Source organism: Sarcophilus harrisii, chromosome 1 (assembly GCF_902635505.1).
Source record: "Sarcophilus harrisii chromosome 1, mSarHar1.11, whole genome shotgun sequence".
NCBI lineage: Eukaryota > Metazoa > Chordata > Mammalia > Dasyuromorphia > Dasyuridae > Sarcophilus > Sarcophilus harrisii.
This window is the reverse complement of record NC_045426.1, coordinates 591,552,155-591,696,333: the sequence shown is the minus strand read 5'-3', so window position 1 is coordinate 591,696,333 and position 144,179 is coordinate 591,552,155. Positions and strand designations below refer to the sequence as shown.

General features: G+C 34.2%; 1 protein-coding gene and 1 non-coding gene across 3 annotated transcripts; both read right to left on the bottom strand.

Annotated features, from left to right (window-relative positions):
• Nucleotides 1-3,971: 3,971 nt before the first annotated feature.
• Nucleotides 3,972-4,100, bottom strand: LOC111719123. Its single transcript, XR_002769405.1, has one exon. It is a non-coding gene; the product is annotated as a U6atac minor spliceosomal RNA (small nuclear RNA).
• Nucleotides 4,101-70,496: 66,396 nt separating this feature from the next.
• On the bottom strand, nucleotides 70,497-131,313 carry EMC2 (ER membrane protein complex subunit 2). Of its 2 annotated transcripts, none has more exons than XM_003760324.3 (11): nucleotides 131,185-131,313; nucleotides 120,267-120,380; nucleotides 108,846-108,910; nucleotides 106,112-106,197; nucleotides 104,407-104,464; nucleotides 88,538-88,623; nucleotides 88,324-88,383; nucleotides 84,527-84,608; nucleotides 83,292-83,402; nucleotides 78,192-78,296; nucleotides 70,497-70,878 (listed from the first exon to the last, which is right to left on the bottom strand). In XM_003760324.3, exons 1-11 carry the CDS (start codon nucleotides 131,222-131,224, stop codon nucleotides 70,792-70,794), a joined length of 894 nt encoding a protein of 297 aa, XP_003760372.1. In that variant the 5' UTR covers nucleotides 131,225-131,313; the 3' UTR covers nucleotides 70,497-70,791. The 2 variants fall into 2 exon arrangements, with proteins under 2 accessions (XP_003760372.1, XP_031802978.1); XM_031947118.1 differs by lacking the exon at nucleotides 70,497-70,878 and adding an exon at nucleotides 74,464-74,610.
• Between the last annotated feature and the right edge of the window lie 12,866 nt (nucleotides 131,314-144,179).

Here is a 144,179-nt window from a genome sequence, read left to right as displayed (position 1 = left end):
ATATTGCATGTAGCTTAAAAATTATAGATATCTAACTAGCCTCAGGTCTATGCAGTCAATCTAGAAGATGAAAAAGAGGAAAGTGTCCTTTTACTATTTGATCAAAATCCACCAGATAATTTTCCAACCTTTCACTCTCTTTTGGCTATTTAGACAATGTTCTGAGAGGCAGGATATGAGAATAGATGGGTTGTTTGTCTATGTGTGGAGATTTTATTTCATTGCATTCCTTTTCAAATCAAAAATTAAAATTGCAAACATATTTGACCTTCCCATTTTTAACATTAACTAAATAATCTTTCTGAGCCTTTTGCATTTAATACTGCCTTCTGAAAGAAGGTATTAAATACCAAAAGGCAAAGGGGTTATCCTGGTAAGGTTAAAAAATAGGATTTTGGCAAGATGAGAGAATTTTAATTGTGGGCTTTATAAAAGCAGGAAGTTTAGGGACCTGACTTTGACAATACCCAGTATAAAAATATGTGGACCTCCCCTTCTATCTTCAACAAAAGTGAATAGGTTTTCAAACAAACTATCTTTTGAAAAGGAAGCTTAAGCCCCAGAGAATATTCAACATGTGTGGGGATGAAGCACCCGGAATAGTTAGGCAACATGATATGCACAAAGTTCTTATATAGGGAAACATTTATTTTCCCCCAAAGGAAAACACATGCCTGACGACCCACAGAGAAATCCACAGGAAAATATGAGTGATTTGTCTGGAACATTTGTTCACAAAGATGACTTCACAGCATACTGACACAAGAGGTTTTAACCAAGAACCCAAGTGAAAACCATGGCATATCAATACCTCCACTCAAGAATAGCAATTGCTTAGCTTTGTTGACTTTTACTGACCCTTCACTGCTCCTTGTGGGGAATCCAATAAGCATTCATGCATCGTAAACCCAATCCTAGAGATGGTGTTCACAGTTGCTGTCCTTCATCTACTGTTATTGTATCATAGGGAAATAGTCAAAATCTTACATTGCTTTCAACTATATTATTGCAAAATTTTAAGTGGTAAAATAATTTCTAATAATAATAATATGAGAATAGATAGGTTGTTTGTCTATGTGTGGAGATTTTATTTCATTACATTCCTTTTCAAATCAAAAATTAAAATTGCAAACATATTTGACCTTCCCATTTTTAACATTAACTAAATAATCTTTCTGAGCCTTTTGCATTTAATACTGCCTTCTGAAAGAAGATATTAAATACCAAAAGGCAAAGGGGTTATCCTGGTAAGGTTAAAAAATAGGATTTTGTATAGCATTTTAAGATTTGTAAAACATTTTACGTATCTCATCTAATTTTTTTGCTCAAAACAATCCTGAGACATAGGTGTTATAATCATCTGGATATTTCAGAAGAGGAAATGAGTCTGGGAAATGTGCAGGGAGGTTATTATCTTCATTTTAAAGATGAAAACATTGAGATTTGGGTAGGATAAATGACTTGCCCAAAGTGAAACAATAAAAATACCTACTGGTGAGCTGGAACCCAGATCTTATTTACTTTCTGCCCAACACTATATCCACTAATAGAATCCAACTTAATAGGATTCTATACACACCATAAAGATGATAGCTAAGTAAATGTAGACTGTGCTTGACACCTAATAATGACTAGCAAGCATTTGGAGCTGTCCAAAATCGCAATAGCTGTCCTTCAAATACATGAGGACACTTATCATTTATTTATTATACTTTCCCCCTCCCCATAGAGCTAAACATTTCAATGGCCTTTATCAAAGGCCTTTATCAAAAAAAAAATTAGCATTTGATATTTTATGGGACTGGTATAGTGTTTAGTTACTGGTAATTTGAAGTAGTTTATCATCTGAAAGCAAAGAACCATTACCTAAACTTTGCTTTCTAAAAAGCTAAATCTAGAAGTCAATTCACGAAGTCAGCAAGTATTTATCAAGTGCCTATAGCAAGGCAGCTAGTTGTCATGAGGGATAAAATTCTAGCCTTAAATCAGGAAGATGGAAGTTGAATCCTATCTCAGGCATTTAATAGTTGTGCGACCTTAGAAAAGATATTTAACCTCTCAGCTTTAGTTTCCCCATCTGTGAAATGGGAATAATAATGATATCAATTTCCCAGGATTGTTGCAAATAAAAAATAAAATATGTGTAAAGTACCTTGTAAATCTTTAAAAATAAAACTGTATGATTATTTTTATTGTTTTTCATATATAGAAAAGAAATACCTGCATTGCCAAAGATGACCACATAGAATTTCTTAAAGTCTGAAACTATGATGCTTAGTTTTTATTTTTTTATTTTTTTTAAAGCACTGGGTTGGAGATTGTTAAATTAATCATTGATTGGAAGTTTACATAATTTAGAAGGAGTAATCTAAAACCTGTTTTAAATTGGATGAGGGCAGAAAAAGTGATGTGGAAGTAGTTACTATTAAGCTGAAATTCTTCTGATTGCACTATTTATCAGCTAGTATTTCAGATAATTAAATTGAACTATGAGTAATATGAAAGATTATAGTTATGGTCCATTTTTATCTCTTAGCTACACAGGGCTGCTGGGACTTGCAAATTATAAGCAGGCACTGTTGGAAAAATTCCAATATGGACCACATTGAATTAGGTAACAGCCGGTGAGGAAGGCTTAGTTTACAAGGAATGATTTGACAGATGGGGGAGGACTGGAAAGTAATATGTGACCCTTTCTTATTATCTATTAAAAATTAGCAGTAAAATAACTACAAGTTAATTAAGTTAATTTCTTAATTTCACTACTAAATGGTCTTTTTCTATAGTGTTCATACAGTATTACATGGCACAGTCAGAAAAATATTTATAATTGCAAGTGTCTGAAAAACTGAGAAACATGAAAAGCATCACTCAACTTGCAATTATTGCCATGAAATCCAAACACTTTTATATGTAAGAAAAATTTACTCCAAGATCTTTCCAGAATTATGAAACAATTAGAGAATTAAAGAAACTGAAAAAGTTAACCCCACCAATCTATTTCTCATACTGATACATAATTCACATTCCAAAAATTGGGAAATAATTTTGTTTGATGTTCATAAAAGCATTCACACTGTTGCATCTTTGTGATTCTTTCCTCCTCATGTATTTCACCAAATTCTGACTTCCTTACATGGTTTTATTAAATTAAAACTCCTGTTTCAAATTCTGTCTTCAACATTTTTTAGATGTATGATCCTTTAGCAATTACTTACCCTCTCTGGAACTCAGTTTCCACATATGTAAATGCAAGAGTTAGATTCTGACTTCTATGATCCCTTCTATTTTTAAATCTATGATTCTATAACTTCTAACAAGATCTGAAAAGGATCATGAAAGTTAAAGGTCAACTCCTTCATTTTATAAATGTAGGAACTGAGGGAACTCTTTCTTTATTAGCTAGGGATAGTAAAAAGAACAGCAAAAATGCTTCTCAGAAATTTTTAAATATCTCCTTTGACCCTCAGCAGCTTTATAAAGATGATGGGAAAGCATTTCTCCAAAAAGTATTAACTATATTAGTCTGTAAAGGGATCAGGAAGGAGAGGCAAAAACTTTATCCATTTTAGTGTAGCTTGCCTCTATACCTTCTTTGTATTGTCTTATCTAATTGAGCTATTAAGGATTTAAAAATCTAAGGAAACTTGGACCTCAAGAGCTATTTGATATTTATTAGGCAAATAAGTATTTCTTGATTATATCCCAGATCTCACTCATAGAAAACTTAAAGAAATATACTGAATGTGCACCTAAAGCTAGGGTAAAGTCACTGATCAACAGGCCTCAAGGAGGAATCATCCAAAAAATTGAATTTAGAAACATTTTAGACTAATTCCATCATTTGCAACATTAGAGAGATTGTGCCTTGTCCAAGATCATAAATAGTAGAGCTAATATTTGATCAGTCTTTTGATTCCAAATCTATTCCTCTTTCCCTCTTACTATGCTGCTTCCATATTTTGCAACTAAACCAATGATAGTTAAATGCTACAGGGTATACTAATGGCAAAGTCTTAATCACATGTGTTGTAAAGATCAATAGAATCTTTCCATTTTTAGCAAAGTAAATGCTAACCTTCTCTCCTTTCATGCTACACACAATGTAAATTCATATCTGCCATGATTTGGGTTGTGTGGGAATCTTTCATAAAGAAAGAAACAAAGTAGCATGGAAAAATAATAATAACAACAAGAAAATCAAATAGTAGATACAGAAGAAAAAGAGAATAAGAGAAAACCACATAAGCAAATTATATTATTATTATTACTTCATTAAAGTTAGTATACATATTCATTTTAAACTTATCTTAAATATTCAAGAAAGTTATACAAAGAGTAAGCCAAAAGCCTTTAGAGAGATGGAATAATACTATTGTTTATTCTGAAAACCTAGATATCTGGAGCTGAAAACCTTCAAGGAAATGGATAGTTCCAGTAGATTCTGAAGAAATAGAATCATGACAAAAAGGTCTTTTTTCCTGTCTTTTTCAAGAGAGATAGAGAAAAGCTTGCTTTCTGAAAAATAGGCTTTAAATTCTTAGTTTCATGTTAATTTAGCTGAAAACTTCACTGTTAGGAATAAGAGAAGTAAAAACTTAATGTCAACAATTTTCTTTTCTTTTTTAAATTTTAAATAGTAATAGTTTTTAACATTCTTTGTTTTTTTCATTTTGATTTTCAAACTTTCTCTCTCTCATATCTCCCTCTTTCCTTGAGATGGTAAATAATTTGATATAGAGTATGTAAAATATGAAACATATGAAAACAAAAAGTCCATGAAAAAAATAAGAAAAATAGCATGCTTTGATCTACATTCATACTCCATCAGGTCTTTCTCTGGATGTGATAGCATTTTTCATCCTGAGTTCTTTAGAATTATATCATTGTATTGTTGAGAATAGCTGTCATTCAAGATGACCATCATGCAATATTATTGTTACTGTCCACAATGTTCTCCTAATTCTGCTCACTTCACTTTTCATCAGTTCATGTAAGTCTTTCCAGGTTTTTTTTTTTCTTCTGAGACTAGCCTGCTCATCATCTCTTATGGAATAATAATATTCCATTACATTCATATACCACACAACTTATTCAACTATTCCCCAGTTGATGGACAACCCCTCAATTTCCAATTCTTTGTTACTACAAAAAGAGAACTGTTATAAATATTTTTGTACAAATAGGTGCTGCTCCCTTTTCAAGATAGAAGTGGTATTGCTAGATCAAAGAGTATGTAATGTTTGTTCTTTGGGCAAAGTTCCAAATTGTTCTCCAGAATATTTGGTTCAGTTCACAACTTCACCACTAATACATTGGTGTCCCAATTTTCCCACATTCCTGCCAACATTTTTAATTTTTTTCTCTTTCATATTAGCCAATTTAATATGTGTGAGTTGACAAGATAGTCCAACAATTTCTGAAGAGCTCATTTTCAACACAGCAATGTCCTCTAGTGTCCAGCAATGTGGCATCCTATGAAGAACAGCACAGCAGTGTTCAGTTATCATCATAAGGGAACTGACCTACCTAACAGAGACCATGAAGGTAGTGTCAGCAGTAACCTTGGCCACATGTGTTCCTTATGGGTGGACCCCTGCATATGTACATCAAGCCATATATTTCCTAAGTGTAAAGCTGTCCGTTCTCAATTCTTCCTCACTGATCTTTGTGGTACTATCACTGATTAATGGGGGAAATTTTTTTTTTGTCACTTTTTAAAAAAAACTTGTCATTCAATTAAATGCCTTTGCTAATTGTGCCATTTGACTGTCAATAAATCAATAAAGATTTACTAAATGCCTACTACATGCCAGATACCATACCAATTGTTATTATGAGTGGTGGAGGCTTATAAGCTATATATTTTGAGCAGGTTGACCTAACAGAGTATTTTGAACAGGGAATAAATATATACTGGAGGTACTACTTTTTGTGTTGTGAGGAGGAGTGCTCCAGGATAGTATTCTTTCTAATTTATATTTCCTTGGAAGATATATCATGTCCCCCACATTACACTCTAAAGTGCTTATAAAAAGAGTTACACCATAATGGAAAGAACTCTAGAGATTGTTGTTCATCCTTCATTATCAAAACAGACCAATGACATCATGAAGGTGATGTCCTCATTTGTGCATGACTAGCTTAAGATATTAGTAGTTCAAATCTAGGTCCATAGTGAAAGCATGAGCAATTTCCATAAAAAATTTTTTGAGGTCATCAAGGTTAAGTGACTAGCCAGAATGTGGCAGAGATATGACCTGAACTCCAGATCTTATTGATCCTAGGAGCAGCTCTCTACTATATTACTCTATCCCCTATCCCATTATTAGATAGAAAAAACTGAATCTACAGATGTTAAATACTTGACTCAGGGTCCTATACCAGGATTTATCAACTAAATGAGAGAATAAAATCTAGATAATAGAAGACTAACTAGAGGATCTAAATAAAAGTTTAATTAATATTAAATAAAACAACTGGCTTCCTTGCTGAAACCAATGCTATTTAATTAATTTCTACTATAAAATTTAATGATATGTTAGTGTTAAGCATGTGTCTATTCATTTTGCCAGTTTTTACTCTGGCAATTACACAACTTCAAAATGTGGAGAAACAAGTCAGACATTTTACCACAGATAATATAATTGAGAAGATAGTAAAATTTCCATTTTGTGCAACTGATCATCAAGATTGGAATCCTTCTGTAAAAAGGGGTTATTTATTATTGACTTACCACAAAAAATATGGCAAGTTCTGTGACAAAATTAAAGAATGTTTAAATTCTTATTTTATTTTTAAGGGGGTAGAAACATCACTGAAAAATTTTTAATAGTCTTCCAAATATAGTTATTAGAATTATCAAAATATCACTTAAATAATTAAATTGGTATAGATGATTCTATAAAATAATGAATACAAGTTACATATCAACAATCCCTGAAATTCAGCAATGGTCCCCAAATTCCAAAAGCATGAATTATAATCAAGCGTATCTTTAAGACAATTTGGACATTTCAGTTAAAGTAACTAAGACCCCACTAAGTACATTCATTAAAGTACAATAAATATATAATCATCAATTAAAAATGAAACTTTAGGTGCAATTTCACATGTTATATTACACTTGCTAGTCCATTTCCCTGAGTAATAAGATGCCTTTGTGCACTCCAGTTTTCTGAGTAATAAGATGTCTTTGTGACTCCAGTTTTCATTAATAGGTGCTGCACGCATTATTCATAAAATAAAATTTAAGATGAATACAATATTAAAACTTAGCCCCCAATAAATAAATAAAAAATTTCAAAGAAAAGACTTGAAAGCATGCTAGTTGCTGTTTATATATTTGAGCATGGTCCCTCTATATAATATAAGATATGAGTCTATCAAAATAATTAGGAATAATTCATTTTAACACTGACTTCAAAAAGAGTATTCTTCAATCCTCCCAAAATATTAATATTAGATTTCTATTATGGATATCTTTGGGGGTCTTGCAGGAGATAAGGAAACCACTACAGAGTGGGAGCTGAGGAAAACAGATAGGAAAGAGAAAACAAGGCACTCACAGGTGAATCCTAAAAGAGTCTTAACTATAGATCATAATGGAGGAAAGAAACATTTCCAAGGAGCAAAATCCCAACTGCCTATCATTTCAATGCCATCATAGACATATGTTTAGGAATAGATTCAGAAAAAAGTAATCAATGACCTATATTGTATCACTTGAAGTACCTAAGGTCAAAACTTTCCCTTTATCCAAATTTATCTTCCTTGGAGATATGGAATTCCAGAATGTGTGAAGGGACTTCAGAAGTCAACTGGGCCACTTCAGAGCAATCATTTCTTCTAAACTACACCCAACAAATGGTCATCTAACCTCTGTCTGAATTCTTACCAAGAGAGAACCCATGACCCCCAATGCAATTGCACAATCCTTTAATATAATTCTAGTTTTCAGAAAATCTTTTCTTATTTGAAGCCTAAATTTTGGTTCTTTGCTATATCAGCTACTTTTCCTTATCATGATTCTGAAGGCTAAGAAGTATAAGTATAATTCTTCTTTTACATGATAGCTTCTATGGGGAAGTTTTGCTTTGTTTTATTTTGTAAACAGCATGAATTAATAGAATAATTCTGAGAGAGAGAGAACGAAAAGGAGAGAGGTAAATGGTCAAAGGATATGAACAGACAATTTTCAGATTAAAGCCATCTATAGTTATATAAAAAAATGCTCTAAATCATATTGATTAGAGAAATGCAAATTAAAACAATCTGTGATATCACCTCACACCTCTTAGTTTGGCTAAGATGACAGGAAAAGATAATGATAAATGTGGGAGGCAATGTTGGAAAACTTGGATACTAAGGCATTGTTGGTGGAGTTGTGAAATGATCCAACCATTCTGGAGAGCAATCTGGAACTATGTTCAAAGGGCTATAAAACTGTATATACCCACTGACCTAGCAGTACCATTATTGGGTCTGTATTCCAAGGAAATCATAAAAGAAGGAAAATGTTTGTAGCAGCTCTTTTTGTGGTAGCAAAGACTTGGAAAATGAGTAAAGGCCCATCAATTGATGAATGACTAAATAAGTTGTGGCATATGAAGGTAATAGAATATTATTGTTCTATAAAAAATGATGAACAAGCTAATTTTAGAAAGGCTTGGAAAGATTTACATGAACTGATGCTGAACAAAACAAGCAGAACCAGAAATACATTGTTTATAATAACAGCAAATATGTGTAAAGATCAACTATGAAAGGCTTGGATCTTCTCAGTGGTTCAGAGATCCAAAGCAATCCCAATAGACTTTGGACAGAGAATGCCATCTGCATCCAGAAAGAGAACTAAAGAAACTGAATGCAAATCAATATGTCCTATGCTCATTTCTTTTTTTTTTCTGTTTTTTTTTTTTTATCTTTCCTTTGGTTTTTCTTTTTGCTCTGATTTTTCTCTCCCATAAAGCAAGATGTGTTTAAAATAAATTTTAAAAAATAATCATATTAAAATAAATAAATAAATGAACAAATGAGTGAATGAATTACTAAATAAATAAATAAAAGAAGGAAAAGGGCCCACATGTGCAAAAATATTTGTAGCAGCTCCTTTTGTTGTGGCAAAGAATTGGAAAATGAGTAGATACCCATCAATTGGGGAATGGATGAATAAGTTGTGGTATATGAATGTAATGGAAAATTATTTCTCTGTAAAAAAGCTGATTTTAGAAAAACCTGGAAAGATTTACATGAACTTACACTAAGCGAAACAAGCAGAACCAGGAATACATTGTACACAGTAACAGCAAGATTGTGCATGGATCAACAATGAAAGACTTGGTTTTTCTCAGTGGATCACTGATTCCAAGGCAATCCCAACTTTTAATGGATAATGCCATCTGCATCCAGAAAGAGAAATATGGAGACTGGATGCAAATTGATACATTCTATGTTCACTTTTTTATCTTTCTATTTTTTTTCCTCTCATAGTTTTTCCCATTTTGTTCTGATTTTCCTCTCCCAACATGACTCAAAAGAAATGTGTTAGAAAAAGCTGTATATGTATAACCAGAAAAAATTAAATAAAAAAGAGCAATCCAAGAAAGCCAAGAAAATTAAGAAAAGAAAGTCAGCCAACTTGAAACAGAAAATCAAAACTTAAGGAAAGAAAATAATTCCTTGAAAACTAAAATTGGGAAAAAGGAAGCTAATGACAATTTAAGACACTAAGAATCATAAAGCAAAATCAAAAGTTTGAAAAAATAGAAGAGAAAGTGAAACATTTCATCTGGAAGATAGATCAAGGAGAAATGATATAAAAAATAGTAAAGCTACCTGAAAATTATGATTAAAAAAGAATTTTCATATAATATTAGAAGAAACTACAAAGAAAAATTGCCCCAAAATTCTGGAAAAAGAAGGCAAAGAAGAAATAGAAAAAAAATTGCCCTCTTAAAGTAATCCCAGGAGGAAAACTTAGAAGAATTTCTTAGCCAAGTTTCAAAGCTCCTAGGTTAAGAAGAAAATATTGTGGAAGCAACAAGAAAATATACACTTAAATATCATGGAGTCACAATAAGGATTATTCCAGACCTATCAAATGTAGAAGGAATATTGGTCTTGCAATATTATATTCCAAAGAGCAAGGGAGCTAGAGTTACAACTAAGGGTAACTTACCCAGCAAAGTTAAGTATTATTCTGAGTGAAAATTTAAAAAGTAGACATTTAATGAACTGGAAAAAAATGGAGAGGAGAGAGAGAGACAGAGAAAGACTGAGACATACACATAAAGGCAGAGAGAAAAAGAAAGAGATAGAGACATAAACAGAGAGACAGAGACAGAAAGAAGAAAGAAAGAGAGAGACAGAGACAGAGACAGAGGTGGGAGGGATGGCAAGGGGAAGAGACAAAGACAGACAGAGAGACAGAGATGGAAAGGAGAGAGAGAGAGAGAGAGAAAGGGAAGAAGGGAGGAAGGGAGGAAAGTGGAGGGAGGGAGGAAAGAAGGAAGGAAGATCAGAATTCAAATCTGTTCCCAGGCATTTACCCTGAGCAAGTCACTTAACTTCTTCCTGCATAAAACTGGAGAAGGAAATGGTCAAAGTCCTTTGGGAATACCAAATTACTCTCCAGAGTAGTTGAATCTGTTCACAAATTAACTTAAAGTGCATTAATATATCAGTTTTCCCACATCCTTTCCAAGATGTTATTTCCCTTTTCTATCTTATCAGTTAATTTGATAAGTGTGAGGTGGTAATTTTTAATTCAAGTTAATCTAATTTCCATTTATCTGATCAATAAAGATTTAGAGTATTTTGTATATGACTGTAGTAGTTTTGATTACTTCATCTGAAAACTGCCTTTTTATATCCATTAACCATTTATCAATTAGGAAATGGCTCTTCTTTTTTGTAAATTTGTCTCCATTCTCAGTATATATATGAAAAACGTCAGAGAAGCTTACTGTAAAGTTTTTTTACAGTTATGGTGACTGTGTTTTCCTTCATCCTATTTTTCCCATTTATCCCACTTTCTCCTTTCACCCAAAATATCAAAATCCTCAAAAGTATTTTGTTTATGACCATCACTCCCCCTTAATTTGCCCTCCCTTCTATTAGTTCCCCTACCTTTTCTTATCCCATTTCCCTCCAATTTTCCTGTAAGGTAAAATAAATTTCGATAACCAATTTACTATGCATATTATTCCCCACCTTGATTCAATGTCAATGAAAGTAAGGTCCAAGTGTTCCTCTTCAACTCCCCCATCTTCACCTCCAATGTAAAAATTTTTTTCATGCCTCATTTATATGAAATCATTTACTCCATTATAGCTCACCCTTTTCTCTGATCCCAGTGTACTCTTCTTTCTCACCCCTTCATTTTTGTTTCAGTGTCCTTTATCTAAATATACTCCATCTAACTGACCCAATAATGAAAAAATTCTTAGGAATTATAAATATCATTTTCCCATGTAAGAAGGTAAATAGTTTAATTTTATTGACTCTTTTATGCTTTTCCTTTCTTGTTTATCTTTTCATGTTTCTCTTGAGTACTGTATTTGAAAATCAAATTTTCTATGCAACTCTGGTATTTTCATCAGGAATGATTGAAAATCTTCCATTTCACAGCATCCTCTAAAGGATTAAACTCAGTTTGTCTAGGTAGGAAATTTTTTGCCTCCTCATTTGCCTAACTCATTTTCCTCCTCATTTGCCTAACTCATTTGCCTTTCAGAATATCATATTACAAGTCCTTTAATATAGAAGCTACTAGATTCTCTTTTAACCTGAATATGGCTCCATGATTTTTGAATTGCATCTTTGTGGTGGCTTGCAATATTTTCTCCTTGATCAGGGAACTATGGAATTTGGCTGTAATATTCCCAGGAGTTTTCATTTGGGAATCTCTCTTAGAAAGTGATAAATGTATTCTTTCCATTTTTATTTTACCCTCTGGGTCTAGAATATCAGGACAATTTGATAATTTCTTAAAGATTATGTCCATGCTTTTTTTTTTTTTTAAATCAAAGCTTTCAGTGCATTAATTCTTACCTTATCTCCCCTTGATCTATTTTCTAGGTCAGTTGTTTTTCCAATGAGATAGTTGACATTTTATTCTATTTTCCTATTTAAAATTTTTGTTTTATTGTTTATTGGAGAAAAACATGGAGAAAACAGCTCATGGAGAAAAACAGCTTCCACTTGCTTTATTTCAATTTTAAAGGAATGATTTTTTCCAGTCAGTTTTTGTACCTTTTTTCTCATTTAGCCAATTGTGCTTTTTAAGGAGTTCTTCTCTTCATTGGATTTTTGGGCCTTTTGTCACATTTTGCCTATTCTGTTTTAAAAGTTGTTATTTTCTTCAATATTTTTATACCTCCTTTACTAAGTTCTTGATGCTTTTTTCATGATTTTCTTGAATCACTCAATTCCCCTCAATTTTTCCTTTATCTCTTTTTTTTTGATTGTTTAAATTCTTCTTGAACTGTTCTAGTTATTCTTTTTGGGTCTGACATCAATTCATATTTTTTTGGAACTTTCAATGTAGGTTTTGATCTTTACTGTCACTACTATAAGTTTCTCTGATCAGATTCCTTTTTTTATGTTTGATTATTTTTTCCAACTTATTTCATGACTTTTATCTTTATGTTAAAGTTGAGTTCTGCTCCTAGGGTAAAGGACCCCAAACTATAAGTTTCTATGCAGCTTGTTTTCAAAGCTAATTCTGGGAGTCTATAAATTTTTAGTTCTTCCAAGATGGTATAATATAAGGAGAATTATTTACCACATTCAACCTCACTTTTTCCTTTCCAAGCATATCCTCTGGTCTGTGAGGGATCAGAAGCACTCTTTTACACCCTATAATTGTGACCAGTGTTTCTATCCTCTCTGGCTGTTGTGCTAAAACTTCTCAACCTGAGACTGTGACCCAGGAGTGCAATCCTTATTTACATATGGATAATGTGACAGAGACCTACATCCAGTGCCAGCAAAGGGCGCCTACAATCTTTTTTCTGACTAGATACTCAAACCCTTACCATTTGTGGACTGAGAAGTCTGGAAGCCTTTGCTGTAGCTGTCAAATTAGTCACCTCTAAGGTTTGCTGGGGCATGCCATATGTTGGTGTATTTTCTGGACTGTGGTCCACTCTCATCTTGTTGCAACAGGTCTTTCCTGTCAATTTTCTAGGTTGTTTTGGATTGGAAATTTGTTTCACCACCTTTTGTTTTTCTGCCACTCCAGAATTCATTTTGAGGAATTATTTTAAAATTTTTGGAGGAAAATTTTGAAGAATTCTGGTGAATCCTATCTTTTCTCGGCTATCTTGGCTATATAGAAAATGGAGAATTAAAGATGCTTAGATTTTGGGATCAAGTGTGTTTTTCTCATTTGGGAAAATAGACATGAAGCAAACATGTTCAAAAGATAAGATACTCTTTGTTCAATACATACTTTTTGGAAAGAGCGATACACTGTTTAAGTTATATTTAAAAAAACCAAAAAAGAACTTTTTAAAAAAAAAATAACCAAACGCTCAGAACTTATGTACCTATTCTGTAATTAGATTAAATTTTTTTTCAATGTCACACAAGCAAAATTTGATCCTGAATCCTGATTCTAGAGTTCTACTTACAACAGAATGGTAATGCCTTTTACAATAAACCACTTGATAACTAAAGCAGTTAAATAAATTCACTAACAGGATTTAAAGTCTGTTAGGTAGGCAGGGTTTGATAGTATCGTAAGTTAATTTTTTAAAAAGGCATTTCTGGGAGAAACTACTATTTCCTTTGGTTTTTCCAGTTTTAGAAAACTCTATCAAGAAGTTATACACACACACACACACACACACAAACACACACACAATTGGCTCTAGTTTTCTCCTTTAGAATCAAGAAAAACAAGTTCGGTTAGTCCCTACTTCACATAATCTCTGTTTGTTTGTCTAAATAAAGCTATCATATCTCTCCCTCAAAAACTTTTTCATAAGTGAAATAGTAAAATTGTCACAAATCAATTATTTAGGTTCATAGTCCATGTGTCTTTATATGTAAATAAAGTAATAAATTCTAATATTACTGTTTCACTAGAGTGTAGAATAGATAGTAGAGACTAGTATAAAATAAAAATTAGAAAACCTGATTTGGAAGAGATAGAGGAATAATAATGATAATAACAAAGATAAAGATTGGCTAAAAAAAAAAATACAGATAGGAAGGTAGTGCCATAGATAGTCCTAGATAGAAACTCCAGACATAAAGTGGGAGTAAGAACAATTCACTCGCAGATTGAAAAGTTCCTTAGAAGAAAATGCATTTGCTACTTATTTCTGTGATATTCCAAAAAGCATATATAATGCACTAGAAATGCTAGGATAAGTTTTCTTTCCCCTCTCTGTCATATATAACATTTTCTACTGGAGCAATGTAGAGAACTGATTTTAAATCCTCCCTCTAATTGTATGACTTCAAAAATTCAACCTTTCTGTACCTCCACTGTCCCATATATAATGTGGGGGCATAAAATTTCCTTTGCAAAGTTGCTTTATCAAAAAATATATGTAAAGTAGTTTTTTTGATTCTAAATGATAACATAAATGTCACCTATCATTATTATTAATATTAGAAAAAAATCACTCCATTATTTAGTTCATCTATTTTTTTATGTGGCTACATATGCAAAGGGAAACTAGAGTGCTAGGCTTGGATTCAGGAAGACATTTTCCTGATTTAAAATCTGGCCTCAGACACTGCTGTCTCAGTGTCTCAGACCACCAGTCTGACCCTGAACAAGTCAACTTTTTCTTTGCCTCAGTTTCTTCATCTGTAAAAATGAATTGAAGAAGAAAATGGCAAATATTCCAATATCTTTGCCAAGAAAACCCCAAAGGCTATCATGAAGAGTCAAACACAAATGAGATAATGATGAAATAATAACAGTTGCAATGACCCTCGATGTCTTCCTTATCTATCTACTATCTTTTTATATAATTTTATATTTTTACCAGATTTCACTTGCATAAAAATATTGAGATTCACTAATAATAAGTCATTCACTACCCTGCATCCCACCCCATCCTACTCTAAACAGTCCTGAGCATAAACCACCTTGATATAATAGAGTGGCTATAAAATATTTATATTTCTAAGTAAAACCAGGCAAAACACTTGCCCATATATTTCTATCAATCAATAAATTAGCACTTGTTAAATACATACTATGCACCAGACACTATGCTAAGCATTGGAGATATCAAGAAAGTTTCATATTATAGATATAGATACAGGTATGTATGTATATATATATACATATGTACATATTATATATATATGTACATATTATATATATATATATATATATATATTATGTATTTTTGTATGTATAACTCCTGACCTTGAGAAGCTCACATTCCAAGAGGAAGGTAACATGCAAACAATTATGTACAAACATGACATATACAATATAAATAAAAAGCAGACCTAGAGGAAGGGACAAGCAATGGGAAAGGGACAAGGAAGTCTTCTTACAGAAAGCAAAATTTGACCAGTGAAATCAATAGGCAGAGAGATGAAGAGGATAAACATTATAAATGATATAGAGTTAGAAGATGGAGTGACATATCTGAAGAATAGCAGAAAAGGGACAGTGACATTGAATCAGAGAATACATGGAAAGGACTAGAGTGAGAAAAATAGAAAGTGAGGAAGGAGTCAGGTAAAGGTCTTTAAAAACAAATTCAAGACTTTATATTTCATCCTAGAGGTACTAGGGAACCATTGAATTTTATTGAGTAAAAATAGGGTTATGTGATCATAATTATACTTTAGGAAGATCATTTGGGCATTTTAGTAAAAGATGAATAGGAGTAAGGGGAGATTTGAGGAAGGAAGATAACACAGAATGGTACTGTTACCGTGCAGAATAAGATAATGAGTGACTGACTTAGATGGTGACTTTGTGAATAGAGATAAGGGGCAAAAATAAGAAATAATATGAAAATAGAAAAATCAGTTCTTGGTAACATATTGGGGATATGGACCAACATAAGAGAAAAATCAAAGACAGAGCAAGATCATGAACCTGGGTGATTGTGTTCATGATAATGGTGCTCTCTAGAATAATGGTGAAGACGAAAAGAAGTGAGGGTTGTTGGGGGAAGGGAGAGGAATAATAAGCTCTGGTTGAGACATTTTTCATTTAGGTGCCTTTGGAAAACCCTGTTTGAGATGTGAGACTGGAGTTAAAGAGAGAGGTCAGAGTTAGATACATAGATCAGGAAATCATTTGCCTAGAAATGATAATTGGGCCATGGAAGAAAAGAGCCTTGGGAGAGATCCTGATTTGTGGGTATGATCTAGAATCTAGATTATAGATCAAGACCCAGCAAAGAAGACTAAGAAGGAATAGATTGATAAGAGGAGAAACAACAGAGAACACTGTCCAAAAAGAAAAAAAAAAAAAAAAAACTAGAAACCAGAGAATATCTAGAAGAAAAAGATGATTGATAGTGTCAAAGGTTGCAGAGAAGTCTAGAAGAATGAGGAATTAGATTTCTCAAATAAGAGATCATTGGCAAATTTAGAGAAAACACTTTCATTGACTAATGAAGTGAAAGTCAGATTACAGAGGGTTTAGAAGAGAGTGAGAGGAAAGAAAGCGGAGGCATCAAGTGTAAATGTTTTTTCCAAGAAGCTTAGCAAGAAGGAGGGAAGAAATATGGAATAATTGTTTCCAAGAATGAAGCAATCAATTGAAAAATATTTGTTGTTTTGGGTTTGTTTGTTTTTTTTTTGTTTTTTTTTTTTTTTTTTTTTTTTGCTTTTGTTGTTTTGTTTTGGAGATGGGGAAAATATGGACATATTTGTGGAGAGTAGGATAAGAGACAGTACACAGGGATAGATTGAAGATTAGAGAGTGAGAATGATAGAGGGGGCAATCTATTGGAGAAGACAGAATACTTGCCAACTTTATATGTAAGGGTTGAGTTGCTCCATTGGTGTAATTGAGCTTTCTCATTACATATTATAGAAAGAGAAAAAGGTCTTCGAACTTCTTATGAATCAATCCTTCTTTGCTTATGGAAACTAAAATGAATGACAGTAAATTTTAAGTATGGCCAAAATCTGAAACACAGGCATAAGTAATAATAACTGATGTCTACAAAGGAATTAAACTTTGCAAAACTCTTTCCATTCATTAACTTACTTTAGCCTAAAAGCAATCCTATGTAATTGATTCTACAGGCATTAACTCCATTTTGCAGATAAGGAATATGAAATTAAGCAAGATTAAGTGATTCAGTGCTGTCAGAGGTGGGATTTGAATTCAGCTCTTCCTCTCGCTAAATTATGGATCTGCTTCATTATGCTGCCACTTAATGACAGCAAAAATGGGATAGTTTCAGTAACAGGTTCTAGAATGGTGTACAGAATCCAGCAGGCTGTTAGGCAAAGAGGCTTTAATCCTCACAATGCCCCACATTAAAATTCTTTTGAAAAGGCACTCCTGAAAGGGAAATAACGCATTCTACAAAGAGAAAATGAGATAGACAGGGAACTATTCCTCCTACCCCCCTCTATAATTTCCCTTACTATGCGCTTTCTGATTTTACAGCTTGATATGTTCTGAACCTTTTAGGCAAGTGGAGGTTTCTCATTTCAGCCTAACTGCTGTTAATTTGTTCCAAATGTGAACATTGCAAATAAGGTCTGGTAACCATCTTTGTATTGAGCTGATAATAGGAACAGAGCTGATCGCCATCTGGTTTGGTTCAGAGTACAACTTGCTGCCTAATACTGCAGAATTGGAGTTGGAAGCCCCCTGCGTTTCACAAATGCCAGGAAAAAAAAAATTTAAACAAACAGTGTTTGCCTATAGTCATGTGTCATTATTTATTGCTCTATAGGTTTGCTAAATATGGAATATCACATTACTAATTTTGGCAAATTCCAGGCCACATAAACAGGCCCAAACCTCTTAACATAAATTATGCCAGAGTTGCCTAATGATAATTAAAAAAAGTCATAGGGCTGGCTTTCCAAAGTTATGATGGGAAAAAAAAATTTTAGAAATAAGAAACGAAATCTGAAATTGGTTTCTTGTTTCAACCTTCCCTTACCAGCATGACTGCTGCAGCTATATTAAAATATACTATATTCTAGCACATTATGAATAAATTGGAAAATCTGATTAATCTGGAAGTACTGGTGTTTTTTAAAAATGGATTCTTGACTCTCAGTGAAGCGTTTTGACAGGAGAGAAGAATTAACTTGAATGCTGGTGGCAATTCGGACTTATATGAAACAATTTTACCTTTGTTAGGCACTGTTCTTTGACTACCCATATGGACAAATGGCTAGAAATGTAACTACTACTTTGCAGGCAGTCTCAGCAGTACTAGGGATTCCAAGATTTAAAGGGGGCTCAAGAAACCTATCTGAAAGTCACAGCAGCAGGGTTTAAGGTGGCAGCCTACTAGTATTTCTAAGTTTTTTTTTTTTTCATTCAACAAAGAAAATTTATAGATTCAATAGATATATCTAAGATACCATTAAATAGCTAAAATTTAATTATAATACCCATTTAGAGAAATACTCTGAAATCCTTGCAGGAGATACTTATTTATTGAATTTACTCATGTACCTCTTGGCTTCACAAATAAATTTTGCAAAATCTCAGTTAAGCAAAATGAGCCCCAGGTAGCTGTTTTCTTTTTCTTTCTACAGGGTGCAAGTATTGCCAAAATATGTTCCTATAGGTAATGTATATAGAAATCCTTTTGCTTTCTGACTAAAGAAGATAGAATCATTTCTGAGGACCTAAATTTACTTATTCAAAAGATAGTTTGACATTTACTGAAATCAGGAAAACCATGTTTGGGTTCTATCATTAATATTTAGATGTCTAATCCAAGTAGCTCCACCACTTTCTGCCTCAGTTTCCTCAGCTTGAAAACAGAAATAATTTTTGCCCTTCTTGGATCATATCATTTTTGTGAACAAAGTGATCTGTAAACCTGAAAATAATATTAATTAATGTGAATTATAAGTGCTCCCATCCTATTACAGAAGATTAGGCTTCTTTTTTCTAAATATTTAAAGTCTATTTCCCTGAAATGACTTGGGTGTTTAATATAGTTTATTGAATTAGGTTAAATTATATTGAGGGTTGGGACAGGTCCAGAAACGACTTCTCAAAAATCCTGTACAGGCTCTTGCCTGTATTGCCTTGTATTCTTATACATTCATATCGATCTTAAAAAAAAATGAAGATATATCACATTTTCAAAGATTTCCCAAGAAAAAAGATGTAATGAATGTGTTTACTGTCAAATGAAGACTTTGGGTTTAAATTACACTTTTGCCACTACTGCTACACTTAGCCAGAGCAAAAAATAAAAATTGTACCACACCTGATATTCCAAGGGAATCAAACCAAATCAACAAGGATTTATCAAGTATGAATTGTTTGATCTTGTTGAATCTTGATGTTCTTAGCTATAAAATAAGAGGTATGGGACTAGATAGCCCGTGATGCCCCTTCTAGCTCTATGATCCTATCTTTTGGCTCTCTGAAAATTCCATCTAGTCTCAAGATTCTATGCTTCACCAATTTTTAAAGCCTTACCATCACACTTTCCTTTGGCTCATACTTTCCCAAGGCACCTTTTTCTCATTTCTCAGAGGGAAAAAAGGATTACAGAATGCCTAAACATGTTCAACTGTGTACTTAAGCCATATTTTCCTAAAAATATAAGAAATATTTTTCGTTTGAATTTTTTTCTACTTCTGTTCCTAAAATTTCACTCTGTTTAATTTCTTCAGGAGTGTATTTATTATTTATTGTTATTATTTGCTTCCTTACTTCTAGTTCCAGAACACACACTAATAGGAGCTGTTCCTTTAATACTCTTGTGAAGGAGCTTGCAAATAACCCAGAATGGAAGAATTAGTCAACATATTGCAGACCTAATGAGAATAAGGCAGCAGGCCCAAAGAGAAACTTAATCTATGCTTCCCTTCCTTTCTAAGCCCAATCTCATCTGTTCTCAAAAGCTATACACGGTTCCTGGCAAGTGCTTATTTATATCCAATCACTTGCCAAGTCTCATTTTTACTGTTTTAACATCTCATACCACTTTTCTCCTCTGACACTATTACCAACCTAGAACAGGTCTTCATTATCTCTTGCCAGAGTATTCCAATATTCTGTACTGATTTGTTTCCTTGCTACAACCCTATTCTCGTTCCAGTCCATTCAGCTGACAAGTGATCTTTCTAAAGCACAAAGTCTGACCAGTCACTCCATTATTCAGTCAACTCCAGTGGTTTCTTATTGCCTCCAGAATCAAATATAAAATGTTCTGATTGGCTTTTAAAGCCTTTCATAACATGCTATTTTCTTACCTTTCTTTTTACACCTTATAATCTCCTTCCCCCTCTCTTGCCCCCTACATTGCCTCATGCCTTAAATTTTTCCACACTGAATTTCCTTCAACTTTCAGCTTAAGTCCCATGATTTACAAGAACCTTTTCCAAATTTCCTTTCATCTTAGTTTCTTTTCACTGATATAAGTCCCTAATTTATCCTTTCAATATCTTGTTTATACATAATTGTTTACAGATGTCTCCCTGATTATATTGTGAGCTCCTTGAAAGCAAGAACTGTTTTTGCCTATCTTTGCATCCCTTGAACTTAGCACAGTGTCTAGAACATATAGATAACTGATAAATGCTTGTTAGCTTGATTTCCTGGGAATTGAAGGTACAATGCACTTTTCATTTTTTGCTCTGATTAAGTGTGGTATAGTGGAAAGATTGCTAGACTCTGGGCCAGAAGATCCAGGTTCTTCCAATCTTTGTCTCTAAACTATGTGACTTTAGATAAATCATTAATTTTTGTGAATCTCAATTTCTTTATCTCTAAAATATCTTAATCTCTAAAAACTGGACATGATAGTCTCTGATGGCTTTTATAGCTCTAAAATTCCATGGTTCAACTGGAAATTTTGATTTTTGATTGGAAAAGAAATGTGGATAATAATACCCTGATTCTAGAGAATTTTTAAAAATATGATAACATCAATTATCAGTATAAATTGTGGCTTGGCACTGTGTGGGATGGGTGCTAGACCCCTTCACCCAAAATGACTACTCAGAGGCATCTTCAGATACAAACAGGAAGCATTTATTTGGTCCTTCAAGGAGAGATCCAAATACACCAGCTGAGCAGACCCAGAGCCTCTCAGTTCCTATCTCCTAGCATTGGGTGTCTGGCTGTAAGTCGGAACTGTTGAATTGGTTAAAGAGCAAAAGACTTGGGTGCTTTGGATGGCCTGAAAAGGAAGTAACCTTTGATCAATGATCAGTAATGCTGTCTACTTCCTGTGGGTCATGTAACTTCCCATTCACTCCCTCCTCTTTATTTCATATGTTTGAAGATTTCTCACACCAATCTTGATATTTTTTCCCACTAGGACATCTTCATTATCTAGATCTTCAGGCTGGTCCCTATCTTCAGTATCAACTGTAACCCAACTTTTATATTTAGAACCAACACTCGAATATCAGTGGAAGCTTTTAGAAACCATTTTAGCTAAGAAATCTTGAACCACTCTAGTGATTAAGTGCATAAGCAAGTGGGTAACAGGATATTGCTGCTTAAAACAATGAGTAGCAATCAGAGATTCTGCTTCCACCCACTTCCACTATCAATCTTGGAAACCCTTTCATCACAAACCAACAGATTGGCATCTGGCAGCACAGAACTACAGCATTGTCCAGGCCCAGGAGCCTCAGGTCCATTGTTACATCATTCCCATCTCAAGCAGTCCAGACCCAAATTCATTTGATACAAAAGGATGAAGGTCACATCTTCTGGAGCTGCTTCAGGCTGACAAGGGGCACAGAGTTGGCCGTGCTTAGTGGGTTCCAGACTGAGAAGGGAGACAAGTGATTTATAGGCCACATTAGCCATATCCTGTGCTAAATATCAGAATCAGGTATCAGATAATTTCACGTTGACCAAATAGCTGGAATTTCATCGCTTGGAGTCTGGAAGAAACAATTTACAAGTATATTAAAAATACAAGGACTAAATATGAGTAAAAGAAAAAGAATAAACAAAAGTGGAATTAATATGGAGGTTACTAGGGACAGTAATCAGGAACCCTACCCAGAGGAAGACTTGGGGGGAGATAAGTCTATTATGAATGTCTCTCATCCAGACAGTTTTTCCTGTAATACCAAAGCATGCTTTCCCCAAATTCCTGCTTTTGCTTCCCCAAAGAAACAGGGGCAATAGGTGGAACATTGTGGCCTTAAGAGAGTATGAGCTCCTTTAGAAAAAATTCTAGAGCCTTTTTAACAATCCTTTCAGAATTTACTTGTTATATGGGAGCTATATGAGAAAATGCAGGAGTTAGGAGTTGAGGAATTAAAGGTGACATGGTCAGGCACAAACAAACAGCAGCATGGGCAGCTGAATCTTCAAGTCTGTTTCCCTTGGCCTGAAGTGAATCTCCCTTCCTTTATAAAACATAACAGAAGCCTCTCTAGGTTCGTGGACAGCGCAGTAATTGTTCCCCTGTGTACTTAATGGAGAAATGTTTGGCCATCAAAAATCCCCTTTCTTTCCATATAGTCCTCAAGATCATGCAAAACATGAAAAATGTATTTGAAGTCAGTAGAGATATTCTCATTCCTTTTCCCAATTCTAAAGCTCTGATATAGGCAAAAATGTTCTGAACCTGGGAGTTCTGGCCAAGATGGCAGAGAGGACACACACATCTATTTAAGGTCCATCTTTTTCTCAGAAAATTTTTTTCATAACAAGGCCTTGGAATTAGTGCTTGACTGAAAAAACCCACAAATAATTACCAACAGAAGATAGCCTCAAAAGTCACCAGAAAAGGTCTGTTTTTGCTTGCTAGCAGGGATGGTTAGATCAGGAGCAGACTGCACAAAGGCAGTGGCAGCACAGCAGATAGTGAGAGTATGGAAGGCAACTCACACTGAGCAGACCTGAGCAAAGAGGGGTGTGATCTCAGCTGTTTCTGCGGGGAGAATTTTACCACAGTGTGGCTACTTTGCCCTGGCAGAAAGCTAGTAGATCAGCAGAGAAGCTCTAAAAACAGGGGGTAAAGACCATAACTCTGTAAAGTTGGGTCTCTCGGGACCTGGCCACACCCACCCAGAGCGTCTCAGCATGCTCTTAGAGTCTCAGAGTGCAGGTGCAGCACAGCCATTGCTGTCCTGCTAGTGCCTCACTGCTGCCCCCTGAAGTCTGTAGAGGAAGTTCTGTAATACCATCCAGCACCCCCCCCCCAAAAAAAAAGCAGACTACATTTGTTTTTTATTGTTGTTGTTGTTAGTTTGTTTTCTTTGATTCTTCTTTGATAAAATGAGCAAAAAATTAAAATGGGCTCTAACTATTGATAGCTTTTATATGGATAGAGAGCAAACTTTAAACCCTGAGGAAACTAAAAACAGACTGCCTCAAGATAAATCCCCAAAGGAGGATATGATCTGGTCCCCAACACACAAGACTCTCATAGAAGAAATTAAAAAGGCTCTCACAAGAGAGCTAGTAGAAAAATGGGAAAAGGAGAGGGAAGCTTAGCAAGAGAGTCTGGATAAGTCATCTCACTCATTTAAAGATAGAGTGGATAAAGAAATCAAATCCTTGAAAAACAGAATTAGTGAAGTGGAAAAAGAAAATAGCTCTCTAAAAAATAAAATTGGCAAAATGGAAAAAAATTCCATAGAACAAAACAACTCACTTAAAAACTCAATTGGACAATTCGAAAAAGATATTTAAAAAAAAGTGATTGGAGAAAATAATTCATTAAAAATCAGAATTGAACAAATGGAATTGAATGACTCGAGTAGACACCAAGAATCAGTCAAGCAAAACAAAACAAAAAAAAAATAAATAAATGAAACAATGGGAAAAAAATGTCAAATATCTTCTTGGGAAAACAACAGACCTGGAAAATAGATCTAGGAGAGATAATCTGAGAATTATTAGACTTCCTGAAAATTATGATTTAAAAAAAAAAAGCCTGGACACTATTTTCCAGGAAATTATCAAAGAGAACAGCCCAGATATTATAGAAATAGAGGGTAAAATAGACATAGAAAGAATTCATCCATCACCTACTGAAAGAGATCCCAAAATCAAAATTCCAAGAAATATAGTGGCTAAATTCCAGAACTATCAGACCAAGGAAAAAATACTACAAGCTGCTAGAAAAAATCAATTCAAATATAGAGGACCAACAATAAGGATTACACAGGATCTAGCAGTGTCCACATTAAAGGATCGAAGGGCCTGGAGTCTGATATTCCAAAAGGCTAAGGAACTTGGTATGCGGCCAAGAATAATGTATCCAGCCAAAATGAGCTTCTTTTTCCAGGGAAGAAGATGGACACTCAATAAAATAGATGAATTTCATCTATTTATGATGAAAAAAACAGAACTAAATAAAAAGTTTGATATCCAAATATAGGACTATATAGGATAAAAAGAAATCTTGGGAACTGTATTTCTGTTATAAGGATATATAAAGAACACATGTGTGATTTGTTCTAGAAACTAGAGGTGGAGAGGAAATTATACCAGGAAAAGGGTAAAGTGGGGGGATACTACATCTCATGAAGAGGTAAAAGAAACCTATTATATCTGAGAGAAAGAAGGGAGGGGGATGAATGTGTATTTTACTCTCATCAGATTTGGCTTAAAGAGAAAAATATTAGACATATTCGATTTATGGTGAAACTTCTCCCACCACATTGAAAAGTGGGAGGGGAAAAGTGAAAAGGGAAGGAGTAAGCTAAGCAGAAGGGAATACAGAAATTGTGAGGAAAGGGGGTAAGAAAGGGGGAGGAACTCTAAGGTGGGGGGAGGGATACTAAAAAGGGAGGGCTGTGAGAAGCAAGTGGTATTCACAAGTTCAATACTGGGGGGGGTAAAGGGGAAGGAAAGGAGAAAAGCATAAGCAAGGGTTAACAAGATGGCAAGTAATACAGAATTAGTAATTTTAACCATAAATGTGAATGGGGTAAACTCCCCCATAAAGAGGAAGTGGTTAGCAGACTGGATTAAAAGCCAGAATCCTACAATATGTTGTTTACAGGAAACACACTTGAAGCAGGGCAATACATACAGAATAAAGGTAAAAGGTTGGAGCAGAATCTACTATGCTTCAGGTGAAGTCAAAAAAGCAGGGGTAGCCATCCTGATCTCAGATCAAGCAAAAGCAAAAATTGATCTAATTAAAAGAGATAAGGAAGGGAACTATATCTTGCTAAAGGGTAGCATAGATAATGAAGCAATATCAATATTAAACATATAGGCACCAAGTGGTGTAGCATCTAAATTCTTAAAAGAGAAATTAAGAGAGCTGCAAGAAGAAATAGACAGCAAAACTATAATAGTGGGAGATCTCAACCTTGCACTCTCAGAATTAGATAAATCAAACCACAAAATAAATAAGAAAGAAGTCAAAGAGGTAAATAGAATACTAGAAAAGTTAGATATGATAGATCTTTGGAAAAAACTAAATGGAGACAGAAAGGAGTACACTTTCTTCTCAGCAGTTCATGGAACCTATTCAAAAATTGACCATATATTAGTACATAAAAACTTCAAATTCAAATGCAGAAAGGCAAAAATAGTAAATGTATCCTTTTCAGATTACGATGCAATGAAAATTACATTCAATAAAAAGCCAGGGGAAAATAGACCAAAAAATATTGGAAACTAAATAATCTCATTCTAAAGAATGATTGGATGAAACAGCAAATCATAGACATAATTAATAACTGCACCCAAGAAAATGACAATAACAAGACATCATATCAAAATGTGTGGGATGCAGCCAAAGCAGTAACAAGGGGAAATTTTATATCTCTAGAGGCCTACTTGCATAAAATAGAGAAAGAGAAGGTCAATGAACTGGGCTTGCAACTAAAACTGCTAGAACTAAGGAACAAATTACATCCCCCAAGTCAAACACTAAACTTGAAATTCTAAAAATAAAAAATAAAATTGAAAGTTAAAAAAAAAAACTATTGAACTAATTAATAAAACTAAGAGTTGGTTCTATGAAAAATCCAACAAAATAGATAAACCCTTAGTAAATCTGATTTAAAAAAAGGAAAGAAGAAAATCAAATTGTTAGTCTTAAAAATGAAAAGGGAGAACTTACCACTAATGAAGAGGAAATTAGAGCAATAATTAGGAGTTACTTTGCCCAACTTTATGCCAATAAATTCGATAACTTAAATAAAATGGAAGAATACCTTTAAAAATATAGCTTGCCCAGAAAAAGGGAGGAAAAAATAAATTGGTGAAACAATCCCATCTTAGAAAAAGAAATAGAAGAAGCTATTAATCAACTCCCTAAGAAAAAATCCCCAAAACCAGATGGATTTACATGTGAATTCTACCAAACATTTAAAGAACAATTAACTCCAATGCTATATAAACTATTTGAAAAAATAGGGATTGAAGGAGTCCTACCAAATTCCTTTTATGACACAGACATGGTACTGATACCTAAACCAAGCAGGTTGAAAACAGAGAAAAAAAATTACAGAACAATAGCATTCTTAGGTCAGAAATTCTCAGGATCATTAATATAGCTTCCCTAAAATCTAAGGAAAGAAATATTAACATCTTCCTAGGCCAGAAGACTTTTACAATCATTGACAGATTGCTAAGGTTGGGGGAGGGGGGATCTCCCTGGTGCTGATTCCCCTAGAAGGTATACTCTTTCATCTGCACTTGGAATTTCTTACCATTTCTTAGCAAAGGTCCTTCTTGAAAAATTTCTTACTAAGAAACCTTTTCCATCTTTTCACCTTCCCAGGGATGCCAGAAAAGGTGATGTACTATGGGACAAGAAATTCTAAGGCTCATAGCAAAGATGGAACATTTTAAGTCCATCTCTAAAGTACTGGACAGGAATTGAGAGTAAACACTGACCTCCTAGATGATCCCCTTCTTTCCACTCTTCCAGGTACAAGGTATTGTTTATTTGCCCCCTCATGCAATCCTTCTCAGAGAAACCCTTCTAGAACCATTCCCTTATCAAGGTGCAAACCTTGATAATATCCATCAGTATTTCTTCAACTCAGCACCTTTCCCAGGGGACCTGAACCTCTTAAATTGGATTCTGAAATCTCCAGGCCCCCATTTCTTAATCCCTCCCATACAAGGAGCAGGATATCCTTTTCTCTTCTTTAAGATCCTGATTCAACCATCCCTTCTAAACTCTGCCTATTGAGAGAAGTAGCAGATTTTCAGGGTGGAATAGTCAGAGTTCATGTTCTTTTTGCAATGTCAGACTTTTCCCAGATTAAGTAAAAACTTGGCTGTTATTCTGAGAACCCTATTAAATATACTCAAGGTTTTAAAGTCATCTCCCTCCAATTTGATCTTACCTAGGGAGATGTTAACATCATTATTTCCTCTTGCTACACCATAGAGGAGAAAAAGAAAATCTGGGATCTAGCTCAGAAATTCAGGGATGATATGGCTGAGTCCTTCTCTGGTAGATACAGTTCAGGGCTATTGTCATCCCAATCAAAGACCCTGCAGTATCAGGAAGGAAGCAGAGACAGAGAGAGAAGCGATCATTTTCTAATCTGCCTCACTGAAGGCATGAAAAAGGGGAATTAAAAAGCAAGTTATTTATGAAAAACTCAAGTTACCTAAGGAGCTGAGAAAAATTTGATCCTCTTTCAGGGGTGTCTTGTAGAGACTCCAAAGAAACACATTAACTTTGACTCCATTTCTCCAGAGGGACCATTGTCCTCAGCATGCATTTTGTTAGTTTGCCCCAGATACTCAGAGGAAGCTGCAGAAGTTAGCCATGGATCCCCAAACTCCCCAGACACAGCTGTTGGAAACAGCCTTCGGGGGTTTTATTGAAAACTCCAGGACCAAACTGCAGCAGAGGAGAATGAATGAAGAGCCAGGGCAGGGATTAAAGAATAGGCTCAAATTTTAGCCACTGCCATTTCTGAGTCTGTGCTTCAGATGCCATGGCCAGGGCCACTGGTCTTGTGACTGTCCTCAGAGGTAACCCCCAGGTCTGTGCCCTACATGCAAACAGGAAGGGCACTGGAAGAGAGACTGCCCTCAGTGGGGTCCAGGTCCTTTTTCCCAAGACCCTGTTCTCTGGTATCCTCAGGACCAGGGATGACAGTGCCCACAGTTCAGCTAAGCTCCCCCTTACTCCCTCACTGATGACTGAACCCATGCTAACTTTGGATGTGTCAGATAAGTCCACTGAATTTCTTTTTGACTTTATGATAGCCTTGTATTCTGTCCTGCTCTGATACTCTGGCTCCTCTTTCCTGCCCCTCCCCTCATAGGATGATGGGAATTGCAGGGACACTTAGGAACTGTTTTGAGACCTTCCCTCTGCCTTGCCATTTTGGTGACCTGTTGTTCAATACTCTTCTCTTATCAGATCCTCCTGTCCTACCCCCTTGTCGGGGCATGACTTAATGGTGAAATTGGGAACGCAATTTTTGCTTCTCAGACTTCTGGGTGCAATTTTTGTGCTTCTCTCAAAGCCTTCCCATAGTCCATCTGAAATCTGGGAGGAAGTAGATTCCTCTGTCTGGGACTAAGTAATCCCCAGTGGACTAATCATATCACCCCAGCTTTCATGCGCCTCCAGGATCCCAGTGTGTTGACTGGGGTGCCAGTATCAAGCCAGAAGCCAGAGAGGGAATGCAACCCCAGACTGAAAAATTTCTTAAGCACAAGCCTTGTCAGTCTCTCTTTAATATACTCCCCATTAAGAAATCTAATGGGGAGTTCCATCTCATCCTAGTTTTTGTTGTTATCCTTCATTTTCTCCAGTTAGCTGTTTTCTCCCCTACTATTTGTGAGCTTTGTATCTTCCAAACTCCAGGCCACAAGCTTCCCAACCTGAATACCACTAGCTACCTAATCCTAAAACTCAACACCCCCTGGATGCTGCTGCTACCATCTTCAAGTCTTCCCTCCTCAATCTGGACTCAGTTAGACAGAGCCAGTTCTACACCCTTTGTTGGCCTGAAACACCTCCAAAAGATGAGATTTACATTCTTTTGCCCCAAAATGAATTTGGATTTCAATTGCTTGAGAGGGGAATGATGAGGTGTAGCTCCTAAGAAGAATATAGCAGTTTCTGAGAAATCCTAAGGCTACCAGGTCTTAGGAGTGCTGCAAACAATGCTGGCTTTCAAAGAGCAATCTCTTGGTCAGCAAACCATAGAATTCAGTGATGAGAACTGTTCTACCTCCATTTTATAAAACTCCACCTACCACTCCTCAATTGTACATCTAAGCCATAAAATTAGCATATCAGTTACTTGAACCTGATATTGGTTTCTCTTTCCTATAACATTATCTTCTTGCTTCTGGCTCTTTGCTAAATTCCTTTGGAATTTAGTCTGCTGTCAAGCAATGTAATAAATATTTGCTCCTTAAATTGGTGACAAACTGAGTTTGCAAATTTGCTATACCCACTACATAGACTTGGGGATCCTAATATTGTTGGGGTATCTTCTGCTTCACATTATCACTAATTAGTTGAGTTGCTTGGGGATCCAAGCAAGTAAGTATCTAATGCCTAATTTGAACTCATATCTTCCTGATTAGAAGTCCAATGCTTTATCCACTGAGCCACCTAGTTGCCTATATGTCTTTAAATAAATTACACATTCCTAAAACTGGACTGAAATTTTGAGTGCAAGAATTATACCATATATTTCATGTTCTCCTGTAGAATTTTATGTGATGCTAACTACATAGATGAAAGATTTAAAGGTCATTTTCTCTAGTGCATGGTTGCATTATGAGTGCCAATTATCATTTCATGGCTCCATAGTTATAAAAAAGGAAGCTAACTATGACATGCTTTGGGGGACTTTTTAAGGAGTAAATTGTTTGTTTTTAATAAATTCTTGATAGTTTGTTGACTATTGTTTTGTTATTTAAGAAGACAGAGTAAGAAGGAATTTGTTTCTTTGAGCTTGATAGAGTGGATAGAGTTTAAAGTTTGACACTGAGTTTGGAATCAGAGGCATGAGTTTCAAATCCTTATTCTGCTACTTACTGTCTCTGTAACCTTGGACAAGTCACCTACCCTTTCTATAATGATTCTGATCTAAAAGACAAATTTGAGACATCTAGTTTCTAAGGTCCATTTCAGATTCTGTCAAATGGCCTCTAACATTTATACAGTAATGCCATGTTTGAGTAAAGAATATTTTAGATTTGGAGTCAGAAAGGTCCAGGTTTAAATTCCAATCTTTATACTAGCTTCATGGTCATAGATAAAATCATCCTACTTTTCTACCATCTCTATTATCTCATTTATAAAGGGAAGAACCCTATTAGGTCATTGTGAAGGCTAGAGGCAAGACAATACCTCATATAAAAATCTTTGAAAACTTTTAAAAGACAAATGAATGTTAGTTATTATTCTAGTGCTTTGATTATGTACAATATATTTTGCATACATTTATCTCAGAAACTTATTATGCAGATAATCCTATTTTTATAGAAGATAGAAGAAAAAACAGGAAGTAAATTGTAATGGGCTGAGGTTTGAGCTGATGCACTGAGGTCCCAAGTACATGAGGCTAGATAGTAATTGGGCTATACTCTATTAATAAACATGATTGGATAAAGAATGGTCCCTGCCCACTCTCTGTGCAAGTCCTGATGTGTTGTATAGGAAATGACGATTTTGGTGGGTGGAGGCAGAGAGAGAGGAAGGAAGACAAGTGGGGAGAGATTGGGCTGGGTTCGAGACTCCAAGCTGCTGGTTGTGTGGCTGCTGGTCGAGCTAGCTTCTTGACTCAGCTGCACACATTGCTATCGCCGATTCTCTTCCACCTCCGATCCTTCTTCACTGAGAATAAAGACTGACGATTTTCCCCTAACCTGAATTCCTGACTCCTGTTGATTTAAAAATACACGATCTTCACATTTGGCTTAGCGTGGGAACCAAGGACTGAAGAAGTCTCCGGTGACCAGGAACTTGGGTGAGTATTGTTAATAGACAAATAAGAAACTTATTTTCTTAAAAACTAAACCAGTAATCTTTTTTTTTGGCTAAAATGGGACAAATGCTAGCTAAAGACTCTCCATCCCCCTTTAACCCCACCCAAAGAGTGGTGCTATGGAAAGCATGATTAATCTGACAGAAATACATGGGTTACTTATAACTTGAGGAACAGATAGTGAGATTTGTGGGTATATTAAACTGCATCTCCCTTGGATCGTGAGGGAGGAGCAGATCTCTCGAGATAACTGGTCCCGGGTTGGACAAGAGATGTTCATACATTTCAGAGAATATGGTCCTCATTCAATTTCCATGGAGGCATTTTATTTATACAATGTATTTCAGTTAGCACTAAGAATCCCTGAGAAGAAAAAAAAACCCTTGGCTCCTTCCTCCTCCTCAAATTAGCCATGATATTAAGGAGGAAGACAATGAAGAGATTAATGACCATATCCCCACAGGTCATGGAGACTTAAGTGAGCAAGGGTGTGGTGACCTTCCCCTCAGGAGGCGGCTTCAGTCCCACCCCAGGAGCAAGTGATTGACTCTCCTCCACCAACTCCACCCTCGGGGATGGAGGGAGGAGGGGCAGTGGGGGCAGTGAGGGGACCAATCTTGAGCAGGCTTCAAGAGGGCTTAATGAAGGCCAAAGAAAAGGGTGTGGACATCCGGGAACTTCAACCACTTATGTTTCCTGTAATTTCCCAGTCTAATGCCTCTGGTCAACAAAGTCTAAGATACGCTCCTTTTAACATAAAAATCATTAAAGATCTTAAAAAGGCCTGCACTAATTATGGGGCTACATCAGCTTATGTTAAGATGCTTGTTACAGAATTTGCTTTTCAAGTCTTGACTCTGATGATGAAATCTATAGCAAGGGTATGCCTAGAACCTGGACAAATTACATGTGGCTTTCCGAATATAGTGAGCTCTGTGGATAAAGTAACAAATAGACAAAATGCTGTTCATGCTGGATCACCTATGACCTACTACAAGGATAGGTCCATATGCAGACGTCACAGCACAGGTTAATTATTCAGTAGCAGCATATGAGCAAATTGCTGCTAATGCTATCAAAGCATTGATTCACAATAAAAATGATAAAGGTGAGTCCTTCACAAAAATAATGCAAGGGCCAGATGAGCCCTTTGCTGACTTGTGGACGTTTGGAGACTCTATCACAAGAACTAATGGGGAAAATCCAACAACAGATGTTTTAATAAGGCAACTTGCTAAGGAAAATGCTAATGAGGTGTGCAGAAGGATTATTCTACGACTGCCTAAAGATGCCCTTTAGAGGAGTTCATAAGACGCTGTGCCACAGTGGGCACAAATCCTTTTATAGCCAGACTATGATGCATACTTCCCAAGATCCCAACATGGGTAGACAGGGTCCTTCCAGCAAGGGACTTCTAGAAGCCACATCAATCTTTCAGTGTGGTAAAGTAGGGCATCTGAAAGCTCAATGTTGTATAGAGGCAGAATGAGAAAACAGGGTGGGAGAACAAGACCCAGATCCCATGTCCAAATGCAACAGAGGCTTCCATTGGGCCTCAGAATGTGACAGGTTCAGGAAAGGATGAGGGCCCAGCCCCAGGGCCCCAGGCAAAAACACTTGGGGCATGATGGCAACCAATGGTGCACCAGAGGTCCTAGACGGCCAATACCCCAATATGACCAATCAGCCAGGAAGCCATATGATGGCAGAAAGGATTACACAATCAATCAGCCAGGAAGCAACCTGATGGAAGAAAGGGATTACAATTAGGGAGAATAGAGTTGTATGCAGCTGAGACAACTGAGATACCCCCTGGAGAGTGAAATCTGTTCCTCTCCAGCCTATGGATCCTTGCCTCCAGGCACAGTAGGCTTGACCATTTTACCTCCTGAGAGTATGTACAAAACAGTGTCCATCCACATACTGATGTGGGAAACTGGAATGTTAGTGAATAATATCCCAGTACCAATACAGGCAGACAATGTGTGACTACCAGGAGAAATAGTAGCATCAGGTTTACTCATACAGATCCTAATAAGCAGCCTGGTGATAGTCACCAGATTCTGATTCCAGATCACAAAATCCAGCAATTTACTGGACAGCAGGCTGTAACAACTGACAAACCTATCTCACAATCTATATAAAATGGCCTTCCATTGGAAGGATTGGTGAAACTGCAGATCGGACGGTTATTAGAGGTGCCAGCTGGCCAGTCACCACCAAAGATTAAAGCAGACACCTACATGTCTGGTGTAGGGAGGATCGATAGCAGCTGAAGTTAGTGCTGCCCTATGAGATGGACTTTTGAAGGCAAAACAGGAGTTTTACTCCTTTTATAGTTGAAAAATCCCCATCAATCTGTGGGGAAGAGACGTTTTACAGCAATTAGGGTTAAAAATGAGTACTTCGGTTTTTTAAGCAGGGCTGCTGTTGAAGGCCTGCCAACACTTTCACCTGTTCCTATCCAATGGAAAACTGATACACCAATGTGGATAGAGCAGTGGCCCTTAAGTAAAGATAAAATTCAGGCCTTATTAGATATAGTACAGGAACAGCTTGACCAAGGACACTTAAAACCTTCTCTAAGTCCTTGAATTCCCCAGTGTTTGTTGTGAAAAGAAATCTGGAAAAATGGAGGATGTTAATGGATTTAAGAAAAGTGAATGAACAGATGGAAACTATGGGAACTCTTCAGCCTGGACTTCCATCTCCTACTCAGTTGCCTAGAGAATGGCCTCTTTGGTCATAGATATTAAGGATTGTTTCTATTCTATCCCTCTGGATAAGGAGGATATGAAAAGATTTGCCTTTTCAGTGCCCGGTTAACTTAGCTGAGCCTTATAAAGATATGAATGGACAGTTTGCCACAGGAATGAAAAACAGCCCTACTATGTGTCAAATGTATGTTGTTGCTGTTTGCTCCAGTAAGAAAAGCATTCCAAAAGTAATGCTATTACATTACATGGATGACATTTTGGGATTGACCTGAGGAACAAATGTTAGAGGCATGTCTACAAAAGACCATAGAAACACTAAGGAATTACAAATTATACATAGCACCAGAAAAATTCAAAGACATGCTCCTTTTCAATATTTAGGATATGAAGTATACCCTAAAGGTGCTTACAGTTCAAAAACCTCCTTAAGAACAGAAAAGCTAAACACATTGAATGATTTTCAGAAATTGATAGGAGATATCCAATGGATGCGACCAGTGTTAGCTTGACTACCTATCAGTTACAACTGTTATATGACATTTAAGGGGAGACAGTGCTTTAAATTCACCACGCCAGCTTACAAAAAGAAGTCAAGAGGCTTTGAGGAGAAGTTGAACTGGCTTTATCCAATGTGGTTGAAAGAGTCACTCAAAACCCTTGGAGATATCAGTTTTTGCCACACAAGAGGCACCCACAGCAGTCCTTCATCAAGGACACAGTGTGATAGAGTGGGTGAACCTCCTGGACAACCAGATCAAAGCCTTACACCCTACCCAGTGCTTGTGGCTGGGAATTTTATTAAAGGCCACTAAGCAAGCAGTACAATTATCTGGGACAAGACCTGATAAGATATACACCTTTATACCAATACACAAATTAATGTGTGTTGGAGACCATCCCAAGTGGCAAATTTTATTAGCATGGCTCCAAATTTTTACATGGGTCTCCATTAAAGATAACTAGACTATTACTAATTGGATGGACTCTTGAAGAAAAGTTTTAAAGTTCCTCTTCAAGGACCAACAATCTTCTACGGATGCATCCAAACATAATATTGTGCTGTGTACTCTCATGATCTAACTATAAAGAGAGTAGTCAGAACTCCTTTTCAGTCCACTCAGCAGAATGATTGTAGCGATCATTCTAGCTCTTACTATTATCCAGGAGACATAAATATAATATCTGATTCGGCCTATTCAGTAGGTGTGGTACAAAGAAATTGCCACAGCCCAATAAAATTTGCAGCCTCTAATTATATATCAGCTCTTTAAGAAACTTAAGAGCAAGTGAGAAAGCATCCAGGTAAGATCTATATATTACATGTCCATTCTATAGGGTGGACTTCCAGGTCCCATATTTGATAGCAATTCAAAGGCAGATAACCTTCTAACTATGTTGGTCAATACCCCTTTGTTCCAAGAAGCTCAGGCATCTCATTCTAAATATCATCAGGCTGCCGAGCTTTACGTTTACAATTTGGAATAACAAAAGAGGAAGTTAGGAGCATAGTAAAAGCCTGAGGGCTTGCCTTCCTTTTCCACGCTCCTACACTGCCTCCAGGGAAGAACCCTCTGGTTTGAGACCAAGAAATCTGGCAAATGGATGTGACCCATTATAAATCTTTTGGTCTTCTGTCTTTCATCCATGTTTGGTAGACACCTTTTTCAGGATTCCTTTTTCAATGCCAGCAGCAAAAGAGACAGCCAGTGGTCACTGAATTCCTCATACAAGCATTTGCCATTATGGGTGTGCCACAAGCAATAAAAACAGACAATGGTCCTGCTTATACTTCGAAACATTTTGACACTTTTGTGCACAGTATAAGATTTTAACACACCACGGGCATACCTTTAATCCTCAAGGACAGGCAATAGTGGAAGGAGAAACAAGATATTAAGACACTACTCCAAAAACAAAAGAAAGGGGAGCCACAGGTAACCCTAGAGAACTCAAATCTAGCTCTTTATACTATTAACTTCTTGATTTTTGACAAGATGCACTGGCTCCGGCTGACAAGGTTTTATAACCCACGAAGGTTCAGTGTCCAGTGCTAGCAGCTCCACTATCTTTAAATAATCGCCAGGTGATGTGGAAGACCCAGAAAGTGGTGAATGGAAAGGACCAGATAGGCTAACTGCTTGGGGAGGGGTTTGCTTGTTCTCTACAGGTGGAGAAGGAACAGATGGATGCCAACGAGCCATTTCGCCTTGTCCATCGCAGAGAGAGAGCAGACCTTTGAAACAAAGGAGAAGACCAAGAAATATCGGTGGTGCTGTTGCTGATTGTGCTCACCATTGAAAGGAGCGTGGCAGTTATGGCGTTTGACTCATGGACATCAAAGATTGTTGGACTTCAAAACCCTGGGAATCATTGGATTCTCTGGAATAGGACTTGAAAACCCTCAGGAATCATTGGATTCTCTGAGACATAGGACTTGAAAACTCTCAGGAATCATTGGATTCTCTGAGAAATGATAAAGACTGTTACAACACTTCCAAAATCTGCTGGAATCATTGGATTCCTAACACATAAAAAAGACTTTTCAGGACTTCAAAACTCAGGGGATCATTGGATTCCTGACATGGAAAACAATGGACAATAGATTGGTTTTGGACTATCTCTTGGCTGCTGAAGAAGGTGTATGTGTGACTGTTGTTTTAATACCCACCTTCTAGGACTTCTGGTGATCTTTTCCAACACCATGTTGATTTATATTGTTTGCTATTCCCTACTTGTGTACAATTCATGTTTGTTACACCACATCGAGCCTGCACTGACTGAGGGGAGGGTCATCCCTAATAGCCTCTGCTTATTGCTATGTGCTTGTGTAATACCTCCCATGCTGATGGGTTTGTGCATAAAAGACCCTTCAGCCCAGAAACTCGCTAGCAACCCCATTTCCCTTTGCTTTTCATCTCCTTCCTGAGATGTCAGGTAGGGCGTGATCATCTCCTTTTAGTGCTTTCACCTTTTCTGAGAAGTCAGGGAGGCTGTGATCACCTCCTTTTCGGTGCTTTCACTCCTTCCCTGAGAAGTTAGGGGCGCTGTGATCACCTCCCTTGGGGCTCTGACCTCCCTGAGGAGTCAGGGATGGCATGACCACCGGTGTTCTAAAATAAAAAAGCGGGAAATGTAATGGGCTGAGGTTTGAGCTGATGACTGAGGTCCCAAGTACATGAGGCTAGATAGTAATTGGCTATACTCTATTAATAAACATGATTGGATAAAGAATGGTCCCTGCCCACTCTCTGTGCAAATCTGATGTGTTGTATAGGAAATGACGATTTGGTGGGTGGAGGCAAGAGAGAGGGAGGAAGACAAGTGGGAGAGATTGGGCTGGGTTCGAGACTCCGAGCTGCTGGTTGTGTGGCTGCTGTTGAGCTAACTTCTTGACTCAGCTGCACACATTGCTATCGCCGATTCTCTTCCACCTCCGATCCTTCTTCACTGAGAATAAAGACTGACGATTTTCCCTAACCTGAATTCCTGTCTCGTGCTGATCTTAAAATACACGATCTTCACAGTAAATGATAGTGAATTTGGACTTCAGGAATATTTTCCTATAGGAACATTGCTATATTTTGTAGCAAGTTTCCCAGACAAATCTGCAGATTTAATTCGTAGCTGCAATTATGTAGATATATATATATAGATACACACATATATGTATATATACAGAAACACATACATACAACAAAAGTATTTTCTAAAAAATATCATGGAGATAAGGAGAAATGAAATGACTTTCAAATAAATTAAATTAAACTACCTACAATGGATCAGATATTGTATTACAAAGACAGAAAGAAAAAAACAAACAAAAGACCAGTACTTTTAAGGGACATAAAAAGATTCCTGGGTACCAAGGCACTGGAACCTGGAAAAGACAAAGTAGATTTTGCAGAGAATCTTCTGGGGTGTTTCTAAGATGCTTATTCAAGTAACTGGAAGAAAAAGGATCAGAAAGTGACAGGATAGGAAATTTCTTAAGTGGAAAATGGTAGAGATATGGAATTGGTTTTAAAAAGAGAGAGGCAGAGGAGAGGATTTTCGGAAGATGGAGAAGTAGGTTGGTAAATTTCAAGTTTTTTCAGATTTACCCCACAAATTGAATAAATTCATGTCTCAGGGCAAACATAAGTGAAAAATCAAGACTTGTTGCAAAACAGGAGTCCCCCTGATATAACCCAAGAAGATCTGAAGAAAGCCCTGGACTTGGAATTAACCAATGTAAAGTATAACAATTTGGGCTAAATCCACAGAAACATCAAATTGGAAGTCCTGGGGCTAGCTGGATGTAGCTGGAACTCCAGAAAGAACCACAGAAACTTTCATCTCCCTGATTTGTGGAATCTGGATCTGAGTCTAGGAAGAATGAATGAACCTCCACTGATCAGGAATACCAGGCCCAGCTGTGCTGGAGGGACAGGTCCTAATTGAAAAGGAACCAGCACCCAGTGAATGCAGAAGCAGTAGGGCAGGGATGCTGCTGCCTGTAAGCACTTGCTGAAGAGTGAAGCTCTTGGTTTAGGGTTCCAGGTCAGAAGGGAGAGTTGAGGCACCATCTCCCCCACACCACAATTAGAAGTTCAAAAAAAAAAAAAAGACAAAGGGAGAAGGGGAAATAGAAGCTGAAGTAGGGAGGGAAGAGAACTTGCAGAAATATTTTCATTAGATGAAAACTAACTGGGGAAATCTGAGGAAAATATGTAAGCCCAGAGTACCTAAGCCAAAGACTTCTTCTATTTCCTTGTATGTCCTCATGGAGGATATGGTAGTCATACAATTCTAAGAGAACTAGATAAAGGCAGATCCTGGTAAATCTCTTCATCCAGAGATTTAATTCTAGAAGAAAGGAACTGAGTGGGCCAAAACACTGAAAACACTCTCAAATGAACACAGTTTTGACAGACCTCAATTTAAAATGTTACTGATCTTGAGAAAGACTTTCCCTCTAATAGGGTGTAAAGCAGGCCCCTTTAGAATAATTGGGTTAACACATTAGGAAAGTTTTTCTTTTCCATTCTAAAAGAACATGGTGGAATAGACAAAACCAATCAATAACTTCTGAGAGTAAACTTAGCAGCCAGTTCTTTAAAGATACTTTTTACCTTTACTCAGAACTAATAGGCATCAAAAGTATCAGAGTCCTATTTACAAGTCAGGACAGTAATCTATTTTGTTTTTGTTTTTTGACGTCTGATTGCAATGGCATAGTAAATTCTAGATGAGAAAATCCTTTCTACAAATGTGGAGCAATATCATACTCTGAAATCCACCGCATTTTAATTAAATGGGGAGCTGAAAAAACAAATAATTTGTGACTTTTGACCATTATAGGACAGAGACAACCTTTAAACCCATGTCTTCCTGAATCTAAATCTGATTCTCTATTCACTATATACAATTTCCTCTCATTTTCTCTTTATAGGTAGAAAAATTAGGCCTGTAATTTGATTGGTTTAGACAATTCTAAATGAGAAAACTCTCTCTTTCTGTGTTAGAGATCAGATTTTTCTGTCTCCACAGTCCAATCTCTAACCAGTCTGTGAAGATGACCCACTTTCTATTTACATATATATGTAAATTATGACATTTTATCAGTTTTATGAAGGTCATAGCAAAAATATGTACTTCTTATGAGGGCCACAAATAATTAATTTTCCCCCCTAACATAAATCTTTATCATAATGAAAGAGAAATACTTGAAGAAATTAAATGCATTTAAGATACTTCTTAACATATTCAGAAAATGAATACTATGGGATTTCAGTTCTGAAATCAAATATGCCATAAACTAAGTGCTGCTTTGACTTGGCAGGCAGATGACTCAACAGCTGGTGCCATGTGAAAGAATGATTGTAGCAATAGGTCTTCCCAGGAATTGGAACAGTGGGAAGAGAGCAATCCTTTTAAACCAGACAGAGCCAAGAAGGAAAAGATTTCTAATTTGGCTTAGGTCTAATATGAGAAAATTACCCAGCGTTTCTGAAGGGCTGGCATCATTGAAAAGACACGTGGCTCTATCAAGAGTGCCCATCTTCCTGCTGATTCAGCACAACTCAGATTAAGGGAACTGAGTTGGAGAATGTCATTCCTATTCCTCTGGCTCTAGTCTGAAGCTTCAAGTCCAGAGTTCCTATGTTCATTTAGTTAAGAGGAACAGAAGTAAAATGCAGTCAAACCTTGGTTATCCACAAAATTGACAGGAGCAGTAGCACAGATAATTCTTAGTCAATTGAAATTTTAAAAATTACTTCTGATTAGCTTTTGAACTGATTCATGTAATGATCAATTTAGAGAAAGAAGAGATCCCATCTAGATTAACTAACTCATTTTACAATGAAACTGAGGTCCCAGGGGTGAAATGGCTTAAACCCCAGAGATGAAGTAACATGCCCAAGGTCACACAGGTAACCTGAGCAAATGAGAAGTAGAATTTCTTAGTCACATATTGCACATACCATATTAATTTTGGTTAGCTTATTAGTTGGTGTAAGAATTAGTTTATACTAGAGTGTACATGAGATAGAAAGGGAAAGCAAGGGAGACAATTCAGTACTAAAAAGATATTTGCCTGGAAACAAAAAGTTGCTATATCATTCTTTGTTGTTGTTATTTCCCCTGAGGCAATTGGGGTTAAGTGATTAGTGGAGGGTCACATGGCTAGGAAGTGTAAAGTGTCTGAGGTCAGATTTGAACTCAGGTCCTCCTAACTTCAGGGTGGGTGCTCTACCCACTGTGCCACCTAGCTACCCCTGCTATATCATTCTTTAAAAATTTGAATGTGATATAGAAGATAGAGAGTCTGCCTCAGAATCATGAAAACCAGAGCTCAAATGTCATCTTTCACATGTACTACTTTGCGATTCTGAGCAAGTCACAACCTCTCAGTGTCCTTTAAAAGATCATTTGCCTAGTCAGGTTATGATCTACATTGGTAGAAGGAATTTACTTGATTGGAATTCTCTATACTTTTGAAATCACAATCCAGACCAAATAAATGAGAATGATGTTAATTATGAAGATAATTCACAAAATGAATAGAAGTAAAAGAATGTTGATCTGCATTAGGAATCCATCACCTCTCTATTAGGAAGTAAGTATCATTATTCATCTAAAGATGAATAGTCCTTTCTCGTCATGGTTTGTCATTGAATTGATCAGAGATCTAATGTCTTCAAAAGTTGTGTTTCTTTGTGATATTGTTGACATTGTGTATACATTGCTCTAGTTCTACTTACTCTACTCTGTAATATTTTTTAGAATTCTTTCCAGATCTTTTTGAAATTATTCTTTTTGTTATTTCTGTTGGCTTCCTAGTTGTTAAAACTCTTAGTATAAAATACTTACAAATGCTTTAGTGTAGTGTTCTTCTTTTCTCTAAAATATGATTGTTCTCTGGGAGCAGGTTTCTTGGGGAACTTCTGGAGGCAGCCTTAGTTTCAGTTCAAATCAATAATCACCTCAAATGCAGCCAGGAGTTAAAGTCCAGTCTTTTATTGTCTCTTCCAAAATAGTTTTCTTAGAGGCCTATTTCTCCCCTTGGTTCCAAAAGCTCTTGCAGCTTGTCTTTTGCCTCTGCCAGCTTCAGTCTCCAGTTCTCTCTGAATCTTGGTTTTGAATCTCCCAACTGAATTCTGGCTCTGTCAATCTCCCGAACTGACTCTTCACTGACTGACTTTTTTGACTGAGGCTCTAAGAGCTTCTTATATGTGATTTCTTAAAAGTGTGAACCCAAAGGTTGACATCTCCTCCGAGAGTGTGGGATTGTGGGAAGTGTAATTTGTGAATCTCCCAGACTTGTGAACTCTAATGTGTGAGCTAATGGGTGAACTCTCAAAGGTGTAAACTTAAGTACAAAAGCATTGTTTCTATCAATTCCAGTGAGTTAATACTTTGTAAGGATTCTGACACTTTTGGACCTCCCCTCCCTAGGCAAAAGATTTCTGGAGGGAGATTCTGAAGTAATGTGGATAGAAAGAAAAGTGAAGTAGTTGGGAAGTAGTCTTAGTACTAGTAGCTTGGGTGTCTGAGGATTTTTCATGCATAATTTCCATGATTGTTTCCTGACTTAATCAGTGGCATTGGGGCAGGAAGGAATAGCCAGAATATATTCATCTGTATGTTTGAAATGACTTTAACTACAATCCCCAATCATTCTCTTTGTAACTTTTAAAGTCTCATTTTTAACCTAATATACGAAAAAAAGGAAAATCTTAAACTTTTCTTCCTTAAACAAAGACAGCAAAACTTTTTAGTTTATAATTCCCTTTCATGAAATCTATGGTCAAGTCAAATTAATCTTCATATTTTTTTTCCTCCTTTGTACTGCTTGTCTCTTGTGCCTAGAAAGTCCTCCATTCTTACTTCCATTTCTGAGAATTATTGCTATCATTCAGGATTCAACTTACATACCACTTTCTACTTGAAGCCTTTTCTAAATCTCTCCATTTGCAAAGGCCTACTAATTTGTCTACCTTTTTAATATGCTTTTTATAGAAACCTATATACAGGCATGGGGCAGCTAGGTAGCACAGTGAGTAGAGTGCTGGGTCTGATGTCAGGAAGACCTTCATTTAAATCTGGTCCCAGACTTTTACTCAGTGTGTGAACTTTTATGCCACAATTTCTTCAACTACAAAATGGAAATAATAATAGTATTTACCTCCCAGGTTGTTGTGAGGATTAAGAGAAAAATATTTATAAAATGTTTAGCATAGTGTATGCCATGCAGTGGTATTATTAATTAGTATTTGTTCAGTGCTTTAAAGTTAACAAAGTACTTTACAAATATCTCATTTTCTTCTTCACAACAATATTGGAAGATAGGTGCTATTAACTTCCTCATTTACAGATGGGGAAACTGAAACAGACAGACTTTGACTTGTCTAAAATCATATAGCTAGTTAAGCATCTGAGTTCAAATTTGAACTCAGGGTTTCTTAAATTCCAGGTCCAACACTCTTTCTATTGCATCACTTAGCTGAGACTCTTGCCCATGTTTTCTTGTAAAGAGGGGACTCTTGTCTTGTAAAGAGAGAGTCTTTCTCACATTCTCTTTACACTGAAGATAATGCTACATAATGGCTACCTAGTTGTCCCTTGAGCTCTGGCTATCATTGTTCTAACAAAGATGATGGTTTAATCAGAAATAATATATCAAATGTTGCCTTATAAAAGGTGATAAAATATAACTTAAAGAAACATGTGTATTACATTTTAGGGTCTACATTTTTTTTCTACATTTCAACTCTAATTTAAAAACTTGTCTTGCATCCCACTCTTAGGCTTCTGGAAGTTGGACACTGTGGTATGAGTTAAACATTATGTATATTTTGCTGAATGAGGAATCAAAGTGACAAAAACAAATATAAAAATAAAAAAAGTTTGAGAGGCATTATTTCAAATTGAAGAGGATGTATTATTTTTTGTAATTAAAAATAATTTCCTAATGATTTTCCAATTTAATTTCATTTTAAAATACAGATTTCAATTATGTCTGTGAAAGATAGAAATGTTCCACATTGAGCTGTTTTCTCCCTAAGTGTATTCATATAATGCTGATAATTAAATATTTGTTCTTTCCAAAAAGTATAAATGTATTCAAATGACTTCACATATCAAGGAACTAAAAATTCAAAGCAATCCTCCTCAAATGTCTCTGCTATTTTCAGTTATCAGAATTATTTCTGATATATATAGTTTGTTTGAACCAAGATCGTTTCATTTTGTATCTCCTATTAGTCAATGAGCTCTTTGATAGCAGAGACTTGTATTTGTGTCTTCATCATTTAGCACAGTACCTAGTAGGTGCTAAATAAATGTATATTGACTGCACTATTGATTTGCACATAAGCTCTCCTTGAAAATTGTTCCTCTAACAATACTGTATCAATCTGCTTTTTAAATTTCCCTAAAATAGCTTAAAATGAAAATGTTAAAAATACTTTTGGGAGAATCTAAGTAGGATTGTATAAGATCATAGGTTTATAACTGGAAGGAGCTTTCAAAATCACTTAATTCACTGACCTCTTATTATAGATAAGGCTAAGATCCAAAGTTAATTGACTTGCCCATGGTCAAACATCCAGTAAGTGACAGAGATAGGATTTTAATTCCAGTTGCTGTCATTCTTTCCCCCACTCTACACTGGCTCAAGTAGAAAGCAATTACCAAACACTTACTATGTATCAACCACATGGTGAATGCAAAAGAGGAATCAAGTATTTGGTCTCAGACTTCATGGAACTTATAATCTCATTAAGAATTATATAAATAATAACTCACATTTATACAGAGCTTTAAGACTATCAGAAATAAAAAACCAGGCAAGACCATAAATAATTAAAAGCTAACTAGTGTGGTTCAGACTAAACTGCTATAAAAAGGATTCAAGGAAGGGAAAGATCAATATGGCTTGGAGTCTTCAGAGAGAAGGCAGCACTTGATCTGTGCTTGGAGAATAAAGGATTTTTATTGGCCAAGAAGAGGAGGAAGGGTTATTGTGGGTATTTTAAAATTAAGAAAAGTAAAGAATGAATGCTTCTTTTGGTCAACTGTAGATAGGCCATCTCTAGATATGCTTCCTTTTGCTCCCCAACCATCTTTTCTTTGTCAGTTTAGCTGTCTCTCTTCCCAATCCCTCCCCCACTTCCTGTTTTCCAGCTCTGGAACCACAATTTGATACTCTTATTGCTACTGGAATGTGTCAATCTTGTTCCCTTGGGTTCTACTTAACATCATCTTTTTTTTTTCTTTTCTTTTTTTATATTTATTTATTTAAAACTTAAATACACAACACAAAAAAATGCCATGTGCACAGCAGAAGATAAAAGAATTCAAAATATAAGGCAATAAATTTCCATTTCACAAAAGCCCATATAATAAATAGTATACATTTTGTTCAGAGCTGTCACTCTTTTCTTTGTAGATTTGAGGGTTTTTTTTTCTGCTATACACTTTTTATTTTATGTGTTTTTTTCCCCTCCTTTCTCCTCCTTCCCCAAGAAGCATAAATATATACATATATAGAGGGCCAGTATTGAATAAGTACATGAACATAAAGAATCCATTCTAGGAATTATTTGAGACTACTCTGTCAGGGAGAACTATTCAAACTGTATCGGCTCATCATCTCCCTAACAATTATATAGACATACCTGGTCAATTCAGGATGAGCCTGAAGGAGAATACATGGGACAGGAACAAAGCATTTTAACTATACAATGAATCAAAGACATACTTGAGGTAAATACATTAATTCGATAATTTCTATTCTGTATTTATAAATATCACAACTATTTACAATTCTGTTGATGTTGATAAGTTTCACAACTATGCTATTTACAATTCTGTATTGATAAGCATCTTGGTATTGACAGGTAAGGTGGATAAGGAAATGCCCTGAAAGCTAGTAATTTTCTAACACTAATCTAAAAGGTATATAAATGCTGATACTCAGATTAATAAATGGAGATTGCAAAACATAACTTCTACCTGGCCTCGGATATTCATTCACACTCTCAGTATTTCACTGGAGCTGGACTCCAACATACATACATACATATTTATGCAGATATGCACACAATTAAGCATGGAATATTTATATACACATAAAACTATACCTATGTACACATATTTACATACATACATACATACATATTTATATTTGTATATATAACATACATGTATATTCATATACATCTATATAAGACCGTACTATATCTATTTGTCCTCTGTTTCTCTGAAGATAAATATTTTTTTTTTTCTAAACTAAAATAACCATCCACAGACATGCCCTTTAAATACTGGCTTTCTCATTAGAATATGTTACTTAGAGTACTGTCTCACTTTTATATTTATATCCCCAATGTTTATGACAACGTTTTACACATATTAAATTTTTAATAAAAGTTTTCTTTTTCCCCCCATTTTTTTGGGAATGGAGAAGATTTTTCTCCTGACTAATCCTATAATGAAAAGTCACTGGAAGACTTTAAGGAGGTGAATGATATCCAAGAATGCTGAATAGTAGACTATAATGACTGAGTTAGCACCCTGGATACCTTAGAATCAACCGGAGTCAGGATAAGCAAAAGTTCTTAGTCTTTATTCTTGGAATTTGGGAGTAGGATTGAATTAGATGGATGCAGAATCTCCACGATCATCTTCTTCCTCGTGGCTAGTCTTACTCCACCCCCTAGTCCCTCCTACAATTCTCTGTATACACCAATTATCGAGCCAGCATAGGATGGTAGGAAGGGCCATTCCCCAAGCACATGCCCATAGAGTATTGTCCAATCGATAATTAACCCTAAGTGCTTGAACTGACCTCAGTGCAACAACTCAAGAGTTTTAGCCCTCTACATTACACATGGAGAAAATGTCTTTATAGGCATGCCTCATTTTATTGTGCTTCACTTTAGAGTACTTCATAGATTTTGTGTGTTTTACAAAATGAAAGTTTGTGGCAATCATGTGTTCCAACAATATGTTTTAACATCATGTCTCAGTTTCATATTTTAGTAATTCTCACAATATTTCAAACTTTTTCATTATTATTATATTTGTGCTAATGATCTGTAATCAATAATCTTTGATATTATTATTGTAATTGTTTTGGAGCACCACAAATCACATCCATATAAGACAAGGCACTTAATTGATAAATGTCACTTGTTCTGACTGCTCTACTGACCCATTCCCAATCCTTTTCCCTCTCCTTGGGCCTCCCTATTCCTTGAGATACAACATAATTAACATTAGATCAAAAAGTGAGTTGATGCAACATTTCATTGTTGTCTTATTTTAAGAAATTTCCACACCCACCCCAGTCTTCAGCAACTACGACCCTGATCAGTCAGCAGCTATTAACACAGAGGCCAGCCCCTCTACTAGCAAAGAGATTACAACTCGTTGAAGACTCAGATGACAGTTTGCAATTTTTAGCCATAAAGTATATTTTTAAAACACAATACTATTATATATTTAATAGACTACAGTATAATGTAAACATAACTTTCATAAGCACTGATAATCCAAAAACTTCATATGCCCTTTCATTGCAATTCTTGATTTATTGTGGTAATCTGAAACTGAAATCACAATATCTCCAGGATATCCTTATAGCAATGACATACTCTAAGTGCTACTAGTTGGATTATATAGAGTTGGACCTGAAAGTCTGGAAAAAAAGAAGGCCAAATTTGGTATTATAGGTAAATTACCTTGACACTGATAGCTAAGATGAACTATAAATGCTTTTTGATTCTTAGTCTCTTTTTTTTTTTTTTTTTTTTGGACGGATAAAGCAGTATGGAACATATTGGTTCCTCAACTCTTGGGTGAGCATTGTTAGCTAAAAGGTTACTTTTCTGGAAGGCAGAAGAATAACAGTAATTTTTCTCTTCTTTTCCTCTCTCCTTGATGTAAGTCAGGAAGTCTATATGATCTTGTGGTAAAGGAGGATTAATCCACCCCAGAAAAGGTAGTCTACTGTTATCTTCCTTTTAGAAATAGTTATGATAAGAAAGAAACAGATAATAGAGCTTACTAAATTTCTTCCTCTCTTCTGTTCCTCTTTCAATAACTTTTTGGAGCTGTTGGAGAGGGGATTCTTGTCCTGGTATGAGTTCAGTTGGATGTTTTCTAAGGTTACTTCCAACACTGAGATCCTAAGATTCAAAGTACCACTTCATCAATATCATCAGGAGAACAGGCAGAAAAAATGAAGAGCCAGAGAGAAAAAAGTAGAAAGGTTAGTTTGAATAGAGAAGTTAAATAGATTCCAAACAAAAGATGAATTGACTGGGGTGGGATACTAAGAGGAGCAAACCAAACCAAAAAAGACAGACAAATGGAGAAAACTGGAATTGAGAAACTAAGAGCCAAAACCACAGAGAAACCAGAAGTGCACAAAGTTAGGTCACAGGGAAGATGAGTTGTTGAGTGATGAGGAAAAGTCAGTCCACAATCTTTTTCTTTGAAAAAATAGTGGGGTGTGGTTGTCATCTCAGAGAAACTATCTTTCAGAAAACTGGATTCATGAAAGTTGTGGACATTGGCAATTTTAGTGATCACGACCTCCAAGGTTAATTTGAATGTCAAAGTTAAAAATACCATTAACAACAAATGAATTATAATTCACAAGTCAATCTCATCAACCATTTTGGTATATAAGGAAATATAAAGTAGAAACAAAACCAAAAGATTGGCTCTTAAATAATTCATGAATCTGATCAATACAATTATAAGCAAATAGTATTGATCAACTGCCTCTATAGCAAAGGTCCTTTTTTGGTAAATAGCTTACTGACAGTACTTAGAAAAAGGCAACATTGGCACATTATGTTAGTTTTATGCTGAACTTGAGATAATGTTGGAATTATGCAAAATATTGAATTTAGGGAAATAAATAGAAATGAAGAGATGTAGTTGAGGGTAAAGCATAGTCTCTGCTTAGCAGATGGCAGATGTTTTGTTCATTATTATAGGTACTTTTGTTCTTTCTGCCTTTCGAAATCTGTTGCTTCTCTGGGAATATATATTATTAAAAACAGAAGTCTATCATATGCAGGTATCTCACTGCCATCGTGACTTAGCTGGGGCACACCCTTTCAGTGAAGCTAGAGTTTGCTTCTGCCCTGAATTCATTTTCCCCTCTTCATTAACCATAAGAAAGAGAAACCAGAAGAGACAGCCAGATGCTCAGATCCTGAGGAAAATCACTTTAACATTTCAGCATGATCCAAGGGAGGAAGAAAAGCCAGGAAATTTAGAGTGAAGGCTCAGGCCATGCTAGACCACACCCAGTCAGTTGCACACAGACAAGCTTTATGAAAGTGCTCCTGTTTGGCGACCTCCAAAAGAGCAAGATGCACTAGACAGGTTCAGCTTTGGAGTCTTAAATATGTGTGGCTTGGGTTGGCTTCAATGAGCTGACTATCCTATTTCATGTAATTTAAACGAAAAGCAATGTTATACACATCCTTTGCAATAAATTAAACTCAACTGAGAGCTCCCCAGGAAGCTTATTTATAGCAGAATAGAACTATCAGGATGAAATAAATAAGAAATGACTGTCAAAGGAGAAATAGAGTTTCTAAGAGTTACTCTTTCTTTAACTCATCTTTTTTGAAGAGTCTCAGATAAGGCTTAGGAAATCTAGTCAACAGTGTACTGTCACTGAGATATGAGTGCCTTTGATCCTACTTTCAGTGGTCAAGAAACAAGGAAAAACTCAGTTACCTATATACAATACTTCTGATGATTTAGAGAGAGATCTAATGTATTGTGTTAGTAATATTTTAAGCTAGTAATACATTATATTATTTCTCAACTCAGATTGTAAGGACTTTGCCAGCATGAGAATTCTTCTCCTCCATTCAAATTTATATTTTATTCACTTCACAAACATTTATTAAATGCCAATTATATTCTAGGCATTGGGCTTGTCAATTCAAAAAACAAAAAGATACCAGTTCCTGTACTCAAGAACCAAATAGTCATAAACTCTAAAGTGAAAAGAAACTTAGATATCATCTAATCTACCTCTTTTATTTTATAGATCAAGAAGCAGAAGGCTATAAGACCATAGGGGAAATGACTTAGCTGTAATAGTTTGTGGCAAAACCAGCAATGGAACCCAGGTCCTTTAATTGTAAAATTGATGCCCATTCAGCTGTACTCCATTCCCCCTTAAATAGAAAAAGATGACTTTTTAATTCAGGAATCATTATTATCAGAAATGTATTGCTGCCTTTCCTGGGAATAGCTTTCATAAGTCATTCTTTTAATCAGTGTATTATTCTTTAAGAAGCTTTGGTCTGTTTGAGATCATTTTATTTACTTTTTTTAAAAAAATAATTTATATCAGTTTACTTTGGGTTATTTTGACGAAAAAAGTATATTATTCGGTTAAAAAAGATTTCATATTTTGAGAAGTCTGGTACTCTCTATCACCATGACAATTAACTGGAATAGTTTGGGCCTTGAAAGATTTTGGTCTGAATTTTTAATGCAATTTAAAAAAAGAATTGAGACAGATAATAAATTGAAATTCATATCAAGTCTACTGACTCCAAATTTAGGGTTCTTTAAGGCAAAAATGTTGGTTGAGATTAAATTATGCAGATAATCTAGCTCTAAGATCTAACAAAATTAAGTTCTATTGCACAGACATGAGTAGATTTAATGGAACATCTGAACAAATAAAAGTAAGAAGTGACCTAATAGATATACACCTGAAGAATTAAAAATAATAATGTATATTTCCTCAAATTTTAGGTATGAGGAATAATATTTCCCCCACTGTGGTCTCAGATGAAAGAATATTTTAACTAATTGGAATGAAAATTTAATAACAGTTATAATTAAGGGATCCCAGACATCATGTACACATTACTATGAACACACAAGAGTACATATATGTTTGTAAATGTGCATATAAGTATTGTGTGTATATGTATGACAGGACATTTATTTCATCAGTGTAGGGTAGGCTGTGTGCAATTTTTTTTTTCAGATATAAATGGGTCATTTATCTGTAATTTAAAGTCCTTGAGAATGATATGGGGGCAAGGAAGAATTAAATAACTTATTGTAGTCAAGCAGAGAGTATTTGTTTGAGGTAGAATGAGGTCTTCCTCACTCTAAAACTGACTCTATCCATTATTGACATGCCATTAGGACACACAATATAAATGAAACAAGGCACATAGTAAATGCTTAATAAATGTTTGAATTGAATAGAACTGAAGGAAGTAGGCCTTGGTTATCATAGGTGCTCAAAATGGTCAACAAATTGAATCTGTATCCTATGATGTATAGTTCATTACTTAACAATTTTAATTCAGTTCAACAAACATTTATCAAAACAACTATGATATGCTGAGGATTGTGCCTGGAGAAAAATCATAGTTCAAATAATACATGCTCTAATGGAAATATTGGAAAAGTATAGGACTTACTCATAGATAACTACTAACATGCAATAATACATAATAAATGCTTTCAAGAGGTACAAATTAATGTGATATATTGAGGTCCAACAGGGGATGAAGATCAGGGAAAGTGGCATTTTTCTTGAGCCCCTCAAATCCTACTTTTAAACTACAGATTTTTTTTTGTGTGTAGTAGATAAACAGCTGATCTGGAACCTGATCCACCTCATTTCCAAAACAGAATGAAATTGCCACTTTTGTAGGGTGGAAGAGGAGGGCTGCATTGGTACTACAAACAGACTAGTGGAAGAAGGGCAAACAGAATGCAGGACTCCTGTGACTGGGAAATTTCTTCACTCTCCTATCTCAAAAGGGCATATCATGTTATAATTAATTTCAAATAATGTTGATACTCCAGTAAATATTGGGAAGTCAGGCTATGTAAAATAAACAAACACGTAAATAAATGAAAATATAGCATAAACATAAATTAAATCTATACTTACAGATTCAAGGTAGTTAAATCAGAGTAGTCTGTCACTAAGCATTTGTTAAGCACCCACTTTGTTTCACATATTATACTTAGAATAGATAGCTTTAGCATTGGGAGGAGGGAAATCAGGTAAGTTTTTTGTAAAGGGCTGAAACTCTTGAATGGATGTACTGAGTTCAGTTCGAGTCCTTAAGGCCAATTACCAATTGGACAATATACTATAAGCATATTGTTGGAAAATGGCCCTTCCCACTATCCTGTGCTGGCTCGATAATTAGTGTATATAGAGAATTGTAGGAGGGCCTAGGGGTGGAGTAAGACTAGCCAGGGTCACTTCTGGGCGGGAGATGAAGAAAGAAGGTCTGCTTCTGTCCAATTTAATCCTACCTCTAAAGACCGAGAATAAAGACTAAGGACTTTTGTTTATCCTGACTCCTGCTGGTTCTAAGGTATCCAGGGTGCTAACGTGGTTAGCACCACGTTTTTTTGTTTTTTTGCAGAAGATGGGGAGAGACGAAAATGAAGGGGTGCATTCCCAGACCTACGGGGGCAGAATGGGAGTATAATAGGGGGTACAATTATACATTAAAGGTATTTGTATGGGATTCTCCTCATTAGTAGAAATTAATTATGTAATTCTCTGCACCTGTGTGAGGGACAAAGTTGGGGATAGCTGGAGAGAAGAGAAGATATTGGTTTTCTGGCTTCCAGTTTTGTAGATAGAAACATGAAATTTCAAAGACTCTTCACATCTTCCAAGGGAAAAAGTGAACACTTTTTCCTTTTATTCTAGCTTCATTTTCCTTTTAAGGTATTCTAAGAGGCTGAAGCTTTTTTCTCCAAACTCCAGACCCCATTGGCTATATCCCGCCTCACCACTAGGGGTCATTTATTAGGTCCAAATTCCACTTAACAAAGGATATTTCCTCCCCAAAATTCCCCACAAACTCTTCTCTATACTATCTCACTCTCTGGAGGAGGCTCAAAACTTAGCTCAGTATATGAATTGGTCCCATCAATTTTACATCCAAAGGAAGCATCATTCTGGATTTTTCCCTTTCTCAGCTACAACTGGGGTGAGGAACCAAAAATCATTCCCCCAAAATCACTTCTTTCTTCGTAGGGCTTTTATTTACACTGTGCTGAATGTAAACCTAGATTCCACAACCCTGGAATGCTAGGATATTATAAAGTCAGGGAATACACAGAATAAAGAAGTAAAGCTCATGTCAGAGTCATACAGACTCAGAGAAGAAAAGGTCTTTACCCTGAGGTCTCTTTTATAATATTTTTTATTGCTGGATAATATGAATAAAGGAGTTCAACAGATCCATCAGAACAGCAGAAAAAGATTGGGTTACTAAGGCTAACAAGCCATTTGAATGCCACTGTCCATAGGCTTTCTTTTCACCATGTATTTAGAAAATATTCATTGCTTACTACAGACTCTCCAAGGCAATTCCATTCCATGCCATCTTGACTCTCCTCAAAATAGGCTCCCCAGCATCTTCCATATAAAGACATGCTATAGAGAAACACTATGCATGCTCTAGACTCTGATACACCTAAAATGAAAGTATAATTTTGCAAATAGAACTGTCACTGTCCTGGATATTTTAATGTATCATTCTATTAATATAAGGTAGAATTATTGAGACTTCATTAAAGATCTAGGAATTAAAATTCATTTGTTTCCTTCATTAAGAGGAAAATATCAAATAATCCCTAGACATGCCTAAGTTAATAGCATAACATTTTTAGGGGAATAAATGGGAGTGAAAAAATTTAGTGTCTGTTGGTTATTCACAGTGTAAAAATTCTCTTTACAATGAAGATAAACAACTGATATAACTCAATAGTTTTATAGAATTGTCTAAAGGCACTAAGATGGTAAATGATCTTAAATGGTCTTATAGGTACTATGTGGCCAAAAAGAACAACCATGATTTTCCTACCTCTATGGCCAATCTTTTATCTACTGTGCCACTGCTATCTCTCTCAACCATAGGATCAATTCTTCTTCTTTTTTTTTTTTTTTTTTTTTTTAAATTCTCTTCTTATTTTATCCCAGTTTTTCAAATATCTCCAAACCTCTATGTAAGGGAAGAACTCAATTCAGACATTTAATTTGTTACTTGGCTGCATACTTTGGGATTTATTGTCTAAGTGATTTCTCTACCATGCCTCAAAAAGCTCACAGTGTACCCAATCGTTTCATTTCATTTTAGAAGTACTATTATTTAGCCACCATTTAATTGTTTTATTAATTCCATATTTTCATCTATCCTAGAACTTCTCAGTTCTTGAACACACATTACACTCCATCTACTTCATTTTCATTTTCTTATTTACTTTATTGAAATTAAAATCTTTGAGAGTACTCAAGCTAGTTAATAAACCAGTCAACAAGCATTAATTAAGTGCCTATTATGTGCCAGGTACTGTGCTAATAGTTGAGGACACAGAGAAAAGTAAAAGACAGTCCCTACTCTCAAGAAAAATACAGTCTAATGGGGAGATATTTAAATATATATGTATATATATGTATGTGTATACATTATATATTTATATTTATGTCTATAATAAATTGGAGATAATCAACAAAGATTAAGGAATAACATTAAAAGAATTAGCAAAAACTTCTTGCAGAATATGCAGGTTTTTTTTTAATTATAGCTTTTTATTTACAAGTTATACACATGGGTAATTTTACAGCATTGACAATTGCCAAACCTTTTGTTCCAATTTTTCCCCTCCTTTCCCCCACCCTTCCCCCAGATGGCAGGTTGACCAATACATATTAAATATGTTAAAGTATAAATTAAATACAATATATGTATACATGTCCAAATAGTTATTTTGCTGTACAAGAAGAAACGGACTTTGAAATATTGTACAATTAGCCTGTGAAGGAAATAAAAAATGCAGATGGACAAAAATAGAGAAATTGGGAATTCTATGTAGTGGTTCATAGTCATCTCCCAAAGTTCTTTTGCTGGGTGTAGCTGGTTCGGTTCATTACTGCTCAATTGGAACTGATTTGGTTCATCTCATTGCTGAAGATGACCACGTCCATCAGAATTGATCATCATATAGTATTGTTGTTGAAGTATATAATGATCTCCTGGCCCTGCTCATTTCACTCAGCATCAGTTCATGTAAGTCTCTCCAAGCCTTTCTGAAATAATCCTGCTGATCATTTCTTACAGAACAATAATATTCCATAACATTCATATAGCACAATTTATTTAGCCATTCTCCAATTGATGGCCATCTACTCAATTTCCAGTTTCTGGCCACTACAAACAGGGCTGCCACAAACATTTTGGCACATACAGGTCCCTTTCCCTTCTTTAAAATCTCTTTGGGATATAAGCCCAGTAGAAACACTGCTGGATCAAAGGGTATGCACAGTTTGATAACTTTTTTTTTTAATAACTTTTTGTTGACAGAATCCATGCCAGGGAAATTTTTTACATTATTCCTTACACTCACTTCTGTTCCGATTTTTCCCTTCCCTCCTTCCACCCCCTCCCTCAGATGGCAAGCAGTCCTATACATGTTAAATAGGTTACAGTAGATCTTAGATACAATATATGTATGCAGAACCAAACAGTTCTCTTGTTGCTCAGGAAGAATTGGATTTAGAAGGTATAAATAACCGGGGAAGAACAAAAATGCAAGCAGTTTACATTCATTTCCTAGTGTTCTTTCTTTGGGTGTAGCTGCTTCTGTCCATCCTTGATCAATTGAAACTGAGCTAGATCTTCTCTTTGTTGAAGAAATCCACTTCCATCAGAATACATCCTCATACAGTATCGTTGCTGAGATATATAATTATCTCCTGGTTCTGCTCATTTCACTCAGCATCAGTTCATGTAAGTCTCGCCAATCCTCTCTGTATTCATCCTGCTGGTCATTTCTTACAGAACAATAATATTCCATAACATTCATATACCACAATTTACCCAACCATTCTCCAATTGATGGGCATCCATTCATTTTCCAGTTTCTAGCCACTACAAACAGGGCTGCCACAAACATTTTGGCACATACAGGTCCCTTTCCTTTCTTTAGTATCTCCTTGGGGTATAAGCCCAGTAGTAGCACAGTTTGATAACTTTTTGGGCATAATTCCAGATTGCTCTCCAGAATGGTTGGATTTGTTCATAACTCCACCAACAATGCATCAGTGTCCCTGTTTTCCCACATCCTCTCCAACATTCCGTGTTATCTTTCCCTGTCATTCTAGCCAATCTGACAGGTGTGTAGTAGTCTCAGAATTGTCTTAATTTGCATTTCTCTGATCAATAGTAATTTGGAGCATCTTTTCATATGGCTAGAAATAGTCAGAATATGCAATTTTTCCTGAGACTTGAAGAATGCTAGGGAAGCTGGAAGATAGATATGAGAGGGAGTGGAGTGAGAAGTGGATGAGTCACAGATGATACCTAGATTGGAAATATGAATGGCTAGAATGATAGTGATACCCTCCACAGTAATAGGAAACTTGGAGAAAAGGGAAGGTTTAAGAGAAGGGGAAAATGATGAGTATAGTTTTAGACTTTCTGAATTCAAGATATCTTTGCAGGAAATACAAGACTAGGTCAACAGAGAGATTACTTTTGGACAAACAGATCTATGAATTGTCTTCATAGAGATGATAATTGAAATCATAGGACCAGAAAATAGCTTCTAGCATTAAATAAATAGGTTTTAGTTGTTATTTAAAACAAAGACTTCCCTTGATCCTGCCATATTCTCAAGGTATTGTTGTGTATCACTATTCTTGTTCACAACTGATTTTTTTTTTTTTAACATTTTAACTTATTTATTTTAGACATTCTTTACTTTTTAAATTTGGAGCTCCAAATTTGCTGTCTCCTTCTCCCACTCACTTCCACACCCACTGAGAAGACAAGGCACATAATATCAATTACATATGTAAACTCATGAAAAACATATTCATATTAGCTGTATTGTTGAAGCATTACTTATCATTCCCCATTTCCCCATTCATTGTAAAAGCTCTTCCTTGCATGCCATTTTTATGTGAAAATATTTTTACCATTTTATCTTTCCCTTCTCCCTTCTCCTAATGCATCTCTTTCTCATTCCTTTATTTTCATTTTCAGATTATTCCAACATGATAGACTTATACCTTTGCTGTTTATCTATGTATAATTCCTTCTAACTGACCTAATAATGAGAAAGTATCTATCTATCTATCTATCTATATTTGTCCATCTATCTTATCTATGCATATAGGAATATATGTATAAATAAACTTTACTTATGATTATCTTACTTTATGATTATTCATGCTTATCTTTTTATTTTTTCTCTTAAGTGTTATGTGTAAATGTCAAATTTTTCATTCAGCTCTAGTCTTTTCATCAGGATTGCTTGAAAATTCTCTATTTCATGAAACATTCATTTTTCTACCTGCAGGATAATATCCAGTTTTGCAAGGTAGGTTATTCTTGTTTTTAATCCTAGCTCCTTTGCTAGAATATGATATTCTAAGCCCTCCACTCCTTTAACATAGAAGCCACTAAATCTTGCACGATCCTGACTACATGATATTTGAATTTCTGGTTGCTTAAAGTATTTTATCTTTGACTGGGGAGCTCTGGAATTTGCTATAATGTTTATTATTATTTTCACTTGGGAATCCCTTACAGGACATGATCGGAGATTCATTTTCTATTTTACCCTGTGGATCTAAAATATTGGGACATTTTTCCTGGATAATTTCTTGAAATATGATGTCTAGACTCTTTCTTTGATTATAGCTTTCAGATAATCCAATAATTATTTTTGCTCAATCTATTTTTCAGGTCAGTTGTTCTTCCAAAATTTTAAATTTTCTTCTATTTTCATTGTCTTTCTTTTATTCTTGATGTCTTGTAGAGTATGTGAATGAATATTTTTCTCATTCTACCTCTCCCTTCTCTCTTTTCCCAATGCAACTCTCTTCCATTTATTTCCACTTGCTCAATTCTAATTTTTAAGGAATTATTTTCTTCAGTAAGCTTTTGTACCCCTTTTTCCATTTAGTCAATTCTGTTTTTTAAAGTGGTGTTCTCTTCAGAGGATTTTTGTGCCTTTTACCATTTGGCCAACTACATTTTTAAAATGTTATTTTCTTCAGTATCTTTGGTATCTCTTTTACCAAAATGTTAATTTTCTTTTCATTATTTTTTTTCATCATTCTCATTTCTGTTCCCAATTTTTCCTCCACTATTCTTATCTCTTTCTTTAACTCTTCCAGGAATTTTTATTGGTTCTGTATTCAATTAGCATTTTACTTTGAGAAATTTTTTGAGAGCTAGCTGTTTGCACATTCTTATTTTCTGATCTTTTTGAGCTTCCCTGTCTCTGCAGAGGCTTTGTAGAGTCAAATTGTTTTTGTTTTGTTTTTTTAATTTTTTACTCATTTTTCTTGACTTTGAACTTTATGTTAAACTTGGGCTCTGGGGAGGGGAGGCTGTCTCATGCTTTAAGATTAATCAAGTGTCCTCTGAGGTGTCCTCTGCGCTGAGGGGCTCTGCAGGTTTTTGGTGCTTCCAAAGTGGTTTCACTTGTCTCCTGGATTTATACACTCTGGTCTTTAGCCAGGAAGTGCCTCTGGTCCCCAGCAATTGCAAAAACTTGTACTTCTATTTCCTTTGAAATTGTGTCCAGAGCCCCACTACCTCATGACTGACCTCCAACATTCATTTCCACCCCAAAATTTTGTATAGGCAACAGTCCTAGCAGTATCTAGTGCTAGCAAAGGATCCCCTCTACTCTTTTTTTGATAAGTTGTCCAATACCTTTGAGAACTCCACAAACTACAGCTGGTGCAACTTCTGTAACCACTGTTGCTGCTGCTATACATATGGACTCCAATCAGTCATCTAATCTGATGTTACAGACTTTTCCGGCCAACCTGCTAAGTTTTTTTAGACCACAAAACTATCTCACCTTGACCTTTTGTTGGCTCTGTTGCTCCAAAATTTTATATGAGGTATTATTTTAAAGTTGTTTTGGAGGGGAATGCCGGAAAAGTTCAGCTGGTGACTGTCCCTAATCCATCCTTATGGTTCCCCAAACTACAACCAAACTCTACTTCCTTGCCAACTACTCACTTCTTAACTTCCACTAATTTGATTCCTAGCCTGCTACTTAACAAAGCCATGTTCCGTTGATTCTGCCTCCACATTTGAGATCAACTTCCTACTTTTTAATTCTACAACCACCCTACTTCAGAGTATCTCTTCTTCCTAGATTATCATAGTGATCTCTTAATTGGACATCCTGCTTCCTATATCTCCCCTCTCTAATCTATTCTCCACACAATTGTCAAAAATAACCCTGCTAAGTCTTGTGTGATGTTCTCTCAATCATCACAGATCTTCAGTAGGTCTCTACCACTTTTAAGATAAATTATAAACAAATTATTCCCCTTAATGCATTCTATGCTCTAGCATTCAAGTTATTCCCCAGAGTTCATATTACTTCATAGCATCAACACTCTTCCATATTGAAAAATATATATCCACATCCCCATCTCCAACCTTAAACTATCTGAGATTCCAGATTGTTGTACATTTCTACTTGGAAGTATTTCTACTTCCTCGAACAGCATATATAAAACCAAATCTCTCATAGATAATGAGAATGTGAAAAATTTTTTCCATTGTTATTGCACTGAGAATATACAATTAAAAGTTGATTTTTTCTAAAACAGAAAGTTTGAGAACTCATCCTTTTTCAAAATTTGTTTCTAGTTTTGTGATTTGTCCTATGCCTCTTGCCTCAAAAGATGCCCTGTTCAACCCCCAACTAGAGTATTTGTTTTTGTATTTTCATAAATTATACATAAATTTGTTGGATTTCTTTTAATTGTAAAAATTTCAGCTTTCTGCTGCAGAGTCACCATGGCAAACAACTAGTGTTGCATTTGGTGTTCTTGGAATATATGGGTGCAAGTAACAAGAAGCTCATGCTTCTTTGCCAAAAAGTCAAGTTTAATTTGCTTTCTTTTCCCCTCCCTTCTCAACTGGCTGAAGTACAAGTTCCACTGTAAATGCAGCGACCAGCAAACACAGATGCCATCATAAATATGTTAAGTTGCCAAGTAGGAAACCCTACATTGACGAGTAACAGAACTCCCCATAGCAACTAGAAGATATTCTGGGCAATGTACTTAAAGCACTTGAGGCCATATTCTAAACAAATTTCATACGTGCTTCATATCTGTAAAATAATGTTTTGCTTGTTTGTTTTACCACTGACATACTGCATCTTTAACCCACTAGGCCATTTCTGTGTAGTTGTTCTCAATGGAACAAGACACTCTATAGCTTTGTCATTTCCTACTTCTGCAACACAACAGCTATCAAAGAAATTCTCCAGTTTTTGGTTGAAATTTACATTTGTTAGAAACAAAAAAGCCCCACCCTTCAAATGTTTTTTATTCTTCTATTGTTGAAAATTATGGACACCCAGTATAAAAAGCAAAAATAATTAGTTGCGAAGGTCAATATTCTAGTACTTTGGGGATTTTCTAAATCAATCAGCCATGGGGTTTTGATCTCAAACTAACCTCTGAGACTAGTTCAAATTTTTTGTTTTGTTTTCTAGAGGAGGATACTAAGATCCTGAAAGATCAAAGACTACAGAAGTAGTAAGATAGCTAAATTTGAAACCACATCTTTAACTCAAAATTCGGGGCTTTGCCCCATGGTGACTCTTCATAGCCCACTATAGTTTGAGGCACAAAAAAGTGGTATTTGTGAATATACAAAAAAATGTTTATTGTGAATTCATTGTGTGCTGGGTATAATGAAAAATGGGTAAGAGTTTAAATTCAATTACTCTCAAAAAGTGCAAAAAAAATGATACAATTCAACTCTGAAACAACAGATAATATGTAAAATTATTAGGACTAGGCTGGTGAAACTTTTTGGAAAGCTATATACCAACAAATATCACAAAACTGATGATTTGTTTAGGGAAGGAACCTGGCAGAATGGCTACATGGCCAGACTTGTAGTCAGATCAAGGTTCAATTGTTACCAACTAGCAAAGAGATCCTGGGCAAGTTATTTAACTATGCATTTCCTAGGCAATTCTCTAAAACTAAGTTTGCAGAGGACTATACATATAAATTCATTACACTGAAATTAGATTTGTATTCTCAAAGGAAATCAAAAATGCAGTGATCTAGTATTGCATTATTAACATTTTAAATCCCACATACTGTTAAAAGAAAAAAAAAAAAAGGAAAATATTGCACGAAAATATTCAATGCAGACTAGCATCCGCTCTGTAAATTAACTTATATACCTAGTGCACCAAGAGTGTTATACAATCAGAAGTGGCACTTGAAATCAGATCTTCCTGATGCAAAAGTAAGCCCATTCTTCCCTATTAATACAATGCTTGTGGTTCATTAATGTACTAAATCTGTATTACATGGTAAAAATAATAATCATGAAAAAAATTTTTTAAATGCAAAGATATATAAAATGATGTAAAATAAGCTCAGCAGGTTTGGGCAATATATATATATATATATATCACAACTGATAAAGAGAAAAAAAGTCAAAAATAATAGGATTTTGAATAGAATGCAAGGACATTTTTGAGTGTCTATTCACTCATTTGATTCTCCTCTGTTTAAAATATATGTTTAGAGTTTAATAATTATTTAATTGCTTATTTGTATATGTATTTAAATATTTGTTTTAGTTGATGATGACAAATGTTACTTTTTTAAGTGATATGGACAGTTTTTACCCCTCAAGAAGCATGAATTCTAAGGGTTGGAGATGAAAGAGGTACAGAGGGGAAACATCCAGAGAACTCCACAAAGTAGTAGATAGATAAGTTGAATCATCAATTCCTTTTGGAGTCATATAAGCAGCAGTAGCAAATTTGTCCATAACTGATCTCATTTCTGAACTGGAGCTAAAATCCAGAACATGGTATTTCAACAAAGACATAATCATCATGTGGTTAAAAAAAACCCAAACAATCTGTTTGCAAACACATAAGGCTCAGGTTTCCAGTGACCCTTACAAATGGCTTTTGCTTTTCAACAAACCACCTCATCAAAATTTCAATATGGGAGCATTAGTAATATTCTCCTAAAAGTTTTACATTGATTTTTGTAAACTCTTCCCAATCATAATCCCTATGAAACTCAAATGCCTTTTAACATGTCTCAGTAGAAGAGATACTACAGGCCTTACATGCAAGCATCTTGGATGATGTTTTAATTCAATGATGATTAGTTGAGTCTTTTGACAGATTCCAAAAAGTTTTTCTAGAAGTAGTTTTTCCAAGATAAAAGCATTCTTCACATCTTGTCTTTAAGGACAAGATGTAATAAAGGGCATTTTCAATGAGAAGCTATAATTGAATAAGAAATCCAGTGTCTCCTATACTATCTTGCATTTTCTACATGGCAAATTTAATAGCAGTTTTAAAAAGCTACATTAAAAAGATAATTTGGGAAATTCAAATCATTGCAATTTGCTCAATATTTTGTGGGTATACATATAAACATATATTGTATGTAGTAGGTTTTAAAGGCTGCAGACACAGATTAATACATTTTGCCATGGAATAATATTATATACTAATGCCATTAAATTGAACTACCAATAGTTTCTAAATATAATTCTTACCTGTTGTTATAACTATACATAACAGATCAGTTTACTGATCTGATCTGGAACTGTGAAACTTAAGAACTGTGTCTTAAATATTATTACTTTGCAAAATATGTTCCTAAATAAAAGAAAATATATTCTATGCATATAAAACATCTGAATAAAATAATTACAATGTCACTTAAGCTATTTAAATCAAAGCATGCCTGCTGATGAAAAACTCAAGCATTAAGAGTCAAAAGATTTTGCAGTTGGTTTAGTTCCTAACTTTAAAACCATAGGTGGCGTACTTCTATAAGACTATAGATATTTTAAAGGAAAAATTTCTGAAAGTTAGTTTTGTTATTTTGTTAATATCCTTGTTAGTAAATGGTCTAAAAAGTATTTGTAAAAATACTTAAGTACATATTTCTAAAAATTATCTTGAACTGGAATAGAAATTAAATATTCCACAAATATCTAATCTAATGAAGATGATAATCATGCCCATTTACAAAAATTTGGCTAAGCCAAATTTGCATATGTAGAAAAAATAATTTTTATAACATTTAACGTATCTAAAAGTGAAAATGAAAACTCATCTGTTAAACATTTTAACTGTTAATTGATATTGTTTGCAAAATTAAAACAATTTTTCTTTTCTTCTGTCCCAACATACATAGTAAGACTAAATCTTTGAAGATTCACAGATAACTTTCAAATTTACAATTTTTCTTCACTGTTCATATTTGAAGATAATTTTTCAACTAACTACGTAGATATCTAGAAAGATGTATGGAATTAATCGAATGAAACCATGAAATATGATGTATGATCACTAATCCTTAAAATAAAGTATACAATTTACTTGTTTGAATTAATTCAAAAGAGTTTGTTGCTGTCTATTAACTCTGGTAACATCTATGGTATAAACACATATGCCTCAGCTACTAATTCCTTAAAACAATATCCAAATTTAGCTGTTTAAAATGCTTTTTTAAACAAATAAGTCCTCAAAAGTCTTTCTTCAGCAAAGCTCTTGAAATCATTTAGTGATGTGCCTAACTATACAGAAGTTTTGAATATTCTTCTGTGAATTATTTATACTAACTCTAGAAGTTTGGCTTTAATCAGCATACTAGTAAAATAAAATGCTATGTGACTCTGTTCAGATCCTCCATGGACACTGTAAGATCAAGATAATGTGGACAAAACTACTCCCAAATGCACCATGTCAGCTTTGGCAATTCCACCCCTTCAAGACAGCTAAAATATTTGTTATATCTGTTTTGGAAATTCTGTACTTGATCTGAAACTGATACCATGCTATTTGCTAGTTTACCAAAGAATATTTAGGGAAGAAAGTGGAGAGCTAAGGAAGTTGACCTCTAATTAAGAGACATAAGGACAAGGAATAGACTTTCCCAAAGGACCTATTCTGCACCGATAGTGTTAGAGCTAAATTAGACATTGAGAAGTTAAGTGACCTGATCACAAGCTGGCAAGTGACTTGTCACAAAGTCAATATGGCAAGTTACAGGCAGTACTTGAATATAGGTCAGCTCTTCATTAACTATACCAAATTACCAAAGAACATACTTCCTATGTGACATACATGTGATGTGGGTACAGTCTCCCAATATTACTGCTAAAGAGCTGAAATTTCTTTGAATAATAATTTAAGCTATGGGTGAACGCAGACGCCTTCGGGCATGTGGTTATTTTTTTTTTCCATACTGAAATGTAGATCCCCAAACTCTTCAATCTTATTCTTAAAAGTGAATCTGCTGGCATTGTAATAGGAATACACTCCCAACAGCAACTACGACAGGATCATCACATTTGGAATTCCCTACTTTACTATCAGATGTATTTATTAGGTGAGGAGATAGAAATGGCATTTAAGAAGATGAAAATGGAAAGAATGACTTGACCTGACCAAGGCCATATCCAAGTAATCTAAGCCAGAAACAAAAATTTTAAATTATTTATAGAAGAATTCCAAAATAATAGAAAAGATTAGACTGTTTTTATAAAAGAAACAAAAAGCCAACAGCTGAGGAAACAGAGGACTTTCAGCCCCCAAATATATTATCATATCTATATAAAATATCCAGATGATCTACATGTTTCAAAAAATTTAATAATAAAAACTCAAGGACAAAACAAATAGAGTCAAATATATAATTTTCATCTGCAAACAATTTAAGGTTTGATAGATGAATTATATTATTTTTTCAATCAGCAAAATTCTATCTTCTTACCCTCCATCACAGCCTTATTTCCCTACACCTACCTAATCAAGAATTAAAGAAAAAGAAAACCTATTACAAACATATATAAACAATCAAATTTCCATCCTGGCAATTTTTTCAAAATCTCATTTTGAATTCTCCATTCTTTATGTTTTTTTAGGAAGTGGATAGCAACATTCAGTCCTTTAGAATCCTGACTGAACATCAAACTATCAGTTCTTAATTCTTTCAAAATTGGTTGCCTTTACCATATTCAAATTGTTTTTCTGGTTCTATACATTTCACATTGCATCAGTTTTTAATGTCTTCCCAGATTTTTCTAAAACCTTTTCTATCATCTTATAGCACAATAGTACTTTATTATACATATGTAATAAGTTGTTCATCTAATCTCAATTTATGGACATCCTTTCAGATCTCACTGCTTTGCCACATCAAAGAGATACAAATACTTTCATATATCTTCAAAGTTTGTTTTTGATCAGAACTAATTTTTCCCTTAATCTACTTATTTTCTCTTTTCCTTCCCTTCAATTTTCCTATTGAGTGAAATGTATTCATGCATACAATTCTTCTTTGTCTTTTGTCTCTTTAACATGTACTATTTCTTCCTTTAGCCAGTTCAGATAAAAGACTTAAGTTTCAAGTACTTCTCTCTATTCCCTCTTCCTTTTTCACTTAATGTGCACTGTATTTTGCTAATCTTCCTTTTCCTCTCCTCCCCAGATATGTTACTCTTTCCCTTTTCATTCTTAAGATATCTTAAGATATAACAGAATCATTCCCAAATCTTGTCTAATTAGAATCTCTCTGGCCCTGAAAATGATGAGATTTAGAAGAGGAAACATGTATCAACTCCCCATTAAGGTAATGGAAACAGTTTAATCCTTTTTGTTTATTCATGTTTACCTAAATTTTCATGCTTCTCTTAACTCGTTTTTGAAGTTCCAAGTTTCTTCACAATTCCGGGATTTTTATCAGGATGCTCAGAAGAGCTCTATTTCATTAAAAGTCTGTTTTTCTCCTTTAGCATTACATTTTATTTTGTTCAGTAAATTGTACTTGGTTATAAACCTTTGCCTTTGGAAGACTGTATTCCGTGTTCACCACTCCTTATAAATATCACTGCTAAAACATATTAGATACCGACTGTGGCTCATTGGTATTTGATTTATTTCTAGATGACTGCAGTATTTTTGGGGGGAGGAGACAGAAGGCTCTAGATTTTGGTTATTATGTTGGTAAAAATTTTCTTTCAGGACACCAATGAATTTTTTTTTTTTTTTTTTTACTATTATCTCTGCTTTGCCCTTCTGTTCCTTCAGATAATTTAATAACTTAATTTTTTTTCCTCTTTTTTTTAAAGTTTTCCAAACCAGTTGTTTTTTCTGTATCTTTTAAAATTTGTTTTAATATTTCTTGTTGTTCGGGGGAATGATTGGCTTCTATTTTATCCATTCTAATTTTCATGGAGTTTGTTACTATGGCAAGGTTTTGTACTTTTTGTGCCAAGCAGTTCCCTTTTCAATTATTTCTCTCATGGCTCTCATTTCTTTTCCATTTTTCTCCTCAAATGTTCTCATTTCATTTCTTAATTTTTTTAATCTCTTTTTTAAAAACTCTTGGTTCATTTCCAGGAATTCTATTAGAATTTGTGCCCTAGCTGTTTTATTCTTAGACTTTGCTTATAAAAGTTTGGAGTCATTGTCTTCTCTTCTGTTTGTACCTTAAGTTTCCCTGTTACCTTAATCTTTTATAGTGGGATTTTGTTTGTTTATTCATTCTTCTAATCTTCCTACTTCAGACCCACTAGTCCTGTTGTTGCTTTCTTGGGAATATTGAATACTGCTTTTTCCAGGATGTCAGGAATAGCTCATTCTGGGAACTTGAAAGCTTTCAAAGTACTCTAAAAGTTGTCTGATCCACCCTAAATTATGACTACTATTTTCCCAGGTTTGAATTCTGTAAGTGCCTGACGTAGGCTTGGGTTTGTTGCTGAATTCAATCCCTATCAACATTAATCCTGTTGGCTTAGGAATAGAACTGTAAGCTCCCCTTTGGTCTAGGATTCCTGCCCTGTTTATTCTTCAGCAGGGCTAAATGCTGAAACAGATCCCATTCTGTTAGGATCTATGCCATATGGCTGCTGCTTGCTTCTAAATTTTCTCTTTTCTCAGTGCATCATTACTGTTCACAAGTTCCTTTCTCAGTTTGCACTGAAACTATGATGCAGAATATTGTGACACCAAGTAATTTTTTTTATTTTATTAAAGGCTTTTTATCTATTCAAATGGGAACAGATCTGGAGGTGCCCCTGCATTATGCTCTTGCCCAATGCACAGCTTCTTAGACACTAGAGAGTTTTACACGAGTTGTGCACGTAGCCCTACTCAGTCCCGATTATCCAGAGACTTCTCTAAATCACTATGCCAACCTGAGCTGAAAATGTGACTCATTGTGGCTTTTTCTGAATTTCCCCATATAGCTAGATAGTTCTTTGAGTTAATCCACTTATACATATATTGGATAGGCACTGCAAAAATACAAACGATTTAAAATTGGATGAGGACATCAGTGTGGGTAGAACTGCAGGAAAAGCATAGTGTTTTCAATTATCCAAAACTTCTCAGACATAAAATCCATCATTTGCACCTTAATACACTTCCGGTGCTGCTTTTATAGCTGGTAATGTAAACACCCATGCTCTCAGTAGAAGTGAAACTATAACTAACCCAAGGGAAAATGGAAAGATATGTAGTAGGCATAAGTAGGCTGAATGAAGCACAAAGAACCAATTATGTGGGGGAAGCAGAGTTGTGAAAGATTATTGAGAATATTTGAGTGAAGGGAGATGAGTCAGTCCAAGTGCTTTACTAGTATTCCTGAATTTTTTTTTAAAAAAAGGATGGTCCCTATCATATTAATCTTTTATGAAAAATTGATGGAAAGGGATGGATAAGAACTGCAGAGGAAAAAAATACAGAAGGATCATGATTTGCATTGGTGGAAATAATGCCCATACCAATGAAATCATAGATCCACCAAAATATTAATTTCCTAACTACTTACAGGTTACTATCTTTCATATATGAGTTATCAGATTTACATATCAAGAATTATGATTATGAGCAGTTAAGGTAGAAAAATAAACAGGCTTGATGTGTTCTCAGATTTAAAAATTAAAGATAAACACTTCTATTTTTAAGCACTGCTATAAGTTTGCTTCATTATTTTTGTGATCATTTAAAGTCCCAACAGAGGCAGGGATCTTGTTATACTTCTTCATTGCTCAAAAAGTTTTAATGGACTTTTTAGACTGATTCTAAGATAAAATATAGACTGTTTTCTGTTTTTACATTTAAAGATCTTCACTATTTGATTCTAAGATCCCTTTCTAGGATGATTACCAATTACTCCTTCCATGCACTCCAAATCAAACCAGTCTGCCTTCTACATTCATTGTACATGAAATTGTATTTCCCACTTCTGCATTTAACACAGTACCTGGCATATGGTAAATACTTAGTTTTATTTACTTGCATTTTACAAGATATTCCTCATGCCTCTCCTGCCTCCTCTTAATATTACAGAATACTTAGAAAACAGTCTCCTACTCTTCTCAATAACTTAGAATGCTTGGATTTCTTAAAAGCTCATCTGACATGCCCTCACTGCTAACACAAGATTCTTCTTGCTCTCCCTGGTTATTAACACCTTCCTCCGAACACTTATTATTTTGTATTGTATATTGAATATATTTTGCATTTAGCTGTATAGGTGTTGTTTCCCCTTAGTAGAATTATTCCTTGAAGGTAGGCACCGGTTTTCACTTTTGGTTGACATCAAATGCTTAAAATGTGCCTTTTGAATTATTTAATTTCTAGTTACCTATAGGGAATTCCTTGATGAACTTTAAATAGACATTTTCCTGATATCTACTAAATTTATTAAATAACTACTAAATAGTTAAAGATAATGAATATAGAGGTCCAAATGATCTCTACATCCATTGTTAAAATACCAACATTATACCTGCTATAGCACAAATATTAAAATGCCTGGTTTTTCTCCAAATGTACTAACATTCCTATTCATTCTTTTCTCCCAAAAAAAGAAAATAAAATTCATCAAGAGTTAAAAACTAGTTTAAAAAATTGGTTTTTCTTTATGTACTTTAATAATTCAATGTGGCCACTTCACAAAAGTTAGAAGAAATGAAATTCAAGGATTTGGGATATCTTGTCAATGTGCTGATTGCAACTTATTTCATCAAGATCTCTTATTGTGTGATATGACAGAATGGAATAAAATAATTGCTGCATTTCATTCATTTGGTTACAAGAAAATCCTGAATAGACTCAAAAATATAAGCATTTATTGAATATGTACTATACAAGGTTCCCATCGAGGCATTAAGGATAAAAAAGAAAAATGAAAAAACAAGACACTACCCTCAAGTTTACATTCTACTGAAAACAATACCGATTGCACTTCTACAAGCATGACTAGCCTTAGTGTTATGTAAAGGGAGCTGAGGAGGTTGAAATCAATGCAATTCAATAAATGTTCATGTTTGCTATTTTATGGTGCTGTCCAAGGTACTTACTATCTAAGAAGCAGTTCAGCAATAGAAGTGGTGTCAAACTCAAATAGAAATGAGATTATTAAACCATACATAAGGATTCATCAAACTAACTTAGAAAGCAACATATTGGCAGTATCTATGATTTATATTCTTTAAATTTATTTTGTTAAATACTTCATAATAATTTTTGAGAAATCTGAAGTAGACTGAATGCTGGACTTGAAATCTATAAGATCTGAATTCAAAATTACTTCAGAAACTTATTGTTTGAGCTCAAAGAAGTTATTTAACCTCATTCAGCATCAGTTTCATCATCTATAAATTAAGAGTAATAGCAACCAAGTACCTCAGAATGTAATAAAGATCAAAATAAATAATGTCAAGTCTTGCAAACCTTCAAATGCTAACAGATACTAGCTGTCAAGCAGAATCTTAATATGATGTGTATGGCAGGAGAGAGAAACAAGTAATGATGATACAAGGGAGAGTGAGAAATGCAAAGGAAAGACCAAGATCATATATAAAATTGAAGAATGAAGAAATTACTTTTACCTAATGGAAGAGTGAGGTCCATCTAGAATGGATTTCGGAGGAAAGACAACAAGAAAAGAATGAACAAAGGCATGAAAGCAGAAGGGGACACATGTCAATACTCCTGAGCGTGGTGTGAACCAGATTAAAATATAACTGGGAAATATTTAACAAAACAAAAATTCAGGAGTGTTGACAACATGTAATCTTATATTTGAGAAGTTAAAGGTGCTCGCTCTCTCTCTCTCTATATATATATATGTGTGTGTGTGTGTGTGTGTTTTGCTAAGGCCATCTAGCTGGCCTTATTACAATAAGTCTTAAGAGACAAGGACATAGGGCAGCTAGATGGTGCTGTGGATAGAGCACCAGCCCTGAAGTCAGAAGGACCCGAGTTCAAATCTGGCTTCAGACACTTAACACTTCCTAGCTGTGTGACCCCAACTGCCTCAGTAAAAAAAAAAAAAAAAAAAAAAAAAAAAGGGTGTTGGGGAGAGAGATGTAGTGTGGTTACAGCTGGAATACAGAGGGATTAATAATGACATGTTTGTGAAGGGAAAAGAATAGTGATGAAAAACTATAGGAATATGAACGGGACTTGTGATTTCATTGGTATACAGGAAATGCCATTTACCAGTGTATGTCAGCATCTTTTAAGAAATAATCTGAATGGCCCACAACACTGCGATTGTGATTTGTCTACATTCACATTAGTATGTACTAGAGATAGAACTCAAGGCTATATGCCTGATACTAAGCACTAAGCACTGAGGATACAAACAAAGGCTTTAAAAACATTCTAACTGGATAGACAACAAACTACATACAAATAAAAAGTATGCTGGATAAATTAAGAGATAATCTGTGACGACCACGTTAGAGCCCAGTTCACTCCAGAATTATTCTTGGTCTTTAAACGCAGGATTGAACAGGATGGAAGCAGCATCTATGCAACTACCTTCTCCCTCATCTCTGGCCAAAGAGTGACCCTGGCTAGTCTTACTCCACCCCCTAGTCCCTCCTACAATCCTTTGTATACACCAATCATTGAGTCAGCACAGGATAGTGGGAAGGACCATTTTCCAAGCATATGCCCAAAGAGTATTTCACAATCAGTAATTAGCCCCAAGTGCTTGAACAGACCTCAGTGCAACGACTCAAGAGTTTCAGGCCTCTACAATAATCTTAGAAGGAAGGCAATTACATTAAGGAGAAAGAATTCTATTTTTATATACAAGTTTAAGAAATCATCTTGGTTTCATTTAATATGTTTATTTTCTACATCAGATATGGCTTAAAAGCAGTTATTATACAGAGATGATTTAACAAATAACACATAATTAATGAAGTTTTCTTCGATTTTTCTTCCTTAGAAATTTCAGTTAGCTTTCTCTATCATCCTGCTTAGCAGCAAAAAGCATTTTTTATTTTATACAAATGTCTTATTGTTACTTAGTATAAATAGCAGTGGGCACATAGTATATAACTAACTCACAGACCAATAAGATTGACTGTGGAATTATAAAATTAATTGAGTTTTTAAAACCTTAAGACTGAGTGATCTGCAATGTTTCCAACATGTCTTCTACTGCCTTAAGAGAGTATTTCGTTTCCTTCTTACTTCGTCCTGCAAACTAAAAAGAAAATTCAATTAAACTCATTTTTAATCTTTACCTGATGGCACACAATGTATTATATAAATGAAAATGTATATGTCACTTTTTTAAAAGAGATAATATTGATCTATTGAGTTCAATTATCACCAGCCTTTCCCTCTCAACTCTAATCTTATATCAATATCTATTAAACGTTTTTAACTAGATATATTGCAGACATCTTAAACTCAAGATAGTAGAAATAGAACTAATTCCCCCACACACACACTTCACACTTCCAATTCTTTTCCAAATTTATCTTATTGTGGAAAGTCCTATCATCCATGAGGTTTCATTGTCATTCTTATTCTTCTCTCATTCTATGTTATATATTTAATCAGTTGCCAGATTTTATTCCTCTCATTCTTTCCAATATATTCCTTTTTTTCCATTTAAACAGACATCATTCTAGTTCAAACTTTAATTATCTCTTCCTTGAAAGAGTATATTCATAACAGTCTCCAAACTGGTCTTTTTGACTTAGGTCTTTCCTAAATCCAATTCATCTTCCCATTTAGTAGTCAAAGTGATTTTTCCTAAACCACAATTCTGAGCATGTCATTCCCTAACTCAAATTGCAGTGGCCACTTATTACTCAAGGATCAAATACAATTTCTTTTTCCCATCTTTGAAATTTGGGTCCAATTTAGCCTCCTCACCCTAACTGCACATTATTCTTCTAAGAGGAGGGGAAAAGGGAACAAATATTTACGTAGAATCTACTAAAGCAAGATAGTGTGCTATCTTAATATTATATTAATACATTTTATCCTCATAACAACCCTAAGAAGTGCTATTTTTATCCCCATTTTACAACTGAGGAAACTGAGGCAAACAGAAGTCAAGTGAGATAGCCAGAGTCACAAATTCAGTAAGTGTTTAAGGCTGGGTTCGAACTCTGTTCTCTCTGACTTTCAAGCCCAGTTCTACCTAACTACAATTCAGACTAGTCAGTCATTGTCTGGCCAACTATTTTACTACTCCTCATATATAACACTCCATCTCCTATCTCCATGCCTTTTGCATGCAATCCCATTGGCAAAGAATATACTCTACCACTACACATCTGTCAGATTAGCTAAGATGACAGGAAAAGATAATGACGAATGTTGGAGAGGATGTGGGAAAACTGGGACATGATGCATTGTTGGTAGAGATGTGAACGGATCCAACCATTCTGGAGAATAATTTGGAACTATGCTCAGTTATCAAATTGTGCATATCTTTTGATCCAGCAGTGCTACTACTGGGCTTATAGCCCAAAGAGATATTAAAGAAGGGAAAGGGACCTGTATGTGCCAAAATGTTTGTGGCAGTCCTTTTCGTAGTGGCTAGAAACTGGAAATTGAATGGATGCCCATCAATTGGAGAATGGTTGGGTAAATTGTGGTATATGAATGTTATGGAATATTATTATTCTATAAGAAATGACCAGTAGGATGAATACAGAGAGGACTGGAGAGACTTACATGAACTAATGCTAAGTGAAATGAGCAGAACTAGGAGAGCATTATACACTTCAACAACAATACTATTATGAGGAAATATTCTGATGGAAGTGGATATCTTCAACAATGAGAAGATCCAATTCAATTCCAATTGATCAATGACGGACAGAACTAGCTACACTCAGAGAAAGAACACTGGGAAATGAATGTGGACTACTTGCATTTTTGTTTTTTTCCCCAAGTTATTTTTACCTTTCTGAATTCGATTTTTCTTGTGCAACAAGAGAACTGTGCAGATGCGTACACATATATTGTATTTAAGATATACTTTAACATGTTTAAGATGTATGAGACTGCCTGCCACCTAGGGGAGGGGGTGGAGGGAGGGAAGGGTAAAGTTGGAACAGAAGTGATTACAAGGACGATGTTGAAAAATTATCCAAGCATATGTTCTGTCAATAAAAAGCTATATAAAAATAATAGATGAATATTTGATTGGGAGAAAAGAATATTCTCTCTCCTTATTTATTAATAAGAATGCTTAGTTTCCTTTAATATTTTAGTCAAACATCATTTTCAGCCTAAGATCCTTCTGCTCTCCCTACCTGGTAGTGAATTTCCCTTTATTTTTTTCCCCTACTTTATATATTCTAATATTTTGATCTCTAATATATTTGATCTCTAATATATTCCAAACTCCTTCGGGGCAGAGATTTCATTTTGATCTTTATATCTCCATAGTATCTTGCACACAGTAGGCATTTAATATATCTTTGCTGATTGAATGGTAACAGCAGAAACTATTTTAGCAACATGATTATAAAAATGCTCATCATGACTTTCAATACAAACCATATGTGAGATTTAAAAGTTTTAATAAAGGTTGTTAAAAATTAATCATGTACAATAAGATTTCATTGAACCTTTGGCTAGCTTCTTATCAGACTTGCTTTTTAAAATTATTAACTTTAGCCGTGAAAAATTCTGAAGATGAATTTGAATTTCTATTTCAGTATGAACAGTAATTACCTCCTACTACATTTAGTTTAAAGTATGTTTCTTTTTACTCTATAAAGTATGGAAATAAGTAAAGCAGTCTAATAAATTCAAGTAATTATTACCATAACAAGTGACATGTAATTAATTCTTTGTATTTTTAAAAAATACATATTTGCCTTATAATACTTGTACCATAAAAAAATAAAGTGACACTATATTTCTGCAGAAAAGGTCCGAAGTTTTCCAATGAAAATATGTAATGAAATGCCCACTCTTATGTATTATGGCCATGCAAAGGATAGATTTCAGCTTATTTAACTATAATTTACTAAAGAAACATATATCATCAAATAATATCTTTATATATTTATAAACACAACATATTCAATATAATTCTTGTAACCAAGGTGGAGTGGGGGGGGGGGGTGTACTACTGACTACCCCATGCTGATGTGAAAATGAGTTTTCTAACTGAAGTGACAATTCCCATCACTCATCAACATCATCTGATTTAGCACAGATTTATTAGCTAAGTTGGTGCTTTCTTTCAAGAAAAAGGAACTGAATTTTAGTATACCTGCACTAAACAGTTTCCTTCTGTTGAAAATATTGACTGAAATTTGCTATTGAAAACACAATCTATTCTGTAACTAAATGTTACCATCCAAACACTCAATAAATTTTCAAGTGAATACTTTTTCTTCAAACACCAATGCTGTCTTAAATATTTAGTTCTTGATTTATGATGTGTTCCTTCTCTCTACTAATTAATGTAATTTAGCAGACTTCTCATAACCTGTTAAGAAAGATTATGTGATGAAGCACAGGTAATGTCACAGATCCAACAGCTTTAGAAGCTAGTAACCTGTCTATGACCTCTCAAGCTACAGTTTAACTTTAGGATTCCCCCACTTCCTAAATCATTAGCTGTTAGTTGTTAAATATCATTTGATTTAGGGGGAAGAAGGGGATGAAAGGAAACTTTGAAAATAACACCAAAAAAAGGAAAACATCTCCTGGAAAATGTTTTATAATACAAAACAGAGAGAAAACAGCATTTAAACTTTTATTTTCACAATGTTAAAATAAAAAAGTTCTGAAGTAAATAAGAAACTACTTACTGTTTCCATTAGTTTGCTGATTAACTTATAGGGATTAACTTTGCTGATTAATTTAGGGAGAACAGAAAGCCTTTTATTCTATTCTTCAACTAAATAAGAACATTCTAATCAGATACTTCAAGTCCAATTCCTTGAGAAAAAGTCTGATAAAGAGAAAACATAGGATGTGCTACTTGGAAAAACTTATGCTAAATAATCTTTCCTCAAAAATAAAAACCTTCTGTAAGAACTGATGTAAGAATGCAATCTAATGTATCAGTAAGACTTATAATTCATGCTAAAGCATGTAATATTTTATCTAAGTTCTGAATCAAAATATTAGTTATATTAAGTAGTGATTATTTATAATTTAATAAAAAATACAATGAAGACAGTGTCAGCATTATAGACATCCAACACAATTTAGGGTAATAAAACCTCTTTGTGTCAAAACAAATAAAAGGACATTTCAAACTAAATCTATCATTTTACATTTTGCTTGACAAGCAATTATTTTGTCTATTCCAAAATTAGATGGCAATTTAACTGATTAAGCAGGAATACTATTTTCCCCAAAATCATGATTTGATTTTCTATTTCCGAAATGGTTTGTAACAGAATCATCTCTGAAATCATAAATAACATATGGATGGCCAACACTGAAGAATTTAACAGTGTACCAAAGAAGCATTTATCTGGAAAATTACTGCAAGTAAGATCACATTAAATGTTTTTTGTGAGCATTAATCAAATTTGCCTGCCAGTGCTGGAAATACCTCAGCCACCGAACATGCTAAACCAATTATCAAGAAGAACAAGAACAAGAACTAATTGAAGAACAAGAAGTAGCCATATTCTCTTTCATTATTAAATGAAAAGAAGGAGTGCTTTAAGAATTTATTTTATAATTTACAAGTATTCAGAAATAGCTCATTAAAAAGTTTACTTTATTCCTATAATTACATAAGTCAGGAGATCACTCTACTGAAGAATATAGTTATTAGCTATTATACTGATGATTAAAAATTATTTTCTATGTTAATGATAAATGATATAATAACTGTAAAATTTTAATTATCTGTAAAATGAAGATTAATTCCTAATTCAGTGTTATTGATCATAAAATTAAGTGCAATTAAAAAACCTTCAAATATTAAAAAGCTATATAAGCACTATATATTATCATGATGAAAAATGAATTCATCACATTTTATCTAAAATTTTCCTCTTTGTTGATCAGAGAAAAATTTCTGATAAGAAAACATAAAAACAGGGCAGCTAGGTGGGATAGTGGATAGAACACCAACTCAGGAAGACCTGAGTTCAAATGTGACCCCAGACACTTAACACTTCCCAGCTGTGTAACCCTGGGCAAGTCACTTAATCCTATTTGTCTCACCAAAAAAACAAACAAACAACAATTAAAAAAATAAATAAAAACATAAGCACATATACATACTAGTGTATATAATTTTTATCCGAAAACATCTATATATACATACAGATCTAACCTATGATTTTACTGATATGCAAAAACAGTAAAATATTAATTATTATATAATAATTCAAAATTTGTGTTGATTTGAGACCTATGGTGGAATAAAATTTTAACTTTACACTATAATAAAAACATTTAATAGATTGATATTATAAATATACTAGCAGGACACAATCTACTGAAGAAAACAAATATTTTCAAACAATGTAGCTGCACTCACGTATTAAAATATATATTTTATATAGAGCTTCTTATCTAATTCTTATCTAAAGAATTGCATTAAGGTAGGCATGTCAATAGTATTCTGTGTTTATATAGCGTTCCAGGTTTATAACAGAATAATTTCTTCACAAGCCTGTCAGAAACTATTATATTATAAATCTGCATTTTAATGACGATTAATACGCATTGAATCATACAATTAGTATCAGATCAGATTTCATGTCCAAGGCTTCGGACTTTTAAGACTGTTTTGAAATGAAGCTAGCTATCATTTTCTACTATATGTCCTTGAATATAATGAGCTTCCCTCCCAACTTTTTCTCCTCCCCTCAAAAGTGAAAAATTAAACACATGTAATGATTCTTCACTAATTTTTACTGTAATGTTTCCATATATTCTCAATTATGAGTTTCTACTACTAAATTTAAAGCTACACACAATCCAACAATAAAAATGAAAGTAATTAGTTTACATTATACTTTTTAATACTTGAATACTTAATAGTGATTAAAATTTATATAAATTGGAATCATATATAGAATCCCTAACTTACTAATAGCTACAGTAATCTTCATTTAAAGTCAGCCACAACCACCAACCCTTCTACTTTAACTTCATTTTACATTCTACCCCACAATAAGGTACTCTGTTCTGGTCTAAATAGTCTGCTACTCCTAGTGAATTCCCTATACCTACCAATGCATTCTCTCCTCATCTTTGCCTCTCAGAAAATTTACAGACCAAAAAAAAAAAAAAAAAAAAAAAACAGCAGTACTATACAAGATGTTTCCTGATCTCAGTTATGTTTCATTTCTCCTTAATTTACTTTGTAGAATATTATATATATATTGATTGATCCCATATAAACTCCTCAGAGGGACTTTTTTTCTTTTTTGTACTCCCAGTGCCTTGTACAATATCTAAAATGGCTGTCTTCAGTCTTTTGTTTTTACTCATTCCTAATAATTTGAATTATTATTCTATGGTCACCCTTCCCAAAGCTCAACAAAAGCTACAAACTCTTAATTTTATTTTCAACAGTCCTATTCCCCCAGTATGTATCAGTCAGATGTACATTTTAAAATGTAGCTACAATCATGATGATAAAGTTGGTCAGTGGAGAGAGGCCAAGAAGAGGGAAAGGGATGGAATGGTAAATGCACAAATAGAATGGTTTCAGCCCACTCTGCTTTAAATTCAAGAATAGAATATGTTGACTACTAATTTTTCTAAAAATCATGCTCTTTTCCTGGTCAATATTTCCCTACATTCTTTATGCATATTTCCATATAGATATAATTTTAGATGGTAAAAGATACAAGTATTAAAATCCCAGTACACAAAATGCTCAAACCAGATTAAGATGTAATTGGGAAATACTCAACGAAATAAAAATATGACATAATATAGATGTTAATTTGTAGTTTTCTAAGGCAAATAAGTAGTTTACAAGAATGTATTTCTATTTGAGTTGGAGACCACTTCTATGGAATTTATAACTTTAATGACTTACCTTGAAAATCATTATGAAAATCAAAATGTTTTAAATAGAGAGCACATAATCAACATTCTCAGCTTTATGATAGTTTTCTATTCTTGGTATTTTAAATTCTGTACATATACACTGAAATATAGTACTTAAGTTATTTTTAAGTCAAATCAATTTTTTCAGTAATTCGAATTATAATTTCAGACAAAGTTTCTCTCTCTCAATTTCGGATTAAACTTCTAACTAGCGATGTCTAATATGCTAATCTGAAGTTTGTCTATTACAAATAATGACTCCAACAGGGGTGCATTGGGCGATTTCTGTTACTTTAATTAAATTAGGGCATTTATATAACAGGTATACGAAATACACACATTACAAATTTTATATGTATTAAGTCACTCTTCTAAAAAGCAGTCTCTACTACAAATGATTTTGAAAAGCAAACCTACTCATTGTATAGTTTATATATCTTGAACTTAAAGAAATAAATTAATGAAATGTTGATAATATAAAATTACATTTCATATACTAACCTGATATGCTCTGTTTATTTGACTAGCTGCCCAACCAGCATATTTCATATTATCTTTTTTCATTTTTGCACTTGCTTTTGGATTTGAAGCAATATGACTTGCAGACTATAAACAGAAAAGAAAATAAGTCAAATTTACATTCCTTTTTCTAGCCAAGAAAATAATGAAAAACACAGTCATGATTGGGATATAACTATATCAATACAACTAAAAAAACCACTATGATCTTATATTATATTAGACAGTAGATATAGTTAATATTTAACATAAGAAGATGTGAACTTCATATGAAATCTAATGGATATAAAAGTGAAAATGTAATTTTAAATATAGCATAGAAATAAATAAGAGGAAATGAAGCTATTTAAAATTCACAAATAACTAGAAGACTCAATAAATTGAATGAATATATAAATAGTATTACAGAAAGGCATTGACAAGAATTCTATAAGAAAACATGGTGTAATTGGCACCTGTATTTACACCCATGAGATCAGAAATCTACTTTATTCTTAAATATGTATTCCCTATAACCCTTTCTGGTAAAAACCACTAGTTATTTTTTATACCTGGAATAAATCTGTTTTATTTCTTCAAATCAGAAACAACAGTTATTTCTAAGTATCTATTATTCTCATGACAATTATTATCTATCATTTGCCTTTTAGATATTTCCTTAACGGTTTTGAGGGCATGCTATAATCTTTATTATCAATTATAAAAAATTCCAATTAATAACAAAACCTTTTATCAATTGTTATCATCCTATATGATTTCTTTCTACTCCATTTAGAGAGAAATCAGTTGATTCCACTATATCATTACTAAGATAATCTCTTTTTCTGGTAAAGTACAGTACTGTTTTTTCCAAGTTTACATTTAGCCTATACATTAGTTTCAGAATAAAGTTAGGAGAGACTTCAAAGATTAACTAGTCTCTGAGATTTCAAGTAATTCTTTTTTTGCCTTTTGAAATACCAAATAATCTCAAAGTCTCTGCCTGAACACAACTCTCTCCTATAAGGCTTTTACCTATTCTCCTTGAGTAGATTTATTTCCCCTTCCTTAATCCTACCTCACTTCTACAATTCTCTTACCATGTTTCATTGTGCATAATAGTTGGAGTTATTGTATATTTATTTTTTTGTTGGTGTAGAAGTTATATCCTTTTTCCTTCCCAACTCCATTCTATATTTTCCCCTATCCAGAGTAATTATCTTGGAGCTTTTAATAATTTTTTAAAGCAACTTCAAAATTATCCCTCTTCTTCAACATGTCTCTGTTTCTCAATCCCTACATCCAGGGACTAAGTTTTTGTTAATCCTAACTACATAATATTGCTTACATCTGTACTGTTTCCTCCATTCACAGGGCCACCTCTCACCTAAACTAATGAAATAGTCTAATTATTCTCTTTCCCACAACTTTCTATCCTTCACAATTAATCCTTCATGCAACTGACAATATTTCTGAGGCCTATTTCATTTCATTCAACTGTTAAAAAGAATCTTCAGAGGCTCTTTATTGCCTATAAAATGCAAATTCAGAATCACCAAATTTCAAATTTGAAAGGGAGGTCAGTGGTCATCTAGTTTAACCGATTAAAAAAAAAAATATATATATATATATATATTACCACAAAAAAGTGGTCAACCATCCTCTGCTTTAAAGCATCTAATGAGGGAGACACCACTACCTCCAGAAGTAGTCCATTAAGGCTTTTGGATAACTTTACCTGATTAACTCTCCAAAACATTTATCAATTGCTTCTGGTTCTGTGCTCTAGAAAGCTCCTGAAATATATGAAAATAACTTTCTATTATGTTTTACTTGAGTGTCTCCTTCTGTCTTCTCCTAGACAAACATTCCCCAATTACTTCAATCAATTTTCATAGATTCCAAGTCTTTCATTGCCCTGATTATAGTCCACTGAATTTCATCCAGTTTATGAATGTCATTTTGAATGACATTCTTTGATACAGAACTAAATAGGATACTTTATACAGATATGTCCTGACAAAGGTGAAGAATATAGTAGGCCTATTATCTCCTTGGTCCTGAAAGCTCTATCTATGGCACTGAAGTCCAAGGTCATCTAATTTTTCTAGTTACTTATTACACCTACTCCATGTATTCATTTATCCTGCAGTACACTAATTACTCCCTGCCATAACTTCCAAATTAAGTTTTGTCTATTCTAATGTTAAAATTGATTTTTTCAAGCCAAAGTTTAAAACATCATGTTTATCTCTACCGAATTCCATATTATTAGGCTCAGTTCAAAGCTCTATCCTAATATCTGGATTGTGTCAACCAATTTTTTTTTGTCTCTTCTAGTTTTGTTTTGTGTGCAAATTTGATGAGAGTATCATCCATATTTTTAACCAAATCACAATATAAATGTTGAATAGCACAGAGCCAAAGACAAAACTGTGGGGTACTCCCCAAGAGACTTCCCACCATGCTGAAATTAAATCATTAACAATTACTCTTTGAAATAATCATTGAACAAACTTTGATTTCATCTGCTTATATGTCCACAATTCTTTATCTTCTCCACAAGAGTATTATTCCATGTTGTATTAAGAAACTGTGCATAAGCTTTGATCCAGCAGTGTTACTTATATTCCAAAGAGATATTAAAGAGGGGAAAGAGACCTATATGTGCAAAAATGTTTGTGGCAGCCCTTTTTGTAGTGGTTCCATTGCATAAACTTACTCCTATCTCTTCCAGAAATTTCTTTAAAAAATTCTAAGTTCCATCGTTTTCCCTCCTTATTAGACCTGAAATTCTGGAAAGCGAAGGGAACAATCTTGAAAGGTTCCTATTCCTCCTGCACTGACTTCAGCCTAATCTTCAGACTTATTAATATTATTATTATTCTTTATATACCATAATTATATCCTAGTTAAAATATTTTTCCTGACATTCCCTGAATTCCCCATTTCATGTTCTGCCCCCATGGTTTTGTATGGGTCTCATACCTGTAATGTTCTTCCATCTTTACTTATGTGTGTACATGCTATATGACCCTAACAGATGGCAGGGAATTTCCCTTCTCACATTTTTTTTTTTTTGGCCTTTGTATTTACAGCACTTTATGTAGTGCCTTATACACACTGCATAATAAATGGATACTAAATTTAATACTATTCTGAATCTTGGCCCTCCAAAAAGAGTTGCATTTTATCAAAAAGCAGTCTGAAAGTTTACTACATCAGAGTGATGATCAGCCAGAAGTGAGAACCAACAACCATAGATTGAGAAGGGTAAGTCAAGTGGTATTCTCAGCAACCTCTGAAGGTATGGGTCATTTTCCCAATGTTTTTATCATTGAGATACTTTATTACTGACCAAGCCCACACTATATCTCAAGAATAGCTTCCAAAATATTTTCTCTGACTTGTTCTATTTCCCAAAAGGATGCTTCTCTTAGCATTTTCTCCTTCTTTAATTACTTTGTATTTACCTATTTCTAATATTTGATTTCCCTCCTCAACAGAATATGAATTCCTTCAAGGCAAGGCTTTTTTCATTGTTTTGATATCAGCAAAGCCTACCATAGTGTCTAGCATGTTTTAAGTGATTAAGAATTGTTTGATCAATTGAATTGAACAAGGCAGTTACTATAATGTTAATAATAAAGTATTCAGATTATTTTAAAAAAATCTTAACAGTATTTTATTTTCTGATTACATGTAAAGAGGATCTTAAACATTCATTTTTTATAAAATTTTGAGCTCCAAATAGTTCTTAGATTTTCAAGAGGTATCTTGAAACAGGATCTTTTTTGGATTGCCTCTATTTCCAGATTACTTAAATACCAGAGAGAAATTTATTAGATGAAAGATTCTTAACCATTTTTGGGTCATGGATCCTCTCTAAAAGTATGAACCACCCTAGGCAACTCTTCTAAGAATACTATTTTTAAATATATAAAATAAGATATACAATTAAAAAGGAAACCAAATGTTAATGAAAATAAATATGTAATTTTGTCCTCTTCCGAAAATCTATCCAGGGGACCCGTTGAAGGTCTGGACCTGGGTTTAAAAATTCCTGCCTCCAATGAAGAATGCACTTGTAAATCACCATAAACTTAAGTGAAGAGAATGAATTAATTAAATCTTCCATTTAATTAACTTGTATTCTACAATGATAAATGGGTAGGAAGATTTTGTTCATAGCTTAGTGAACTGACTCATGTACTTTAGCAGATGACTTACTGTAGTCAAAAGAAACAAAAAACCCAAAAGACATTAGGGAGCCAACATATTACAGCAGAAATTCACTGAATTTAGCTAAGCTGATCTGTGGATGACAGAATCTCATTTAAATGATTTGTCAATAGCCCCATCTCAAAGACTTTGTAACTGGATTAAGACCTGTTAGACCTTATGTCTTATAAACATAGCCTTCCAAAACAAGCATGTTTCTTTCAATATAGTCTAGCAAGATGACCTTTAAAATTCCATCAAATGTTTATAATCAACCAAATTCAGAAGAAACCAAGTAGTTGATGAGAGGCAAGTTTTTAAGCCTTTTACTTTTCTTTTAAAGCTCAGTGGGTTCTATTTTTTCCTACCACAAAAAGAATCTCCTCCTACAAAGACAACATTGCATTGTTACATACACCTAAGAATTTAGAATCTGAAATCAGACATTTCCAAGCTATGGGACAAACAGGCCACTTAAAATCTTTGGGTCTTCTTTTCCTCATTTGTAAAACTTGGATAGTGTGGGTGAGTGAGTGAGTGAATGTGTGTGTGTGTGTGTGTGTGTGTGTGTGATATGTATACACACATCTGTATATTCTTCAAAATTAAATAACTAATTTAAACTTTAAATTTAAAGTTTATATAATGTTAATCTACAGAACTGTAAAAAACTATCAACAATGAAAAATTATCTTGCTATTTAAATTTTTAAATTATAATTTCAAATTATTATACATAATTATACTAAACTAATCTAAAGATCAAAACCATATGATTAGTAATTAGATGAAGAAAGGGCATGGGAGGTGATTGGGAAAAATAGTTAATGGATTTCAAATGATACCATTTAAAAAATAACATTTAACATGTACCTCAACTTACCATATAAAGCCCAAAAAGAGCTCTCATATTTCTGTTGTTCAGTTTCAATGCTTGTGCAAAATATTTTCTTGAAAGTTCGAGATTTTCAAGTCCACCTTGTGTATATTTAACCTGTTAAAATCACAGATGGCCAAAATCTGTTTATTTTACTACTTTGAAATATAGCATGTTTCATTATACCATAGGAATTACTAATTGCAGTAGTTGGTTATTTCATATTCAAGTCCAAGATGTTAAAGCAACTCATCTTAAGGTTGTTAGCCCTAACTTTATCTCAAATGTCATTTGAAGCATAAGAAAGCAAAGCACAACTCTTATGAGAAATCTCATCTTTCTCTTTTCTTGTGTTATTGTATTGAATGCTTTTAAAAAATAAAGACTCAGGGCAACTAGATGGCACAATGGATAGAGCACTGGCCCTAACACCAGGAGGATCAGAGTTCAAATGCGGCCTCAGACATTTAATACTTCCTAGATGTGTGACCCTGGGCAAATCACTTAACCCCAATCTCCCCAGCAAAATAAATAAATAAATAAAGCTCCTTTCAGGCAAAGAAAAAGATATAACTTTAAATAACATTTTTGCAAAACAAAAAAATATTAAACTGTAGCATGACATTTAACTTTCTGTGACTCAGAACTTTTCAAACGGCATATAAAATGTAGCTTTAGATATAAAATTGTCTTGTTGCAGACATTTTTTTATTATTGAATATTTTTATTATTGAAGTGCTTCAGCCAAGCTTGTTATTACATTTCATTTAAAATTTTTTTTGAATCTAGAGATAGAATTAGAATATCACCTCAAAATTTAATTGCTAGTCAAACTAAAAAATAAGTAATACCTATATAACAGCATGCAAATAAAATCCACTGCCCCCATCAATTTGTTAAAAATACAGACTTGAGAGAAAAAACTCCTTTTAGAATCCTCATGGACTAATATAGAAAAAAAAATAGTACAAATTAATTTTGAAAAATATTTAAAAATGTCATTTAATACCCAAAGTGGTTAGTACTCCCTAATGAAAAAGTCACCATTTCAAAAAATAATTATGAATTTAAAACTTTCATCCACAAAACCTTTATCGTCATCTAACATCACAAAAGTATCATTTTAAAAGATTTACTTTTAATTCTTTCAAATTATGCAATAGTAACAAAAACAAAATAAGCTATTAGTTAAAAAAAAACTTCAACAAATTCAATTATTTAAACAATTAAAAAACACTTACTTCAGCAAATTGCTGACAATATAAGTGGTTGTGTGGATTAGTCATCATAAGTTCCTCCAAACAAAAAGCTGCTTTTGCATAGCTGAAGAATATCAAGAACAGAAATTAGTTCATCAAAAACTGCCATCACATCAAGCTACCTTTGTAGATTCTCTAAATTCTCAAAACTAAACTAGTTCAATTAATCAGTTAATTCTGGAATTGTTATATTAATGCAGAACAAAATGTTTAAGAAATGATAGAATTGTTATAAGTGCATCAAAAGAGATAGCATTCTTACTTTTGAGCAACTATAGTGTAACTCAATGTACATTTTTATTCTCAATTTCACACATAAAATTTACTATTCAGAGAAAAATCCTAATAAATATAAGTGCTACAAGATTTGACACTGTGGGGAAAGAAGATCATTCCTTTACAACTAAAGAAAGACTACATTTTTTTGATATATTCCACCAATATACCAATAAAAAGTGAAATCAGAACATGCCACCTCAAACATTCAAATAGCTATGAATGAAAATAACTTATTACTTTTCCTCACTGTCTGAACTACTCAAATTTCAAATGTAAGTGTGATTCCACATGAAGCATGCTCTTCAAAAACAAAGTATAAACAACATCTGTGAGGGGCAGTAGGAACTATCCGGTGAGCAACACAGCTTCTTTTCCTTCCTTTTCTTTTTTTTCTTATTTCCCTTCTCTTCCCTCTATTCACATGAGGTACACTATACTCTTTTATGCTAGTGCTTTGCTCAAAAGAATGCATATTTTGATTGCTAAAATCTAGCAAGGTATCTTGTGGTTTATGGGGCAACTTGGACTTGAATAGACTAATTTCAATCCAAATTACTCTGGCTCTCACTGACCGCCCAACAGTACATCCCAGGCCAACCCCTCCTTCATCATCATTTGTGCCCCTGATTTGTTCAGAGGGACTATAAATAGCAATTATTTCTATTTTGACCCTCAGAGTTTCTGAGAGTCTTAATCTTTTATAGATATATATTTTGCCTAGGTAAAAGAAGTCATTCTCTGCCTCATTAAGTCTTACCAAGCCGTAATCACTAATTGGGCATTGCCTCAGTCAAACAGACTTGTTAAAGGTCAAAGTCTCCCATTTCCTCCAAGGCCATCTGCCTGATCTATAACTGGCCATTGGACCCAGAGAGCTGCGGAGAGGAAAGTGACATTGGTGACCTTGCACAGTCCTCCCTCACCTAAATCTAATTCACTTTCATGTCATGGCATCACATCCTTGACATCATGGTCTTCTTTAAGAACAATGGACAAATAACAACAGATCTCACATCTGCAAAGCAATTCACCAAAAAAGGACTGGTAATAGTGATGAAGGTAGCTACAGAAATATTAAAACTGAGAGCAAGAGTAACCGCTTTCTTATTTCACAGATGAAGAAATGGATTCCAAATACTCTGCCTTTCATTTTCTAATGCAAAGGATTTGAATCATACCATATTACAAAAAAAAAAAAAAAAAAAAAAAAAAAAAAAAAAAAAGCTGTGGGACAACATTTCATATCTATATGTTCTCCTAAAAGGCCCAAGAGTGATATTAGTACACAAGATTTCAGGACTAAACTGGTTTAGTCATACTCATATAACTATGTCTCTTTTTCAGTGGAAGTCAAAGTCAGTACTTTAATCCCAAAAGAAAGTATTGAATATTAATAGACGAGGAAAAACCCAGAATATACTATTAAAAAAAAAAAAAAAAAAAAAAAAAGGAATGGAACAATTTTTATACTGCCAAATGTTATGTTTGTATCTCCCCATAAGTTGTGAGCTTCTTGACAGCATGGACTCTATTTGCCTTTCTTTGTATCTGTAACTCTTAGTACAATGCTTTTGCTTACTACATTTAAATCCACTATTTTTATTTAAAAAAAAAAAAAAAAATCAAATGCCCACACACAGATCACTTTCTACACTCAAATCAATGCAATGGTGCTAATTCTCAGATAGTCTTAAAATACATTTGTCATACTTCACTATATTTTAATCTAACCAAAATAATCACAGAATACGTCTAAATTTTCACTTTGGGGAAAAAAACGGATGAATGGTTATTTTGTAACCTTAACTACCTTCAAAGCCAATATATATATTAGCACTTGAAGAGGGTGGGCTGAGTACAATTATCATTTCCTTGGGGGGGGGGAATTACTTTCAGCTGTTTCTCTGACAATTTGTACTACTTTATAACTAAATGGCTTCAGATTAACCTGTTTAACTCTAAGAGTACTTTCTACCCTGTCTCATTTCTGCATAGCCTCTTTGAAGATTAATAGGTATAATTTTATTTCTTAAAGCAGCTGTCAAAAAAGAATTATAATAAAAATAGAAAAACAGAATTTTATTAAAAAATACACAAGATCCTTCAGTCAACAATCATGATTAATACATATTCAGAAATAACAAATTTAAGAGAAAAGATATGTTTATTACTCAATTGTATCTTAAATCTGAATACTACAGAGGATCATAGATGTAAAGCTAGGAATATTGTATTTAGTTGTATGAGAACAGGTATGAAGTGGCAGTGCCAACATCTGACCCAGAATATTTTAATACAAACTGAACACTCTTTCCACTGAATCACGCTGCATACAAATTAAAATCTTAAATATAAAGATTATAAAAAAATTGAAAATCTATTTAAAATTAAAACTGTGTGTATCCACATATCTTAAAGGAATTATGTTTATACATGAATACATACAAGCATTATTTCCTATAGACAATCTAAAGATATCTGAAATGGAATGAGCTAAAAACTGCGTAAACAGACATTTGAAACAGCATCAAGATTTAGAGAACTGAGATAATTATCCATTTTGGTTTTTTTTGTTTTGCTTTTTTTAAATTCAGAATTGTCTTGATTCTCCAGTTCACTTTGCATATTAGATGTGGGCAAAAACAAGAGAAAAGAATCTTCATGTATTTCATTTCCTATGTGAAATATTTTCATGTCTATGAGAGCTAGGCTTAGCTGTTCATTGACAAGAAGAATATAGTACATCACTCAGAGAATCTGACTCTTACAATTTTTCTAAAAAGGAAGGAAGCAAACAATGTGATATAATTCCACATAGGCCAAAAGAACTAAGCAAAGAAAAAATATGCCTCAAGCTGGAGGTCAGAATTAATGCTGTGATATTAGAAAACCTGCACTAAAGCTCTGGACTAATCCTCCCACACTGGGATTTCCTCCTGTCATAGAGCCATTAAAAAAAAAAGAAAGAAAGAAAAAACTCACAAAAACCATTAAATATCCAATAAGCGAGTTCAACATTCTTTATTGTGCTCAGTTTTATACCCAGGCAACAGAACGCCTGCTCCTTCAGAACAGATTCTCTCTTAGCACTAACGTTAATAAATGCTTATAGTCAACAGAATCTTATGATGCCCATTAAAAGAAAAATTCTTCTTACATGCAAGGATAAGGCACTTTGTGCACATGAACAATTTAAACTCTAAATACAGATAATTTTAAATAACGCTTTTAAAGGAAATTTTAGTAATTCTTTATTCTAATGAATGAAAATGAATTTTAGTGAAAATACCATTTCTAATTCCCCAAATTAAAAAAATGTTCCATCTATTTTAACACAAAATTTTTAAAATGGTTTCCAAGTTCTCAGATGTTTAATTAATCTTATTAAAAACTTAAAAATATAGTAGAAAGTAACTTTTTCACCAAAACTCAGATACAGAGTAGCATTTTAACTTATACGAGACCTTTTACTGCTAGATTTTGAGGAATTAGCAACTTACTCATGTTCATTGATGTAAAGTTCTGCAAGTTCATGCCAAGCTTCTTGGTCTCCAACAAATCTGGTGGGAAGGGGGGGGAAAAAAAAGGAGTGTGTGTGGTGATTCTGTAAATGAACAGCATGGAAGCAAAAGGGTAAATCAAATGTAAATTCCATTTTAATTAAAAAAAGACTTATCATAATAGCAAAACACAATCCTCTTGCAAAACACTCACTGTTCCAGATACTCATTCAGCTCTCGGATGGCTTCCACATTTTTCCCTTGAGCTTTTCGAATGGCAATCTTACGCTTTCTTGCAGCCTATGAGTTGACATTAATAAAGGATTAGGCTCTCATGATTCCCTGGGTTTTTGTAAAGAAGGTAATTTGACTGTGCAAATTATTATCTCAATGCCAATGGAATTCCACTGCAAAGCAACTGCTTAGTTGGAGTTTATAAACATACCCTATGACATCCCACTGAGAGGATTCAAATACCCCTCTTACAATCACATTATGCATGCTTACTTTTGATGCATACAGTGCACGGATCGGTTCTTCCAAATAAATGACAGTCCAGATCCTGATAATTACAAGGCAGCAGGGGATCCTAATCTTTATCCAGCCCAAAGTCCCCTATCCTGTCATTCATAAGATCTGTATCTTAGGGATAGTTTTTAAGCAAAGATTAGAAAATCCCACTGCGGTTACTTGATTGTCGTTTATAAATGAGTTTTTTGGCAACTTTACTTCACTATTTTAAGATAAGAATTAGTTGCTATTATTTAATTTCATAAAACTGTTCTACAGAATACTATATGGAACAATCCAAAATAATTATTGTATATAACATAGCTATCATACCAGTCAATATCACAATCTAACTGCTGCTACTGAAACCTTCTAATATAATCATCTTTTGGGTCAATTGGGTAGTAGAAGAAACCATTATATAAAACAAAAAAGAAGACAAATAAGCATAAATCATTTTATGTGCTGTTTTATCTTTAATATCACACAGCTGTTTTATTTTAAATAATGCTAATGATTTGAGAAAGGTCATCATAGCAGTGTTAATATATCTATAATAGTTATGCTTCTTCAAATGTGAAGTTTTAGCATAAACAGCAATGAAAATACACCTAAGTTATTTTAGGAAAAGCCAAATTTCTTTACGAGGTGATAAGGACTCAATGAAAAAAAAAAAAGGTTATACAGAAACATTCAATGTTAATCCCTCACCAATCCACAAAGAAAGCATAGAAGCAATTTTAACTAGATATCTTTTTTAAATGATGCCTTTTGTTTTTTTTTTCAAATTTATTTATCATATTTATTTCCAAATATAGTCCTCCTCCCCCAAAGGGCAATACCTTGAGACAAAGATTTAAAACAAAAGAAAAAATACATTTCAGCAAACTAACCACATATGAAAGAAATACAGCTTATCTTACACGATATCTATATATAAACATATATCTATATATATCTATATATATATACACACACACCTATATCTATGTCCGTGAGAAAAGCTGCTTAAAGTGAATTAGGTCTTTTTTCAACACACACACACACACACACACACACACACACACACACACACACACACACACACTCCTATTGGAAAAAATCTGGCTTCATTGAAATTGTAACCTCTGAGACAGAAGGGACTATATCAAATTCTTTGAATCCCTCATACTTAATACAGTGCTATGTACATGTGTTCCATAAAGTACTCTGTAAAGTCATTAATGTATTACATTAAATATGAAAGAAGTCTATTATGCCTACATATTTAATGGAAAATGACAATGATCCAATAAAATGCACTAATACTCTCAATATGTTACAGATTATAATAGGTAGAAAAAATTTTTTTCTGTTTGGGACATCAGAACTTGAACCATGAAAAAAAAAATTTTTTTTGACACCTCAGGAAAAAAAATACCGGTACACTGGACTAAAAGGTGACCCAAATCTGAAATTTCTTTCAGCAATATTCTACAATGTGACAAAAAAACAAACAAACAAAAAAAAAACAACCTACAAACAACTTTAGTTCCTCAATTCCTACTTTCTAGCATATTATGAAAGTACCAACTTTGTTTAAAATGCAAAAATCAATCTGGACTAGAGTACAGATGCAAAAGCCCTGACGACAAAAGAATAACTGATATGAAAAAAAAAAAAAAAAAAAAAAAAAAGGGATAGAGCATATTTACTGAATCAAATAAAATAAATCATAAAAAAAATAGGGCATTTACAAAAATTTATTTAATCTCAGAAGACAGAAGTAATAGACAATTTGGCTATTTGTGAATAAGATAGAGTAAAGTTAGGAGAAAGTAATGTTAATTTCCATGTCCATAAAAGCCAAATTTTAAAAAATGGTAGGCATGAACAAGGGCAGGTAGTGGCTCAGTGGATGGAGTACTATAAGACCTGAATTCAAATGTGGCCCCAAATAATTACTAGCTGTGTAATCCTGAGCAAATCAGTCAACCTAGTTTGCCTCAATTTCCTCACCTATAAAATTTCCTTCAAGGAAGGAAATGTTAAACTATTCTTGTATCTTTGCAAAAAAAACTCCAAACGAGGTCACAAAGAGATGGACACAGATGAAAAGACTGCACAACAAGCATGCAAAATATGTACATTTCAATCACATTCATGTTATTTCAAGAAACAGAAAGTTCACAGAAATTTAGATATGATTTTATGGTCTGATTATAAATGAAGCTACATCAAAAATCATGAGAAATACTCAGTAACAAAATTCTACCACTACAATAATGAGTTCTCAGAAATGAGTTCTCAGTGGTAGCTAAAAAAGCTATCATCTATAAGTAGAATTTTTCAATAGATGTGTAAAAATGTATATGAACATGTAACAATAGTTTCAAAGAAATGAAATTCTCAAATGAGCCAAGGCTGGGTACTTATACATATATACATACACACACATACACACACACACAGCATTTTCTTTTGAAACAAGGTAGAAATGAGATTCACTGGTAGGACTACAAAATGAAAAAAACAAACGTGCAACTCATACTTTGGGGATCTATCACTTTATCAGGAAAAACAATCTTCAAAATGTTAAGTTTAGAATAAATATGGCCAAGAAAAAACTGAAAAAACAAGAGTAAAGAGGGAAATGAGAAGTAATTGCTTTGGCTGAGTAAATGGATAATTTACTGAAGCATGTAGCAATGTGTTAGCTACACAGAAAAAAGTGAAATCTCAATTTCACAAATATGTAACAACAGGAAGTAACTTTGAAGGTACTATGGTTGTGGTTTCTGCCAGTTCCAATCTAGACGCCAAGGAATTTACAGAAAATCTTAACTTTTGCCAGAAGGTTGTACAGTATAGAAGAATGTGAGACAAAAGTAGAGGGAGAGAGTGTCAAGAAAATCTTTGGAACTTTAAAATGGGCTTTTCCAGTAAAAGGTAGAACAGTGTAGAGATCTAAGGTGGTGGCAATATTAGAAGAGAAAATGGGTCTTACAGAAGAGATTTTACCACCTTAATATCTTTCCTCTATGCCTTCTTTTCCCCGACATTACTACTACCAAGGTGGCAGCCCCTTTTCACCCCTGGATTACTTCAATATTCTGCTATTTGGGTCTTCTTGCCACAAGTCTTTCTCCATTCTTCCTCCTCTCAGTTCCTAAAAGTTCTCTCTTAAAGTGCAGGTCTGACCATGTCACTACCCCCATTCCCAATAAACTGCAGCAGCTCCCTACTGATCCTATTCCTGAGATTAAATTAAAAATTTTTTGTTTGGTTATTAAAGCCTTCCCTTTACCTTTCCAGAATTCCCACACTTTCCCATTACCCTCTTCCTCATCTTTCTAATTATTGTACAATCTACTAATATTAGATTTCTTCCTATTCCTTGTACAAGACAATCTCCCAATTTCTTGCTGGTTGTCCATTTCCAGAATGTTCTTCCTCATCTTTGTCTCCTGGTTCCTTTGAACTTGCAACTAAAATTGTACCGTCTCCACAAAGGCTTTTCTGATTCCCATTAATTTTACAGTCTTTCCTCTTTTGGTTCTAATTCATCCTGCATATATCTTTTTGGAGGTAATTTTTTTGTATGTTATTTCCCCCCATGAATCTGAGAGTTCCTTAAAGAGCAAGCATCGTCTTTTATCTTTCTTTTATTTCCTAGAATACACAGTAGGCTCTTAATAAATGTTTATTGACTGATTCCAAAAAAATAATACTGACAACCATTATATTCTCATTGATTCCAGAATGAGTCAACACAGTGTTGATCAGGAAGAATTAAGAGAAGGTGACAATTCTTTACTAAGGCAGCCATGTGTCAACCACAGAATACACACCTGAGAAAATATGGAATCCCTAAACTGAAAACCATCACTTATTTTCTGGTGATTCATAAGTAAGGAGATAGAAGGTGGGGAAAAACAGCATTATACTTTCATCATCATAACTATCATAACCAAATACTATTATGGATTACAAAGTCCTAGTCAAAACCAAAACATTTTAGAATCATCAATAATGTTGGAGTTTTTATTTTTATTAAAACATTGTTGGCAATTAAGCATATGGATTTGAGAAAGCTGAAATATGAGAAATAAATAAATAATTTAGAAAATGATGTCTAAAAACATGGTTTGAATTTCTGGAGGATTCAACCTTAATGGTTTGTTTGTTGTCTTTCATTCTCAGAAAGAATCAAAAATGACATCACTATGTTGAGATCAAGGTATAGGGTGTCCAACTGTGGCTGATCAGACCAATATGAGTTCAGAAGCTTCTATTACAGGTAGGGCGCAAATGAACATTTGATAGTCTATATGAACATTTGAGATGGAGATGGTTCTAAACTTGTACATTTCACAATTCTTTTAAGCCACTGCAATTCTGCTTCACTTATAAAGCATAATGCCTTCTACAATATGGGCAAGAAATGCTGGATGGTACTTTTGCCATTATCTCCCACATCACTCAATCAATTCCAAAGTCCTTCAGAGTGTCCTTATAACGCTTTTTCTCATCTCCTTCATGAGAACACTTGCCATGCATGGATTTTCCATAAAGTAGTCTTTCAGGAAAACAAAGGTTTGGCATTTCAACATGTCCAGCTTGTGGAAGCTGCCCTCTCTATAAGTAGAATTTGGATGCTTGGCCAGTTTATCTCAAGAAAGGACTTCAGTATGTAGTACTTGATCTTATTAGGTGATCTTCAAAATTTTTCTAAGAATTCAACTAGAAGCTATCCTGTCTCTTTGTAAGGTACTAGTAAACTGTCCAGGTTTCACAGGCATAACAGATCAGCACAATAGCTTTGTAAACATTTGGTTTGCCAAGCAGTCTAATACTTCTTTCACACACACTTTCCTTTGGAGCCTCCAAAACACTTAATCAGCTCTGGCCATGTGTGCATCAACCTCATCATCTATGTGTACATCCCTGAGAAGTACACTGCCAAAGTAAGTGAACTTATCCTCAAAAGTCAAAATTTCTCCATTTGCTATAACCCAGGGCTTCTTAAACTTTTTCCACTAATGACCCCTTTTCAATTGGAAATTTGTTTTTATGCAGCCCCATCATTCATGCATATGCAGTTACAAAGTATGTATGCTATGTGTTCAGAGGTAAGGCTACAATGAAACTGCATGATGCAGTAAGGGCAAGTGCTGCCAGAAACACCTCAGATTCATTAATATGTCTGATATTGAATTTTTGTTCACAGCATTCAGAAACCTTTCACTATTGCCATTTTTTTTTGCAAATGCAAAATTCAATTATGCAAACCCACATGGAGTTATTACAGCTTTGCTATAATGGATGGCTCTATATATGGATGGTAATGATGCTGAGTGATAGTGAAGAAATAAGATGACATATATAAACATGTACAAATTATATGAAAAATTAATGCAAGGCAGTTTTGAGAGGGGGTATACAAGCAAATGGTGGAGGAACCAGGAAGTCTCCTTGAAGAAAAGTAGTACTTGAGCAAAATCATGAAGGAAATCAGAAATTCAAAGAGGTAAAGAAAAGGAAAGAATCAATTGATAGCAAAAGCAAGGAGAGGGAAGATAAAGCACCGTATGGGCAGATGCAACGAGCAAGCCATTTTGGCTAGACCTCAAGATATAAGGAAGAAAATGGAAGACTGAAATGGAAGAAAGGAGCCAAGTTGTGAATACTTTAATGTCAACAAAGATAGCTGTATTTGAACCTCAGAATAACAGTGAGTCACCTGAACTTAATGAATTGGAGATAATATAATTATACCTGAGCTTCAGAAATCATTGGGATGGAAGTGAAGAGGTTAAAATAAGAGAAACTGAGGAACAGTCCATCAGTGACACCCTTCTTTCAGCTACTATAGTGTGTGTGGTGTGTATGGAGAGGGGGAAAAGAGAGAGAAAGAGAGATAGAGGGAGAGAGGGGGACAAGGAGAAAGGGGGAGAGAGAGGAAGAGGAAAGGAGGGGGAAAGAGAGGGGAAAGAGAGGGAGAGAGGAAAGGAGAGGGAAAGAGAAGAGAAAGAAAGAGAAGGGAGAGAGGGGGAGAGAGAGAGAGAGGGAAAGAAGGAGAGAGGGAGAAAGGAGGGGGAGGGGAAGGAGACATTTTTCTATCCAGTCCTCATCTCTTTTTCTGCATATCACTTCTGGATCATCATTAACTAAATTTTTCTTCATACTCTGCCCTGTTAATTCCTTCTCTGCCAGAGAACAATTCCCTATAACATTTTTAGGGTTCTATTTAAAAGGGGGGGAGGGGGAAAACACACACCAATCTATAAATAGAAAAAAAAATTGATACTATATGAAATATTTCACACTCATAGATCCTTGCCATCCTTACCTATGCAAAGAAGTGGGGAGAAGTTTCTACTCATATCCCTTTGAGGCTATGTTTATCCTCTGTAATTTTGCAACCCTTATTTTCAACTGTTTTTGTGCTTTTTTGGGGGGATTAAGTCATATGATTTAAAAAATGCTTCAGTTTAAAATTTAGAGAAAAATTAATGATCTCCAAATAAAATGTAAGTTTCTTGTGTACAGGAACTACTTCATTTTTGCCTTTTTATCTGCATCACTTAGCACAGTAGCTGGTGTAAAGAAGACACTTTATAAATGGTTGTTGACTGATGGCTACAGGGTATGAAAGAATCACTGATTTATGAAAAGATCTAGATTTAAAATAAATGCCAAACTAAAATGCCAGCTTCATTAGTAAGTTATTCAATGAGTAGTCATGTTATTCACTATGTGTTTAGTTTAAAAAAAAAATCAAAGTTTAACTTCTGTGTGACCCTGTGCTTTCGGCCAGAACTCTGAATTTGAAACAAGGAGCTAAGTCAGTGGAATTGAGGAGACAATTGTAACCATCTAGTTTAGCATGGTTTAGTATGATTGCTTTAATCTTACAACAAACAATGGTTTCCTACTGATATAAAGATTGGATGTAAACTCGGTGTGGAGCATATAAGCAGGGACTGAGAGCCCCAGAGGAGAAGCTCTCAGACTCAGAGAAGACAAATGCATTAGAAGCTGGCAGAGACAGAGAAGACAAAGGACTGGTGGAAGGAGGTCAAGCTCTCGGAACCAAGGAGAAAAATAGGCCTCTAAGAAAGCTGACCAGGTCCCAGGAAAGGAGACAAGACTTTGAAAGATATAAAAGTGGTAAAAATAGAAGGGACTAGATAGGTTAACTGCTCGGGAGAAAGAGATTGCTTGTATAACGTCTCTACTGACAGAGAAGTAATCAGGTGGGTGCCAACAAGCTGTATTTGCCTTGTCCATCAGAGAGGGACAGAAAAAAAAAAAAATCTCAAAGCAAAGGAAAAGACCTAAGAAACATCTAACATTGAAAGAGCATGGCTGATAATGACAATGTTACAGAACTTCAAAACCCGCAGGAATCATTGGATTTCCTGAGATAAAAAATTGTTAAGATTGTTACAGAAATTCAGAACCAGCAGGAATTACTGGATTCCCTGAGATAAAAAATTGTTAATAAAACTGTTGCAGAACTTCAAATACCAGCAGGAATCACTGGATTTCCTGAGATAAAAAATTGTTTCTAAGACTGTTACAGAACTTCAAAACTTGCAGGAAATCATTGGATTCCCTATACATATGAAGTAATGGATAATAGATTCCTTTTAGACTATTTCTAGGACTTAAGGACATGTATAATTCCTCATGTTGATTCATATTATTTGGTACATCACTACTAGCCTGTGTTATTATGTGGTTATATAATTTATGTAATTATGTGTAATACCTCCCATTTTGATATTATGCATACCTGTTTCAAATGAGACCCTTCAGAAACCCACTAATCTGATTTGATTTCCTATTTCCTTTGGCGTTTTCATCTCCCTTTCAGAGTCGTCAGGGAGAGCGTGATCACCTCCTTTTATGGTGTTTTCACCCCTTTTTTGAGCAGTCAAGGAAGGTGTGATCACCTCCTTTTGGGGTGGGTTCTCACCTCCCTGAGAAGTCAGGAAGAGCTACCATCTAATGTTCTAAAACAAAAGGGCCAGAACTCTGAACTTGAAACAAGGAGCTAAATCAGTGGAATTGAGAAGACAATGTAACCATTTAATTTAGCATAGTTCAGTATGATTAATTTAATCTTACAACAAATAATGGTTTCCTAGTGATATAATGATTGGTGTATACTCAGCATATAACCAGGGACTGAGAGTCACAGAAGAGAAGCTCTCAAAGCCAGAGAAGATGAGCGCATAAGAAGCTGGCAAAGGTAGAGAAGACAAAGGACTGGTGGCAGGAGTTCAAGATCTCGGAACCAAGGGGAGAGATAGGTCTCTAAGAAAGCTAACCGGGATCCAGGAAAGGAGACAAGACTTTGAAAGAGATAATAAAGGATTTGGACTTTAACACCTGGCTATACTTATGGTGATTACTGAACTGAAACAAAACTGCTTCGAGAGACCCCAAGAAACCTGAACCAAGAGAACATTACAACCCTGAATAAGTTACATAAAGTCTTATGTTTCCAACAATTAAGACTATACTTTTAAAAATATGTGCTGACAATAGTTATTTCCCTCAGAACTTTCCTAGATGAATAGCATTCAAAGTCCAGAAAAAAAAAAAAAAATGGGGTGAAAAGAGAGCAGATTTTATTAGTCCCAACATACAGGATAGAAAATGACAGAAAATGAGAGAGAGAGACAGAGACAGACAGACAGACAGAAAGACAGAGAGAGAGAGAGAGAGAGAGAGAGAGAATGTGTATAATTATAGTTTCCAAGATAAAATCATTAAAAATTATTTGATTTGAACAAAATGTGTTTTATGATTTCATGGCAGTGATAGAAAACTTCCAAAAATATAGAAATATTAACTTTACAAATGTCCATTTATTTTTATTGGTTTTTCTGAATTTAATGAAGTCTCTCTCTCTTTTTTTGAGATTTTTAAAAACTGAAAAGAATGTATCTTAAAGTGTTATTGATAATACTTGGAAAATGTATTTTGAAAATCTTAATACATGATCAGTGTATGGCTTGATCAAATTTTTATTTGGTCCCAATAAATGGCACTTCACCTACCTAATATTCTAAACATTCAAAACAAACACTCAAATGATTACTGATCAACTATTCAAATCCAATCTTCTTAACAGTTAAACACATATATATACATATACATATATACATATACACACCCACACACACACATATGTATTTCATGGCTAAATATATACACATAGAGAAAATATATATCAGAGAAAAGAAACTTCTAAATAAAAACTGAAATTTAGACGTGAAACATGAATAGGAGTAAACTACTTGTTAAAAAATAAAAATAAAAACAAGACACCATCTTTTTTCTACCAAATTCTAAATTTTTGAACTCTTAGCATTCATTATATTGCCTAACTTCCTCACCTACTCTCTGCCAAGGAATAATGAAGAAAGATGAGTGCACTCACATGACAGAGAGACTCCTTCCTCAACACACAATAAAAGTAAACAGTAAACAGACAGTAAAAGACTCTACAATGAATGCTCAGAACCACAGTCATGATGTCTGGCACTAACAAGGCAGCATTATAATCTTACATTTGAACAAGGGAAAATAAAGAAACAATTATCAACTACATCTGAATGCATTACTATAATAGAGATAAATGTCTTAAGACTGTTATTTACTTTAGGGATGTTGGAAAGTCAAATCACAGCTTTTTTTCTCCTTACCATCTACACTATAAGATATTGGAAGGCCAGGGAGAGCTAATAAATAATCCCAATTATTCCAATAATATCTACTAATTACCTAAAACTGTGCTCAAGGCACAATGCAAAACACTGTGAGAACAATGAAAAGATTCATACATGCAAGAAACTAACGAAGATAAAAAAAAAGTCTATATGTGAATAATTAAAATATAAGTGTTCTCATATTTTCATTGATAATTTTATATTTCATCTTTGTTTTTATCATACTCTGTTTTCTCCCTGTTTATATAAATAGCCTAGAAGCCCCCCAAAGGCAAGGACTACACCATTTTAAATCTTTGTCTCAGCACCCAGCAAAGTCCCTTGCATACATTAGGCACTAAATAAATTTCCACTGACTTGAGAACTAAACTGCCTGGATCATTCTTGACTTTGGAGCCTCAGTTCAGCAGTGGAGACAGAAAGTTGAGTGGGGCAATGAAGTAATAAGAAAACAAGATGATATCCACAGTTTAAGAGAAAATGTGTGCAAATGTGTGCATGTCCATATGTATGTTTGTGTTTTACTAGTAGGAAACATTTTATCTCATTTTCAGGCAGTAGAGTAATCAATAGAAAAGATTAAGGGAATGATAGCAAGATGACAATTATTTCAGAAATGAAAATTTAACAGGCTTCATTTTCCTTTCTGCTATTACTGATATTACTATAAGTCATGAAACTTGAAAGTACAATATAGAAATAATGAAGACAGCACTCTTCTTTTATAATCTTGGAATTTAAGAGTGTTTTACACTCAAAATTTTTCATTTAGTAAACAGCTAAAGTAAAATAATAAAGTTAAAATTTAAAGATGATTTATCCAAAAATAATAACTGAAGCTAACAATCTAAGGCATAAAATGCTTGATTCTATATATTTTTTTTTTTGGCTGAGGCAATTGGAGTTAAGTGACTTTCCCAGGGTCACACAGCTAGGAAGTGTTAAGTGTCTAAGGCCACATTTGAACTGAGATCCTCCTGACTTCAGGGCTGGTGCTCTATCCACTGTGCCACCTAGCTGCATCTTGATTCTAATTCTTAAAAAGTATTCCAATTACTAACCAATCCCTCAAACTCTTGGGCTATTAGATTCAAAGATAAATTCAGCTCCATAAGTGAAGTAATCATACAATAATACTATAAATATAATTGTTTTAATGGAAGCTAAACTTTTTAAAGAGGATCCTAATTTTACTACGACAATTGATAAGATGATTAAAATGAGGGCATTTCAAAATGTTAACAACTCATTTTGGTTCCATCTTTTAGGGGAAGGGGAAACAGACAAAATAGAAGCTCTTTTAGTTTTGTCAGTTTTACAAAATACTCAAAATTTTCCCAAAGGACATTTCTCAATCAGGTATCCACAAAATAGTAAAAATCTTGCTAAAGAAATCTTGCTTTGTGATAAGACAATATTAAGAGCAGAGATCTCTACAAAGAGAAAAATGCAAACAGCAAAGAAGTTCTCCATAACAGATTATTTAAGAGACCAACATTAATTGTAAATAATACATCTAATTTTATTTTATAAAAAGGAAATATACAAAAATTCATTCTGGGGGTTGACAGAAATCAAATATATTGATTTTAATTTATTTTATTATTTTAATCCTTCAGATAATAGCCATTCTTGACTAACACATTTTAAACATGAAAGTAGATGGGCTAGAATTTAATAATTTAATGTATTTTATTTCATGTTAAGCAATAATTAGCTTTATATAACTATCAAGTATTTTCATTTTTCAAAATATGTACTGAAACAGAATATGATTTTTATAAGACTTGACAGAACCAGTATCTAGGTTTTACATGCAACCCTTGCCAAAGAGAAAAATGTTAAAAATATCTGAGCAACTCCATGTGTCTTCACACAAAGTGCTACAATATAAACTAAGGTAAATGCCAAAATAAGCCTAGTAACTATTTCTGTTTAAAATCTGAAACATTTATTTTCTTAAGGAAGCCACATGTATGCCTGGAAATAATTAACAGGTAGATGACTAAACAATTCAAATACTTGACAACTAATCAAAAGTTAAATAGAAGCTTTTACTTAGTAAAAAGTGAGATTAAGGGAGACTATTACGAAACTATCTTACAGAACCAAAATTGTTCCACATTAAATGTTTCTCCATCAACTGAGAAATGATTCAACAATCCTAGAAAGCAATTTGGAAATATGTTAAAAAATGTCTATAGTCTTTGACCCAAAGATTTCTCTGTTATAGGCACATAATCCCAAAGCACTAATTGATAAAAACCAAAAAGACTTCTGTATATCAAAATGATAATAGCAACATTTACATAGTGTCAAAAAGTTTTGTAATGTCAAAAACCTGGAAAATATAGTTATGCCTATACATTTGTGAATGGCTAAACAAATTGCAGTATATAAACATAATGAAATAATACTGTTGTCTAAGATACAATGAACATGATGAAAACAAGAGAGGCATGCAAAGACTTGAATTGCTGCTAAATGAAGAAAAGCCAAAAAATAACATATATAATTACAACAGTGTAAATGATAAAAGCAATAACCACAAAATATTGCTCTCTCACAACATGATTCATAAGGAATATGTAAAAAAAAGTATTCATGTATAGTTTTCCTCAAAAAAAATATTGTTTCTACATGTAACTGGGGAAAATAAATTAAAAACCCTAAATATTGAAAAGCCATAATTGGCAAAAAATACAGATATGAGAAAGTACCAGTCCTCTTTTGCAGAAGTAGGAAACTATAGAATGTTCTATATAATATCAAGCTACACTGGACTGTTTTTTTTTTATTTTATTTTTATTCTCTATTGTAAAAGATGACATTTTGGGAACAGAAGAGGGGAAAAGCTGCATAGGGTAATATTGGTAATTTTGTGTCTTTTTTTTATTATTATTTACAAAATAATCAGGGTTAAGTGCCTTGCCCAGAGTCACACAGCTAAGTATCAAGTATCTGAGGTCACATTTGAACTCAGGTTCTCTTGACTCCAGGGCTGGTTCTGTATCCACTGTTCAACCTAACAGCCCCAATTTTGGCAATTCAAAAACAAAGAGATCAATAAAAAATGGTTTCTTAAAAGTCATTTACATCTCTATTTCTAGAAGCTAAAGAACTCTGTTGCAACATACACATTTTATTTAAGACTTATTAAAACATTCTAAATATTGAGTTCAAAATCTGATAAAATTAAATGTTATATAGAAAACCCTACACAATTTTTCTTCTAAGTTTTTTTTAACTTCAAGAATCAAATAAAACCATTACTTAATATGTTGTGATTCAAAGTGATAGTTAACTATAAAAAGCTACATATCAATAATTCATAATAATGGAGGTTAGAACCTAGTTAGCCCATTAGAGGGAACTTAGCTAAATTCATTCCTCCAACATTCCCCTCCAAACATGTTTAAAATAATACTTCAAACCAAAATTTTGAAGTAGCGGAGCTAACAAAAGGATGAGATATTATTTCAACCTATTATGACCCCAGGATTGAAGACAATCTAGAGCCCAGGATCTGCAGCAAAAGAAACAGCAGCTGCAGCTTTAGCTTTCAACCCAGAAACAGTGGCAGGTTTGGATAACTAGTCAAAAAGAAATTACAGAGGCACTGGGTAGAGTTGGCATTGATTGGCTGCTCTATTGCCCACATAAAATTCTGGGCCACAGTTTCAGGGTGGAAAAGAGAATTGGGATTTGTTTCCAAGAGAGCAAAAGCCTGGTCACAGTTGCAAAGCTAATCAAGCCCTAGCAATTGCAGCTACAGGGAAGCAGGAAAAGGATAAAGGGGGGAAGGGTGACTTTGTGGATAAAAATCAGAGAGGAAAGCACCTTTCCCAAAGACCACACCACCTTGGTAGAACCAAAAGCTTGCAAACCCCAGAACTAGCTCTGAAGATAGCAGCACAAAACAAAGAAAAGGAAGTCAATAAAATTAAAGTATTTATAATCTGAGAAGACACATGTAACTCTTCAGAATGTCATCATTATTAGGGGAGTTACAAAGTTTCTACATAAATAAAGGGTTTATCCATAAAATGGAAACAGAAGAATGAATTAGAAATCAGAATCCCACAATAGTAGTTTACAAGACACAACACAGTGTTAAAATAAAAGGCTGGAGCAGAAGTTATGCTGCAGCCTGAAGAAAAAAAAAAAAAGTAAGGGTAGCAATCAACATTTCAAATGAAGAAAAAGCAAAACTAGACCTAATTAAAAGGGATAATCAGGAAATTACATTTTGTAAAAGGTATCACAGACAATGAAGTAACATAAAAAATATCTACATAAAATTTCTATGATAAAATGTTCTCATTTCTCAAATAGATGAGAATAAAACTGAGTCAGATTACAAATATAAGAGCCATTCTCCTATTGACAGTCAAAAATATAAACAGACAGTTTTCAAAGAAGAAATTAAATTAAATCTATCTATGGTCACATGAAAAAATGTTCTACATCACTACCTATAGGAAAATTAAAACAACTCTGAGATACCATCGCGGACATATTAAAAATGATAAGTCCTAACAAGGAAAACAGATACACTAATGCACAACTGGTAGAATAGTGAACTGCCATTTTGAAAAACAATTTGTAATTATACCCATAATGTACATAACCTTTGACCCAGGAATAGCAATACTAGGTCTGTATCCCAAAGAGATCAAAGAACAAAGAAAAAGAAGTATATCTACAAAAATATTTAGAGCATTTCTTTTTATGGTGGCAAAGATATCTAGGGGATATTCATCAACTGAGGAATAGCTGAACAGTTGTAGCATATGATTATGATGAAGTTCTATTGTGCTACAAGATATGTGAAGGTGGTGATTTCAGAAAAATATGGCAAAGAACTATATGAACTAATACAAAGTGAACTAAGAACTAGGAGACCATTGTGCACAGTAACAGTAATGTTATAATGATGATTGTAAAAAAGTTGGCCATTCTGATCACCACAATGATCCAAAACAATTCCAAAGGACTCATGAAAAAAAATGCTGTCTACAACCTCAAGATAAAATTAATGAACTCTGAATGTAAACTGAAGTTTAATTTTCTCACTTTATCTTTCCTGCTTAAAAAAAAAAACAACAACACAATATAGAAATGTGTTTTGGATGACTTCACATATATCGTGTTGCTTGCCTTTTCAGGGCAGGAGGGTGTGGGTCAAAATTAAAAAAAGAAAATACTAAAAATACATGTTTTACACACACATACACACACAAAGCCTGTATGTATGTATGTGTGTGTGTATATATATGTATTTAAGTTTACAGTATATACATATATATTATATGCTAAATTATGTAAACTATCCATATAGAATATGCACACATGTATATTATAGTGTACTATATATACTATAGATATCTACTATGTATGTGTATCTACTATACCATACTATACATGTATATTACAGTACATCCTATATTCATATATACTATATGTATTTGTGTGTATGCTATCTATATAAAGTAGATACAGACTATGCATACACACACACACACACACACACACACACATACACACACAAATTTAGAAATCTGTAATAGTATCAGTTGGGTTCAGATCACAGAAAAAAAAAGACTGTGTAATTTCAAAAATTTAAATATCAGTACTTCTATTAATGTTTAATTTTAAGTAAAAAGTGGTAACACTCTCAAGAGTTAAAAAGTCCTAAAAGATGTTTTTTTAAATTTAGGCTCCAAAATATACCATATCCCCCTAAATACATCATTTCCCCCTTCATAATTTTTGAGATATTTGATTTTTTTTAATGAATCAGTGTTTTCTTAAACTTCATATTGTTTCTTCAACATAATCAACTCACTGTGTTTGTTGGATCCTCCTGTAAAATTCGATCATATAGCTGTATAGCATCCTCATACCTATTTAGGAAGAAACAAACATCAATTTGGAAAAAAAAAAAAATTAAAAAAAACTTGATTACAGATAAACCTGGACAAAGTCAAACCAGTCAAGTCCAAAAACCCTCATAATACATATTTGTTCATTTTGGTGATAAAATTGTTACAAATTAATTCCAAAAGAGGTAAACTAAGCCCCTCCTACACAGTCTCATTAAAAGTTGCAGAAAAAAAAAATTCTTATTAATGACTGATTTAAATACTGACCATAAGGTTAGAACCCAAAAGAAAAATCATAAAAATAGGAAGTCTTAGTACAAATAAATATAAGAATTGAATACTAATCTAACAGGTGCTTTAAATCACTAAGTCAAAAAAGCTCTATCAATATCTGTTATATTGAAGGATTCTATTATTAAGCTATTTCCTCATAGTTTTTGGTCAATATAACTTAAATTACATAAGTATTTCTTTAGCTTCTATTATGTATTACATGCTATGAAAAGAACAGAATGTAAGACATGGTTCCTATCTGCAAGAAGATTAATCTCTTTGAGGCAACAATATAAAAATTAAATGTTTTTTAAAATAGTACATAAGTATGTCAATATGAATGGTATACATAGTATGCTTAAGAGTTCTCTAGGTAATAATCCTGTATAATAAATAACTTCTATGGTCCTAGTTTATACAACATTACTTCTATAAAGAAAAAAAAGAAAAAATTCTTACAAATTGGACTAATTAGATAATAAGGTATACTAAATTACAGCATAATTTTAAGGAAATCCCAGAAATAATAAACAGACCACTTTTATATTCAAGAAAATCTCAGTTAAGTGGTAAATAACTGGAATTCTCTACAGTTCTCTTAGAAAAGCTATACTTAACATCTGTCAAATTTGGTGCTGATCCAGCTGACCTACTCATATTTGAGCTAGAATGATCATTACAAATTTAAAATCCTAAATTAAATTTAAATTTTCACTAGAATAGTTTTAAACAACAATAAATCAGGTAAATTGATCTTCATTTATCAACTAAGGGAAAAAGAAGTTCTAGTGCGGTTGCTTTGCTCCTTAGGTGTAATGATTTTTGTGGAGTTTTTGTTTCTGGTTTGGAATTGTTTTTTCTTTCTTTTTTTGGGTGGGAGACAAAGAGTGAGAGAAAATAAGAGAGGTTATTTCCCAAAGGATTCTCATTTAACCAAGTTATAACCCCACAAGGCTATTTTTATCCTATTCCTTCATAATTCAGACTTTCAAAAAAAAAAAAAAAAAAAAAGATTAATCCCAGCTGCAGCCTGCATTGGGCAACCTCATGAATGTAAACAGCTGCTTGTCATCATCATATCTACCATATAACTGTGGAGGCATGTGCACATGTGTATACATGTGCATATGTACATGTGTATACATGCACATGTGCATATCACATATACACACGCACACAGAGAGCAAAGATCTGTTTTCTATCAAAGAAACCTGGAGAATAGGTCAAAAGTCTGTGCCATTCTTACATGGCTAGTAGCAAATAGCCCTCTAATGACTACATAAATTTAGAAAGTCTTCACAAAGCCAGATCAGGAATTTAGTTCTATCCTTAAGGAAATTCTAACAAATTGTTAATATATTTTCTGGACTGAAATGTTTGAAAAGATTCTACTACCTTTCCATAGCTTCAAATCTCATGCCAGTTAGTCGTTTGACTCTGTGACTTCCAGGGAACTGTCTTCTTAGCTCCTGAAGACAAAACTGGAAGAAAAAAAAGTTAGCTGGGGAAAAACAAGGCTAAAATACAATTAATATGCTATACATTCTAGGTCTTATAAAAATGGAGCACAATATTTTCAAAGATTATTTTTTTTCCCAAGCAGCTATATAAGTATCATCAGTATACCATAATTTCATACTATTTTTTATTAATACAAGATTAATTTGTAGACTAAAAAAAAGCATTTAATTTGGTACAGCAAAACACTGGCTCCTTTGATATTTGAAAATCATATTGTATTCCTTGAAAGAACAAACCTTTGTTCTACAATACTAATTATTAATATCAAGCAAAACACAAAAGTTTTGAACTTGCCAAAAGCATTTGTCACTGAAAAAGGTTTACAATACAGTTGAAATTAAATTAAAATGTCATAGAGATGGCAATTTCTTTTAATGGATGACACTGTGTTAATGAACACTGTGTTAATTAAATGAATAAATATTCATTTAATATCTAGTAAATGAGATCTGTAACTATTCAAAAGTCTGAAATGGAGAAAAATATGCCTCCCTTCTAGGCTACAATTCATAGCAGGATGAATCAAATCTATGAAGCTCACCCATCAATCAACATACACATATCCGACAAACAAAGCATACGTGTGCGCTATGCCCACAAGTGAAGAAGAAAAAAAGCAGAGCAAGTTGACTCTGGAAAACAGCATAATTCTTTAAATGATCCAAATTTTTACCTTGAAACAAAAGCCCATTTTTCTTATTTTTAAAAAAAGCAATGCTGACACCTATAATCTCATTAGTATAGAGCACTCCTGCTGTGGAACCTTTTTTTCTTTCTTTCTTTCTTTTTTTTTCTTTTCTTTTTTTTTTTTTTTGGGCTGAGGCAATTAGGATTAAGTGACTTGCCCAGCGTCACACAGCTAGGAAGTGTTAATTAAGTGTCTGAAAACAGATTTGAACTCAGGTCCTTTTGATTTCAGGGCTTGTGCTCTATCCACTGCACCAACAAACTACTCCTGGAATCTTTCTTTATGAATGCAAATCAGAAACTAACGTGTCATTTAGACATAAGGATACAAAGAGAATTTAAAAATTTAGACTAAATATATGTATCTCACACACACACACACACAATCATAGTGAAGATGGATGTAAAACATGAAATAAGGGCAATAAAACACATGGCACAGTTATTTAACAGTAATATCGTGAACTTTACGTAATAAATTGAGATGAATCTGAGAACGGAAGCTAAACACAACCGATGAAAAGGTATTTTTATAAGTTATATTGGGAGAAACCAGGATCAAAGGACATGGGGACAGGGCAATAATAGTATTAATACAGAAAAGATGCACAGCTCCTCGGTTTGCTACTGTTTGCTCCACAAAGGAAAAGGATCATTGCATTAAAAAGGATGACAATGGCAAATAGTGACCATCATGATGTCCAATATAACTTAAGGAAATAAAAAAAGAATACAGCTGCTTTTGATGAGTAAAAGTCACACTATCCAGATGAACTACATTGAAAGGTACTGAAAGAATGGGAAAATGCTATTGCTAAGCCAAATGTTAGAGATTTAAAAAAAAAAAAGTGTAGTATGAGAGAGATAATTAATTATGTGAAAAGTAGTTACCTTTCATCTCTATTGATATAGATATAAATTAAGGAACTGTTGGAGGGCTGTCAGAAAACAGACACAGATGTTGCTGCATCCCTTGCTATGATCTAATAAAATAAAAAACAAGGGAGGAGGGATCGACAGATAGTGAAGCAAAGGATGAAGGAAGAAGACAAAGGAGGGATCCTTAAGAGAGGGGATAGCAAGGCAAGTTATGGAGCAAAATTTAATTAAAGAGGCAACAAGGATAGGAAAGATGCATATGTCTTTGTGGGGTATGTGTAAGTATGTATGTATTTATGTATATATAAATACATCTTTTCTTAAAAGTAGCTTGCTGGGGAGTGGACAAAGGGGAAAAAAAGAATAAAGTAAATAAGGTACACGACAGAGAACTGAAGAACAATTTTAAAAAGAGTTAAAGAAAAAATGATCATTCATGAATATAATTTAGATATCATGTTAGATAATATATATATTAGAAGAAATTATATTCATGAATGATACACATATACACACATACTTTTTTGATCTGGAAATTTGTTGTTATATATTTTGAATCTTCCCTGACACACTGCTGAGCATATGACAATGTTCGTTCTCGTTCGTGTTCTCTCTCTCTCTCTCTCTCTCGTTTTATTTTATTTTGGATTTCTTGTCCATTTTCCCATTTTCCTTACTGTTTTTTCAAATTAAAAAAAAAGGCAAAAAAAGTGTTACAGGTGATATAGCTCCTAAAAGTTCCATAATTACATCAAAGCAGGAGGATATAGCAGAGGGAATAGTGGCTAGAAACTTTGTTACTGCACATATTCTGGCAGAAGAAAGAAGAAAAGGGGAGAATGTGGCTTCCCACTCCAGGACTACTCCCATTTATCTTTGATCAGTGTTTAATAACTCTATCATTAAAATTAAACTTTCTTTTACACCCTTAAAAAAATAGATTGCTTCCAAAGCATTTTAAAAATCTAAGTTACACCTTTCCATGCTAAACTGTAACTATATAGAATATGTAAGGCAAAGAAAATATAGTTTAAATACTTACCAATGCTAAGTCATCCCGACCATAGTCCAGAGCAGCAATCATCACTTGTTCATATATTATCCAAACTAGATAGACAAAAAGACGAACAAATGGAAAATTGTAAAATAAAAATGCTTAAAACACCTTAAAGCATCCCCTTTATTTTCCAATAGATGTAAATGACTCCTACCTTACTGAGAAATTCAAAATCATTAATTACTAGCTCTCTCATTTGCCCTCTTCCATTGCTCAAAATCCTTTTATATATTCATTCATTTTCTCCTCCTTTCTCTAACTCAATCCAATAAGGAATAAGTGCTTATATGTTAAGTGCTGGGGATACAAATACAAATGAAAAACTCCCTTTGCCCTCAAGGAGTTTATATGCTACAAGGATCATACAATATATAAACAGATAAGTGCAAATTATTGCGTCCAAAAATTTGAGGAGAGATTGTCATTCATTAGGGTTGGGGGTGCATGGGTCAGGAAAGATCCCTGAGAAAGCAGTGACCCTTCTACTTGTGCCCTCTCTCTCTTCCCATCAGCTATAGAACCTTCATCTATTCATCTTTCTTTTATCTTCAATCCCTCTCTAGCTACTGGCTCTCTACTTCAATTCTTATAAACTAAACATATTTCAATAACTATTATAATTGTCTCTTAATTGTTCTCCCCTCTCCAATCTAAACTCCATACTCTCTAAGGAATGGTCTGTCTCCCAAAACCTTTAGTGTCTCTTTCTTCTCTCTTCCTCAAACATTCTGGCATAAAATACAAAGTCCTCAACTTGACATTAAAAGACCTCTATATCCAGCTCCTACCTATCACTTTCCATTTCATGAGATCCACACTAATCAGACTGAGTACTAACTTTTCCCCAATTTTCTAATTCCATACTCTGACTCCATAGAGCTACACAAACTAACCATCAAGCTTGCCAATGTCCTCCAGAGGCCTTCAAAATTACATGATTTAATTCAAAACTATACCTCCACATAGACTTTTCTAGTCCTTTTGGTTGTTCTTTCCCTATTTCTTATGACCTTATATTTATCTGCTGTACATATTGTACTTCCTTTAGAAACTCTTTATGAACGGAAACTTATTGGTCTTTGTATTGCCAGATCCCTTTGCATACAGTTAGTGTTAAATATTTAATTTAAAACTTCCAAGAATCTCTCAGTTCTAGTTCTACCTTCTGAATTAACATGAAATAAATGTCTATACTTTGCCACACTATGGTTCTTTGAAAGTAATATTCTTTTTTCTCTAAAGACTTTTCCAAACCAAATACCACATCTTTTAACTGTCATCACATTACAATGCTTCTTTCATGTCCCTCGTGTTTGCCCTCACGTAAGTAACACCTGGTTTGTCACTGTTTCAAAATTGTTATACCCAGAACAAGAAAAAAAGAAAATTCAGATTTGTGGACCAATACTTTTAATCATTAGACAAATACTTAAGAGAGCATCTTATCTGTAGAACTGTTATAGTTGCTATGGAAAATAGGTCAAGGCATTCTTCTGGCTGTTCCTCATGCCTGGATTATTCTCCCTCCTCAATTGCACCTGACTTCCCTACCTTCCTTTAAGTCCCAACTAAAATTTCCACCTTCTATAGGAAACCTTTATCAATCCCTTTGAACTCTGGTGACTTTTCACTGTTAATTATTTCCTGTTTATCCTATATATAGTTTGCCTTATATATATTTCTGTACATGTGTTCTCCCGCATGTAGATTGTAAGCTCCTTGAGGGCAGGGTTTGTCTTTTGTGTCTTTTTTTGTATTTCTGGAGTTCAGAATAATTCCTGGCACCTAATAGGCACTGAATATGTTCATTGACTGAGTTGATACAAAGGTAAATAAGATAGTCCCTCTGTCCTCAAAAAAGCCTAAAAGAGAAAATTACAAATAAGAGAAAAAGGAAATAGGAAACTTAGTGGACAGAAGTAGACAAGGGCAAATTGTTGAAAGATATATATATGTTTTGATGGAGAGGTAAAGAAAGCGAATTTCATAAAAGAAATGACTTTGAAGTTGGTACTTGAAGGATAGGTACCATTTTAACGGTAGACAAGAAAAGTACATAAAACAAGCTCAGAAACTAGCAAGCATACCAAATTTTTGAAGTTGTATTTTATTCCATAGGCTATGAGGTGACATTGAAGGAATTTTAAGCATAATTACTATGTTCAAACTATTCATTAAAAAGATTAAGCATACATATAAGATGGAATTTTTTAAAAAGAAGTTTGGGTTAGGAAAAGGGAGAAATAAGAAACAGAAACTACTTCAAAGATTATCATAACACAAGTGAAAGGTGATTAAAATCTAAACTGTAGTGGTTACTCTGAAGTAAAAGACGATGACAAACTCAAATTATTACAGGGATAGAATCCAAGGAACTTAGTAAAAGACTAGATAGAAGAGATAAAGGTTATGCATCTTCTAAGAGATGCATAAATAATAACATTATTTAAAAAAAAAAAAAAAACAGCAGGCAATAAAACTTGGTTTGGTAGCCCAATTTTAGATAAATGAAATTGGAGGTACAGGTAGAGTCCGGGTAGATATGTGAGACAAAATAGCCCTTTGTTTCTAAAAAATAAAAATGGTTTCTGAGACTGGGATTGATGGGGACCACCACTGCAGCGACTATTAAGAGAAAAAAGGAAAAGATTGCAGAATTCTACAGAACACATAATCAAAGGTCCAAAGAAAAGCAGGCAGGGAAAAAAAAAAGGTAGAAAAAGGAATCATCAGCAAGGTATGGATACCAAAAGAGTACAGTATTAAAAGAAGGAAAAAAAGAGGAAACGGGTTAATTTCTTCATTTAATGGTAAAGGAAAAAGTGAGGATTATGAGGGCTTTATTTCTACCATTATTTCTAGAGTTCATAGAACTCATATGGAAAGGAAACAACTTTTTTCTTCAGCAAATGGAAAGAATATTTCTTTTTTCAACAAGTGGAAGAAAACAAGGTAAATAGGCTTAACTGTGTTTTTAAAAACTGCATACAAAAATACAAAAGAAAAATATTTTAAATATTTTGAAGTCGTATGTTATTCCACAGGCTATATTTTAAAATATTTATAGCAAATATGACAGATAAAATGCTCTCTAATACCTAGATCACATGGGTGCTTCCAAGTTTACAATGGTTAAATGGTGTCAGGATATAAATGTCGAAAGATGTAAACACAAGGTATTAATCAATGACTTAGGAATGCTCAAATTAATAACCCAAGAGAATCAAGTTAAAATAACTTTTGGCATCAATTTATTCATGATATTGGCAAAAATATTGAAAAGCAAAGACACAATACTGACAAGAGTGGGGCGGGGGGAGTGCATTCCTATAAATTAATTAAATCTTTTTTAAAGAGAAATTTGTAGTATATAATAACTTAAAAAAAAAAAAAATACTGACTTCATTCCTGAGCATATAGCCTGACAGTATTATAAAAAACTAAAAAGCAATCTTTTCAAAGATTTTCATAGCACTATTATTATATAACTGAGAAAAAAATGTGAAAGAATTCTTAAAATCCTTAGAAGAAGACAATGAAATAAATTATGACATATTAACATAATAAGTACTAAAAGGTAGTTAGGATATAAATAAACAAATTCTGAAAGAACTTTATGAAACAACGAAAAGGGGAGGGTGGGGAAATTCAAAAGCAAAATAATAGCTTATGTACCACTATGATATCAACCAATCAACAAGTGCTATTAAGTTTACACAATGTTCCAGGCTCTGTGGTAAGTGCTATAAGTACAGAGACAAAATAAATTTCCCTTCCCTTAATATACTTACAACCTAGTCAGGAAAAACAAAATAAACACACTAAATTCAGACCCAATAAAATCAAGGAATAAGTTACAAGCAGTAGCTTAGTCCTATCTTTTTGTAACAGGATAACTTAGCTAGAGGCTACTTAGGTATTTAAGTAGTCTGAAGTAGAGAAGATCTGAGTTCAAAAAGACATTTACTAGCTGTATAACCCTAGGCAAGTCATTTAATCTCTGCCTCAGTTTCTGCAACTGTAAAACAGAGAAATTAACAGCACCTATTTCACAGGGTTGTTACGAGTATCAAATAAGAAAATATTATGGAAATGCTAGAAGTATTTGTTAATAAGGAAAAACATAAAATATTATATATAAAAAAAAGCAATGGTATATGTAAAGGTGAAAGTGTATGGTTAGACAGAAATTACTTAAAAAAAAACAAACAAAACCTAAAGGTTTTAAAGATCAATATGAATTAGTAGTGTTATAACAGCAGCCAAAAATGATAATGTATACTTAGACTACATTAAAAGTTACATAGTTTAGGGAGGTAACAGTCCCTTATCACCTGTTTCTCATAAAGCTTCAAATTCAATACTATGTTCAGTTCTGGGCACCATGATTTAAGAAAGACACTGGCAAGCTAGGGAGTATCTAGAGAGAAGGCAATCAGAAAAACAAAAAATAGTTATCGTCCATGACATATGTGGATCTACTATGAAAATGAGCTTTAATATAGAGAAAACAAGACTCAAGAGGTTTTCTTCAAGTATCTGAAGGGCTGTCATGTGAAAGGCGGATCAGACTTGCTCTTTTTGCCACAGAAAATAGAAGTGAGAGCAAAAGGTGTAAGTTGCAAAGCTGTCAATATAAGCTTGTTAATGGAAAAAAACAAAACCACCTCACAATATGAGCTATCCAAAATGAAAATGGTCTGCCTCAAGAGGCGATGGGCTTTCCTTCCTTAGAAATCTTCAAACAGGTATTAGATAACCACTTCTCAGTTAAATTAAAGTTTTGTGTATGGAGTTGGGAGTGGCACCATCAAGGTACCTTTTTTAAAGAAATTTCTTAATTACATTAATTAAGAATTAATTAATTCTCCAATTACATGTAAAAAACAATTTTAACTTCTTTTTTCAAGTTTTGAGCTCCAATTTCCCATTCATTTAGAAAACAAGCAATTTGACATAGGTTATACATAAATCATACAAAATATATTTCCATGTAAGTCAATCTGTGAAAGAAAATGCAAACAAAAAAATTAAGAAAGTTAAAAAAAAAGTATCTTTGATCTGCATTCAGGTTTCACCAACTCTTTTTTGGAGATAGAAAATACCTTTCATCATAAGCCAAGGTGCCTTTCAACTTTAAAATTCTTTGACTGTATCAAGAGACCTCAAAGTAAATTGGAAGAGAAACAGTGAGGGAATGGAAATTGTTTACACCTGGAGATTAATTTAAGTGGAGCTTATAAGCAAGTTGAGTTGTATTGATAAATCAAATGTTAAAATCTAATTAAGACATTTTAAAATATAGTTTTGTGTCAGAAAACTCTTAATTTTTACATTTATTGTGTGTGACCTTCACTTACTTTGGCCTTGTCTTTCCCATCTACAAAATGGGTAAGATAATACTTACATTACCTCCTTCATAGTATTGTTGGCTTAAAAACTATAACATTAAGTGACCAATCATTTATTAAGCAACTATTATGTGCCAGGTACTAAGAACTAGGGATAGATAAAAGTTTGTCTAGTCAAAACTCCACATTTTACAGATGAATAAACTGAGGCTCAGATATTATGTGATTTGCCCAATGTCACTTTGTAAACCTTAAAACAGTGTATAATGATGGGCTCTTATTAATAGCAGTAGTAAAGAGATGTTGTATATAGATAGACATAGAGAAGAGCTAACAGAGAGAAATGAGAAACAGCACAGCATAGCAAAACTGACCTTGGAGTCAGGAAGGCCTGAGTTCAAATGCTATCTCTGACTCTCATTAGATGGGCAAATCACTTAACTTCTGAGCTTTTGTTTCTTTCGCTGTAAAGAAAAGGAATTAGGTTATATGGCATCAAATGATCCTTCCAGCTCTAATGCAAGATTATATAAACTGAAAGAACCAGACTTTGGAGGAAATAGGAGGAAATGGGAGTCAGTCCAAAGTAGTCAAAGAAAAGAAGCAACATGGACACTTCTTCCTCTCACAAAACAGAGAAGGAAAAGTTAGCTGATGATACAGAGAACTTTGTAGAGAAGAAATTTTAAGACGTTTATATCAGATGCAAAGTTAGTTTTCAAAGCTCTTGTCTCCCTGTACTATTACTGCTTGTCTTCTGCTAAACCTCAGCCCTAGATCACTCTTACACCTGTTTCTTCTACTCATGTGCACACAATCATGCTAACTAGATGCATTTTAAATTAATATCATTCAACTTCGACTGGGCTTTCACTGCAGCAAATTGATTCTTTTAATCAATCCTCAGCAACTTTCTCTCATGCTCCACAAAAGATTTTGCAAACCTTCTTTTCTCTCTTCAAGCCTCAACAAGATATTACTCCAAGCTTTCTTTCAGATGAGGACCATTCCCCTTACTGTACTGAGTACTATTAGGCTATTCAAATGAGATCCTGTGCTCTTCATTCAAAATCTAATGACATCATCTCTGTCCTCCTTTTCCCAATTTCCTACAAGATAGTCTTCCTTGCTCTTTGAGCTTCCATGGCCCTATTCTCTCCTAATTCTCCAACATTACCTAATTGTTGCTTCTCACTCTTTCTCCGGTTCATCACACAGATCACATTCCCTAAATGTAGATATTTCCTAAGGCTTGGTCTTAGGCTCTTTCCTCAGTTCTCTTAATAACTTCATCTATCCCGATAATTTTATTTATCACATCTTTACACATATGATTTCCAAATCTGTATATAGTTCCAAGCTCCCTCCAGACATTCAATTCCATTTCATTTATTAATTAAAACTGGAAGTCCTGAAGATCTCATCATTCCCAAAACAAAAATCATTACTTCTTCCAAATTCTCCCCTCTTCTACACTTAGCTGTTTTTGTCAATCAGAATTCTTCCAATCTTAAATTTGTCCTCTCCTTATTCTCTCTTACCATATAATCTATGTGGTAAACCAAATCTTGCTGTTTTTACATCCACAATATCTCTTAAACACAAACCCTTCTCTAGTCATACAATTACCATGAAGATTTCTTGATTTCTTGCAGAGATTAGCCTTCTAACTGGTCTTCCTGACTCATCTCTCCCTCTTGAGTGTTATTCTTTAAATTCAGATCTTATGGTAACATTTCTCTATTTAAAGCACTTCAATGAATTTTTTTTTATTTTTTTTTTTATTTAATAGCCTTTTATTTACAGGATATATGTATGGGTAACTTTACAGCATTAACAATTGCCAAACCTCTTGTTCCAATTTTTCACCTCTTACCCCCCCCCATTCCCTCCCCTAGATGGCAGGATGACCAGTAGATGTTAAATATATTAAAATATAAGTTAGATACACAGTAAGTATACATGACCAAAACGTTATTTTGCTGTACAAAAACAATCAGACTCTGAAATATTGTACAATTAGCTTGTGAAGGAAATCAAAAATGCAGGTGGGCATAAATATAGGGATTGGGAATTCAATGTAATGGTTTTTAGTCATCTCCCAGAGTTCTTTTTCTGGGCATAGCTGGTTCAGTTCATTACTGCTCCATTAGAAATGATTTGGTTGATCTCGTTGCTGAGGATGGCCTGATCCATCAGAACTGGTCATCATCTAGTATTGTTGTTGAAGTATATAATGATCTCCTGGTCCTGCTCATTTCACTCAGCATCAGTTCGTGTAAGTCTCTCCAGGCCTTTCTGAAATCATCCTGTTGGTCATTTCTTACAGAACAGTAATATTCCATAATTTTCATATACCACAATTTATTCAGCCATTCTCCAACTGATGGACATCCATTCAGTTTCCAGTTTCTAGCCACTACAAAAAGGGCTGCCACAAACATTCGTGCACATACAGGTCCCTTTCCCTTCTTTATAATCTCTTTGGGATATAATCCCAGTAGTAACACTGCTGGATCAAAGGGTATGCACAGTTTGATAACTTTTTGAGCATAGTTCCAAACTACTCTCCAAAATGGTTGGATTCGTTCACAACTCCACCAACAATGCATCAATGTCCCAGTTTTCCCGCATCCCCTCCAACAATCATCATTATTTTTTCCTGTCATCTTAGCCAATCTGACAGGTGTGTAGTGGTATCTTAGAGTTGTCTTAATTTGCATTTCTCTGATTAATAATGACTTGGAGCATCTTTTCATATGACTAGAAATAGTTTCAATTTCTTCATCTGAGAATTGTCTGTTCATATCCTTTGACCATTTTTCAATTGGAGAATGGCTTGATTTTTTATAAATTAGAGTTAATTCTCTATATATTTTGGAAATGAGGCCTTTATCAGAACCTTTGACTGTAAAAATATTTTCCCAGTTTATTGCTTCCCTTCTAATCTTGTCTGCATTAGTTTTGTTTGTACAAAAACTTTTCAGTTTGGTATAATCGAAATTTTCTATTTTGTGATCAGTAATGATCTCTAGTTCTGCTTTGGTCATAAAGACCTTCCCCTTCCACAGGTCTGAGAGGTAAACTATCCTATGTTCCTCTAATTTATTAATAATTTCATTCTTTATGCCTAGGTCATGAACCCATTTTGACCTTATCTTGGTGTACGGCGTTAAGTATGGATCAATGCCTAGTTTCTGCCATATTAGTTTCCAATTTTCCCAGCAATTTTTATCAAACAGTAAGTTCTTATCCCAAAAGCTGGGATCTTTGGGTTTGTCAAAGACTAGGTTGCTATATTTGTTGACTGTTTTATCCCTTGAACCTAATCTATTCCACTGATCAACTAATCTATTCCTTAGCCAATACCAAATAGTTTTGGTAACTGCTGCTCTATAATATAATTTTAGATCTGGTACAGCTAAGCCACCATCATTTGATTTTTTTTTCATTAATTCCCTTGAAATTCTTGACCTTTTGTTTTTCCATATGAACTTTGTTGTTATTTTTTCTAGGTCATTAAAATAGTTTTTTGGGAGTCTGATTGGTATAGCGCTAAATAAATAGATTAGTTTAGGTAATATTGTCATCTTTATTATATTTGCTCGCCCTATCCAAGAGCATTTAATATTTTTCCAATTGGTTAGATCAGACTTAATTTGTGTGAAAAGTGGTCTGTAATTTTGCTCATAAAGTTTCTGATTTTCCCTTGGCAGATAGATTCCTAAATATTTTATATTATCAGTAGTTACTTTAAATGGAATTTCTCTTTGTAACTCTGACTGTTGGATTTTGTTAGTGATATATAAGAATGCTGATGACTTATGTGGGTTTATTTTATAACCAGCAACTTTGCTAAAGTTGTGGATTATTTCTAATAACTTTTTAGCAGAATCTCTGGGGTTCTCTAAGTATACCATCATGTCATCGGCAAAGAGTGATAATTTGGCCCTAATTGCCTATTCTTATTCCTTTAATCTCTTTCTCAGCTCTTATTGCTAAAGCTAGCGTTTCTAATACAATATTAAATAGTAACGGTGATAGTGGGCAACCTTGTTTCACTCCAGATCTTATTGGGAATGGTTGCAGTTTGTCTCCATTACATATGATGCTTACTGATGGTTTTAAATAGATGCTGCTGATTATTTTAAGGAAAAGTCCATTTATTCCTATACTCTCAAGTGTTTTTAATAGGAATGGATGTTGGATTTTATCAAATGCTTTTTCTGCATCTATTGAGATGATCATATGGTTTTTGTTAATTTGGTTATTAACATGGCCAATTATATTGATAGTTTTCCTAATATACTTCAATGACTTCTTAATACTTTTAGAAAAAACACAAATTCCTTTATTAAGCTTTTAAATCTCTTCACAACCTAGCCACAACCACTCTTTCTCCTCCTCATATTGTATGACCTAAGGAAAGTGAGCTCATTATTCCTCATACATAGCACTCTGTACCCTAGGCTGGATGGTATTTTCTCTTCACTTCCATATCACAGATTTCCTCTCTCTCTTTAAGAACTAGTTTAAGCACCTTCTACTACATGAAGTCTCTCTTGATCACATTAACGGCTAATAATTAATTAGCAGTCCCTAAAACTAATTTTTAAAAGTACTTAGTAATTATTATATAGGCTTACATATACTTTTATTGCCTCCTCAATAGAATGTAAACTTCTGGTAAAGAAGGATTGTATCATTCATTATCACTATAGTCTCAAAGCTTTTCACAATGTTAGTACTGAAGAAATCCTTGACTGAATAAGGACTTGATTAGGCACTGAGAAGAGTATAAAAGTTTTGGAATAGCTGCTGTGGGGACTAAAACAGGCCAACAATAAATAGGGAAACTATTACTTTCTTTAATATAATTATTTTATTTTTATTTACATCTAATTCACTTTTTGGGTAAAAATCTGTAAGACTTTTTCATATGCTGTTATCCTAAATTATTTTCTCTGTAATTTTAAATGGAGAATTCTGAATTTATTTCTTGTGGCTTCCGGCCAATTCAAAACTAACAAGATCAAAAGAATCACATGGAACTATTATACCTCTATTCCATCAGGAAATGAGATAAACAGGCCTTCTAAATCCTCAAGCAAAACACTGATAAAAATGACAAATAGGAAATCACCAAGGACAGAACTCACTGCGCTCCCAATACAATGATAGCAATCCATTAATCTGACCATAGTTATTCAATCTGCCACAAATATACTGCACTTTATTAATATAGGTATAAAAGATAAGTTGGTCAAATACTTACTAAAATCAATGTATATAATGGTAAGAAGGAATTTCAGCTGTGTAATAAAAGCACTAACAAGACAGATCCAACTTTAATTTTATAGGATGAAAAAGAGACTCAGTAAAGTGAATTACTTTAATTCCAAGATCAAACAGCTAGAAAGTAGCAAAACTATTTTAATTTTTAATCCTCCTTACTTAATTCTAAAAGTAGAGTTTTGTTTTGTTTTGTTAATTCCAATTACTAGATCAACAAAATTTCTTTAATGCTGCACTATGGTATATAAAAGCATACTACCACTAAAGTCCTCTTTTAATAATTCACTGTGGTTTGGAAGTAACCCTGGGTTTTTCAAAGTCTAAGGCAATAATAATGATTTCTTGCCAATTCTACCAAGCTGGAAATGTTGTAATGACCTAATAAAGTATTTACTGTATCTGTTGCCCAAGGATAGACAAAATTTGGAGAGTGTTAACCCAGGTTAACTTCAGGGGGATGAATTTTTGGTCATAGTAACTCTTGAATGTCATCTGCTAAATTAAAATTAGGTTGCTTATTCACATCAGTAAGGAAAAAAAAATCACTGATCTGTGATATAGGGTACAAATCACCCAAAACAAAATTCAGCAGCTAAAGCATCATATAAAGGAATTCATAACCTGGAATCAACAATGGATAGGTATATGAAAAGTAGGTGATATCTGTAGCTCTTGGGTGGGTCATCTACTGGCAACTGAGTTTATTATAAAAATATATATAAATGTGTATACTAATATGTTTAAAAAATTAAAAGCTTACCATCATCTCCAAGCTTGGAAGCATATTCATTAATTAACTCCTCTCCAACTTCTACTATCTGTTCACTATTTCGGTAGTTTTCTTCCCTCCATTTTCTCATTTTATCCCGCATTTCTGAAAAACAAAAAACATTTTTTGGGTCAATAACAAATTCAAAAATGCAAAATCAATTTATAATTAAACGGTTTATAAATTTTAATTAAGATTTTAATTAAAAATTAAATTCAGAGAAGAAGTATAGCATAATGGATAGAGGTGAGACCTTGGGAGTCATTAAAATCTAGATTAAATTCCTTTTTCAGGTGGATACCAGGTGTGACCACAGGAAAACCACTCAACCTTTCAATGCCAAAAACAAGTAATCATATAGGGGAATGTGACCAAAAAGCAACCTATCAGTGAAAACTTTTAGGCTTTGCCCCTCGAACAGAAGACTGTATATACAACTTATATAGACTGACTGTACTAATATATGCACATACTACAAAATATGCACAAAAATACCAACTAAAAAAGGATAAAATGAATATCAATATTTTTAAGACAGAATATATTTTTTAAAAATTATTAATGCTATGGAAAGTAGTGTGCAGTAAACAGAGAACTTGCCATGAATCTAAGAGATCTGAATTCAATTCCCATCTCCAATATATACTGACTGTGTGATTCTAAGTAAATGAAACATTTATTAAATACTTATAAGTGGCAAACATTGGAGATACAAAAAGAAAAAGATAACAATCCCTGTGATCAGAGTTTTAAGAGAGATGGTCTCTGAAGTGAGGCTACCTGCCTCTCCTTGGGTGTCCTGCTGCTTCTCAGCAAGGAAGGCATGAGTTTCTGGGGTATGGTAGTTGGTTGACCATTGGAGGGTAATTCTGGACCCTTTCTCTATAGCAGATGTCTTCTGAGATAATGCCATGAAGGCTGACCTAGAAATACTGATGGTCTTGAAATTGCTGCCACTCCAGCAATTTCTGTCTGTTCAGGAAAACTGGTCAGCAGTTGTTGCTGCTGGTGATAAGAAATGTAGATCCCACCTCCCCAATGATTTCTTCCTTCAATAAAGAGTACAGGGGCTATACTGGAAGCAAATACAGTGGGGTTTGCAGGGAATTGATATTCTTTAGGCTTTAAGTCTCAGGATACTAGGTTGTCACCATTAAGAGTATAATTTAAGGAGGTCAAAGAAAGAGGAAAAGATCCCATATATACAAAATTATTTATAATAGTTAAGTATTAAAGAACTAGATTGAAAGTATTTCTTTATTGGGGGATGGATGAATGAACTGTTATAGTAAACATTACAGAATGTTTCCATTCCATTCCATTCCTATGTTAACTGCTTAGAAATTATAAATATAAAGAATTCAAAGAAATTTTGTAAGAATTTTATAAAATGACACAAAGCAAAGAAAAGAATAAAGTAACAGACTACAGAAGCAGAATAAGACATACAATTTTATTCATTGCTAATTTGTTGATTTATTTTGTTTGACTGTATTGGTTTATTCCAAGTTTTACAATAGGAAGCAGTAATAGGCAAATGACTGTAGACATAAAAAAAGAATATCAATAAAATATATTTATTTTTAAAAAAAATGACTTGATAGAGCAAATTTTAGCCTATTAAGATTCCTCCAGCAATGAAACTGCTATGTATATGTTAACTTAACAATTATTTGTCAGTACCAGAAAAACATAAAAGCAGAGGAATATATACTTCCTAAAAAATGTTTGTTAACTATCATGGAAGATTTATTATACAGGATCAAAGCGGAAAAGATTTCCTTAATTTTGGAAGGGATAACTTGGAGGGGATATTCTATTAACTTCATAAAGCTACAGATTAAAAAGTTTCCTCAATGGTTCAAATGAGAAACTTTTAATAATCCTCTTGGAAAAAAAAAAGTGGAAAAAGTTGCACACTATCCAAAATATGACATACATTTGGATTAATAGTTCATTAATTCATATCTTGGGCAGGCAATACAGATGGATAATGAGCTGGGTCCAAAAAAGAAGAACAGAAACTAGATTAAATTAAGCTTCTTTTTCTATGACAGTTAATAAGTATCTGCTGACTGACCAGTTTGGAAAACTGCATTTCACTGATGGCCCAAAGTCTATTTTTTTTAAAAAAAAACATTACTATTCAATGGTATATGACTGTAATTCATCAAACTTTGTCATCTCCCAGAGAATCAAAATTGCCAGCAATACAAAAAACAATGGAAAAAGATAATCACCAATAATGACTTGCAAATAAGAAGTAGAAAATACTTGTATTTTATTTAACCGGGCCCTCAAACACCAAGGCAATTATTAACTCTACCCATCCCATCTCCTCTATAAGAGATAGCCCCTTCTGTCTTCTTCACTTCAATCTCTCCCTGTTGTCTATAAACAAGCTCACATCTCCATGCTCAAAAAGCCAACAATTGATTCTATTACACCCATGGCTATTGTCCTCTATATTGTATGTCCTTTGTAGCTGAATTACTTGAGAAGACTATAATAAATGTATAAAAGTTCTCTTCTCTCATTCTTTTTAACCACTTACAATACAGTTTCCAATTCCATCATTCCACCAAAACTGCTCTGTTCAAAAATTAATGTAATGATCTCTAACTTAACAAATACTTTTTTCTCAATCCTCTCATTCTTCTCGATCCTGCACACTGTCGATCACTCTCATCTCCTTAATATATTTTTCTCTCTAGGTTTTTGAGACAACACTCTCTGCTGATTCTTCCTACCTATTCAAACTCTTCTATAGAGGAATAATGACTGGCCTCTCTAGTGTTCCACAAACAAGATACTCCTCTCTGCTCAAGTCCTTCTCTGTTTGGAGATCTCTCATTTCTCACAGCTGCCACTGGCTTCCTTTACGTCCCAACTAATATTCCATCTATTACAGAAAGTCTTTTCCATTGCCCCATTTCCAGGAGGATTCCTTCCTTTATAAAGACTACTTACCTGTTGTCTCATCCATGAGACTGTGAGGTCCTTAAGGACTGGGACTGTCTTTTAGTTCATTTTGTAACCCCAACATTTTATATAGTGTCTGACACACATAGTAGGCTCAAGTGCTTATTGACTGACTAAAAGTCATATTAAATTATAAAAAATTAATGATATTTTTTCAGAGAATATTTTCCCATTCAAAGTCTTTTAATCTCAAACTTTACACACTTGTAAAAAAAAAATTTTCAGAAATTTGGTTAATCTTATTAAAGTCTACATTTCTGTAGAACCTTAGAGTAATTTCATTATCTTCCTTATATTCAATCAAGCACAACACCTAACAGCACTTTGAAATATGTCTAGAATTCCTCTCCATTCCTATTACTTCCTATCATCAACTCTTATTAGCAGACTTAGACTGCTCCATAATCAATTTTAGCATTTAAAATATGCTAGGTGCTGTGCTAAGTATTGGAGATATAAAGAAAAAAACAGTCCTTGATCTTGGGTAGCCCACAAGTTAATAGAGGAAGACAATATGAAAATAGCTAGGCACAAACAAGATATGTACTAAGTTTTGGGGAAGAAATTTCATAAAGGCACTAAGATCTACAACTATTAGAAAAAATCTCCTGCAGAAAGTGCAGGCTTCTTTTAAGCATGAAGAAAGCCATGAGGAAGTAGGAAGGATGAAAAGGAAGTAGTGCATTCAAGGAACAGCAGGCAGCTGTTTTTTAGCCCATATTTTAGGCTGTATGAGTTATCAGGAAGAGGAAAGGGAAGTTATCATAAGAAACAAAGACTGAAAGATAGGAAAGTTTATGAAAAGCTTTATATGCCCAATAGAGGATTTTGTATTTCATCCAGGTAACATAAGTCTTCTTAAACTCTGACCCTAAAGACCTATCTTCCTTAGAGCTGCCAGATCCTGAACATCACTACCAGACATATCTTTCAAAAAACAAACAAAAAACCTGCAATATATTAGAAACAATGTGACATAGTACAGTGGGATCAAACATCCAATAGTCACACAGGGACAAATCAGATTAAAATATAATTGAGAAATATTTCACAAAATAAAAATTCAACAGAACATGTAAATATGTGGTTTTCTAAGTCAATATGTGGCCAGCTGTATGATTTAGAGGCCCCTGCTTCTATTTGAGTTTGACCTCACTGAAATAGTAGAGACTCAAATCAAACACCAACCAATTGCTATCTACAGAGCAGACAACTAATCCTTAGCATTCTGGTAAAGGAAGAGGTGGCATTTGTCAAATGAATAAAATCACCATCTACCTCAAGAATCATACCTCCCTTCTTACCCAAAAGGAAAAAAACATGCAATGATCAACTATAAAAGACTTAGTTCTTCTCAGTGGTTCAGTGATCCAAGGCAATTCTAATAAATTTTGAATAGAAAATGGCATTTTGCATCCAGAAAAAGATCTATGGAGATTGAATGTAAACCAACAGACACTCCGTTCATTTCTGAGGGGGGAGAAAAAAGGAGGAAAAGAATGTTCCCCAGATCACTTGGCGCCTGCTGCCATCCTATGTTCTCCATCACTGAGGAAAGCAACCCCTGTAGAGAGATAGCCCACCAATCAACACTAGTCACAAACCAACTACTAAGGATAAGCAAGTAATCCACAAATTTTTAGGAATACTAGCACCCTCCTTCCCCTCCCCCCAAATTTACCAGAGTCTTTACTATTTCCCTTCAAGCCCCCACAGTTATTTAGAGAAGCAAATGCTGTTGCCCAACAAAAGCTTCTGCAGGTGCCATAGCCTTTGTCTCTTCAGGGTGCCAAAGAAGTTCTCAACCACCAAACCTGTTCAATACTAAACCTAAGAACATCATATATGCTTTTATCAGTGGAAATGACATTAAAAGACGCAATACTTTGCCTTTCCATCCTAAGTGTTATAGGAACTTTCCATTTAAAATACAAATGAAACCTTCTCTGTTTCCTCCATTAGAAGTTAAGGTACCAGAGAACAGGAGATAATACCTTTTTTGAATACCCATTGCTTGGTACTGGGCTTCAAACATATAAATACTTAAAAACTTTTTAAAAATTCATTCATTCAAATCCTTCCCTGACACCAGTTTTATGACTGTGCAAGTCACTAGATTCAATAAGTATCTATTATGTCCTAGATACTTGGAATACAAAGAAAGGGGAAAAAAGCTTCTGCCCTTGAAGTTACTTTCTACCAGAGTTAATAATACATATACAGATAAAGAAATGCAAAATATAGAAAAAATAATTTTGAAAAGAGAGAACATAAAGGGGAGTAGAAATCAAAGTACCTTTCTGAACAGACTTCTTTCAAATGCAGTAGACTCCCATCTTGATATACCCAGTCCAGTGATCATACAAACCTTCATTCCAGATCCTGTACTGCATTCTTCCTCATTTCTATCCACCTAAGCCTCTTCTAGTGTTCTCTTCCATATCTAGTAAACTTGTTTTCATTTTAATGTCTTTTCTTCCTATTTCCCTCCTCCTACTGGTTCTCAATGAGACCTGGCTCTTTCATAATAATGCAGCATCCTTGGACACATTCTAAGAATTAGTTGCACTTTCATTTGTACCTCTTAAAAAAAAAAAAAAAAAAAAAAAGCTATGTTTTACTTAAGAGTCACACAGCTAGAAAAGTCTGAAACAGAATTTGAACAACTCTTCCTAATTACAAGTTCATGGCTTTATTCACTATACTAGCTAGTTGTTATGTCCACAGTATAATCATATTAGATATGTAACTAGACAAATTACTTGAGTCCAAGTCTTGTTCTCTCAGGTGTAAAACAGGGATAATAATACTTACATTACTTATCTCAAGGATTTATGGGGAAAATACTAAATAAATCTTGGTGTATAAAATAAATGTGAACTAATTATGAAATGCCACATCTTCTGCTGGTCATTATTTGTTTCACATATGGTATCGTCTCCCCAACTAGATTTTAAGACAAATCAACAAATATTTATTAAGTGCCTTCTATGTGCTAGGCACAGTGCTAAGATCTGGTGACATACATAAAAAGGGCAAAAAATAAAGTTCCTGACCTCCAGGATCTCACTTTCTAACAGAGGAAAATGACTGGCAAATGACTATGACTTTTGTAGGAAGTGGGATTTGAGATGAGTCTATGAAGAAAACTAAAAGGCAGTAGTCAAAAGTATAGAGACAGTGATTGAGTCCTGAGATGAGTATCCAATGAGATGAAGAGCAGGAAAGCCAATGTTTCTGGATTGTAGAGGATATGGAAGGGAGTACGATATAGGAATATTGGAAAGGGACCAGGTTACAAAGGCTAAACAGAGGTTTTTATATTTGATTCTGGGGATGATAAGGAACTTCTGGAATTCAAGTCATGGAACAACATAATTGGAGCCTATGTTTTAAAAGAAAGTCACTTTTGCAATTGAATGGAGGAATGATTAAGAATCCAGAGAAATTTGAAGCAAGAGATGTTATAAAGTTAAAATCAACTTGGCAATGCACAGGATATGAGAGGTGAGTGTGAATAAAGAATCAAGTGAGTTTGAGCAACTGGAAGAATGGTGATGCCTTTAACAGTAATGTACTAGAAGACAGGACAGTTGAGGAAAAATGGTAATGAGTTCTATTTTGGATAAGGCAAGTTTGAGGTGTTCATTGTACAAAAGGCAATTAAAGATAGAAGACTGATAGATAAGAGCCTAGGGATAGCCAAATAAAATTAAGAATCATTTGCATACAAATAACTGAATTTATGGGAGCTGAGGAGATCACAGAGTAATACAATAAAGATGGAGAATAGGTCCCACAATAGAACATCCTGGGATTAGATGGCTTGAAATACCTGATGCTAATAGTTGTGACCTACAGGAGAATCAGCAAGAGGCTGAGGTAGAAGAACCAAAAGAAAACATTGATTAAAAAAAAAAAAAAATCTAGGAGAAAAAAAAAAAAAGAGTATCAAGAAAAGGGCAAGTAAGAAGGTCAAAAACTGCAGAGAGGTCAAGAACAAGGACTGTTAAAAAGGTCAGTAGATTTGACCAATAATAGATTAGTACTTTTAAAGAGAACAATTTCAGTTGAATGATGAAATTGAAAGCCAGATTATAGAAAGTTTTAAAATAGAGCAAAGGAGATGGAGACATGGCTTCAAGATTGTCTCTCTATTTTGCAAAGACACAAATCTGTGGGTATTTTAAGTACAAATATTTCAAAGCATAGTTAAATTTTGGAGGAAGCAGTTTCAGTTGAAAGATGAGGTAAGAACCCTTGCTGCAGAATCTTTAGGACCATTTAGAACAATGGCATAAAACTTTTATAGAAATGGGGACCTCTTATCAATACATAATGATCCCTGAAGGGCTATATACTGACTTGGTTTTAAAATGTGATAGGGCCTTTGTTTTTGCTGTATCTTTATTTTGTTAACTATTTCCCAAATATATTTTATTGCAAGTTTGACAGCTCTGTTATGCAAGTTTGATAGCTCTGTTTTAGAAGATAGATGTGGAAATACCTATTTTGGAATACCCAAGAGCTTTTTGTTTCACAGGTCTCTTTGGCAGCCTAGTAAAAATTATGGATCCCTTCTCAGAATAGTATTTTTAAATACACAAAATAGATTACAAAGGATTTAAAGGAAATTAATTATATCTAAATGGTTATACAAACATACGCATGCATGTGTGTATGTATATGTATAAATATACATATAAATATACACACACATTGAAACAGATATATATTTCAAATATCCCAGGTTAAGTGCCCCTGCCTGTTCTAATCAAAATCTCTCACTTTAAACAAGACAACATAGGGAAATGATATGAAATAATTGCCAAAGACAGAGATGTCTCAGGGCAGAAGAAAGGCCCACCACTAAAGTCTACTAACAGCCAAATAATTCACATATACCCATTTTATTGACCAAAAACCAACTTGCTCAAATCACATAGCTAGTTATTGAACTAGCCAAACCTAGAATATCTCTAAATTCTAATCCATTCTTCCTTTTCCATGGGTTTCTAAAGAAATTATTGATAGACATATACTAAAATCTTGCTCATGTTTGTTATTCTTCCAAATACTCTAAAGTACAAAAGTAGTTTGCTTTTGTTTTTCCATCAGATAAAGTAATAAAATATAACTTTCTCCCCTCCCAAGTCAATCAGTAAGTCAACGTGCTGCAATAAAAACTCAAGTTCTCAACTTGCCAAGGCATTGTTTATACCATCAAGGAAAGATTTCTGGTCTTCCAGAAACTTCTTAAGCTTCTTAAGAAGCTTAACTCTGAAAATCTAATTCAGAGTGCTCCTATAGATCATCTTTCTAGGTAGCCTTCCATCAAAATATTTTATCTGAAACAGATTCATGCTACCAAAAATACTTTTATTTATCTCATAATAAATAAATTATATTTATTTATCCTTGTTATAAGAACAAGGAGATACTTGTACAGGGATGTAAGGCTTACAACATGTTTGATATCCATACATTTAGACACATATCCACAAACCTTTAAGATTAGGTGATAGATATAATTGAAATCTAGGGAAGTTTAGTGACTTGCCTGCCCATAGTGACATAAAAATGAACCCAGTTCTTTCAATGCTCAGGACTACCTGACATGCCAGAAGCTCTCAAAACATTTTTGTCCTGTGGTGAAATAGAGAATGACCAATGGACAACTTGCATCCAGCATGTTATACATACAATGTTAAATGATCTAGATCAAGATCTCTTTTAGTAATATGATAAAGCCTATGAACCTCTTCTTAGAATGATGTTTTTAAATACGTACAAAGGATTACAAAAATTTATTGAAACTTATCAAAATATATTTTTAAATAAGTTCACATATTTCAGGTTAAGAATGCCCCCTTTCAAAAAATTTCATGGTTTCTTATGACCTCCTGTTTGGCATTCAAAGCCTTTCTTTAACGCGGCCCCCTCTTACCGTTTTAGTCTTTTTCCATCTTCCTCTCTAATACTTTTTGATCCACTAAGTGACCTGTATTATTCTTTGCACATTTTCTTCTTATTGTACATTATTACACCTGGAGGTGATTGCCCAGGCCTGGAATTCACTTTCTCTTCATCTCATATCTCTGGCTTCCTTAAAGTACAATCCAAAGCCCATCTACTACAAAAAGCTTTAAATGAACTGCTTTAATGCTAGGGCCTTTCTTCAGTTTATGTTTAATTTATCACATGTACGTTATCTACCCATTTATCTCTCTATCATATGTCTCTCCTTATTATAATTCATCCTTCATTTACTTAGTGAAGAAATCTTCCTCAAGTAAAGGTTCTTCATCATCCTCCTCCCTCTTCAATAAACTCCAGTGGCTTTTTATTGCAGAAAGAAGCAAATACAAAGTGTTATTTGGCATTCAAAGCCAGCATAACCTTGCTCCCTCCAAATTTTCTTTCTTACACCTTATGCTACACCACACACTATTTGATCCCAATGACACTCAATCTCTCAGTTCTGCATTTTTCCTAAACCTTGCATTCGACTTCCCAGGCTTCTTCCAAGTTGCACCTAAAATCCCATCTTTTATTGGAAACTTTCCCCAACCTTCCCCGTTAATTATTCCCTACTTATTCTGTATACAGTTTGCTTTGTGTATATTTGTTTGCATGTTGTTTCTCTATTAGACTCTAAATTCCCTAAGGACAGAGACTGTTGCCTCTTCTTGTATCTCTTAACATTTAATGCAGTGCCTGGTACATAGCAGGCGCAGAATAAATGGTTACTGACTGACCTAGAAACCTAGTCACGTAGCTGGTCTAAGAATTCTGTGATTTTTAAGGACTTCCAGGCATACAAATGTGCCCTAGTCAAGCACAGCGATGAGCAGGTCAAAAAGGAATGCCTTCCCGGGTAAATGCCGGCCTAGAATTTCTCACCCCCTGACAGTCCTCCAGTGAGGAAAGGCAATGAATTTTGGGGTCAGTCCAACAGGATGATTTCAGAAAGGCCTGGAGAGACTTACACGAACTGATGCTGAGTGAAATGAGCAGGACCGGGAAATCATTATATACTTCAACAACCATACTATATGATGACCAGTTCTGATGGACCAGGCCATCCTCAGCAACGAGATCAACCAAATCATTTCTAATGGAGCAGTAATGAACTGAACCAGCTACGCCCAGTGAAAGAACTCTGGGAGATGACTAAGAACCATTACATTGAATTCCCAATCCCTATATTTATGCCCACCTGCATTTTGGATTTCCTTCACAAGCTAATTGTACAATATTTCAGAGTCTGATTCTTTTTGTACAGCAAAATAACTGTTTGGTCATGTATACTTATTGTGTATCTAATTTATATTTTAATATATTTAACATCTACTGGTCATCCTGCCATCTGGGGGAGGGGGTGGGGGGTAAGAGGTGAAAAATTGGAACAAGAGGTTTAGCAATTGTTAATGCTGTAAAGGTACCCATGCATATAACCTGTAAATAAAAGGCTATTAAATAAAAAAAAAAGAAGTTTGGGGTCAGTGAAACAAAAGAATAATGGACAATATATGAGAGCAAGCCATGAGCCCAGGGGCTTTTCAACAAACCCTCCCGATCAGACTGCAGTTCCCTCCAGAACCCGGGGTGCCTTCCTGGCCCGGTCCAAGTCACTTTCACTGCCTCCGTGGATGCAGCGAGAGGAACTTACCCACGCCGCATGGCGCCCAGACCAAGAGGCGACCCGGGGTCGGTAGGACAAATTAGGTCAGCAAATCCGGAGGAGCCAACGCAGAGGCCTCCGCTAGGACCACTGCCCCGGGCCTAGGCCGGGGTGCGCCTGAGACCCTGCCTCAGCTCCGACAGTCAGAACCACAGCAAGGCATCCCGCAGGACCCAGTCTCTAAGGGACAATTGCGGGGCTGACCCTTCCGCACCCTCCCAATCTCAACCTCTAAACGGTTACCTTCCCAGGTCACGTCGTAGAGCTCGGAAACCTTCGCCATCTTCCCCAAGCCCAGAACCACTGAGGAGGAGGGCTTGCGTGAAGGCGTCACGTGACTAGCGCCGTGAGCGGTAGATGATGACGTATGCGCGAGCCCATTGGCCTAGATCCTGGGAGGGAGGCGGGCGTGGATAGTGATGCACGTGGGACTGCTCGGCGGCGGCTTGGAATAAGGAGGCGGAGACACGCGGGGGCGGAGCTAAGCGAAGGGGGAGGAGGAAGGCCGGGATGACAGGTGTAGGGGATCCGCGGAGCAAGCTCCCGGGATTTTGTTCGTTTCTGACGTGTGATTTTCCTTTATTGATTATCAATAATTAGATAGATGGTAGCTAGATAGACAGACAGACAGAGAGGTAGATGGATAGGTAAGTAGGTAGGGAGGTAGCAGACAGGTGAGTGGGTAGGGAGGTAGCAGACAGGTGAGTGGGTAGGGAGGTAGCAGACAGGTGAGTGGGTAGGGAGGTAGCAGACAGGTGAGTGGGTAGGGAGGTAGCAGACAGGTGAGTGGGTAGGGAGGTAGCAGACAGGTGAGTGGGTAGGGAGGTAGCAGACAGGTGAGTGGGTAGGGAGGTAGCAGACAGGTGAGTGGGTAGGGAGGTAGCAGACAGGTGAGTGGGTAGGGAGGTAGCAGACAGGTGAGTGGGTAGGGAGGTAGCAGACAGGTGAGTGGGTAGGGAGGTAGCAGACAGGTGAGTGGGTAGGGAGGTAGCAGACAGGTGAGTGGGTAGGGAGGTAGCAGACAGGTGAGTGGGTAGGGAGGTAGCAGACAGGTGAGTGGGTAGGGAGGTAGCAGACAGGTGAGTGGGTAGGGAGGTAGCAGACAGGTGAGTGGGTAGGGAGGTAGCAGACAGGTGAGTGGGTAGGGAGGTAGCAGACAGGTGAGTGGGTAGGGAGGTAGCAGACAGGTGAGTGGGTAGGGAGGTAGCAGACAGGTGAGTGGGTAGGGAGGTAGCAGACAGGTGAGTGGGTAGGGAGGTAGCAGACAGGTGAGTGGGTAGGGAGGTAGCAGACAGGTGAGTGGGTAGGGAGGTAGCAGACAGGTGAGTGGGTAGGGAGGTAGCAGACAGGTGAGTGGGTAGGGAGGTAGCAGACAGGTAAGTAGGTAGGTAGATAAGTAGATAAATAGATAACACACATACATACATAGAGCAACAGACATGAAATGCAACTTTGGACAAATCAGTAAATCTCTCTCATATTTTGTTTTCTCATTTCTCATCAACAGTTATGTACAAACAAGATTACATTTGTACAGATGTGTGTATTTATAAAAATATATAGTTTATATATATATATATATGTATATATATATATATATAATTTTGTTTGATTGTTTTAGTTTTTGCCTCCCCCATTATGCCGACGTCATAGACCATCTTATGCCTTTTTAGTGCAGCGCTTGGCACTAAATAAATGCTTGTTGACTGACGGACAGACTTCTACCTCTCACTATAAATGCCTTTTTTTTAAAAAATTTTCATGTTTACTTTCTCTCTTATGCCTTAAAATTTAAACCTTTTTAAAAGTTTATGACAAAGTGGCTAAAATGGAGGCCAAAAAGCGAATTTGAAACTGGGAAAAACAGTGTTCAAATGTTCTTTTAATGACTGTATATGTGATTATGAAAAATCACCTAAACTATTCTAACCCTCAATTGCTTCATAAAATGGAGAGAAGATAAAAGGGACCTAATTCACAGAAATGGTTATGAGGCTTATCAAATGAAATAATCTATGTAAAGCATTTGGTAAATTTAAAAGCACTTAAAAGTTATTTTATGCTGCTTTTATTATTACCAATACTCTCTGTCTAGTTATGTGTTTCCTAGAGGACACCGCTTCCGTTTTCTCAACATAATATCACTTCCTGCCTCTAAACTTCAATTGCTAGGTCCCAGTTTCTAATTTTCTTTTCATCTATACCTAATTTTCCCCTTTGAAATCTAATTACAAATTTGTCAATTTCCTTAGATTTCCATCTTCTAACCTACTCCAAGTCCAAACCCCTATTCAACACAAAACACATCCATACAATCAAAAGCCTGAAAAGATCTTAAATATCATTTAGTCTGATTCATTTGGAAAAACCAGTATGTTTCTCAGGTTGAAAATTCAGTTTCATAGGGATTAAGTGACTTTCCCAAGTTTGTATCTACACACATGGTAAAAATCCCAGAGCTGAAATGTAAACCTAAGTTCGCTTACTCCAAAGCCAGTCTTTTTTCCCCTAAGGTTTACAAAACAAATAAATGTACACACATACACATACTGTGTGAACATACAGATGTATATATATGTACATATATACATGTATTATATATATGCATACATGTATTTGTGTGTATAAAATCCCATTTCACTTTCATAACAACTCTATGAGATAGGTTCTATTAGTTTTCCCATTTTACGCATGAGAAAACTGAGACCAAAATCAACTAAGTATCTTATCCAGAATCAGAGTTACTAAGCGCCCTAAGGGATATTCATGTATCCCTGACCTTTTCCAGTATTTGATGCACTATAATCATTTTTACAAATATTATCTCATTTTATCCTAAAAATAACCCTGAGAATTAAATACTAAGGAAACTGAGGAAGACAGAGGTTAAATAAATTGCCTAATAGAATCCCACAGGTAGTAAGTTGTCTGAGGCTAGATTTGAATTCAGGTCTTTGTAACTCCAGGTCCGGCACTCTATGGAACTATGCCATTGAAATGTCTAATTTAAAGTTAATACCTTTTACAACTCTGCTTTTTAAACAACTGCTTCTTGATTTACCTAACCCTAGACCCCTTATCTCTCACACTTCTTTTCCTATAGATACTTCTTTTTTCTTTTCATTTTTGAAACTCAATTTTGTCTATTCTTTGTAGAAAAAAAGTAATTGAAACTGAATGAAGTAGTTTCTTTACCATTTGCTTACATATTACATATTAGAATTGCCATATTGGGTCAGACTCTTGGGTGAGATCAATCTAACTCAATATTTTGTCCCTGATAGGAGTAGCAAAATGTTTGAAAAGAAAATTGACTACATGGTTTTGATATATCTATCCATTAAAAGTTAAAAGTGGGCCCCCAAATATTGTAACTTTCATTATGACTGTCATTCACAAATCGAAAAATATTTGTCAGCTGACTGTGCTTCATGAAATATTTCTTTTCAATTGACTTAGATCAAATATCTAATGGAACTATTTCATGCTAATAATCAGGATTTAGGAGCCATAATATATGTTCATCTAATCCATATCATTCAAGATAGAATTAAATAGTATCCTTCATACTTAGTTTTTACCTTTCTAGGATGAAGAATTTTAATTTTTTAACCTTAGTCTCTCATCATGTGCTATGATCATTGATCATTTCAAGGTCCTTGAAGGAGATAAAGAATTTGGACTTAACACCTAGCTATTCTTATGATGATTAATCTACTAAAATGAAGGCTGCTCCAAGACCCCCAGAAAACCAACCAAAACATTACATTAGTCTGATTTTTCTTGCACATCATGACAAATTAGGAGATGATTAAAAGAATTGCACATATATCAGATTACTTATTATGTTGGAAAGGGGGCAGGTAAAAGAGAGGGCAAGAAAAATTTAGAACATAAAATCTTACAAAAAGAATGTTGGAAACTATCTTTTCATGTATTTGGAAAAGAAAATAGTATTGAAAATTAAAATAAAATGCTCAATTAGGAGAATATCTTACAAAATAGAATTGGCCGAATGGAAAGAGAGGCACAAAAATTCATTTAAAAAAAAAAAAAAAACTCCTTAAAGAGTAGAATTACCTAAATGGGAGAAAAATCCATTGAAGAAAATAACTCCTTTAAAAGCAGAATTGGACAAATGGAGAAAGAGAAACAAAAGCTCAGTGAAGAAAATAGTTCCTTAAAAATTAGAATTAGACTTTATGAGAAATCAAGAAACAAACAAAATAAAAAGCCTGAAAAAAATCAAAGAATATGTGAAATATCTCTTTGGAGAAACAATTGACCTGGAAAATAGATCCAGTAGAGGCAATTTAAAAATTATTGTACTACCTGGAAACCACATTAAAAAAAAAAAAAAAAAGCCTAATTCAAGAAACTGTCAAGAAAAATTGCCCTAATAGATATAGAAATTAAAAGGATCTACCAATCACTTCCTGAAAGAGATCCCAAAATTAAAACTTGTGTGAATATGATAGCCAAATTCCAGAACTCCCAGAATTTTCTTCAGAAAGAAAATATTGGAAGTAGCTAGAAAGCAACAATTCAAATATCGTAGAGCCACAGTAAGGATAACATAAGTTTTAGCAGCTTCTATATTAAAGTATTAGAGGACTTGGAATATGATATTCTGGCACATAATCCTTTTGGAGAAAAATGGATATTTAATGAAATAGAAGACTTTCAAGCATTCTTGATGAAAAGACCATAGTGAATATAAAACTTGGCTTTCAACTACAAGACTCTAGAGAAGCATAAAAAAAGTAAATAGGACAGGGAAATCATAGATTTAATAAGGTCAAACTGTTTGCTTTCCAATATGGGAAGAAGATATTTGTTAACTTATAAGAACTTTTTCATTATTATGGCAATTAAAAGGAATATATAAAGGTCTCAATTCTCAAACATATAGATAACTGAGGCAAATTTATTAAAAAAAAAAAAAAAAAGCCATTCCTTAATTGACAAATAGTCAAAAGATATAAACAGTTTTCAGTTAAAGTAATCGAAGCTATCTATAGCCATATGAAAATATACCCTAAGTATTATTTGGAGAAAATCAAATAAATAAAAAAGTTCAGAAGCATTCCATATATTTATAGGACAGAAAAGGGAAATAAGAAGTGTTGGGAGGGATGTAGAAAAAATGACATTGTTGATGGAATTGTAAACTGATCCAACCATTCCATAGAGCAATTTGGGACTATACTTGAAAGGTTATAAATTCACATATACTCTTTGACCTAGCAATACTACTAATAGGTCTATATCTCAAAACAGATAAAAACAAATAGAAAAAGGATATATAGGTATCAAAAATATTTATAGCATCTTTTTTCTGGTGGCAAAGAATTAGAAATTGATGCCCATCAATTGGAAAAAGGCTGAATAAATTGTAATATGTGATTATAATGGAATACTACTGTGCTATAAGAAATAAGGAGCAGGATACTCCATGAGCTGACATAAAATGAAATGTACTATGTTCAAAGTAACAACAATGTAATAAGATGATCAGCTGTGAATGACATAACTATTCTCAGTAATACAATAATCTGAGACAACTCTGACTTATGATAAAAAATGCTATACATGTCTAGAGAAAGAATTGATAGTATCTGAATACAAATTGAAGCATACTTTTTTAAACTTTATTTTTCTTGAGAGTTGGAGGTTTGGGTATTTTTATCCATGTTTTCTTTTACAACATGACTATTATGGAAATATTTTATATGACCACATGTATAATGTATATCAAATTGCTTGCATTCTCTATGAGGGGTGCTTAGAAAGGAAAAAGAACAAGAATCTGGAATTCAAAGTTTAAAAACAAATTTTAAAAATTGTTTTTTATATCTAGGGAAAAATATAATACTAAATTTTAAAAAAAAAGAATGTAATGAATGACGTTCCTATCCATTTTTGATCTTCTTGCCCTTAACATAGTTTTTTTTAAATCCATTTATTGTTCTTTGTTTGTCTTGAATATGATAAAATCATAACTAGACAGATTGTAGACCCTCTTCTTTTATCTGGCAGATCCTTTTGCTGAACTTAAATTTCATTTTGGAATCAGCCCAGTAAATGTTACTTCCTTTCTTAGTCTCACAGGCTAGTAGATTTCATCCCTAATGAAAATTCTTTTTTCTAATGCTAAATCTGGTTCTGAAAGTTATCTGGCCAGGCCAGATATTCCCCTTAATTCCTATTTCTACAGAAAATCCTGCCAACTGAGTTTTCTCTAACTCCCAAGAGAAGGCAAGCAATAAGATTCCCATAACCTTTAAGAAAGGGTGTGGCTAGGCATGTGTTTGTAAGGGCAGAATTTTGAAGGAGGACAGAGAAGAAAGCGTCTTTTTCCTTCAGAATGAAAGTACAAGATTGACTTTTGGTCCTTAATCCAAAAAGATGTACTAAAATATGTCTATGATGGGGCAGGGGACTTGGAATAAGGCAAATAGAGATGAGCTAAGAGTCATGTGGGCCTATTAGTAAGAAAGTATCTTTGATTGGAGAGAAATTCCTAGTCATAAACAAAAGAAGATGGCTGAATCTATGTGGATACCAAAGAAGAAGAAAAGTATAGGCCTTATTTTGATGAAATTTTACAGAAACATGTTATGAATCATTCACTCTGGCTACAGCAGTTTGCATGTATGTATTTGATCTAGAGAGGGTGAAAGAGAAAGTGTTAAATTCAGTTAAATGAAAAAAGACAAAATATAAGGTCTTGCAAGTCCAAGAACTCCAGTGAGACCTGGGAATCACACCTTTTTCTCATTTGTCCTTCCCCTCTGGCTTTGAAATTAGATGAATACTGATTTTTCTTACTACGAAAATTACAAAGAAGTGTACCTTCCCCAGGAATCCAAATAAGGGCATGGAGAATGTACATATCCATTCTTAGCATTCATCCATCTTCCTTTATTTTTATGATCTTCACCCTCTGCTGGAGTCTATAAATCTCTACAAATAAAAAGGGCCTTAACAATTCTTGGAATCATTTGGTATTTTTTCCCAGAGAAGATGAAAAGAAGATTTCCACTGCAGACTTTTCTTCACCATCTTCTTCTTTATTTACATTAGTAAGTTTGAATAACTATTTTTTGTCCATACATAGAAAAATAACTAATCTAGGAAAGGCAAGCAATTTGTGGGGTGCTTTAGATACCAGTCTGTGGAATTTATGCTTAATCTTAGAGGTAATGGTGAATCACTCAAAGTTCTTGAGTGATATGGTCAGATTTAAGCTTTAGAAAAAGTAGTTTATGTCAACAGAGCAAGTACCAATGCCAGTAAGCACTGGCAGCTTTTATTATGTTAAAAAAGTTTGTTTGACTCCTGCAATAGAATGAATCTGTTTTCCAAAGACTAACCTAGATAAGGAACAAAAAAATCATTTGAAGATATATTCTTTGATCCTAGCATTATGAGAAAGTCTTTCAATAAACTGGCCACTGGACCCAAATAACTCTAGAGCGGAAAATGAGGCAGGAGATCCTCCATAGCCCTCCCTCAATTAAATCCAATTCATATGCATTTGCACTTGCATTACTTCCCTGATGCCATGATCCTCTTTGAGAATGAAGGACAAACAACAACAATAAAGTATCTACTACAGGGGCAGCTGGATGGCACAATGGATAGAATGCCAGGCCTGGAGTCAGAAGAACTGAGTTCAAATCTAGCCACAGACACTTACTAGCTGTCTCACCTTGGGCAAGTCATTCAATCCTATTTACCTAAATTTCCTCATTTCTAAAATAAGCTGGAAAAGAATGTGGCAAAGTACTCCAGTATCTTTGCCAAGAAAAGTCCAAATACGGCCATGAAGAGCTAGAAGGGACTGGACTATAGCGATTACTTGTCAGGAACTGTGCTAAAATGTAGGGATACAAAAAGAGGTAAAGGATAATCCCAGCTCTCAAGAAGCTCCTATTCTCAAAAGGGAAACAATAAGCAAACAAATACATATATAAAATAAAAAAGAAATATTGAGAAGAAGATGCTGAAATTTAAAGAGGTTAGGAAGGTCTTGTAGAAGATGGGGTTTTAACTTAGAATTAAAGGAAACCAATAGGCAGGTGAAGAGGGAAAGCATTCCAAGCATGCAGGATAACAACCAAAGAAAATTCCTGAAACCCAGAGTGTCTTGTTAACAGAACAGCAAGGAAACCAATATCACTGGGTTTGAGAGTATGCAGTAGAAAATAAAGTATAGGAAGATTGTAAAGGTAGGAGAGGACCAGATTATAAAGAAATAAATATAAAACATAATAGGCCCCAGTTATCTCCAGTCCTCTTCTGCCTTAGTAGTGATAATGGCAGAGCAGTGGAAAAGAAACCAGAAATTGCCAAAAATCAGATATTTTATAGATTATCTATTAACTCAGATATTGGTACTATAAATGTCATTCAGTTAATAAGTAAATACATAGTTGAAGGAGCTGACCTGTGGTAATTTTGACATTAGGGATAAAAAACAGAACAGGAAAGAACAAAGAAGTTTCAATTAAATGAAAGGATGGTTCACAGGAGTTCCTCAGAGAGACAAATAAGAAAACTGGTAGGGTACATTTTATCTTATTATCAAAAGCAATTAGAAATATTATTTCATGGTTACTTGGTTATCTTCTAATATAGAGTATTATAATGCCAGGCTAGCTCTCTGGAAGGCCTCAGGATCAGTCAGAGTCAGAATCAGTCAGAGTCTTTGGTCTTTAGGAAGAGAAGTGAAGGAAGCAGGCAAGCTGCCACATGGCTCATTAAAGATGAATCCTGGACTCTGGAGTCTGGAGACTGAAGTCTTCTCTCCTCAGCATACTGTGGTTGAGAGAGTCTAACCCTCCCCCTCAGCCCTTTAATCCTTGCCTCTGATTATCTCATCACAACACATTCAGCAAGGGCAATCATGAGGAGAGCCATCACATCACTATATCATATAAAACCATTATCTCACATTGAGTAGGTAATTAGCTTTAAGTACTCTGCTGTCTTTAGATTCAAATATACCTTTTCAGAGTTCCGGCCCTCTACATAGTTTAAATATTTCCAAAAAGACCATCATGAAAACAATTCTACGTATTGTAGCAACACTGGCTGCATGTGATGAAGATGGTAGATAAATTCGATGAAGAACTCAATAAAACCCTTCAGATAAATATATTTGGATATAGAATACTTGTTGACTTCAATGCAAAAAGTGGAGCTTGGTCAAATTGAAAAAAAAAAAAAAATCCAGAATCATAAATCAGAAACAAAAAATGAGAGAAGCCAAAAACTTGGGGGAAAATGCCTGAAATCTTTGTATCAAGAATTAGTTCATCAAGAAAATAATTGGCAGATGCAGAATATGATAAGCAGCAAATGATATCACAAAAACAAAAGAAATTGTTTATATTTTAACAGAGAAGAAAACACTTTCTATTAAAATGGGAATCATCCTTGCATCAGTTATTTGCTTAAAGTCAACTACAACTTGTCCTAGGAAAGGCCAGAATATGTAAAAAATCTATAAAATAAATATAGATATAGATATAGATATAGATATATATATATATATATGATTATATGGTAAAATTGAAACAACTTCATCCCAAACTGTTTAAAAATTCAACCAATGATGTAAAATGAGTAATGGACAGCAAAAAATAACATCAATTATAAAAGTTTTATATAGAAGCACAACTGGCATAAATCAATTGTCATAGCAAGGTAAATAAAATAGCCTAAAGAGCTACTTAGTCAGCAAACACTTTTGTTAACTTGCCAGTTGGAGAAAGATGACAGCCAAAGTAAATACCAGTTAATATAAAGTCATAAATCAAACTATCAAACACAAAAAGCATGCATTCTATGAAATGGGGCTATGCTAGAAATTTTCACAGTAAATATAGAAGTGAAGCAAGGATGCTTGGTTTTTCTGTGATTATATGACATATAGTTCTAAAAAATGCTAATGTATCCCTATTACTTTAATTGGCTCTTTTTAATCCTAAAAACATTATAATATCCCCTCAGAACCTAATGGTTCTACATTCTGCCTACTTTAGAGAGTTTATATTACAAGAACAATTAGAAATATTATCTGTTTAGAAGCAGGCCTGTTCTTGGTATCCTATTAATTAAGGTTCAACATTGATATGACATGAAGCACTCAAGTGATTCAATAATTGGCAAAAAGAGGCTTACTTAACCCTAACATAGCAAAGAAAAATAATAAAGATGAAGGTCATTTTAGCTTGTTGTTGTTCAGTTCTATTCTACTCTTTATGACCATCTGGACCAATTGTCTATGGGATTTTCTTGACTAAGAGTGCTTTGTCATTTTTTCTCCAGTTTTATGTGACTTTTATGACTATAGATGACCACAAAATCACACTAACAAAGACAAAGATTACTGGGAAACTTCAACAAGTGAGACATCAGCTTCCTGTCCCACTCCTAAGTACAAAGTTCTGATTTTGCCACCTTTTAGGGAAATTCTAACCTAAATCATATTGCGAGAGGGGCAAAGAAGAGAGGGATCCTGGTAGATATTGGTCCCAAAACATTACCAAAATCAATCTGAGTCAACAGGAAAATTCCTGATATTTAGACAGAGCTTTGACTCTCTGCCAATTTAAATTTTTATTTATTTCTTGGACCTCTAGCATCTTTTTGGTTGAAGAAAAAATTAGGTTAGTGGGAACATTTGGATAAAGAAGGTGTGTCTTAAGATATCTGTTAACAGGTATCAGGAGTCAGAATTAGGGAAGAAGCAAATGTTCTTCAAACTTTCCTCAATCATCTACTTTCTGTTTCTACTTTTACCAATTGCTCCTTTGCTATCCATTACTTATAGCTCATCTTTTGATGATCCCTCTTCTTGAAAACTATTAGATTATGAATAAGCTATCAAGTTTTATAAAGGACCTACAGGGCATTATCAAAGCCCACATCCAATCAGAATCACCACTAGTCAGCATGTTCCAAAGTTCTGATAGTTCATATTTTACCAATACTTGCAAATGACCTTCCTCAAATAAAAAAAAAAAGAAAAGAAAGAAAGAAAATAAAATCAACCCTCCCTTCACAGAGAGAAAGTCAAGTCCCTTACAACATTACTTGAGGATATTGAACTTCTTTACAGGGATTAGAAACTTGGGATTCAGATTTCCTCATCCTTTAATTGAGAAACCAAGCTGATATATCTTGGTATTTCTGAAGCAACATAGGTAGGTTGTGATCTCTGTGGCACTAAGTCAATGGGGAATCAGAGGAGGGACTTATATGTTGGGTATAAAAAACATGTCTATTGATCCCAAATGTTCCTATATAGGAAATCCACTTCTGCATTAGTGTAATTAATTACTTTTAACTTCATCCTCCCAAGTCCAATGGTGTTATTTCTCACACTACTGCCCACCTTCATAAAATTTTAAACAAATTTCTGTTCTGTTTATTAACCAGCAATTTTTCAGAAGCTATTGTCTCATTTAGTTTCTTTGATTATTCTCTAAGAGAATCATTTATTGATTCCCCCCATACATATTTCCATAACACACACATAAGTAAAATATCTAGTTTGTTCATCTGTTGCATTTATTTATGTGTGCAAATATTGTTTTCAATAGAATGTAAATTCTTATAGGATATGGACTTATTTTTGTTTTTTTGTCCTTAGCATCTAGTGTGGTAGGTTTGTCCACATGTTAGACACTTAATAAATACTCATTTTGTCCATTTGTTCATTTAATTGGCAAATATGTTCAGAAGATGAGAATTTAGAATTGACTTTTGGATTCGTTATTAGCCTTGGAGAAGGCAATTTGGATTTAGAGGATCATAGAATTAGAGCTTGAAATAAACTTGAAGAGGATCTAGTCGAAGCCAAAGCCCTTCATTTTGCAAAAGAGGAAACCAAGAAGTAAAAGTTAATGACTTTCCAAATGTTACAAAATAATAAATGGCAGAGACAGGTTTTGATCCAAGATCTCTGACATACATTCAATATCTTTTTCTACTTAATCTTAACTCCGAGAGGTGAAGTGATTTTCAGATAACTACATCAGTAATAAATGGAATTCAAATACATGCTGTCAAATTTCCTCTTCATCAAATGTGATCATGAGTCAGCAAACAGTAATCACCAAGAAATTATCTGAGAGGACACTCCATGCCTTTTTAAGTGTATAATAGGAGCAGGGGAAAGGAGAAAGATATTAAGGTAAGAACTAAGCTAGGAAGAGAAAATTATAAATGAAATAGGTTGTAATCAGGAGTTGTAATCAGGGGTTCACAGCATAATTAAGTTCACAATTCTGCATGGTGACATAACTCCACCTGTCTCTACAGAAGTCTCAGTTGCGGAATTGGAAGGAAAGGTTTACAACATGGTATCCCAAGTTTAGGACCAGTTAGCTGGAGTAAGAAGATGCAGTATCATGTGTGGCATTAATAGGAGTATTCTGCTTCCTGGAATAGTAAATGGTTTATAAGAATTAGTGTATTTCTAGTTGTAGTTAGCCCAGGGAAAAGCATAGACTTTCTTACTTATGTTGAGTCTATTGGTTGAAACCATCCAAAGGTTAAATAAGGGACTTTGTAGACTCCTTCTGACTGGAAGTTTTCAAACAAAGGCTAGATAATCATTTGCTGGATGTGTTATAGATGGAGGAATTGTTTACTTATAGGTTGGTCTAGATAGAATTCCTTTCCAACTTTGAGGCTCTATGATCCTGTGAATATGTTTTAATGAATGACTCCCATTATCCTTTATAGTTAAGGGAAAATGACCCAATTAAAAGGAAAGCTACTTTATTTTATCTTTGGTTACCAGTCTATAGAAGTTATCACTGTTCAGATTTAATGTTTGGAAGGCTATTTTCCCTGGAGATCAACCCTACCAGATAAACTGCCAGAATTACATGGAGCTATTCCAAAAATTTCCTGAATAGTGCCTTTATTGTACCTTCTTAAAAGATTATGCAATTCAATATAGGTCCCCAAATACACAGGATATCATGCCCTTTCTTTCTACACATTTTTAGCAATGAGGCATTTCCATTATTTCCACTGAGTTATAGTTTGCATTATATTTCTTTAAATGTGCCAGCCATTCATTGAAATAATTTTTTTTAGAAAGGGAAAAATTTTTCATGTTTTGAAGCATAAGAGAATCTCTGGGAACTATTTCCAGTGAGATCATTTTGGTCATTTTACAGTAGACTTCCCAAACTGATAATTACTTTTCTGTG

Bases quoted from the DNA above. Each gene is read 5' to 3' on its own strand.
- EMC2 (XM_003760324.3), bottom strand. From the start codon at position 131,224: ATGGCGAAGGTTTCCGAGCTCTACGACGTGACCTGGGAAG. The intron at 88,384-88,537 runs GTGAGTGTTTTG...CCTTCCCACCAG, and splicing joins CTGAATGAGTATCTGGAACA to ATTTGTTGGAGACCAAGAAG. The intron at 70,879-78,191 runs GTTAGTATATGA...TTTTCTTTTTAG, and splicing joins AAATAAACAGAGCATATCAG to TTTGCAGGACGAAGTAAGAA.